Source organism: Cnephaeus nilssonii (genome assembly GCF_951640355.1).
Source record: "Cnephaeus nilssonii genome assembly, chromosome: 9".
NCBI lineage: Eukaryota > Metazoa > Chordata > Mammalia > Chiroptera > Vespertilionidae > Cnephaeus > Cnephaeus nilssonii.
In genome coordinates this window covers 16,357,802-16,501,980 of record NC_137080.1, presented here as the reverse complement: position 1 = coordinate 16,501,980, position 144,179 = coordinate 16,357,802, and the positions used below count along the sequence as shown (strand labels likewise).

At 42.1% G+C, this 144,179-nt stretch overlaps 2 protein-coding genes across 6 annotated transcripts; one reads left to right on the top strand and one right to left on the bottom strand.

Moving 5' to 3' along the window:
• The first annotated feature begins 58,780 nt into the window (after positions 1-58,780).
• On the top strand, positions 58,781-78,759 carry HDDC2 (HD domain containing 2). Of its 2 annotated transcripts, none has more exons than XM_079781272.1 (6): positions 58,781-58,914; positions 60,103-60,224; positions 61,317-61,419; positions 65,416-65,484; positions 72,561-72,699; positions 75,364-78,759. In XM_079781272.1, the coding sequence occupies exons 1-6, from the start codon at positions 58,831-58,833 to the stop codon at positions 75,468-75,470; spliced, it is 624 nt and encodes a 207-aa protein (XP_079637398.1). In that variant the 5' UTR covers positions 58,781-58,830; the 3' UTR covers positions 75,471-78,759. The 2 variants fall into 2 exon arrangements, with proteins under 2 accessions (XP_079637398.1, XP_079637397.1); XM_079781271.1 differs by having other exon boundaries at positions 73,352-78,759.
• Positions 78,760-79,046: 287 nt separating this feature from the next.
• On the bottom strand, positions 79,047-142,835 carry TPD52L1 (TPD52 like 1). Of its 4 annotated transcripts, XM_079781276.1 has the most exons (7): positions 142,606-142,835; positions 100,854-100,969; positions 97,064-97,212; positions 90,735-90,836; positions 83,920-83,980; positions 82,398-82,479; positions 79,530-79,668 (listed from the first exon to the last, which is right to left on the bottom strand). In XM_079781276.1, the coding sequence occupies exons 1-6, from the start codon at positions 142,622-142,624 to the stop codon at positions 82,435-82,437; spliced, it is 492 nt and encodes a 163-aa protein (XP_079637402.1). In that variant the 5' UTR covers positions 142,625-142,835; the 3' UTR covers positions 79,530-79,668; positions 82,398-82,434. The 4 variants fall into 4 exon arrangements, with proteins under 4 accessions (XP_079637404.1, XP_079637402.1, XP_079637403.1 ...); XM_079781278.1 differs by lacking the exon at positions 82,398-82,479 and having other exon boundaries at positions 79,047-79,668; positions 142,606-142,828; XM_079781275.1 differs by lacking the exon at positions 79,530-79,668 and having other exon boundaries at positions 80,889-82,479.
• Positions 142,836-144,179: the final 1,344 nt, after the last annotated feature.

The window sequence follows — 144,179 nt, the reverse complement described above, 5'->3', positions numbered from 1 at the left end:
GTTATGTCCTGGAGCTGTAAGGAGTCAAAAAAAACCTGAAGAATTAGATACGATTCCCACTACTCAGAATTGTGCACCAAATAGGACATACAAATGAGAATCAATGCAATAAAATGCAGATGAAGACACAAATGATAGTAGGGAGAATAATTATAGAGAAAATAATGTCACCAGAAAAATAATAATAAAAATTTCATTCTCAAGGGATAGATTTGATTTTAATTAAAATGTTAAATACAGTATGTTCCTCCTCACTTAATTTCTTTTCTCTGAGACCTTCCCACTGGTGTTACTGAAATGCTAAAACTGTCATGCAACTTTAAAAAATATATATCAATTCTTTGGGGAATAGTGATAAAAGAGTGATTTATTTCCCTGAAGTACCAGCAGCTTTAGCAAATAATGATGTCTGATTATTTTTATGTTTTATACAAGTTTTAATAATTATTTTATAAGTATTTTATCAAGTTCAAGAATGTGAAATATTGCCCTAGCTGGTTTTGCTCAGTGGATAGAGCATTAGCCTGCGGACTGAAGGGTCTCAGGTTCGATTCTGGCCAAGGGCACATGACTGGGTTGAGGGCTCAAACCCCAGTAGGAGGCATGCAGGAGGCAGCCTATCAATGATTCTCTCTCATCATTGATGTTTCTCTCTCTCTCTCTCTCTCTCCCTGTCCCTTTCTCTCTGAAATAAAAAAATATATATATATATTTTTAAAAGAATGTGAAATATCACATGTACCTAAGAATTTATGTGTGTATTGACTGCATGTAACATGCACATGTTTAAGTGGGATTTACTGTCTGCATGTCTTTAGCTGGGTGAGAGAAAACTATGAGTGTCAAACCTAGTCACACATTCTGCATCTCACATGATTGGGTTTAAGACCGATGTTTAAGACTGACACTTCATCCAAGCTTGCTCTCCAATAAGGAGACGAAGCTGGTGTAACATCCAGACTGGAATGGGAGCAAAGAGTGCCTGGGTCCCCTTGTGGACAAGGTGACAGCTGAAGACCATATGTGCCACACAGGAATGCCTCTGGTCTATGACACACCACAGCCCATACCATAAAGACTGAAAAATGAAAGGAAAAATTTTTTGCTTATTGAAATACTTATAATTAGGGTGAAAATGTGCTTTCATTGTTTATAAAAATAATACATTCTAAGAATGGGGAGAGCTTTAATTTTGTCACTCCTCACTAGATTTTTTCCTTATATTACAGAGAATAATATAGGGGAAAATGGAAACTAATAGAATGTGTTCAATTGGATGAATTGTAATTGGAGAAAAGACCAATTTAAGGAGAAAAAGAGTTACTTAGTTCATGGAAGAACAACTTCATAGTCATTGGAAACTGAACAATATTTAGTTGACCTTTTAGAAGCAGGAAAGCATCCATACTTTCATTCATGGCTGATCAGTGGAATGCACTACGTATTTTCACTGTTTGAAATTTATTCCAAGGAATTAATGAGAGAAAGCCAAGAATTCCAAAAAAACCCCACATTATTTAAAACTAGATGCTGCGCTGGGGCTCAAAGGGCATCTGCGGAGTGAGGAGGGGTTCCCAGAGTGCAAGAGGGCACTCTGCAAAGTTACTGTCGCTAGGCAGCTCCAGCATTGAGCTTCTGCCCCTGGTGCTCAGTGTGCATCATACCTACCGGCTGGTCGGCCAGTCAGCTGGTCGCTTAGGCTTTTATATTTATAGATAACAAGAGGATAGAAACAACTAACTTCCCTATCACACAGCAGAATGATTAAGTAAACTGTGGCATATGATGAAATATTATATAGTCCTTAAAATTAAATTTTTGACAATTTTCACTGATGTAGGTAAATAATTATTATATAGTTTCAAGAAATGAATCCAGTATTATCACAGATATATATGTAATCCATATGCAGATATGTAAATGTATATGTATAAAAAGACTAAAAGGTTACATGCCAAAATGTTATATGTTCATTTTTATAAATGGACAAAAATATGAGATATTTAAATCTCTCAATTAAGAAGGGATGAAAAGAGCAAATATATAAATCTATGAAGTTACTCAGACATCTATATGGACAAAATCAACACTGTCTTTTCCTCTTTGAACTTTGCACATTTTATATATAGAAAGAAGTCAAGATTATTTTAAATTATAGGTATTATAGAAGGCCCTGGCCATTTTAGATAAGCATGTTGCTTTACATAACTTTAATCACAAGTAATTGACAATCATATTTTAATTACAGATGATTCAAGAAGTTTTCACTATAAATGAAACTGAGTTTTTTCTCCTAGTTCATTTTCTTTTCTTTTCGAACACATTGTATACACATGGATAAGATAAAAAATATTGTCAAGATTATGTTTTTGTTTTTTAGACAACTAAATGTAAATTTAGATATGACCCTGATTAGTAAATACTCTGAAAAATTATTTGGTGTGATTTTTTTAGCCGTAATCTGCATGTTACTAGTGCTAAATAAAGCAAATTTCACCAAATATACATAAAACCAAAGGCCTACATAAATAGAAAAGACAGAAATATGAGGTTATGAAAATGGATTATTGTGGATTAACTTGAACTATTATACACAGCTGAACTTTTCTATTTCTCTGAATCAACAGCATCACTTATTTAGTACCTTGTTTTAAAATTTTTCCCCATTAACTTTGCTTTGACCAGAAAAAAGCTAGTCACCTAATTTTTCAGTTACTTAAGGTCCCAAAATATTATTTTTTTAAATAAAAAATAGAAAAAAAAATGAAATTTGAGCTGTATCTCTGCCCTTAATCTCTTTATCAGAAAAACAACTTAACATGTTCTTCTACTTGTTAATGAGCAATCACCCCAAAATAAGAACATACTCCCCCACTGTAGCCAACAAAGCTTCTGTTCTAAGAAAAATATTTGTCTCCTTGTTTTGATTATTTTTGTCATTTGCAGCCTGTCTCCACTGAAAGAAAGCTTTCAATTCCCCCTCAGTCCACAAAATACCCCCACTTCTTTCTCATCATTATGGGTTACCAGTTTATTTATCAGTTGTGGCAAATGGTAACCCTTTACACCACACTTAGCTAAATATTGTTTGCTTTAGGAACAAAGCACAGAGGACAAATATTCCAATGTGGTTTTCCATTTGGGGAGGGAGTGGGTCTAAGACTTGAACTCCAGCTGATTCTCATCCTCTTAGCCCCATGTAATGCAGCAGCTGAAGCTTCAAAGAACCCTCAAGGCTCTGAGGAGACACTTGACTGGGACTCACACAGAGGAGGCAGGAATTAGATTGGATGCAATTAACCTGAGAAGTCCATAGCTGTAGGGCCCCTGGCAAGGAGAAAGTTGGAAAGACTACAACAGCACCCTGAGTTAATTATCATATAAACAGCTCACAGGGGAACAGGGACTCCTCTTTTAAGGACCCTCTGCAAGGGGCTTTTCTTGGTCAGGATTTATGCTGATTTCAGTAAACGAAATGTGGAATAAATGTTAACTCAAGCAAAATAATAATGAAAAGAAACTACCTCTATCCTAGTCTACCCAATATGATTTTTTTAAAAATCACCTTTAAACCAAAAATATTAGTGGGGGGTGGGGGGTGTCGAATGGTAAAAGAAAGAATGCATTCTATTTAATTTTAAAAATACATAAGTTTTGACCCCCTGAATTGATTTCATGATGGATCCTCAGTTGGAAAAACACTGGTGTTGGGAGGCCCATTTATGACTGAGAAAAGATCTGGTGCATTGAGTCTGTGAGTACCCCAGATGTGTACATTTTTAAAGCAGAGTGTCCTGAGAAAGAGGAAGTATGGGGTTGGTTGCAGGGCCACCAAAAAGAAAAAACCTATATTGTTTTCACCAGCATTGTATTTCCTGGGGTCAGAAGCTGATGTACAACTGTGTGGGCTATTTTAATGGTCTTGTCTATTTGTTTTTCTACAAATCTATCAGTCAAGTTCTGATAGCACTATTATTTCAGGCTTTTATTTTTACCAATGGAAGTGACAAAAAGCATGGTACACATGGGTAGAAAAAACGTTTGGGTGTTGGATCAGAGCACAGGCGATGGAGTCAGGCAGGCTTTGAATCAAATTCTGGCCCTGCCATTTACTAGGTGGTTATCCCAGATACTGCCTTCTCATCAGTTTCTTGTGAATCTGTGGTAGTTCGACCATTATCTCCTCTGTTGTCACCTAGGGGCCAAAGTCTGTTGAAACTTTCTTTAAGCAGTATAGCATAGTGGTTCAGAGGCAGACTACTGGGCTTTAATACCAGTGCTTGACTTATCAGGTACTTGATGTTTAACCTCATCTGAAAAAATAGGAATAACATTTTTACCTACCTCATAGGGTATTTATAAGGATTAAGTGAGTCAGTCCTTGATACAGACTCAGGTACATATTATATGATCAATAAATGTGAACTAACTATGGAAATTCGATCTGTTCTTTATTGACAATCTTTTGGGGTAAAGGAGGTTAATGTTTTTTCATATGATTTCTTATATGTCAGCCACATAAATCTCTTTCTCTTTCTTATTTCCTTGGATGAGTCTTCACCAGATTAGTCACACCTCTAATGGTATGAGTCAAACACCTAAGCATAGCAGCAAGATAACATGTGAGTATAGAGCCAGCCAAGGAGATGGGGACTTCAGTCTTCTATTGTCATCTTCTAAGGCCATGCTGAGCCTTCATCTATTATAATATATTTCTGAAATTATTTCTCAGGTATTAATCTTTTCAATCTCCATAAAACAGCCAGAATTCAATTTTTAAAAAGTACAGGGAATATACTCATAGGTGTGAAAGGACCTTTTGAGATATAATCAGTTCCTACCTTCAGACTGGTGGATACCTCTCCCCTGCATGACCAATTCTTGTCTAGTCTGTTCTAAAAATATCTAATAATAGAGATTGCTTTGTGGAGTACTGTGATAGGCCAAGAGGGCCCTGGTGATTCTCGCCTCCTAGCATTCATGCCCTGTATAAACCCCTCTGCTCATGTGTGGGCTGCACATCGTAATTCACTTCTGACCCATAGAAGAGTGCAAAAGTGATGTGATGTCACTTCTGAGACAGGTTAGAAAGACTGTGACTTCCCTTACGCACTCCTCCCTGGCTCTTTTTCACTCTCTAGCTCCCTTGTTGTGAGGGAAGCCTGGTGGCCCTGTTGAAAGGCCCATGGGGCAAGGAACTGGTAAATCCAGCCAACAGCCAGTGAAGACATGAGGCCTGCCCACTATCAGGAGCGTGATCATGGACATGGATCTTCTCCTACTTTCCTGCCAGAAATGACTGCAGCCCCAATGGACACTTTGCAACCTTGTGAAAAACCCTGAGCCAGTCACTCAGCTGTGCTATTTTGGATTCCGGACACATAGAAACTGTGAGATAATAAATATGTGTTATTTTATTTATATATATATATATATATATATATATTGATTTCAGAGAGGAAGGAAGAGGGAGAGATAGAAACATCAATGATGAGAGAGAATCATTGATCGGCTACCTCCTACATGCCCCTTATTGGGGATCAAGCCCACAATCCCGGGCGTGTGCTCTTGACTGGAATCAAACCAAGGAGCCATCAGTCCACAGACTGATGCTCTATCCACTGAGCCAAACCAGTGAGGAATGAATGTGTGTTGTTTTAAATAGCTAAATTTGGGGTCAGTTGTCACACAACAACAAATAACTAATACCAATACAGTCATTGATATCATTGAATCCACTGAAAAATTTTTCAAGAAATGTCTACTTCCTCTGCAAACTAAAATCTATTGATTCTAGTAGTCAGGAGTTGGGCAGCGCCTTTATTTATTTATTTATTTATTTAATCTTTATTGTTCAGATTATTACAATTGTTCCTCTTTTTTTCCTCCCATAGCTCCCCTCCACCTGGTTCCCACCACACCACACCCAATGTCCTTACCTCCCCCACTGTCCTCATCCATAGGTGTATGATTTTTGTCCAGTCTCTTCCCGTACCCCCCACACCCTTTTCCCCCCTGAGGATTGTCAGTCCACTCCCTTTCTATGCCCCTGATTCTATTATATTCACCAGATTATTCTGTTCATCAGATTTTTTATTCACTTGATTTTTAGATTCACTTATTGATAGATATGTATTTGTTGTTCATAATTTTTATCTTTACCTTTTTCTTCTTCTTCCTCTTCTTAAAGAATACCTTTCAGCATTTCATGTAATCCTGGTTTGGTGGTGATGAACTCCTTTAGCTTTTTCTTATCTGTGAAGCTCTTCGTCTGACCTTCAATTCTGAATGATAGCTTTGCTGGGTAGAGTAGTCTTGGTTGTAGGTTCTTGCTATTCATCATAATTCTAGTTGTAGAATTTCCACTCAGCCAGTCTTCCTGTGGTTCTGGATGATGTCCGTTTTGTCTTTTAGTTGTAGTTTTGAAGTTGTTGTGCGAGGCGGCAAGTTCAGGTGTTTACCTATGCCGCCATCTTGGTTTCTCTCTGGGCAGTGCCTTTAGATGATGCACGGAAGGACATGGCAAGGTGCTAAAAAAGCATTGCTAAACTAAAGAAGAGCCCTCTGACTTCTTTGGCTTCCCATGTTCCTGCCTTCAATTCCTGAGTTAGACTTACAGGTTACAGATTTTCTGCTCCATCTTCTAGCCACGTCCCTGTACTTCCCCCACTTGCTACTATTTATCAGCCTAGGCTGACCTCCAACATCCCACTCCTGGACCAAAAAATCAACTCAATCTTCTGATCACAGCTTCTTTCGAGACTGTTGACCCTCCTGGTTTTGGCTGTATCCAGACATTTATCATGCCTTCAAAAGCACTGTATCTCTACAACTATGGATGAAGCAAACCATTTGTTTCTCAAACTGTGCTAAGACCAAGTTATATTGTAAGTAATTTAAAAATATAGAATTCCTGGATTTATAAAATAATGGGGCAATTTTATAATAACTATCTTTTTAACAGGTTGTAAAATAATGTCATAATTTCTAAAAGCAAGTTTGGGCTCTTGAGAATTAAATGCTTAGAATTCATTGTAAAATCAATAATGATATGGTAATTTTCAACTTCAAACCAGTAAAATGTTTTCTTCTATAATGAATTTGAAATGCTCTCTAAATCAAGAATTTGTCTTATACTCACAAAACAATTGTGCAACATATATTCCATGAAAAACAAGACACTGGACTAGGCTTTATGGGACCATAAAAATGAAACTAGAAAAGTTGGGGACCCTACTCTCTTGTGAAATTGGTTGGAAAAATATTTTTCTTCCTTACTCGTGTTTCACTTGAAACTTCAATCACTGAATATAAAAAAATTAAAAAGGTTGAAAAAATAGATCATCTGTAACATATTTTTGTTCTTCAAACTAACAAAATCATTTTAGATTTGTTTTAAAACTATTAAAACATGTTTTGTATTTATTCCAATTTTCTCAAATGTCAAGGATTTTTAAAACATTTATATTCTACTCTTAGACTTACTACATATAAGTATACTAGAGGCCCAGTGCACGAAATTTGTGCATGGGGATGTGTGTGTCCCTCAGGCCAGCCTGCACCCTCTCCAATCTGGGACCCCTCAGGGGATGTCCTGTGGGATCAGGCCTAAACCGACCGTCAGACATCCCTCTCACAATCTGGGACTGCTGGCTCCTAACCACTCGCCTGCCTGCCTGCCTGATTGCCCCTAACCACTCTGTCTGCCAGCCTGAAAGCCCCTGAACCGCTCCCCTGCCAGCCTGATTGACACCTAACTGCTCCCCTGCTGGCATGATCACCCCCAACTGCCTTCCCCTGCGGGGCTGAGTGAACTGGGGGACTCGGCTGGATGAGGCAGGGCAGAGGGGACTGGGCACCGCCATCTTGTGGCTATGGGAGCTACCATCTTGTGAGGACATGACAGTCAATTAGCATATTCCCTCTTTATTAGATAGGATATGAGAATATTTAAAGCAAAGAATATCTGACAAATAAATGATGTTTTAGGGCATCTCCAATTTGCTACCTGATGTCCCATCTCATGTCAGTTCCTTGAGAGCAGGGATTTTTATCTGTTTTGTTTAATCCCAGGGCCTGGGAGAGTGACCACACAGCACATGGTAGGTGCTCAGTGAGTATGTATTGCTCAGAGGAATGGCCACTTTGGAAGAACAGGCAGGGATTCTTGTTGGCACTCTTGCTCTCATGCATCCTGCCATCACATGTCGATGAATGCGAAATAGATATTCTTTCCTGCTGATATTATGATTCTGGCATTTAACTCCAATAAAGGAATTGTATTTAAATAGAAATAAATGTGAAAATGTTCTCAACGGCCTGAAGTCAAAATACAGAGGGGGAAAAAAAAAAAAACCCTTCCCTAACCTGTTATTTATCTTAATCTTCTTTAGAGTGAGTCTTTGCAGTCCTCAGCCCTTAAGCGCCTTCTAAAGATGAACTAGATCAGATTCAAAAAGATGAAAGGAAGTCAAAGCCTCAGATTTAAAAATGAGCTAATTCCCAAATAGTGGCGCTGGGCTGCAGTGTGTACAAGCAGCATAGGGAGTTGCTCATAATAAGCTCAGATTCATTTCCTTGTTGGGTCTTACCATGGTTTTCTTTCCTTCTTTGTTTCTTCCTTCTCCTCCCCTCCATCTCTTTCCTTTCTTTCTCCCTTCCTTCCCTCTCTTTCCCTCTTTTTTCTTGATCTCAAGGCTTTCTAAGAAACGTGGAACCTGGAGGACAGAACCTTTCTTTCTCCTGTATGTCTTTCCACTTGTAAACCCCTGTGACACAAAGGGGCCACTTTTCTCTGCAATTTTCTTTTAGGAAAAAAAGAACAATTTTTTTTTTTTTAAAGGCTGATAGGAATTTTTCTTTTGAAAACAACTTCCATCCAGCTGGTGTGGCTCAGTGGTTGAGCGTCAACCCAGGAACCAAGAGGTCGCTGGTTCGATTCCCTGTTAGGGCACATGCCTGGGTTGCTGGCTCTATTCCCAGCAGGGCTGTGCAGGAGCAGCTGATTGATAATGTTTCTCTCTCATCAATGTTTCTATCTCTCTATCCTTCTCCCTTCCTCTTTCTCTAGAAATCAATTAAAACATATTTAAAAACAAAACAACAACAACTTCTAATTTATGTCTTGAGGTTGGTACACATTTAGACCAAATATTTATCCTTTCTTCTCTTCTATAACCATATCTATATCTCCTGAACTGTAAAAATTAAACTTCAAAATTTGGAAATATAAACTTACATAGCTCTCTAGCAGTTTACAAACGCTACCTAATTTTACACTTCACAGGAACCCTATACAATTATAACCCAATACAAGGAAAGAAAAGTTTGTTACTACCATGGAGAGAAGTCCTTGTATTTCACTAAGATTTTATTTAAGCAGAATACATGTTGAAAATCACATCTGACTTTCATTGAAATTTCTTAGGCAGTTAGATGTGGGTATCAACTAGGGAATGTGTTTTCTTTGAATTCTGTAGTTCTTCTACTCATTTCTTTATGTTCTTTTTCTTTTCTTAACCATATGTTTTTGTATTATTTTAATGAAAAATGTGCGTTCCCTCGCTGGGGGGATTGGACTTGAGAGAACGTGTTGTATGTTTGGGGAAGGGGAGGGTATGCGTTCTGCTTCGTCTTTTGATTGTGTTATCACATTTCTCAGTGCCAATTCAGGGAGGGTAGAAATTGATCATAAATTGCTTCTATTATAACAAGAACATGCTTTCTTTATTACCAATTTGGTTTCTATTTGTGTAGATGTGACAAGGCTTATGTTATTAGATTCTGTAAAATTAAATGAATGTGATTATGCCCTGAGAAACAAAATGCTGTGAATGTATAGAAGGGATTTATAAGTTCTCTAAATATAAAATATTAAGTAGAATCCACTCAATGCCAAGACATGAGGCAACTAGTTAAGTAAGTTTGAAAAACCTTTCAATTCTCTATGGCGGGTGGTGATTTTATTTAAATTCTTGTGATCGATCCGGTAGCTTCTTCTGCCCTCCTTTGCTATTTTCCCCCGTCCTTGCTTCTCCTCTTAAAGGTAATTTGAGAAAGAGAGTAAAGGGGGGAAAAAACAAAAAACATTATTCTAATTCCTCACTAAAATTCCATCCAGATCAAGCCCTGACTATTTCACTCCCTACTAATCTCCCATCAAGAAAAGAGGCAGCTTCTTCCTGTGTTCGCCAGGACATCTCCACGAGACAGTCTTTCCCCTTGCTCTCCAGATGTCATTGGAAGTGAAACCACATGTGGTTTTCTAATAACTCAGAGTCGGCCCCTCTTCCGTGAGAAGTTAGTCTGAGTATCATCGGTCCAGGTATCCCTCATGAGAAAAAGAACAAGAGCTAAAACTCAGTAACTCTCCGGCCTTGCCCCTAAAGAAGGGAAAGAGTACAGCCACATTATGCGGGGTAGCAAAATAGTTCTCCTCCAGCGTATCCCGCTTCCTCGGGGCCAGCAGCCTCATTTGTTTGCTGCTGTTGTCATTTAACTTGGCCAACTATAAGTCTCTATGGATAGCAAGAACTTCCAGGAATGCTGTGGAGTTTTCAGCACAGTGAGCATACACCCACCCATGAGATACTGAGATCTGGGTTACAGTAAAGCCCAATATACTTGCATTTATTTCCTTACTCTTTAAAAACCTCATGCCAAAGTACTTCACTCACTGCTTGCTTTTAAAAAACTTTAAAAAAATAAATAAATAACCTCCTGACTCAGGCTCATTAGAACAAAGCTCCTTTATGCTTTTAGCTACTCACAGGGGGCCACCTAGCATTAGAGTCACCACCTGACCAAATCATAGCCCCTTGCTTCTATTCTTTCTCCTGTTAAAGTGTGTTAGATTCATCACCCCCTTCTTTGTTTCCCACTGTTTTCATTTCCATTGTTTTTTGGGGAGACTTTTTGCTTCATTTACAGTGGTTCCCATGCTCATATTCCTTACCTCTGCTCTTCCTCTGCTTGGGTCAGCACTGATTAGAGATGATGATCTTCAACCATTGTTATGGCCCTCCCATCCTCTGACCATTCAAAGGAGCCCTGGTTCCTGTATCACACACAGGGGACTCCAGGCCTGGGCTGACCCTCGGTTTCTTGCTCCCAAAGCCAAAGTTGCTGCAAGATCTGGCTAGTAAAACATTGGCTAAGCAATATGCCGTCATGGTTTTATTGGTATCATCTCTTATTTCAAACAACTTGACTTTTCTCACTATTTTCCTGTCTTATTACTTCCAGATTAGCTGTCTTCCTAAAGGAGGTCTTTCCTGACTGGCCAAGAAATAAAGCCATGTGGTAGGAGAAGGAGGGTAAACATTAATATGCTAATTTTACTTCATTGAGTGCCCTGCCCAGTTAGAGATACAAGGGGTTGGTTTCACTTGAAGAAATTCTTTTGTGCCAAAGTAACTGAAGGTAACACAACAGTCGGTGTACTTTATAAACTGACTTGTTCCTTAACTCTCTCGAGGCAACTCATGGAAACATGGGGCAACATTTTCACCACAACAACACAACATTTCACCACAACACATAACACCACAAAACTATCTTAATTTGGGGATTTTCCTGCCTAATTGGTCACCACAAGGCAAACAGACAGATTCCCATGATCCTTGTATTTTCAGTAGAATTTTGAAGACAAAGAGCCGACCAATGTTCTTTCTTTCCACCTACTTCCTTAAGGTGAAAACTGTTCGTCTTCGGGCTGCTTGACCCACGTTGAATGGTCTCCTGAGGTTCAGTTATTCTTTGCACATGGGTTTCAAGCCAGGCATGCGTAGATGGTAAACTGGGGCAGAGAGCGCATATAATAGGAAGAGCACTGTCACAGAAGTCGGAGAGATTTCAATTGTTATAAAGCGAAATACCCTGTTTTGTCTCTGGTTTAATTTAAATTTACTGCCAAAGGTCACATGATGCAACCAGTCATGCGGGCAGTCTTCAAGGCGCCCAAGGGACAGAGCTTATTCTCTATGAAGTGATGTCCAGGCAGGATGCCCTTTAGAAGTCTGTGGTTTCCACAGCAAGAGGCTGAATTGTGTTGCTGTCTCTAATTCCAGCTTATAAAAAACATGCAAAAAGATTATCCAAATCCTACAGAGTTGAGTAACTATATTAAAGACAGACTTGCTTTGAACATCCGTGGCCAACATGATCTAGAAGAGGTGGAGTACAATTGAAATTTCTGCCTACAAATTGTATGTCTTTAAGATTAAGCCATTGTTGGAAGATCTTTCTATACTTCCTGGATTTCATTCTGCTTTTATACTCAGCAGATAACCTTTGATCATGCCTACAAAGGAAAGAGACCAAAACATGAATACTCCTGTTACTATAGAAATCATTCAGATATTGCCATTGTTGGATATTTTAACTAGGTTTTTATTTATTTTTTTAAATTTCTTTATTGATTAAGGTGTTTAACTAGGTTTTTAAGGTACTCTTTAATTATCAAACCAAGAACACAAATCTTTGGTTGTTTAGTAATATCTATTATAATTCTAATTGGATATATCCTTTAACTTAGCATTTCTACCTTTAAGAACTTGCCCCATAAGTATACTTGTTCATTAGTCAAATGATATATGTTCAAGATTACTCATAAGTTAAGAGTATTTAAATATATTCTGATGTATCCATTCAAGGTAATAGCATACAGCTGTAAAAAGGGGAGGGGCAAAATTCATATATTGATGTGGAAAGATCTCCAAGTTATATTGTTAAATGAAAAAAATCAAGGGAAAGGACAATGAGAAAGGAAGGAAGGAGGGGAGAACAAAGGCAAAAAGGACATTTACTTGCATATACATAAAATAACTCTGAAAGCTTCATCTCCTGGGAATAGCAACTGGCAGCTAGGACAGGTACTTTTTTTTACCTTTTGAATATTTTGAAACATTTTATAACTTTTGAATTTTTAAAACTAAGTGAATACAGTCATGTCCTGCATAATGATGCTTTTGTCAATGACAAACCTCATGTAAGATGGTGATCCCATAAGATAATAATAGAGCTGAAAAATTCCTATCGACTAGTGACTTCATAGCCATCTCAATGTCATAATGCAATGCACTCCTTATAGTTGTTAATATAAGGACATAAAGAAAGAAAATTTTGTGTAGCTGTACAAGGTGTTTGTGTTTTAAGCTGTTAAGAGACAAAAAGTTTTAAAAAATTAAGAAGTTTATAAAAGTGAAAAAAGTTACACTAAGCTGAGATAGATTTATTATTGGAGAAAGAAAAATATTTTTTACAAATTTAGTGTAGACTAAGTGTGCAGCGTTTATAAAGTCTGCAACAGTGTGTAGTAATGCCCTCAGCCTTCACATTCACTCACTACTCTCTTGTTAAATTATCCAGAGCCTCCAGACCTGCAAGCTCCATTCATGGTAAATATCTTATACAGGTGTACCATTTTTTTAATCTTTTCTACCACATTTCTAGTGTATCTTTTCCATGTTTAGAGACTTAAAAGCCATATTTCACAGTTGCCTACAGTATTCAGGACAGTAACATGCTGTACAGGTTTAGAACCCCGGAGCAGTAGGCTATATCGTGTAGCCCAGGTGCGTAGCAGGCTGTTTCATCCAGGTTCGTGTTAAGTGCACTTTATGATGTTTGCACAGTGATGAAATCACCTCCCAGTCCATTTCTCGGAGGGCACCCCCGTGGTTAAGAGGTGCACGACTGTTTACATGTTTCCTGCACTGTGAGCCCAGAGAGGACAGCTCTGTCCTAGTCCCTTGTGGACATCAGTGCCCAGCTCAGGCCCTGATGCACCGCAGGGGATTAGCAAATGAGTATTTTCCGCATAACTGTGAGCCCCAAAACAATCTTGTAAGCCAATGAAGACTTGTTTTCTGACATGAAGATGCCAGAATAAGTGTGTCTATAGTATTTTCCCTCCTAATTCCTTTTACCAAGGCATTGTCACATTTTTTAGAAGTCAAAATATTGTCTAAAATATGCCTTATTTAGGCACTTTGTAGCAAGTTGATTACAGAATACAAATATACAAATAAAACTCTGTAGAGCATTTTAATGAGAACCAGTAAAAAAAATAAAAGTAAAGCTCGGTGAGTTCTTAGCTTTAAATTTCATGAATATTAAATGTGAACAACTTGGCATTTATTTGTTAATAATGTCACTTTACAGAATATTTAAGACCCTTAATGAAGCAATTTACCAATAATAAAAAAGAGAGAGCCTCCAGAGATAATGCTTGTAGTCACACTCTTTCCACAGTTCAGTGACCATGTTCTCAATGTTTTGTATTCTAAATTTAACTCAAAACCACGAAAAATTCTTTCTGATCAACTTAAATGTATACTTAAAAGGAGGGAGAAATGTAGAACACAAAACAAAAACCAATCCATACTCTCTGCTGGTTTTGGTTATTGGGTCCAATCTCAAACACAAATTAACATTTGGATCTTGATTAAATAAATGAATATCATTTTACTGGTTAGCAAACCTTTGCTGGTCTCAAAGTTGAGTTCTTCAGCTTGAAAGGTTGAAGTGGAGTGAAATAATATAAAATCAAGAGTGATTGTATGACTATGGGCTTTCCCCCCCATCTATTTTTCTTCTTTATTTAAACAAAATCGTTTTAATTAGTCTTTTCCCCCCTTAATTATGTATTTTTAGAGTTGCTGGTTTTCATTTAACTCACAGGTGAGGTTAAATGCAGAATGTATGAACTTCTACATTCCCGAGGGAGAGCTATGATTCTGTGAGAAATGCCCCAGAAGGGACCAGGAAGACTGATGGAGACTGAGGGGTTGGGAGACAAGAATGACTTCCAGTGTGTGCTCTGACAGGCTGCCTGTATTCTCTTGGTTCTGTGACCCTGGGCAAGTTTCACAACCTCTCTAACCTTAATTTGAAACTCTGTAAAATGAGGAAAGTGCTACATGTCTTCAATTCTAAGACATCACCAATTGTCAGATGATGCACCATTAATTTATATACAACTAAGAAAGCACAAGTCAATGATGTATCATTGTTTGCAGGATGCATGTTAACTTCCAAAATGTCTGTGTATTGGGAGAGGTGGAGAGCGTGCATATTAGAATCCTTGAAATGCAGTAAAGATATGTGCCTGGTAGAATGGAGAATTGAATGAATGCATGTAAACGGTTAGCACAACTCAGAAGGTAATAAGTGCCCCCCAAATACTAGCTATGGTTATTATTCTTATTCTCCTCAACTTGAGTAATGACTTATCTTTGGCATCAGTCCAGCTGGACTGAGAGCAACCTAATGCACTAGCAAGGGGCAGGATAGGAGATTGAAATGTAGACCAGGCACAATGGGGACTGATTCATACCTGTTGATTCTAAGGTCATTTGCAGCCATACATGTATCCATTCATATATGGTTACGGGAATAGTCACAAGGTTTAACTGTAAAATAATTCTTATGTTGAGTTTCTACCAATATTGTTGCTATTGCTGCCCATCTGTTATTTTTTTCCTCCTTCTCATTAATTTCCTATTTCAATGTCCTTAATGATAACAGATAAATTTTAAATGTTATTGTGATTTTTACACAGGCCTCAAATTATTCAGAAACAAAGCTAATAAGATATTAGAATTAATTTAGGTACAAAAATTATTTTAAAATAACCAAATAATTGCACAGAAACAAAACCCATAACGACATCCCTCCCAATTTTCTTGAATAGCTCATACTTTTTATCTTTAAAAGCTCCTTAGATTCAAAGCGGTAAATACATGTACTAATTGTGTTTGTTTCATTTAATCAAACATAGAGTGTTATATATTAGCTCTCTTTTTTATGTAACCATTTAAGAAAATACATCTGTGAAATCCCAAGTTTCCTGGGAATCACAGCATTTGGATTCGAGCGCTGTATTTTGATTGTGTTATTATTAAGGCTTTCTGAGGTTTGCTCCTTAAGCTTTCTCTCTATCCTACTTTAAAATTAAGGGTTTATCATGAGAAATGTTGTTTTTCATACAAATGGCCCAAGGCCAGGCTCATGTAAGTATTTATTTAATGATTTGCCCAAAAATGATCTCGGGCTTTAAAACGCATTTTGTAAAGGCAAGTGCTATTTATTCCAGCTAAGAGAGTGCCCCCATTTGTTCAGTGTTCGGAGGGTATCACATGTGTACGAGGCTAGAAGAACCCTAGCTCAAGAAGAAAAGTGGACTCTCCACACCCCTGCTTACTTGCCAAATTCACTCCTTTGTTTATCACAAGTTGGAACAGTTGCCAGTGGTCTCAAAGTTCTTTCCCTGGGATTTTTAAAATATATTTTATTGATTTTTTACAGAGAGGAAGGGAGAGGGATAGAGAGTTAGAAACATCGAAGAGAGAGAAGCATCGATCAGCTGCCTCCTGCACACTCCCTACTGGGGATGTGCCTGAAACCAAGGTACATGCCCTTGACCGGAATCGAACCTGGGACTCTTGAGTCCGCAGGCCGATGCTCTATCCACTGAGCCAAACCGGATAGGGCTTTCCCTGGTATTTTTGAAACGGTTTGCTTTTTACCCGGGAATTGCTGGCATCCTGGGGTGACAGTCCACACTTGGCATTTCTCTTCTTCTTAAAGCCACTTAACTGTTTCATAGGTAAACGGTGCTCTCTTGCATCCGATGCCATTTGCTTTGGGGAAGCCTCAAGGACCCCATCAGAGTCCCACAGGGAAGGCCCTGCTCCTGCCCCTCTACACTGGCTTCCTGAGCTGCTGAGCTTGTCGGCCCTGCTGATGCTCGCTCAGCTGTCACAGGCACCCGCTGTGTCTGACAGAGGCTTTTCTGCAAGTCCACCTGTGGGTCTGCCCTGCAAAGTCTTTATCACACGCAGATTACTTCACAGAGTGGCGACAAGCTGTGGGGTGATGCTGTCACATGGAGAGATCGGTCACGCTCTCAGAGCACCAGGACAGAGGCACCCGAAAGCTCACCGCTTAGCGATCTTCAGAAAACTTAGAAAAACAGGACTCGGATCAATTTAATTAACTGATCTGTGATGTAGATAGTCTGACAGGAATACGTCAATTGACACCTGGGCCTGGGATTTTAGGCACAAATGAAAAGCAGGTACAAAATATTTAATTTACTATTATTTCCCTTGGTAGCTCGATAAACTTCTGGAAAGTTTCATCCAGCTACTTCCCGAGTTTCCTGGGACATTTTCCCCGTGATGTAAAAGAGTCAATATTAAATATCAATCTTGACAGAAACAAAATTATTGAAATAGAAATACAGATGATGGGACAACAATTTTCTATCATATGAAATATCTGGATAGCTATAACACTCCTTGGAGCAGAGACGCACTAAACATGTGGGAAGAATTAGCTATCAAAACCATCGCTCATGAGCTGCTTTGGCGCTCCTCCTTTCAGAGCCTGGCCGTTGCTGAAACCTATCGGTTGTGCTCATCTGCATCTCCTTTTAGGTTTAAACTAGAAAAATGGACACGCTCTTTACAAAGGGCCCCTCCCCTTTTTTCCCAGATGTGTACAGTATGGAGTTACAAGGAGCGCCTCCTCTTAGGCCTTATAGAAACTTCTTTGATATTATTAAATCCATTTTTAAATTCTTTTGCATCTTTACATTACATTTTGGTTTATTGTTGTCTTATCCTCTCATCTCCATTGTAATTAGCTATCTACTTTTTTTTTTTTTTAATATACGAAATGTCAAACCTGCACGCATACTACCAAACTGAACCTAACAAAACAATAATCCACGATGGGTGGTTTGCCTCATAAGATTTCTTCTCTCATTTCTCCAGTTTGCAATACTTCTCTTACTTATTAGCTGTATTTTTCTAAAAATAATATTAATTCCATTATATATTTTTCTAAGAATGTTTACAGTGTCAGCCGTCTTGTCTTCTTAAAACATTACCTTCTGTGGATAAATCACCATTCTTTGGCACTTGAGTACTAGCAGCTTTTCATTACATTTTACGTAACTTATGTCCATTCCATTCAGACGTTCCTGTATTCCTTGTATATGGATCCCCCAAACTCTTACCATCACCCTGCTATTCTCGGGGCTCTGTGTTTTATTCTATTTATAATCACTCGGCATTCTTTCCCTTAGAAGAAAGAGAGCAAATCAACAACCAATACCCGTTTTTCTCTTTAGCTCTTAACCAGTCATTTCCAACCATATGTACATGCATTTTTTTCCCTTTATTTATATCTTCTTAGGATTGCTGAACATGTATTTGCATTGTTCTCTTTCAAATTCAAGTTTATGTGTCTCCTTCTTCCAGAGTAGCTGCATGCATGCTTTTTCAATTTTAGGATGCAAGTGCCATCAATTCCTTACCCACCAATGTTATCTTACTATCTTGCCCCTCCCCCCACTTTTTTTTTTTAGAAGAGTCAACTCTCCCATCATAATTTTGAATGAAATACCTCCTTTCACCAAGCTCTTTCCCTCTCCTTATTCAAGTGGAAACAACAATAATAAATAATAGTCAATGAAAAGGCAAGCACTGAACTCATGATCCCCTGTCTTTTGCTTCCTGAGAGGGCCTTTAAAATCTATTTACTAGGAGGTTTTAAAATCTACTTACCATACCATACTTACTTCCGGAAGGCAGTAAAACTTCCTTAAGATGCGACACACCTAGTTACTTGAAACTAACGATAAATTTGTATGTATAACTACATACATATAGGTAAGTGTGAAATAACTTAAGTAGAAAAAGAAAGAAAGAACATTTAAAATTCCATCTAAATAAGACTTGCCATGTGGTTGGCAGGCAGAATATTTCTTCCATGAGTTTTTTTTTAAAGCATGAATGTATGTAGACCACATGTGTTTTCTTTATCACTTGAGATTTAATAGTACACATCCTAAAAAGATGTCTCCATGTTCTGACACAGATTTTGTATGACAACTAAAGAAAGTTACACTATATGGTGAGTCTCCTCCCCCACCCCCACCCCCAAATACTAAAAGACATTAAAAATCATTTACCTTTACAAAAGTTTTATACAATCCTTTGACAAACTTTCTCACAGGCTTTCACAACAATTTGTGATGGCACAGAGGTGGTTATCATTATCCTCCCAATATTTTAGATAATACAAGAAGCTCAAACCCTATGGGACATGTCCAGTATCATAAAGGAGATGATAGAGCCGGAGCTCAAACATGGTCTGCTACAATCAAAGCCACAGCTCTCTCCACTCTGGGACTAGTGTAGGATGCTGACCTCTTAGTTCATGTTCAAGTTTTAAGTCAGGATTCCCAGATGGAAACCCTTTCTTTGCCACTAGCCAGCTATTTATGCTTCTCTCTGTGTTTCACTCACTTTCCTCATAAAATGAGCAGGTATTTCTCAAGTTTCTCAGTTTTCCCTGACTTTTGCAGTCTCAAATGCAACACCACCGGTGGTCTGCCTCTTAGTACTAGTAATGTTTACCGCTAGCCTCAGTTATGCTTTTTTCATTAATTACTCATCCCTAACCCATATTGTAGACTGCACTTTACTTTATTCCGTTTCTTTCCTGGCTTCAGTTTTTGCTTGTCAAAAGTGTTCAGATTTATACCCACAGAGACTGATTGCGTATCTGCTACGTCAGATGATGTACTAGGTCCCCAAGGCGGCCCATTGAGCCAGGAATCATTCTCCCCCTCAAGCCAAGACACCACCATTGAGGTGTGCATCACATTAGCTCTGCCTTCCTCTCCCATTTCCCCCAGGTCCTGGGCTGAAGAAGCCTGCATTTCATCTCACCATCCTCCCTTTTCCAAAGCTTGATGGTCCCCCTTAAATTCACCCTCAAGCAGAATCCTTCTCCCCAGGAAATCAGCACCACTGCTTTCATTACCTTCCCCCACACCCAGATTCTCTTGCCCATTTCCACTTCGGGATGTCCTCCTGGTCACAGTTTCCAACACTCCCATCTTGCCATGCCAAGCTCCCCCCACCCCCCCTTTTTTTTTTCCTGAGCAATGAGTGTTTGTATTGAGCCCTGGAGAGATGAAGGGCAACTTGCAAACATGAGAAGAGGGGGAAATAGATCTCACAGCGAGGATGATCTGTCTTTATCATCTGGCCACCTTGGCAGTGTGGAGCAGTTTATAGTGAGAAGGAGAATTCCCCATGGAAAGTGCACCCAAGGGACACAAACTTCTGAGAACTTGAGTTCAAGTGTCAGCTCTGACAATCTCTTCCTGAATGACCTTGCTGCAAATAACCTTGTAACACAGGAGTGCCAAAGGAGCTAATGCATATGGATGGGCTTTTGCAGCTGCAGGAGGTGAGCTAAAGATATGAGTTTCTGAGAGCTGCCTGGGATGCTGAGCATCTGGGAGAGGAGATAAGGAGCAAGAGAGGGGAGAGAGATTAAAAATCGAGGTGAAAGGGGCATGAAGACCAATTCTGCGTATTCTGTAGTTTTATAAGGACCCCTCCACAGCCTATGGCACTAATATTGCTGCCTTAGACTCATTGCCTGAATTAAGGAATCCAGATTCATCCAAAGGCTGGGAGCTTCACCTGTGCCCAGGTGGGACAGGTACATGGCTGGGAGCTCACAGTAACATCATCTTAATTCATGTCTGTAATAGAAGAGAATTCCTGCCCGGCTGGGTTGGCTCAGTGGTTGAGCATCAACTCGTGAACCAAGAGGGCACTGGTTTGATTCCTGGACAGGACACATGCCCCAGTTGCAGGTTCGATTCACAGTAGGAGGCATGCAGGAGGCAGCCAATCTCGATGTTTCTCTCTCATTGATGTTTCTATCTATCCCTCTCCCTTCCTCTCTCTCTAAAATCAATAAGAACATGTTTTTAAAAAAGAGAAGAGAATTCCCTTGTCCAGTATCCCCATTCAATTCCATCTCTTCTCTAAGAAAAAGAAAGGGGGGTAGTCATATATCCCAAGTTCAGTCTCTGCTTCTGATTAGGAGGTTGTACATGGGGAGCCCCTGTTTAAGAGAACCTTTAGAAAAAACGTCTGAGTGGAATGCAGTGTTTGCACCAGGCCTCTGTGAATTTCTGTCCTCCAGCTTCTACCCCCTCTCCCTCAGCACTATCTTTTACTTTTGGGTTTTTTCTTCTTGCATCTATAGCAGTTGGAGAACTTTACTGTGATTGAACCTCTATCCCCTTCTTTATTCTCTGGTTCTCCATTCTGATTCTGCCACTCCAAGATACTTGCTTACTTCATATCCACAAAAAATTGGATGTGTTTGTTCTCCCACTCAAAAACTTTTTCTAGCCTCTTCTATTGCACGTCTTCTTCATGGTTTTATTTTCCGGACTAAAACGAAATCACTCATCTGATTTACAATGTTGCCGCATTTCTTTGGCCCCTTCTGGCAACCATTTGAGTTCTGAATACTCTGGGCACAGGACATTTTTATCTGTGACCTACTTATAATAACAGTACTGTGAAATCAGGTCAGAAGTTCTCTTTCTTTTCCAGAAATTTTGTCCAAAATCATCATCTGTTACCCTTCTCTTAAAACTTACCTCATATGCGCTCACTCACAACCTTTTCTGGACATGGAACGGTTTCTTGAAATTAAATCAGGTGCCAGTATAACCAAAGTTCTACACTATTGTCTGTGTAGAGTTGTTGCCTGCCCTTTTCAGCCTCACTTGTATTTTATAGAGTAACAGAGTCTCCTTTCCCCTTTGTAACACTAATAGGTCTTTATTTCTCTTTGTTTATCTTATTTTCTTTGTGGGATTTTAGAGAGATCAACCTGTTCAGCAGCAGCAGTTAATCGGCCCCTACTGTATGCAAGGCATAGTTCTCAGTGTTGAGAAATAGAAATGTAAGACATAGTCCTGCCTTCTAGAAAATTATAATCTAGTTGTGGAATCAGGTCATGCATATATCATGTGATGTACTAAGTAGAGCACTGAATTGGAATCCAGACCCCCTTGGGCCCATTCCAGTTCCACCCACAACTCAATGTTGAGGCCTTGATGAAGGTCACTTCTGTGTAGCCTAGTCACCACCCCAGCAACAAAGGGTTTGTGTGGGTGACCTGGGTTCAAGAGAATTGCACTGCACCTGGGGATTGTTAAACAAAATGAGAGTGGAAACAAGATCAGAGGAACCCATGTTTTAAAGCATAAATAATCTTAAGACTATCACTAAATGAATTGTTCCTGCTTAATTTAATTATGTATCTTGTTTACTTATTTTATCAAGATCCTGAAGGACCCTCTATAGTTTATTAGTCAATATATTATGTATATGGGAAATAATCATATTTAAAATATATATATATATATATATATATATATATATATATATATATACATATATATGTGTGTGTGTGTGTGTGTGTGTGTGTGTGTGTGTATTGTACTCATGCTTATTTCCACATTTGAAAGTAATTAACAGGATTTTGTTCTTTAAAATTGATCCTTCAGAGCACTAGCCTTCCCCCAGGGGGTGGGTGTCACTGACATTTGGCTGCCTCCCCTCTGGTTTATGTCCTGGAGGGCATCCGAGTATTGATGAAAAGGGGAAATTAGCGGCAGGGCCATCAGAGGGGACTGCCTGAGGTTAGAGAGCCCGCAGGGCCAGCGCCAGGAATAGCCTCAGCAGGATTCCTGAGCGATAACGGGGCAGCAGCGTGACCCAGGCCGGCTTCCCGATGGGGGCTGGAGGTCTTATCAGCCCTCACGCCCTCCGTCCTCTCCAGAAAGCGGTGCTGTGGGCCGCGGGAGGACGGCGGGCGACCCCCGGCCCGCAGGCGGCGGCAGTGGCTGCGCGCTCCCCAGGGCAGAAGTCAGCTGTTCCTCCTCCTCCCGTTTGTCCTTGGCGGGCTGTGCCCTTGTCACGGACCTCCCGCGGCCCTGGTGGCTGGCTCGGTGCCCAAAAGCAGTGGGCGGCGCACCAGCCAGCCTGGTGGGAAGACCGGACAGACGTGCGCCTCCTTTTCAGCCCTCGCCGCCGCCCCATCACTCACTGGGTGACAGACGCATTGTTCTCGGGAGAGGTGGCAGCTGGGCAGTCGCCTCTCCCTACGCCCCCTCCCTGCGCCCCCTCCCAGCGCCCACCCCACCCCCCCCCCCCCACCCCCCGCACAGCCCGCGCTCCCAGCACTTGAGCAGCACCTGCCAGAAGAGTCTGGTGGTGGAGGAGTGAAGCTGGCTGTCCGTGCAGGGCTTTTATGTTTTTGCCATGAGCGGGGCGGCTGGAGCTCTCCCTTGGGACCAGAAAGAGCAGGGATTTGGGGGGAGGGGCGGAAGGGGGGGGGGCAGAAACGAGTGAGAAAGCCAGCGTGGCCTGAACCGCTTCGCGGAGCTAAGGGACTGGCTCTCTGCCTCCTACCTGACTCCGAAGGACTGGGTTGTTTAGGGAATTTTCAAGTCACCTCGTTTGTCACACTGCAAGGAGACAAGTGCACCCCTCCCCAGTGGGATCTGCATCTGCCCCTGAAGGGGCTTTGCAGAGTGCGCCTCACTTTTCCTGGGATCCCTCCCAGGAAAAAGGGCCCCTGAGTGAAGGACTAAATTTCATTAACTTTTTTCAAGTGGATGCTTAATTTGTATAACGCAAATGCATTTCCAAATGCCTGCTGAAATGTCCTCCTCCGGTCACTTCAAATAAGATGCCAAGACCTGAACTTGCTCTCACTGCTCAACTTATTGTATTAAATAAAGTATTACCACAGTCTCCTGGCCGCAAATCCCAGGTCCTCTTGACGTTCCCTCTACTTCGCCTGGCGTGGCCCACCTGTCCCTTCTGCCTGTGCACCATCTTTTACAGAGGTCTTTCTTTCTTTTTTTTTGTTTTTTTTTTTTTGTTGTTGTTGTTGTTGTTGTTAATCCTCACCCAGGGATATTTTTCCATTGATTTTTAGAGAGGGTGGAAGGGAGCAGGAAAGACAGAGAGAGAGAGAAACATTCATGTGAGAAAGACACATCAATTGTTTGCCTCCTGCATGCACTCGACCAGGATGGGGGATCAAGCCTGCAACCGAGGTACATGCCCTTGACTGGAATCGAACCCTAGACCCTTCAGTCTGCGGGCCGAGGCTCTATCCACTGAGCTAGACCAGCTAGGGCTTCCTTGGTGTTTTCATGGACACTGCCGTCCTAGCACAGGCAGTAATCTCTCTTCCCGTCCTGCACCATAGTCCTGGTCTGCAGTCTCTCACTTTCCAGATTGCTGGCCCCCTCGTCCAGGGGGCATGGTGCTGCCATTCTGTCATCTGCTGATCATCTCAAAGACATGAAATGACTCCCTATTCTCTATAGCAAAAACGTGCAGCTCCTTGGTGGGACAGTCAAGACTTTGCAAGACTTCATTTGCTAACATTATTTGCTTCCTCTTTATTGAGACTCCTGGTTTCAAACTCCCCCAAGGTTGCTGCTGTTAACAGATGGGTACACTTCCAAACAGTTCCTCCGCAGTGAAACAACTCTCTAAGCTGGAGGGCTTCGCCTTGTAAGCATCGTGTATAATGCACCCAACACCAGCAACACACAGCGTCCCACTAGACTCACTGATTTCTGGAGGAAGGAACAAGTTATGCGCAGTGCTAAGGAAGTTCACAGTCTGCCAGGGGTGGTAAAAGCAATCTCTTCTTTCATCTATTTTTGTAAAAGTAGCAGAAGCTATCTCTCATTTCCTGGGCTGATAATTTTATCCCTCGTGACCTGTCTTTAGCCCCAGAGAAGGAAGTCATTTCATTCGAGCCATGAGGATGGAGAGGTACTTGTAGCTCTCCCACATCTCCTTGTCAGCAACCCCTTCTGTTGCCACATCTTCTCTGACCTGCTCCTGGCGTTAATCTTGCCAGTAAATGGCAAGAGGACAGAAGAATTAGCTGTCGGAGTGGTGACCCGACACAATGGGCTGACCCAGGCGTCTGGGAACACTTTATTTATTTGATAGCATTTCCTCAGGACTGACAGGCAGCCCTTCCTTCTGAAACGGCTCTCAGGCCACCAGCATACTCTGACATCGAGTGTGTGCCGTGGGGAGGAGGCCAGACGCGACCTGCCTACCTACTACGTGTTGTCCTAGAGACACATCAAGGTTGTGCTTCCTGGCAGGGGAGCCCCACAGAGCCCTGCCAGAATGCTGCTGTGCTGCTGGGAGAAAGGAAAAGAGCCCACCAAGCACAGGAAAGGTCAGGGCTGGCAACCGTTCTCTGAGCCAACAAAATCAGTAAAGAATAACGTGTCTGCGTATCCTCGGAGTTAAAAGCACACACGCTCCTTCAGATCTCCATAATGACCAGCTCACGCTTCGTCACCACACCTGTGCACACTGACAACCTTCAGTGGCGTGCGATGCACAATGTGTGCCAACGACGTCACCGTCCAGCCAGAGCAACGTTTTCTGTTTTGAAGGACAATTTCCCAAGAGGATGTTTTTCTTTTTTTTGCAGCAAGTCACATATCAGGCGGAGTGTGTTTGGGTTATGGGGGGGGCGGGGATGGGGGGGAGGTGAGTAAGGAGGTGTCAGTTTATTTATAAATAAATGGCTGTGTGCTTTCTTACCTTTTGAACCAAATATAGAGCTTTCTCTAAAGATGTGTACACCGGCGCTCCGTGAATGTGGCGAGCTCGGTAGTTGGTGGGAACCTGAGCTGCTGCCCACTGCCAGGGGAAGACGCTCTTGGGTGAGTCAGACGCCTGTGAATGGTGAACATTCAAGACAGTCACAGCCTCGCGTGGCGCATCCTAGAGGGAGATGTGCTGGAGTTGCACTGGGAGGCAGGATGTGTGCCTAACCTGGCACGGCGGGTCACCTCGGCCTTCCTGAGAGGAGGAAGGCGGGACAAGTCCCCTGGCAGCCACACATACCCAGGGTACTCCCGCCGTTAGAAGAAGCACCTCATTTGCTCTACATGCTTTTTCAGCAGCTGCCTCATATCCATGGTCTTCTGCAGGACAACATTTCCGGTGTTCAATCGATGGTAGCTCTTTTCCTTACCGATCTACTTTTCCACTTCTTCTGTCTGCCTTTTGTCCTGAGCAATCTCCTAAATCCTATGCCCTTTGGTACTTTCCACTTTCCTCCTTTTCTTCCGTCACCCATTCTTGTCATTCTCATTGCAGTAATAGCTATTTTTAAAGTCATCTTCTTGATGACTTTCATCTTGCCTCTCAGCGCTGTGGATTCTACTTCATGAAACTATAGAGAGTAATCACCTCCAGACACGTTCCTCAGTTTTATGACCATTTTGTATATAGCACCTGCCTTGGCATTAGACTTTACTTTCATTTCTACCAAATCAGATAATAATAAGATCCCCTTTTCTCTCTCTCTCTCTCTCTTTCTCTCTCCACAGTCCATCTCCTTACACTTTCTTGGTAGTATTTAAATACTCCCATATTTTCCCCCGATCCTTTACCCTAGACCTCTTTGCTGGAATTTCCCCTCTTCCCACTCTATTTTATCATTAACCATTCATACCCACCCACTGGATTTTATTCCCTCCACTCATCTGAAACAGTGTTTTCCAAGCTCACTAAAGACCTCCTTTGTTAATGGCTGACGAACATATTTTCTCTCTTTATTTTATTTGACCTTTGCCCATATATTGTCACTGAAGATTGCATCCTCCTTTCCAAATGTTTTCTTCCATGGTTTCCATAAAGCCTTTATCTGTTCCTGCACCCTTGCCTGAGTAGGGAGTTTATCCTAGTGTTCCTATAGGATTCTATGCTTATGACTACCATGTGATCATCTGTGGACATGAACAGGAATATCTTCTCCATTAAACTATCGTGTCCCTAAGGGTAGGAACTGTATCACTTTGGTTTTTGAATCCCCAGTGCCTAGATTAGTGTCTTAATCAATAAATATTGGTTTATTGACTCTTAAACAAGCAAGAAACTTTTCTTCTATGGCTTCAGTTTTAGTATAAGTGTGGCAGGAACTGCTTGTTGCCTCTGATATCTGTCTGCCCCCCCCCCCCCCCCCCCGGCTTTTTCTTTTTTTTTTTTTTTTTTTTTTTGTAATGGAAGCTTGTATATGTTCAGTTAAAAAACTGTACTTCCCAGCTTCCCTGATGTGGCCATGTGGCCATCCTCAGGCTAATGAGATGGAGGTAGAAATGCTGTGTAGCACTTAGAGACGGCTCTTTAGAAGGAAGGGCACCCCCTTCTCTCCTTATTATTTCCTCTGATGTGAAGTGAGTGGCTCTAGTAACCCTCTCATGACCTTGGGAATGGATGGCAGAGCAGCAGGAGAAAAGGAGCCTGGGTCCCTGATATCTTGATTGGGCTACTACACCAGCCTTGTGCCAAATACCTCTGGGCTTTTTAATGTAAGATAATAGACACTTAAACTCTTTAATTCAATCTAGGTGGATCTCTTACTATCAGTAGAATTTCATCCTAACTTACACATATCCTAAAATAAAAATACTTAACGTAGGTTGACACACCTGAGTGCTGGAGAGTTTGAGCCTTTGATTCTCTAATTCACTTACTCTACAGGGGAAATGAGGGACAGCAGTCTAGAGCTGGGTAAAGCACAATGGTCAGATGAACAATAATACGCTTGATGCCCATGGCTTAATGGGTTTGTCTGGAGCCATGCAAAAAAGGAAAGAGTGAAAGTTTAGCAGACTACGACATTGTTATTCAATAGCCAATTTTTGAGGAGTAAATGATTGGATTAAAGCTGTACTAATTTATTCAGAAGAGTTATTGGATTAAATAGGCCAGTTATTTCAGTCTAAGTAGTTATTTTCTTTTAAAATCAGATTTTTTTGTAAGTTGATCATTCCAAGACCAAATGGATATTCAGTCACCAAATAGGACATGTCAACACCACAGGAGCATGTCACGAGGGTCCAGGGAGAGTTTCAGTTCTAAGTATAGGAGCTACAAGTAATGTTTGGAAGAAGCATTGTGAATCTAAAAGGCATGGACCACAACCAGTAGAGATACAGTCTGGGTGGTAACTAATTCTTTAGAGTCTTAGAAAAGCATGCCATTTATTTATCCTTAGCAGTGTTCAAAATATTTAGTGGCCATAATTTAAAAATATGTTTTGAAATAATTTGAATACCTGAATGCCTGTGAAAGAGTCCAGACCCATGTATTTACACTGGGAAGTTTGATAAGCGATGTTTTTCCCATATAGGCATGCAATTGATTTAACTATAGGCTTGACCCATGGAATTCCCTTGTCAACTGACAGCCATGAGAAAACCCACTCTTGCACTGCAGTGCTCCTCCTGAAAATAGAGCAGGCACTTCTTGCCCTTTCTCACAGTCCCCTCGGCTGCAGGGAAACAAGAATGCTCTTTGTCAAGGGCATACCCAGGAGGAGCATTTTGGAGCTCAATTTTCTCATGGTGTATTCAAATAAAAAGGAATGAGGAGGATTCCATTTGAAATATGTCCAAGCGTTTCTAGTATCGTCCTATTTCTGTGTCATATTTTTTGAAGCAAATAAGATGGTAAGAAATCAAATATAGAGAAAGTCAGGAAGGCCTAATGTCCTGAAAAATGGCCATTTATAAAGCTTGCCATTATAAAGCGTACCGTGTCTTCTTTTATCCCTCCTTTTTCTGAAATAAAAGGTTTGATAACCTGGTATCCTGAATCAACCAAACATAAAAACAGAAATGGTTACCAGAAATGTCTGTAACCTCCACGCATCTCAACATATAAAGCAGTCATTTCTTCAGTAGTTTTGGGCTTAGCTCCCTTTCAAGCACAGTGAAGGAGTCATGAATCAAAACAATTTTAGCTAGAGAAGGGGGACCCAGTTCATCATCAACACAGACTAATCCTAAATCAGGGTGCTCAGTGTCCTGAAATCATCCCATCCAGGACTCAGTAGGAGGCGGCACCTCCTCAGAATGGCCTAGCAATTTACTGCTGCTCTTGGCTTGATCCAATGAGTTACTGTAGTTGGAGACAGCACATAGTAGGCACTCAGTTAAGATAAAACATTGAAGGGGGTGTGAAGTTTTTACTTTTAACTAGTTTTTAATTAATCCTTCATTAGCAAAATTAATTCGATAAAATCCTTTTTAGTTTTCATTTTGCATTTGGATAATCAACTCATATGCTCACCAGTTACAGTCTCTATAACCATTATTGATCTAATGTTAATGACTGAAAACTATTTTTAAATGAACACATGACGTGTTTCGCATTTCACCCAATGTGGTTTCCGTGCTATCCACATACCAAAATGATTAAAAGAAGGGTCTCTGTAGTCAGGCTGCCAAGGATGGAATCCTCACTCTGCCATCTACTAGCTGTGCAATCAGGGAATGTTACTTCACCCAGCTGTACTCGCTTCCTCAGATGTAATATATGGGGATGAATATAGTACCTTTCAACAGCAACTACTCAAACTTGATTAGATACAATGGAAAGCATCAAATAATGCAGAATGGAAATTGTTATACAGTGGAAAGAATTCCAACATTATAATTAAGGTTTATGTGTGACTGAGCCTTGAACTTTGGTCAGTCTAATCCAGTCTTGCACAACCATATAACTCTCTAGGTAAAATGTCTTTAAGTGGATTGCATACAATAGTCTGTTAATTCATTGGTCTGCTGCAATGACATTACAGATGTGATTATACAATTGCAGGATGGACTAAAAAATGTAAGTTACTATGCCAAAATTTACACGTCCAAAGTAGTGTTGGACCTTCAAAGCTATCCTTTGTAAGATGTTTCTATACACTTATTCTAATATTACTATGATTGCTAAATATGCTCTTGGTTCTTTAGTTTTGGAAAGACCCTCAGAAATAGGGTACATGCAAAAATTAAGTCCATTCCACATCACGTGTGACTCATTGTGACTACTCCCCAAAATCATATTTAGCCTTAAACACAATCAATACCAATAAAAGTCCAAAGAATAAATAACTGGCCCTGAAAGGAATGAATAAATGCATTCCTCACTCATCCATAAATATTTATTTCAATGCACTACGAAAAAGACTTTTACCATATCGATCCCACTGTCCTACGTGAAATATTTCCTCAAGTAATAGTTTTGATAGGAATGTGCATAAATTGTGGCATGTATTTAATTAGATAAAAGCTATCCAGTCCGAGCTGGGCTCCAGCTACAAGGCCGCAAATTTCCATAGGCCCCGGGGAGGCCGGCCTTGCCAGGCACCGTGAGGACAGCCTCCCTGGTCCAGAGGGCCTGCTGCTTCCCAGATACTGAAGATGTGCAATGAAACCCCCGGGGCTGAATCCTCAGGGCCAGCCGTTAGGGCGAAGCATCCTGGAATCCCATGAGAAACTCTCTGGACCTGGTTCATCTAGGTCACAGGAGTCTGCAAACAAGAGCCACGCGAGTTTAACAAGACCGCGGCTGCTGGAGATTTCCCTGGCCACGCGCGTTTAGCTCACAAAGCGCAGGGTGGTAGGAAAACGCTGGAAAGAGACAAAGGGTGTTGGAGGGAGGGAGAGAAGGCAAGGTCCTGCGTTAGGGATCAGGATGCTAAACTGCGCCACCTTCCTTCCTTCCCCCCCCCCCCCCCCCCCGCGCACCCTCACCCTCACCCCCACCCCACCCTCACCCCCACCCCCAGGGCTCTCTTAGCGCTTGTTTTCTCTCCAAGGAAGCTGCAGCCCGAGGTACTCCTCCGCCATCCCTGGACATCTGCTGGGCTTGTCTATTTTCTGCTACAGGCAGAGGACAGGAAGGAAGAGTTTGTTTCCTGTAAATACAGGGAGAGAAAATTACAGCTATGATTGTTTTGACAACGGAAGCCCGCCCTGAAACTTGTAACACGGTTCATCCCTGACAGGCATCGGGCCCTGAGTTGCAAGCTCTGGGCAGAAATTCCTCCCAAGGGGTCCCCGGGGGGGAAGCCGAAAGACTTGATGGCTTTGCATTAGATGCCTAATGGCAGAAAGATGTAATTCTGGGCCATCTTGATATCGGGCTGTGCAAATGGAATGCAGCCTGCGTTTTGATGAGTGTTTTGATGCCGGCCCCCGCCACCTCGGAGGAGCATGCTGGAGCTTGACCGGGAGCGCGCACTCCCGTTTATAGGCAAACACACGCCCCAAGTTGGAAAGCGCCTTGATAACTCACGTTATTTTCACTTACCTTTTAAACTATCTCCTCTCGGCCTCTGCTCTCCCAAACTTCATTTCTTTGGAAGATTCCTTGGCTTTTAAAACTATATAAAGATACATACATATTCAAGGAAAAGCTAGAAAATTGCCAACTATATATTGGGTTTCCTGTCTCCTTCTTTCAACAGTTGAAGATGTGTCCACCTGTTTGGGGGGCATGTATGTGACCAGGATCCTCAGACATAAACGTGTTATTTTTAGATGTTTTAAAAATCATCTTTTGCCCGATTGGTGTTTGAAATCTAAAAAGAAAGGAGGGAGGAACGAACCAAAGATTGTTGGGTTAGGAGCCAGAGAGACGTCTACTTCCATGTCCACTTACTAATGAGAATGAGATATGTTACTCAAAGGGAGTGATTATCTCCTGTTGGTAGGAGAATAAACTTGATAGTTGAAGTAGGATTCATATTTATGTCAAACATATTCAGAAGGGGTTGTTTAGGTTTTTTTGCTGAACTTATAACAACAAGAGAACACCCTAAGTTGAATTAAGTGAATGGGATGAATTTTGCTCTTGCCTATCTTGATAGCCTGTCCTTTGATTACCCTCTTTCACTGGCTTCTCCTTTTAGCATTCTTTGCTAGTCCCTTGTCCTCAGCTCCACCTCCAAATGATAGTGTGTCCCAAAGCTCCATCCTGGTCCTTCTTCATCTTTCATCCAAGCCCATAGCTTTAATAATATCTATAAGCTGACAGTTTCCCAATTTGTGATTCCAGGGACCACCTGTCCCCTGAACTCCAGATTCTTAAAAGCTACAGCCTACCTGACACATCCTCTTGGCCATCTACTACACATCTCAAATTTATATGCCCAAAACAGAACTCATTTCCCTCCTCCCCAAACCTGCTCCTACTCAGCATCTCTATCGCAGTCATTGCTACCACATTCATTCGCCTACTTGCTCTGTCAGGAAATCATCCCTGTGTCTTCTCTTCCCCTAGCTCTTATAGCCAATCTGCCAGCAATTTCTCCTATTCTTTTTTCTACTTCCAACTAGCATCGCCTTCTATTTGTCTATCTTTCTCCAATCCCATGGGTATATCTGCCAAGACCCTATTTCCAAATACCAAGTCCACATTCACAGGTATTGGGAGTTGAGACTTACACGTATCATTTTTGGAGGGACACAATTCAACCTGTAGCATGAACTATGGGAGCTAATGGACATGCATGTCTGAATGTGCAAGGGAGGGCTCAGTGCATGAGTGTGTGTGTTTGTGTGCATGTGTGCTCACTTAATAAAGAACTATAACCAAGTAACCAAGTTTCCTGGTTCTTGCTTTTAGGTTGCTTGGATAGATTTTATGTTGTCCCTCGACTCCACTCACAGTGAGTAATGGATCATTTCTAAGGCTCTTACTCCCACCTTTAATGAATACCAACACTAATTAACTGTCAGTAACATGTAGCTGCTCTTGGCTGCATGCATCTCTCACTGAGGTCATAACGGCTGTTGGTAAAGAAATTTATTACTCCGTAAGGCACACTCTGGGACTCTCAGTGTGAAGACCATTTTTGCAAGCGCCAAGCCAATGCAGGGCAGGTTTTCCTCGGGAAGGTAATATGTTCCATAGCTCCTGGGCCTTGGCACGATGACACATCAAAGGCACAATGGTTCCACTGGAATGCTGTAAAGATTTCCAACCACAGTCCCATCTGCTGGGAGGACTACTGTTTGAATGCAGACTATTGCTGAAATCAGAAACAGCAAGAGAACACGGTGTATTATTAGTATTATTAGCCTTAGAATTGTTCTAGGCGTGACAAAATTGCATCTCAGGAAGAAACCACACCATACAAGCAATATCAAGGATTTCTGATTAGGAGAATGGCAGACACCCAAACCCTTGTGTGCCCTGCAATGAAGTCACTTGGGCAGCCTGCTTTAGGACCCAGCTCTGTACTCCCAATGAACTCTACCAAATTAGCTTTACACGAGGACGCCGCCTTGCTTCTCTAGAGGATCAAAGTAGCTGGACCCAGGCCCAGTGTTCTGTAGATAACCAGGTCACAGGATACGTTTGCACGCTGTTCTGCTCCTAGTACACCATACTGCGGATTCCTCTGCATTTCCCGGGTTAGAGCCATAGAGGGAACTTGGGTTCACATGCTTCCTTCTATTATCTGCACTAATCTGGTGACCTGAGATCATTTATGTTCCCTCCACTCTTGTTACAATGCGTCTGGAACTGCGTAACATTTTTTTGGTCATGTATGGGGCTACTGTTCCCAACAAAGTCCTTTCATCCTTCCTATAATAACCTTTGTACTAGTAACAGCACCTCCTTGTAACACTTAAAATGCTTGTCTCACAAGGCCAGCATGACAAGGGAAAGTATGTCAATATGATTTTTTAAATGACATCTGAATAATGAAAAATCACAAGACTAGCTAGTCACAGTAATAAATAACAATGGCAGTAGAAAGGATGTATTAATATAATGAATAAAAGATGGAAGAGAATAGTGTAAGTTAGAATGAATTTTAGCTGTTCAATGGTGGGTGTTATTGGTCAGGATGCCATGCTTGGATTCATTCTCCCTTTTCTGCTGCTTAATTTGCGTGCACTAAGATCATTGTCTACATACATCTGCATACTATACAAATACATCAGAAATGTGGCTGTAAATTTTTGAGACTGACTTTTTTAAAATGCCAGAACTTAAAAATCCAAATTATTATTTTTCTTAATTCTAGAAGTATGTGCTTATTCCAATTCTGCTGTATTTACCTAAAAGCCTGTGGAACTCCTCTTTTAGAAACACCTTTGTGAAAACTAAAAACAAAAAGCATACTCATTACTTTGTGTTCACATCTTAAATTTGTCATCAAACTGTTTAATCATCTTGAACTCATCATATTCAGAGAGTTAATTCTAAACATCTTTGTCTATAAGTCAGCCTCTTTGAATGAATATTTTCTATCACATTTTTAACATTTTAGATATTCTGAATAATAAAAGTGATACATGCCAGGTGGGTACTTGAAATTACGGGGGGAGGGGAATCACTTTGTAAAGTGTATGATTGTCTAACCTCTATGCTGTACACCTAAAACTAATACAAAATAATACTGAATGTAAACTGTAATTGAAAAATAAAATTAGGAAAAGAACCAGCAAAAAAAAGGATACATGCTTATTATAACAAGTCAAAGAAATTTATAAGGAAAAAATAATCTCTGTCCTCTTCTTTCCCTTTACTCTTATCCTCATGAACTAATAAAATATGGTACATCCATTCTAAAGAATAATGAACAGCTATATATATTAACCTGGAGGGATGCTCAACATATATTTTACTTTTTTAAATCCTTACAGCACACCAGTGTGCCATGGCACACTGGTTGAAAATCACTGCTCTAAAGTCACTCAGTAAACACCCATCATAGCAATGACTGTGTTTCATTGTTGAGTCATTTTCCTGGCCCTTTCACATTCCTAATGTCATCACAGGGACTTGTCAGTGTATAAGAAGCACGTGGATGAAAAATGCTGCATGCCAATTTGTAAAGTGTACCTTGAACAAAGACTATCAAATAATGTGTCCCTCAATCGTCATTCATGTTCTCTTTCATCTGTACATTTTAATTATAATTTAGTGTCTTCAACCATTCAGGAGAAAGGGAATTCTATTTATACTTTATAAAATAATGAGAACCAAGGTCATTACTGAAGAAAAGTTCTAGAGTAGTCCATAAAGTGTAAATGTTATTTAATTTGATAAACATTTATTGAGTGCCTCCTCTCAGCCAGGAAAACTCCTAGGCATAAGAGAGACAGAAATGGACAAACTGGTCACTGGCCTCAAAGAGGCAAGAGTCAAACCAGTAACCACATTTCCAGCACAGTGTGAGAGCAGCTACGATGGAGACGTATATGAGTTGCCCTGGGAACCCATACATGGGTCCCCTACAGTACTGAGCATTGTTACAATACTTTTAGAGTCACCACATGTGGCAAGGAAACACATGAATATCCAGTGTGCTAAATAGTACGGAAAGCTTGATGATTAAGTCAAGCGGCAAGAAAATTGGAAATAAACAATGTAATAACAAGTTAAAAATCTACAAGGTTATATTTAAGCTCTTCATTTTGAAAAACCTGAAGACACGGGCCTTATGATGATGCTCATGTTGGGGATAGAAACAAAACACAAATTTTCTAATTTGTGAAATCAATTTATCAAATAAAATTCTTCTCTGATTCCCAGTATATCTACATCCATATATCTATATCTATCTATATCTATCTATATCTATCTATCTATCTATCTATCTATCTACCTATATATATATATAAAAGCCTAATATGCAAATTGTCCCCTCAGGAGTTCAACTGGGAGACCAGGAGTTCCATCACTCGATATGATGTGGGCTAACCAATAGGAGGGGCGGTGCGGGACAAAGGAAGGCCCTGGTTGGCAGCCAGCAGCCGGGGAAGGGAGGCCCTGGCCGGCAGCTGGAAGGACCTGATTGGCCCTGATCGCTGGCCAGGCTTAGCGACCCTACCATGCACAGATTTCATGCACCGGGCCTCTAGTGTAATAATAAGCCATTATATCATGAGGTTTGACTGTGTTGCTATAATCTTAATAAATAAAAGTTATTGAAAATAACAATATTATCTTTAATTTAGTGGGTTGTTTTTTTTTTACAGGGATAAATTTTCCTGTGACACAGAAATTACAGATTTAATTTAGCATCAAAGATGAACTATAAAGTAAAAGAATCCCAGGAAATTTATAAAATAAAAAAAACCCAAGGAACTTTATAAAATTGATGATATGTAAGCTTTAAGAACATCTGTATAATTCACTTAAAAGGAGATAGTAAATGATGTGGTGTAAAAAAAAAACACTTCATAAAATATTTCTATCAATGTTTACTTATAATCTGAAAACAAAATAGTCTATAGAAGTACAATTTTAACCCCTGAAGTTTCTTTTTGAAAAAATCTGATTTTCTCAGTTTTTACCCCCTATAGTAGAGTGGTATCTGATGATTTTGCATTTGTTTTTATAACATGAAAAGTCTGCTTAGTGAAATATCATGTACCTTCATTTAGCGTTTTTCTGCAAAGGAGTAAAAAATAAAGTCTTTTTTTTAAGGCCATTTTGCAAGAACTCTAGTATATTACCACTTAGCACTCATCTACATACCAGTAAATAACAGTTCCTTCCTTCCTGCCCTTTATCCTTCTTTCCTTCCTTTGTTCCTCCATCCTTCTTTCCTTCCTCCCTCCCTTCCTTCCTACCTTCTGTCTCTCTCTTCTTTCAACAGTATTGACAAAGAATAATTATAGGCTTATTATGGTGCTATCTACACAGATTCCAAAAGTGGACTTACCAATTACATCACAACTATTCCATTAAAAGGTTTCATAAGACGGTGTGCTATTAGATTACATATGTACATGGTTAAGTTCAGAAAATTGAACATCTCTAATTCAGCATTACTTAATAACTTCATCAGTGGGATGCATGATTGAATATAAGCCTGATTATCAATACTTAGGGACAAAAACTGTTTTCCTCTGTCTCTGAGGATATGTTCTGAATTCTAAGTGATTGTGCTACATTGGAAATGAGGTCAGATGGAAATGGAATAGAATCAATGAGCAAAAGCAAATGCTAATATAGAAATAGAAAAATACGTAAATAAAATTATGGAGAATGACTTTTTATGTGAATGACAGAAAATTATCAACCAATCTTGGACTCAAAGTGAATATATTAGCAAAATGCTGGTTATGGCAGTATAGAATACTGATTTTTCAGAGCAAGCAGAATAGGCTGTAGGAACCCAAAGGTTAATTCTTCCTTGACACTCACACAAAGTATTACCAAAGTATACTATTTAGTTGGGATACACCCACTGAAAGAAACATTAAAGCTTATAGAAAAGTCCCAGGTATGTTTGCATTTGTGCTATTAAGATTATTAAGTCTCTTGGAAAAGACTGTCAAGTGGCCCCTGTTTATATTCACAGATTGACCCCAAAATACCATTTTCCACTTCATTGAGAACAGACTCAAGGGGCCACTTGACAGTCTTTTCCAAGAGACTTAATAAGACAGGAGAAAGCACACGGATGAAGGAAATAGACAAGAAATGAAAGCTGCCTCTTTGGTTTGAGATTATATCAGATTCTCATCTTTCTAAAATGTTGGCAGTGCAGTCCTTCCTAGAAATCGGGAGGAGCATAAACCAAAATACTGACTTTAAAGATCTAACTATTAATCAGTCAACTTCTCAACTGCAAAAGCATACTATATTCCTCTTTTTACTAGAGTATGTCAGTGCATATGAACTATTTACATGTAACGTAGAGGCTTACAAAGTATATGAAGGACAACTTTAAGTTTTAAGTATTCACTTGTTTTATAATCTGCCTTGCCTCAGATAGGATTTTAAATGGCTTACAAGGATTCTGGGAAGATGGCAGTGGTAGAAGCATGCTGTTTGAACATTCTTGAATCATTTCAAGGCCAGGCAGAGCAACTATGATGGCAAACCCAAAAACCCACAGGCAGCCTGTGCAGCAAACTAGGTGACAAGGTAGCCCCTCTAAAACCCAAAATATGAGGAACCAGAGCACCCACAGTTACAACACTCGGGTGCAATCATCCTTAGCACAGGAGGAAGTAGAAGGATATCAGCAGGGCATCTGGCAGCCCTAAAAAATAGGAGAACCAAAAAAAAAAAACTCTCAAAGGAGGCCCCACAGCCATCTGAAAGAGTGGCTTAGGTTAGGGGGTTTCATCAAAGCTCCCTTCTGGGATAAAGCCCCACAATGAGAAGAAATTGCTGGGATAGAATTCCATTTGGGCAGTCAGGGGCAACAGAAATGAGAGAAAGACAAAGTCCAGATAGGTGTCATGAAAAGAACAGAAGAGGGAGTACAAGAATCACCAGACTAAAAAAGGTATTCAGGACTACCACCACTACTCCAAACATACTGGAAAACTCATTTTCCTTAAAAATTAGCATCAGAAAAATCAGAGTTGAATTCCATACAAAGTTATTAAATGAGAGAGAGAAAGGGGGGGTGCAAAATAGCATCCCTACAAACAATGAAAAATGTATTTAAAGAAACCACAAAAAATAAATAAAATAAATAAAAATAAAAGACACAAAAAGATGAAAAGTATAATATAATATTTAGAAGCAATCTAAATGAAGTAAAAAAATAATAGAACATATAAGAAATAAAAAATTACAATTAGGGAAAACTAAAATATTAGGTTATTAGAAAAAAGAAAAACTTAAAAAGTGGCAGAACTTATAAACAATTGGTAAAGAAAATATGGTATACTTTTAAGACTAAATAGAAGGAATTTAAGAGCAAGTAAACACAATGGATAATATCTTTCAAGAATTAGATGACTCAACAAACTAGAAATGGAAGGGAATTTCCTCAACCTGCTGAAAGGCATCTATGAAAAACTCACAGCTAATACTTAATGATGAAAGACTGAATGGTTTTCCTCTAAAATGAGAAACAAGACAAGGATATCTGCTTTCACCACTTCTACTCAACATTGTAGTGGAGGGTCTAGCCAGGGCAATTAGTCAAGAAAATGAGCTAAAGGAAATGAAAGTAAAACTATCTCTACTGGTAAATGTCATGATCTTGTATACAGAAAACCCTAAGGAATCAATTTAAAAAACATCAGAATAAATAAACAAGTACAGCAAAGTTGCTTGATACAAAAATCAATTTGATTTCAATACATGCACAATGGACAGTGTAAGTGAAAATGAAATTAAGAAAACAACTCCATTTATAACAGCATTAAAAGAATAATACACCTAGGAATAAAATTAACAAAAGTAATTCAAATTATATACTCTGAAAACAACAAAATATTGATAAAAGAAGTGAAAGAATACATGAATCAAAATCCCAGCTGGCTTCTTTGCATAAATTGACAAGCTGATTCTAAAATCCATATGGAAATTCAAGTAGTTCAGAATGGGGGTGGGGGGTGGGAAATAACATCTTGAAAAAGAACAAATATGGAAGACATACTTCCTAATTTTAATACTTAACAGAAAACTATAGTAATCATGTCAGCACAATAATGACATAAGAATATATAGAAAGTCATAATATAAATCAATAGAATAGAATAAATAGTTCAGTAATAAACCCTCTCACTTTCAGTTCATTGACTTTGAAAAAGTTACGAAGACAATTCAATGGGGGAAGAATAGGCTTTCAATAAGTGATTCTAAGACAACTAGATATCCACATTGCATAAGACTGAAAAGTTGGACCTCTTCTTCACCCAATAGAGTAAATTTAACTCAAAATTGATCAAAGACCCATTTATAAGAGCTAAAAGTATAAAACTCTTAGAAGGAAACATAGTCATAAATCTTGAAGACCTTGGATTAAGCAATGGTTCCTATTTATGATGCCAAAAGCACAAACATCAAAAGAAAAATAGATGAATTGGAGTTCATCAAAATTAAAACCTTTTGTGCTTCAAATGACACTATCAAAAAGGTGAAAAGACAACGCACAGATGAGAGAAAGTATTTGCAAATCATAAGAAACTTGTATCTAGAATATATAAAGAATGTTTCCAACTCAATACAAAAAGACAAACAACCCAATTAAAAATGGCAAAAGATCTGAATAAGCATGTTTCCAAAGAAGATATACAAATGGCCAATAAACACAAGAAAAGTTGCACAACATCGGTAGCCATTAGGGAAATAAAAGTCAAAACCACAATGGCATACTACTTTACTTGGACTGAATCATCAAAAGACAGATAATAACAAGTGTTAGTGAGGATATAGAGAAATTGGAACCACATACACTGCTGGTGGGAATGTAAAATGGTGCAGCCACTTTAGAATACAGTCAGATGGCTTCTTAAAAAGTTTTATTGATTTATCATGTGATCCAGGAATTCTACTCCTAAGTATGCATCCCAGAATAACAAAAATATATGTCTATACAAAAACTGCTACACAAACATTTATAGCAACATTATGCATAATAGGCATAAATAACGTCAATGAATAGAGAATGAATGGATTAATAAAATGTGCTGTATCCATACAGGAGAAAATTACCAGCGCAAAAAACTAATGGAGTGCTGATACCCATTACAACATGAATGAACCTTGAAAATGTTATGCTGTGTGAAAGAAGCCAGTGTCAAAAGACTACATATTTTATTATTTCATTCACATGAAATGTCCATAATAAGCAAATCCGTAGAAACAGAGAGTAGATTAGTAGGTTAGTGGTTTCCTAAGGGCTAGGTGGGTTGGGGGTTTAGGGAAAATGGGGAGTGATTACTAATCATAAGGAGTTTCTTTTGGGATGATAAAATGTTCCAAAATTGATTGTGATGGTGATCATACAAGTCTGTAAATATATTATAAACATTGAATATTATAAACCTTTAAATAGACAAATCATATGACATAAATTATATTTCAATAAAGCTATCATAACATTTATTTTTAATATATTTTTATTGCTTTCAGAGAGGAAGGGAGAGGGAGAGATGGAAACATCAATGATGAGAGAGAATCATTAATTGGCTGCCTCTTGCACGCCCCCTACTGGGGAATGAACCTGCAACCTGGGCATGTGCCCTTGACCAGAATTAAACCCCGGGACCCTTCAGTCCACAGTCCAATGCTCTATCCACTGAGCCAAACCTGCTAGGGCTAAAATATATATTTTTTAAATTAGATTTTTAAAAGGAACTTAAAAATTCAATATGAAATGAAGAGATAATTTAAAAAAAAAACAACTCATGAAAATATAATAGACTAAGGGCCTGGTGCACAAAATTCATGCACTGGGGAGGGGTCCCTCAGCCCAGCCTGCCCCCTCTCAGGGGATGTCCTACTGATGGATTAGGCCCGCTCCCTGTTGGGAGGGGACCTAAGCCGCAGTCTGGCCTCCTTTTGTGGGAGGTGACCAGGCTGATCAGGGGAAGGTGCCAGCCCCATTACCCCACTGCTGCAGCCACTGCCAGTCACCGCAGCCGCCAAGGTAGTTTCATCAACACAGACTCCAGTCCCTTCACCAAGAAAAAAATGACAACTTTCTTTAAGCATTTTCAAGATGTGTCTTTCATAGGATATGACATTTCTTTCTTTATTTTTCTTTTTATTCTCACCTGAGGATGTTTCCATTGATTTTTTCCCCTTCCCTCCGATCCCAGGCTCAGCCCCTTCCCAAGCCTAAAGCCTCTGCCCTATGGCCAGCTGGGAGTGACCTAGGTGCCGAGGAAGTTCCCAGGACCCAGGTATGTATGCAAATTAACCGCCATCTTTGTCGGGTTAATTTTCATACTCACTCTGATTGATTGTGGGCGTAGCGGAGGTATGGTCAATTTACATGTTTCTCTATTATTAGGTAAGACATGGGAGACAGCAGATAGGAGCCCAAAAGGAAATAAAAATCAAAGTAATGGCACAAGACACAAGACAAATGGTAAAATCTACATTCAAGAAAGGTTTCCTGAGGGGGGAGAGTGGGACTTGAAACTATATATTGAATGACCAGCATTAATAATTGCTATTGATTTAAAGAAAAAATGTCTGAATCCAGGTTACCTATGGAAATAAAGATGAAAGTAGATGATATTTGGAAGGACCTACTTGGAGGTTAGTGATAGCCTATATCCAAAGTTTGTTCACAGAAATAGAGATACTTGTACTGTTGTTCAACTTTATATCCTTCAAATATGATAGAAATATTCTATTGTGTGTTCAAAATTTATTAAAAGCAATTAAATTGACTAGTACTATAAGGCAACATCTAATAAGTGCTTAATACTAGTAAAGAACCTAGACAAAGTGGGGAAGAATTACCCTGCAATGAGGATGTGAGCTGTTGAGTAACAGAATAATATCTAACAATTGTAAAGCTCTTACATACAACAGGCACTATCTAAAGTACTTTATATTCATGTTGACCCTCTGGACAGCCTTATGGGGTAAGCACTACTGTTTTCCCATTTGGCGGATGAGAAACCCAAGGTACAAGTAACTTATCTAATTTGCACTGTGAGTTGGTGACAGAGCTGGAATTTGAACCCAGGCAGCCTGGCATTAGAGTCCATGCTCTTAATTCGTAATGCTCCACTCCCTGTGGATTTGCTTAGGCAGGGGTGGTGGTGGTGGTGATGTAAGAAAGTTGGGAGTCATGCCAGCTATTCACAAGGACAATAGGGGGAAGGTCAGACAACCTTTGGGATTAGTTGGAAGCCAGATCCAGAAGTGCCTGAATGTCGTGCACAAATGCTGCTCTTTTCCCTTTGATCGGTGGTAGGTGTTGAACATTTCTGAGCAAGCAAGTAATAAGCAGAAAGTTATGTTTAAGAAATGATCATAATAAACTGGGCTGGAACATTGGGCAAAGAACTAAATGAAGGCAGGAGATCAATTTGGAGACTTTGAGGAGAAGGCAATGAACTTAAAAGAGATGACTTTAAATCAGGAGCCAGAACCCTCCAATATCATTTTTTTCTTTAATGAAATTTTGGGGGGTGACATTGGTTAATAAGATTATATAGGTTTCAAGGGTGCATTTCTAAGATACATTATCTGTATAATGCGGAGCAGTTCCCGGGGAATTTATGTTCCGGGGCCCAGGCCCCTCAAAAGCACGTCCTTTTTTTTTTTTTTTTTAATATATTTTCTGATTTTTTACAGAGAGGAAGGGAGAGAGATAGAGAGATAGAAACATCGATGAGAGAGAAACATCGATCAGCTGCCTCCTGCACACCCCCTACCGGGGATGTGCCCGCAACCAAGGTACATGCCCCTGACCGGAATCGAACCTGGGAACTTTCAGTCCGCAGGCCGACGCTCTATCCACTGAGCCAAACCGGTTTCGGCAAAAGCACATCCTTTAATATGATGGGGTCTTGACTCTTAATGAGTGAGACCTGCTGCCTGAAGCCAAATGGATGGATTGGGTGGAGAACGCTGTCTACCTAAGTGAGGAAGGACTAGCGTCCAACAAAATAGTATCGAGAAATCTCCTAATTCTTAACTCTCCATGACCAATCATCCTCATGGTGAGACAAGAACCGTCTGAGAAGCTGCTTGCTTGGAGAGCAGGAGGGCCCAGAACAGTATTTCTAGAAATGGGTTTATCACATGCCTTCCTGCTATAGTCCCACACCTGGGGACCAGGCCACACCCCTCCTCCTGGACAGGGACTGGGGAGAGAAGGGCTTCCGGCTGCACCTGCATAGGATGTCGCAGCACCATCGAGGGTGGTGGACATGGGAGCAGAAAGGAAGGACTTGACATGAGATCACAACGGCCAATTGGTTACAAGGTGAAGGAGTGAACCCTCTAAAACAAGAGTTTTGAGCCGAGATCATGAGAACAGCGGTACGTCATTTCACACAAGGTTGCGGTTTCTGGGAGCCTATCCACATCGTTAAGTGAGGACTTACCCTAACTCAGTAAGTCCTCGCCTGGAGCAGAGGTGGTTGGCCACTGCTTTCCACTTCCACAGCGCGGCACAGGGCAGCTGCACAAACCAGGCTGGAGGAATGGACTCTGATTCAGAGTAACCAGGTCCCTTCCAAACAAGAGCAATGCAGGCCCGGGTAACTCCTGGCAAAGGCTGCCTCGAATGAAGGCTTTAAAACCCACCGATTTAGAATAGTTTAGATTTAGAGATGCCATTTCTTGGAATGTTTCTCAAAGGGGAGCCAGTTGTGTGCTCGGCCATGCCTCGGCCCTAAACTGCTATTCCCTCATGAAGTCTGGCCACTAATTATTTAGTCACTATTATTTTGCCATTATTATTCATGCACTGTGATCTCCAGAAATGAAACTCACGTTCCTAAATCAATCCCCAAAAAGGCATTTTAGACCTAAGCACTGCTAAGCTCAAAGAAAGGGAGAGAAAAAGGAGAGTGACTTCTTAAAGTCCTCTATATTTTTCTCTCCAGCTTTATCTTAAAATCACAGCTCTTAATTATTTGGGATGAACCATTTCATGAGTGCTCAGGCCTCTAACATCAGAAAAAGTCCAAGTGATGAGGTAAATAACTTGCTTGGGGATGTAGTGACTTAGAAGTAAGCTCAATAGCTCACAACTGCTCAGCCTCCACTCAGGCAATGGTTTAAAAGATTGTGTCACCCTGGCTGGTGACTCAGTTGGTTGGAGCAGTCTCCCAGGCACCAAAGGGTCACAAGTTCACCTCTCAGTCAGGGCACATCCCTGGGTTGCGGATTCAATCCCCAGTCTTGGGCACATATGGGAGGCAACTGATTGATGTTTCTCTCTCTCTCTCTCTCTCTCTCTCTCTCTCTCTCTCTCTCTCTTTCTCTCTCCCCTCCCCTCCCCCTTCTCTCTCTCTTTCTAAAAGAATAAAATAAAAACATATCCTCCCGTTGTCTCATATTACATCACCAGGAGAACATAACTTGTGATAGTGCCCCCTTAATAGAGAATCTATCATTATTCAGACGCCATATTGAACTGAACTCACATCTCACTGTAATAAATTCCAGTGCAGCCCTCAAATCACTCACACAGAGAAATACACTATGTATTGAAATGCAACCATTTTTTTGCATGTGTGGTAGAACACAGAAGCATTTTGTTTCGCAAGTATAACATGATGGTTTTTATGGGGGAAGTGAAGAATAATTTATCCAGTGGGGGAGGAATGTAATTAGCTTGAATACAGAGCATAGGAATTGGGCCAGGACAATAGCCAAGTTACTGAGGAAAAAAACAACCAAAAAAAAGATTCCATCTTGGATACCCAACACGAAAATAGTATTCCCCAGTAAAAGCTTGTATCTCAGTGTTGTTTCCCCCTCCCCTCTCTCTCTCAGCAGAAAATATATGATAAGAAACTAAGGGAACATATAAGAAATAACATTTGCCCAGCATCCACTGCGTGCTATACACTGTTTAACATTCTCAGTTTTTTCAATGTTTCTGTGCCCATCCGTTCAGCCAAACTCCCTCCACACCCCTCAAAACGCCTGCCCCTGACCCCCTCTTGGGTCTATAAGTGATCCCAGTGAGGGCAGTTTCAGAAGAATAATCTAGAAAAATACCTGAGCAGATTGGAAACAGGCTTGGCCTGTTGAGCAGAAAATGCCAGGGTCCCTGGCACCTGGATGATGGGTGCAGGGAGCACAGGCTCCATGGAAGTGTGCCCTTGACCCCGCATCCTCCTCAGTCTAGGCCCAGGGGCCGGAACAGGGACATCTAAAATGTGGAGCACAGGCAGATCCCCGCGTACCTTTCCACCTCCTGCCTTGGTCTAAGGCAGTGGTCGGCAAACTCATTAGTCAACAGAGCCAAATATCAACAGTACAACGATTGAAATTTCTTTTGAGAGCCGAAAACCGACTTCTGCGCATGGGCCACGAAGTTTCAATCGCACTGTCCGTGTGCGCCCGCACGTGGTATTTTGTGGAAGAGCCACACTCTAGGGGCCAAAGAGCCGCATGTGGCTCGCGAGCCACAGTTTGCCGACCACTGGTCTAAGGCTAGTGCCATCAACCTGGGTTAACTCCAGAGCTCATGCTCTTAACCACAAAACAAAATAGCTCCACAGAACACAACAGGCTTCCAAAAATTGCTAGCTGAATGAGTGATCGCATGGGAGTTAGTACCTGACCTCTTGGTGTTTCATAGGAAAAGATTTGTATATTATCTATGGAATAAAACTGAAAAAATGCTGGGCAAAAAGAGCATCAGCGCTCTGATCATCACCAGTTTCCACACCTGTGACATTTGGTTAGCCTTCCCATGAGGAGCACCCGAAGCTCAGCTGCCGGCAAAGGCCCCTTTTTCCCAGGGCACACGACCCAGCATCCTCGATTCTCCTCCCCAGTTCAGGACTCAGCATTCTGTCCATGATAATCCATCTCCAGCTGAGAGGTAGTAGTCTGGCGACAGGAGAATAATCCCAGGTGATGTTACCTAGCCTGTCGTATACTTTTAGGGCCGGATCAAGAAGAAAACAAAGGAACTAAAATTCAGTCTAATCAGCATCAAAATTTGCCCCAGTAGCACCTCCTGGTAACAGGTTAAGGCAGTGGTCAGCAAACCGCGGCTCACGAGCCACATGCGGCTCTTTGACCCCTTGAGTGTGGCTCTTCCACAAAATACCAAGTGCGATTGAAACTTCGTGGCCCATGCGCAGAAGTCGCTTTTCAGCTCTCAAAAGAAATTTCAATCGTTGTACTGTTGATATTTGGCTCTGTTGACTAATGAGTTTGCTGACCACTGGGTTAAGGTGTTCATTTGTATTTGCCTTGAGCAAGGGAGGTAGAAATTTAGAGTCTTTTCACAACAGAGGAAACAAGGTATGTTTTCGTTTGTTTGTTTGTTTTCTGATTACAAAAAAAATCACATATGTTCTTGGGGAATAATTTTGAAAATGTGGAAATTTACATTGAAAAATCAACCATAATGCCACCTACCAAGACAATGGCCTTCAGTATTTATTACACTTTTGCATGTTAAAATCATTACCAGTTGCTCAATTAAATCTCCTCTTTTTACCTAATATTTAGATAAGCATTTTCTCATATTATTGAGAATCTCTAGATACATCAATTTTAATAGCCACATGGTATCCCATTATCTAAATTTTCTTGGGTTAACAATTTACTTACCAATTAATTCTATTGTTCTCATGGGGGGGCTTTATTTTTTCCTGTAGTTTGTTTTTGTTTTTATATTTGCCTTGATGCATAATGTTGTATTTATTTTCCTATTTTTGCCTTTAATATAATATTAAAATATTAGAATGCATGCACACAAAATATATTTTAAGAAATAGACTATTACTAAGGTTCTAAATTGCTTTCTAAAACTGGATCCTGTTTTAAACCCCATATTCTTATTCCACTTCCCCCACCAACAAGAAGCACCTCCATCTGTTTATTTGATAACTGGTAAGCAAACATGGCATGTCATTATTGTAATCTACACTTGTAGGGAAAGCAATTTAAATAAATGGAATTATGCCACATTTCCCACTGAAATGTATTAAAAGATCATTTCATCTGATTGTTAAAATATTTCCTAGCTTTCAATCAGTGATAACTGCATGATAAATATCTCTGCATTTACTTTGTTCTTAAACATTTTCTTTTATTGTTGCTATTTTTAAAGTCAGAATTGGAAATACCCCCAGAAATGGCAGACTTTTGGTTGCACATCTAACATTTCAAATTGACTTAAAATGATTCCATTTTATAACGGAAAACCCTGTTCTTATACCCCAATATTCAGTTTCTTAGGAACCACAGTGGCTCCAGAAATAGCTGGAATTATTGCTTCTCATCTTAGAAGCTTATCTCAATTTATCTTTTTATAATTGTGACATTTCATTTCTATTCCTCTTTCCATTCTCTAAAGTACTGCATGCCATATGCTAGTTTTTCAAAACTCAAATCTAATATTTTGACAGGCCTCACTGAGGATTATGCATATCCATTCAAGCTCATCATACTTAAAAACAAACAAGAAAGAAAACAGGTATGAGGATTACCAGCTTGGAGGGAGACTCACTGGCGAGAACAGCACCCACACACCAACTTGAGCAGGGTGTGGGATTTTTGCCACTGACTTTTTTCCATTCACTTGTGAACAGCAGAAGCAAAAGGAGCTGGTTGGTGGTCTGCGCCCGTCCAGTCAATGCTGGGAAACTGTCAGGATTACAATGCCCCTTTGTTGGTTGGCTTGGCAGCAATGCCAAGGGCTGAATGGGCCACAGAGACTGAACTAGTTATGACGGCTGCTGGGTCCTCCTGAACCACCAGAGCCCTCCCACCGCATCGCCCGGCCACCCGGGGCTGACAGCATGGATGTGGAGATGCTCAGATTCCTCCCACCAAGATGCTGTGCCCAGTTGGCTAGAGGAACATGTTCACTTCCTGGTGATCAGTCCAATTCAGCAGCAGGACCAATCTCATCTGAAACTTGCAAAGAGAAAGCAGGTAAACAAGGTAGAAAGAAATCATGAAAATGCTATGGTGTGATGATGTGCTAATCCCTCTGCTGAAATTGCCTGGTGGTTGTTGGGGGTGAGAGTAAAGGATTAAAAAATAAACTCAGGAGTGCGTACAGGGTGGAGGGGGTCAATGAGGAAAAAGGGAAGACATCTGTAATACTCCCAACAATAGACAAACAAACAAAAAACTCAGAGCAAAACAGAAAAAGGAGCTTCCCTATGATGACATTCATGGGGAAAATATGATCTGAGCAATTCAGAACATAATAAATTTTGTCACATCAAATAGGCCAGAACGCCAATTTTCAGGTTTAGATGCAGCCCCAATAACAGAGAGAAGGAAACTGAAGATTATGAAGAAGGTAGGACAAAAGATTACTGAAGGAAAAATGAGTTGTTTTCTAACAGCTTTCTTCTAACCCAGATTCCTGGTTTTATTTAAGAAGCTCATTGCCTTTGAAAACACGCAGGATCTTTTCAATAGCAAAAGATCAAATGATGTTAATCAGGCAGTGGGGCTTAATCCTTTAATGCAGCTGTCTCTTTACATCATAAACATTCCAGCTATATAAACTGGAACGATTTTTATCTCAGCTTCCTTTCTTCTCTCTCTCTCTCTCTCTCTCTCTCTCTCTCTCTCTCTCTCTCTTTCTCTCTCTCTCGTTCTCTCTTCCCCAACCCCACCTCCCTTTAATCCTAACTTTCGCCAATCAGTACAGAATATGCTTTCTTATCCTTTCTAACCTTGTTCAAGGAACAATCTGTTGTGCCTTAGAAGGAGGATAAGAAAATAAGGCAGTAAGTACAGCCACCTCTCCCTTCCCCTCTCCATGTCCCTCACACTTTGGGTTGCTCATGGTAGTCTATGTTCTGGTGGAAAGACCACATTCACAGGGCACTGTGTGTAGCTCGGCTTCTCCCTGCTCCTCCTCAGCTATTGCTTTGGACCAATGGAATCAATTCCACTACCTACAGATGGAAATGCAATCTTTTCCTTAAGAATGCAACAACCATAGTTGGAATTCTGAGTTTAGGCATGTAGAGCCTAAAGAGCAAAGGACTGAGGTGGGCTGAAGGGTATATGACAGTTGTCTTGAGATAGTTGACTTGTCATCCTGTTGAAATAGGATTGGACTTCTATAAAAATATGGAACCATTAGAGCAGTGATTTCTAATGGGGGGTGTGGTGGTAAATGGTGTCACTCCGGAACTTCAGGGTACAACTCCTTTCTCTGCTGAGATGCTAATTTGCCTGCAGTAGAGCACCACTGCTACCCTTGGGTGTGGGACCTCTTTGGGGGCACGTTAGAATGGGGAAAAAATTGAGAGATTTATCAAATTGGACTATAAATTCCACAAGATCAACTGAGAATATATAATTTCTTCATCTTTTTATTCCCAAGGACTAACAGGACCTGAGATGTGGCAGATGCTCAAAAATCCTTCCTGAAGTATAATTTTGTTGATGAATTAAAGGAAAAAAAAAACTTCAGGGAAGCAAATATCATTTTAATATGAGTAAAACGATCTAATAAGAAGCATTGTCCAAAGTGGGTTCCCATGAGAGACAGTGAGCGCTCCGTCCTCGGAGGAGTTCAAGCATAAGCTGGGGATTCTGCTGTACATGTGGGAGACTTGAGCAGATCTATGAGGCTAACAGAGTGGCAGCTAATTTGGCTTCAGGCCCAAGAAAAATTTCACTTTCCTCTTCATGAATATGAAGGGATTCGTTATTTGAAGGGTGTGAAAAGATGATGCATCCTGTAATATCATCAGCTTAAACCTTGCTTCCTGGAAGTTATGTGTTAAATTTGAACCACAGTTTATTAAATCTGGTTTTAAACTTTTATGTATAGTACTTCGCTTTTTTTTTTTTTAAATTGAGAATAATGTTTGCATCTTTGAGAGTCTCCAACAACATGCTTTTCTCCATATGATGCTAATACATATTAGCCCAGAGCTGTGGCTTCTAGTCCTGAAAATCCAGTTTGTTCTACCTGCAGAACCAAAGGTTATGCCCAGCTCTTGGTCACATTCATTTGGAACCCAATTTTCAAATTAGTTTAAGGACGGGCCATAAGAGAATTCCAATGGTTCTGGAAACATCGGAAGTCTTTTGGGTTTTTCTCCTCCCCCTTTTCCTTCTCCACCTCTGCTCCTCCTCCTTCTTCTTTTAATTCTGAATGAAATTTCTCATCCGAGGGAATGTGGTACTTGATAATCACTTCTTTGATACGCAGGCATTCCACATTCACTGATACTGAACATCTGTGGCCCATTAAAGGAAGTAATAAAGTGGTAAGCCTCATGCCCAACCATCAGGTTTGCTGTGATGATATTTTGGCAAAGAGCGCCCCCTATCACCAGTAAACCAACCTTGCCTCCCTGCGGGCCAGAGTCAGCTGGAGGAGGGGTGCATTACCTATCGCCAGCATTTTTTTTTTTTCTTTGCCAGGCAATTACCTTTTCACCAACAATGGCAAAGTACCTGAGACTGTACATCATGCCTGTTTTAGTGGAAGCACACAGGGGCCGGTGACTCTGGGTTCTGAAAATAAGAGCCAAGTTTTCTGTCAATATTTTCCCCACTATCCATGAACTTAATTTTTGAAGAGAGTAATGGTAAATTTTTAATTGTCTTCTCCGTCTGGACCATTCCTAAAAGTTTTGGATCGTTTGCTGAATAAAACATGTCTCCAAACTTGGTTCAGTCCAGATTAAGAATTATTCTCTAGCTTTTTAGGGATCTGAGAGATCTTCTAGGCACTTCCTGATACAGGTGAGGAACCTGGGGTCCAGTGATGACATATACCTCTCCTGTCGACTCCACGTCCACTCACTGCTACCTCAGGCCCTATCCTTTGGCCTACCCTCCTCTGGTTTCTGCAGCATAGAGGGTATTGGAAAGATTGGGAGTGTATAAAAACTTACTATCACCCTAGCCCGTTTGGCTCAGTGGATAGAGCATCGCCAGACCGAAGGATCCCGGGTTCAATTCTGATCAAGGGCATGTACCTCGTTTGCACGGGAGACTCCTCCCCAGTACAGGCCTTGGTGAGGGCTCATGCAGGAGGCAACCAATCGATGTGTTTCTCTCACATCAGTGTTTCTCTCTGTCTTTCTCTCTCTCTTCCATTCTTTCTGAAAACCAATGGGAAAAATATCCTCAGGTGAGGATTAAAAAGACACACACAAAAACAAAACTCATTGTGATATCTTAGGCTGTATCTGAATAGAACTTTTATCTTTATGTTTTTATTATGTTCTGCTTGTGCTGATAAAATACAAATCTCTCTTCATACACAAAAATAGATGTTGATTCTAAATAAAGTTATATAATTTACTATATATATCTAAAATCATTCATGTAAACTATTTGAAAAAGCATTTTATTTATTTATTTATTTATTTATTTATTTATTTATTTAAATATATTTTATTGGATTTTTTACAGAGAGGAAGGGAGAGGTATAGAGAGTTGGAAACATCGATCAGCTGCCTCCTGCACACTCCCCACTGGGGATGTGCCCGCAACTAAGGTACATGCCCTTGACCAGAATCGAACCTGGGACCCTTCAGTCTGCAGGCCAACACTCTATCCACTAGAGCCAAACCAGTTAGGGCTGGAAAAGTACTTTATATTCTTCTTCCCTTGTAGGGAGTTTTAAGTGATTTAAAATATGTACCTGTATGTATTATTTGATGATCATACAGTTCTTCCTAAACATGCTTGACTTTTAACAGAGACTTTTGGAGATAATGTAGTCTGAGTGCCAATGGAGGAAATTTTACCTTGTAATATATTATTTACTACAGAGGGGTGTTTTTATTGCAGGAGAAAGCCAATGGGCTAAGAATGAGAACTTTGGATTCAAGTACAGTGTCTGCCACTTAGTAGATCTTTGACTTACCCCAGTCACCAAACTCCCCTGGCAGAGGTGTGTGTATGTGTGTGTGTGTGTGTGTGTGTGTGTGTGTGTGTGTGAGAGAGAGAGAGAGAGAGAGAGAGAGAGAGAGAGATCAGGGGAGGGAGTAGTAAGAAAATCTAAACTGCCTTTCTCATGGGATTGTTGCTAGCATCAAATCCAGTAACATAATTGCAAGTTCTTTGAGACTTATAATAAAATTTAAGTTAGTATTTCAATGGCTGGAGCATTTGCGTGCTGCCAGGTAGCAAGCTAAATGGGCCCAGTGTGGTTAAAGGTTAAAAGCTGGGCTCTTTGACCTGTCAACTTGGGTGGAATCCCAGCTTCACCACTTGCTAACCATGTGCCCTCTAGAGAGTTATTGAACCTGTCTAAGCTCGACATCCTGAGGGGATACCAATTTAGTGCACGTCATATTGGGTTGTGTTAAGATTAAGTACAGTAATGAATGCAAGGCCCCCAATGGGATGGCCAGCCCACAGCAAAAAAAAACACATTAGTTTGTCTTCATAGTAGGAGATTCCTGCTGTTCGTACGGCTGCCTGGAGCAAATAACCTGGGAGAGTTGAGGTTCTTAGCCTTTAAAATCGTTTACTGAGGTTACCTATGTATAAAGCTGTAGCTGAGACGTCACCTCGAAGGACATAGAGAAAATTCAGGAGTCATGAAACAAAATCATTGACAGTAAGGATTCACGAATTTGGGGGTAAACCCAAGAATATCTACTTTTTCTCTGCCCTCCTTACTCTCATCTTCAGAACTAGAGCTGTCTCTTATGGAAAAATTCTACTCTAAGTAAAGAAATGACTACTTAGCTAGTGTCCCTAATAATCTCAGACCCTGTATAAATTTTATGGACTTACAAATAAGTTATATATATTTTAATATAATATTCTAATTCCTCTATTTTTACTCTAGTTACTTTTAGGTTGTGACCTTCACAAAAGCTGGACTTTTTGTTTTGTTTTTCTCACCATGCCCAATATTCAAGTTCCAGGAATGATCCAAAGAAATGTAATGCCTTGGATTCATGTTGTGCCTCTATTACCTACTTGTTGGGTATTCTGGGGAAAGTTGCTTCAATTCTCTGAACCTCAGTTTCCTTGCTCATAAAATGAAAGCTATCTTTCAGAGTTCCCATGGGACTTGGAAGTAATACCTGGAAAACCCTTAACACATAACCGGTATTCAATAAAAGGTCACTATCAGTATTTCTCTCCTTTAAGCTGTCTCTTGTTGATTATGACCGCCATGCTGGCCATCATCTCTATGCCTATCCCTAAGTTTTGGCCCAGATTCCCAAGAACTAAAGATAACACCGGCAAGAAGAAAAATAGAAAAATCCAAGAAAGCATAGTGAGAGAGAAAAAAAAAAAAAGCTTTTGCTAAGCTCAAATCAGCCAACAGAACAATCTTTGTATTCCGTGGTCCAGAACTGAAAGTCAACAGGCTCAAACGGATGAAAGAGAACACTGATGCGATGGTGCCGCTTAGTGGTAGTCTCCTAGTACTACAAGCAGTGACTTCGAAAGGGGTGGGGAAGTAATTGCCAAAGGAGCCTCCCATTGTGGTCTTCACTGCAAAGGTGGGAATGCACTGCTTGTTCCCACACCCTGCTCTCTTCCTGTCCCCAGCAGGGCTGTGGACAGCACACTCATGTCTCTTCAGCATCACTTTACTAGTTTGCTACTTCTATCTGCACAGTTAGAGCCTCTTTGTGCTTACAGCTTAGCACATTAGCAATGAGTTAGCAATTAACTAACATTTTAATCAACCACCAAGTAACAAAGGAGGATGAGATCCTTCTTGACATTTGCAAGTTAAACTTAATCTCCATTCAGAATCCTTCCCCACTTGAGAAGAAGGGAGACAACACTCACCTTTAATTCTGAATGTTTTATGATAGTGCACCCTACAGTTACTCGCTGACAATTATCTTTCAAACACAGTGATGTTAAATGAGGGGGCCTACAGAACTCTAAAGACATTCAGCCCTGAATTCCCGGAAAAGAGAAAATGGGCAGATTTGGTTATTCTTGAATTATTCATTCACTTATTTGTAGTAGAATCTATGATAAAAAACTGAAGTTACCAACAGGGGGGGAAATCCAATAGTCACGTATAAAGATACATGTCCTTTAACGGCGAGGAAATCTTGTTTTAAATGTTAGGATTTTAGAATTAGAAGAGACTTTAAAAATTAGATGGCTCGTCTGCTTTTTTTTAAGTCGGTGAAACTACATTTACCTAAAATATTTTTATGATATTTGTGTGTTAACCTTGATTGCCATGTTAGGTTTTGTTATACCTGGTAGAATGATCTGGCTCTATTAACAAGTTAGGCTGTAAAACACCTTCTACAATGTGTCATTTATTGGGAGAGAGTGGGCCTGGGAGAGAATTAGAACCAGCTGAAGGCACAGACAGGCCAACTGTTGCTCCTATTTTAAAGGTAGTTTTAAAGATCAGATGGAGAGAGAGAGGAAGAAAGTTAAAGCAGAACAGATGTTGCTGCTGCTGTGGCTCTGGTGGTAGGTGGGCCCCGGCCCAGACCTGCGAGGGACCATCCTGGCAATTTGACACGCGTCCACCTCAACTCCCTGCCGCCCAGCCACACCTGGGCACGGGAGAAGAGAGGAGCAGGCATGTCCCAATCCTGAATACCCTTGTTTCATGGAAATGCCATGGCCCTCTGGCCAATAGCATCTCTTCAGCAGAGTTGGGAAATGTCTTCCAAGTAGACTGGTTTTGTTCATTACATTAAATTTTTTGAGCTCCTGATGTGTGGCACTCTTCCCACATCCTGATGGCTCACACCTCTTTATGTTGGGAAAGGTGATTCTGTCCCTGAAATGCGTCTCCTTTCTACATCTCTACCCCCCAACCCCCGCCCCACTTCATCACCATTTTCTCATCACCATTTTCAGGGGACTGCCATGCAAGATTCTTGGTTCTAAGGAAAGAAGATGAATCAAGCACAGTGTCTGCCCCCTGAGAATCTTTCTGTCTGGTATCAGCATCATGATAAAACTGTCTGAGAAATATGCCCTGAGCTCAGAAATGTACTTCCAACGACTTGGAGAGTGCTTCTGCAGCTTCCTGTTTGGCCATTTGTTTTTTTTCACCTTCTAAGGTCGAGTCCTGTGAAAAGACAGGAGCAGCCATCAGGAAAAACATTTGACCTAACTCAAGTGCTATTTTACTTAGAACGAACCAAAGACACACAAAGAACTGAAGTATCCCCAAAAGAATACTTTATATAATATACTAGAGGCCCGATGCATGAAATTCGTGCAAGGGAGGGGTCCTCAGCCCAGCCTGCACCCTCTTGCCATCCAGGACCCCTCAGGGGATGTACGACTGCCAGTTTAGGCCCAATCCCACAGGGATCCCTGGCCCAATCTGGGACTGTTAGCTCCTAACCACTGGCCTGCCTGCTGCCTGATCACACCCAACCCCTCTGCCTGCCTGTCTGATTGCCCCTAACCACTCACCTGCCTGCCTGATCACCCCTAACCACCTCTTCCTGCCTGCCTGGTTGCCCCTAACTGCTCTCCATGGCTTCATCCAGAAGGATGTCCAGAATGACGTCTGGAAGGTCATTCAGCTGTCCGGTCTAATTAGCATATTACGCTTTTATTATTATAGTTATTTTCTATAAAGTGAGATGTACTTTATATAGAAAAGGTTTCTGCTCAATTATTCCCTTCCAAGTTTTAAACTAAGATTCCTTGGCAATAGAGCCAAACATTGCTAAATGCTCCCTTGGTGGGAAAAATCACCTGAGCTTGAGAACCGCTGATGCAGACCAACTGTTAACCTGTTATCTGTGGAGATATAGCAGCAGAAGCATTATTTCTTCCTGAGATGTCTTAAGGTGGGGAGCTGGAGGAGAACTTAGATTTTAGTCAGACTTGGGCTTTACTGTTTAGTTAGTTCCTTGAGCATACTCATGAATGTTTTCTGGGCAAATTTTCTCAGATTAGTCTATTGGTATGTATCCCCTCCCCCAATTCTTTGCATGTAATGACAGTTTACAAAATCTATTTCACACACAGAATCTCACTTAATTCCACAATGATAACAGGTGGGTACTGATAGCCAGTTGGCTGGGAGGCAACAGGGTGTCCCAGAGAGAAAGATTTGGAGGAACCCAGGCCGGAGTTTCCATGCTGGCATCACCAGCTGGCTTTGAAAACGGAGGCCAGTTCCTCAGCTTCTGGGAAACTCCCTTTTCTCATCTAAAATGCGGATCCTATACAATAAAGAGCTAATATGCTAATTAGACCGAGCAGCAGAACAACCATCTGGACGACTTCTGGGTGACCTTCCAGATGAAGCCGAGGCTGCAAGGGCCGGCTGAGGCAGGTGGGGCTGTGAGGGCCGAGCCCCTTGCACAAATTTTGTGCATCGGGCCTCTAGTTAGTAATATTTCAGAGGGATGTTGGGAGAGTCAAAATGAGGTGAGAGATGTAACACCATTTCTCATCAGCAGAGGCTCACGCAGTTACAGGTTTTGTTGGGGTTATTTTACTAGCTTATAACACCAGGACCAAAGCTTTGTGAACTCTACCACAGCTGCACATTGAAGCAACTTTTCTTCTCAGAGACCTCTTCAAGGATCTAACAAACAGAAAAATCCTCATAACTAACACAGTTTTTAGACACTTTTAGAATATTCACAGACACCTCAAAAGTGTACTAGTATATTGAGTCCAAATGGAGAATCCCTCTCATTTCACCTTCCAATGGACTCGAGTGAGTTGATTTCCTTGCCCATTGCTTTAAACTGGCATGCTCCTTTTAAAATAATCTCTTTCCTAGTGGCCCCATCCATTTTAAATGAGTTGCAATACTTACTCCCATTCTCTCTGGAACCATTTGATTTGGGTTGCCCCACTACAACTGAATCTTCTCTTATTCAGGTCACCAATGACATTGAATTTGCTAAGTCTGGCAGTTAAATCTCAACCCTTATCTGATATGACTTGGTTGACCATATTCCTTCCTGCTTGAAATATTTTCTTCCTTTGACTTCCAGGACACAACTACCTCTTAGTCCTCTTCCTACCTCCCTGGCTGCTTATTCTTGGTCTCTCAAACTCTAAATGTTGGGTTGCCACAGCCCTGAGGCCTTACATAGCTTTTCTTCTTCACCCATAAATTCTCACCAGCAGGAGTCCTCAGACTTTTTAAACAGGGGGCCAGTTCACTGTCCCTCAGACCGTTGGAGGGCCGGACTATAGTTTTTAAAAAAACACTATGAACAAATTCCTATGCACACTGCACATATCTTATTTTGAAGTGAAAAAACAAAACGGCAAAAACACCCGCATGTGGCCCGCGGGCCGTAGTTTGAGGATGGCCTGCACCAGGGTCTCATCCAGGTTCATGGTTTTACATACCATCTTGTATGTTGATGACACAAAGTTTTTACCTTTCTCCTGACCTCCAGATTATATATTTACTAGGATCCCTACTAGGCATCTCCACATGTCCTAAATGTCTGGTTCCTAGCCTTCCCCACAACCTACTGTTCTTGCACTTTCTCCAGCTCAGTAAATAGCAACTCCATCCTTTCAGTTGGCCAGGCCTAAATTTGTGGTCTTGACTCCTCTCTTTCTCTCAGACCCTATGTGCAATCTGTCACAGATCCTGTTAGTCCTGCCTTCAAGTTGTTTCCAAAATTCAACATCTCGGCGCCTCTGCTGCTGTCACCCTGGACCAAACCAAAATCATCTCTGCAAAGTAGTATTTCAGTTAGTCTTCTAACTGGTCTTCCTACTTCCTACTTGCCCCATATAGTCTACTGTCAACATTGCCCCTATCCCTGAGTCCTTCAGTATGCTTGTCCACTAAATGCCTTTAAAAATCATTACCATTGGTTGTTGATGGACTTAAGACAATGATTGAGACAGAGCCTGACCGACTTTTGGGGGTTAGGGCAGTGGTTGGCAAACTGCGGCTCGTGAGCCACATGCGGCTCTTTGGCCCCTTGAGTTTTTAGCAAAGGCCAGCTTTAGGAGTACCCTAATTAAGTTAATAACAATGTACCTACCTATATAGTTTAAGTTAAAAAAATTTGGCTCTCAAAAGAAATTTCAATCGTTGTACTGTTGATATTTGGCTCTGTTGACTACTGAGTTTGCCGACCACTGGGTTAGGGGATTCTTCAGCACTTGAGGTGTTAAGGGAAGTTGTGATTTCATCCTGGGATTGTGCTCACTCTATAGCACATTTATGTTGATCTCCAAAATCCTTGGCTATGACTAACCCCACAGTCCTACCAGTACTTGTCATTGCTAATGAACTTCTCTTCAAAGCACTTTCCTTGTACCTCTGTTCAAATGGTTATAGTTTGCCCATGTTTAAGTAGAGTTCCTTATCTTTTCCCCAACCAGACTCTTGAGTTCCTAAAAGGCGAGATTTTGGTGCAATCTGGCTTAGCCCTCCTCCTCCTCCTCCAAACCCACACCTGCCCTCCCACCCTCACCCTGGAACTGTGATCCTTTTGCAAGTTGGAGGGAGAGCGGTAAAATGGAGTCTAGCAAACAAGTAATGAGCAGCTGGTATGTGCCAAGCACTGTGCCTGCCGTGGATGGTGCCATGCCCAAGGGACAGCCACCAAAATCCATAGGGGGTTAGACAGGACAGAGGGCCTGGGAAAGCCAAGGTGAGAAAGTTGAGAAGGGGAAGAAGAGGAGGAGGAGGAGGGACGGGAGGAGAGGGGAGGGGGAGGGGAGAAAGGAGAAGGGAGGAGGAGGGGAAAGAAGGAGGAGGAGCGACAGCAGCGGCCACGCGGCTCGCCCCGCTCCGCCCCGTCTGATCGGCGGCCGCATGGCTTCGGCCTCCTCCGTGGCCGTCTCGGGCCGCGGCGCCCGGGACCTGCTGCAGTTCCTGCGGCTGGTGGGGCAGCTCAAGGTGAGGGCGCCGGCGGCCGTCCGGGACCGAGCGGGTGGGCCGCGCAGGGAGAGGCGGGGCGGCCTCAGGCTGCGAGCGCCCCGCGCCCCGCGCCCCGCGCCCCGCGCCCCGCGCCCCGCGCCCCGCGCCCCGCGCCCCGCGCCCCGCGCCCGAAACACCTCCGGGCGCCGTTGCCCGTGCGGGCGGCTGGCGGCGGAAGCGAGCCGGTGGTTACGGGGTGTCGGGGCTGCCAGGCCGACCTACCGACCCCGGCCGAGTGGGGTCTAAACGCCGAGTGTCCGGGTCGGGGTGGCCGCCTGGGTGTCGGAGGGAGCGGTGCGCGTCTGCCCTGAGCCCTGGTGCCCTCGGAGCGCAGGACCCACTCCTGGGCGGGCGGGGTGGCTTCCGAGCACCCCTCGGCCCGCAGGTTGGCCCTGAACGGCCGATCTGGGGAGCTCAGCTCGGGGGGCCGGGCTGGCACTCGGATGGGGGAAGCCCGAGCCTTTCTGTTTTAGGGAGCAGGTAGGTGGGCCACGCCGGAGTGACGTCACGTTCATGTCCCCCCACCCCTCTGTACCCCCCTCCCCCCCCCGCCGCTCCGTAAGTTCAATCTCCAAAATTACGTGTTTCCTGCCACGTTCACTACAGTTTATAAAATTCTTGAGCAATGTAGACTTCTGGGCAGGCAGTGCAGTCTCACAAGGTCACCTCGTGATGCGAATCAAAGGAAGAGCCCTTAGAAAGGCCTTGACCCCGCGGCCTCCGAATTTGGGAGCCTGTCACCCGGGCACGTTCAGAGCTTTCCCCAGTGTTTTCCCTCCGTGCCTGCCCAATGGCCTCGTTGGAAGGCAGACCTTCCCAGGTCTTGTAATTATGGAAAATAAGCTACTTGACACTTTTATTTGTGGCTAAAGGACGGGTATGGGTTCCGAGATGTATAGCTCGGTAACCGAGTACCTCGGTTATGAGACTTTTGTATTGTGTACTTGTGAATCACCCCCCACCTCTTCCTCATTCTCTGCTGACTTCACTGCTTTACTGGATTCCAGGTCTTGATCATTTTGGTTAGTTACGTACTAGTATTTTTTAATATGTTCTGAGACCAGTACCCTGTTTCTGTGCCCTATTCCCTGGGTTTCTATTGAACAGCGTAGCAGATAGTTAAGATACTTATTTTATAAACTTCTCCCTCTAATTCATTTTCATCAGAGAGTCCCACGCACTGGCTGGGTGTACAGAAATGTCGAGAGGCCAGAGAGCGTGTCGGATCACATGTACAGGATGGCAATTATGGCTCTGGTGACCAAAGATGATCATCTGAACAAAGACAGGTAAGCTGTGAGCTTTGGCGCTTGGTAGGCAGGGTCTCTGCTCTGTGATTATGCACCCCTTTTCATGACTGAGGCCTGTGTCAAATTCATGTCGTTTATACACGGAAAAAAATTATTTGAGGCAACCCATACAGGTTTCAGGGTGTGGGGGGGAGGGGAACTGCGTGTGTTGATTGCTCCTATTGTTAATTGCACTCTGGGTTTTTTCTTGGCAAGTGAAAGAGCCCGCCTTGGCTGCTGTGGCTCAGGTGGTTAGGCGTAGTCCAGTGCCCCCAAAGGTTGCAGGTTCAATCCCTATGCAGGAGGCAGCCGATCGATGTTTCATTCTCACATCAGTGTTTCTCTCTCTCTACCTCTCCCTTCCTCTCTCTCTCTAAAAATCAATAAAAATATTAAAAGAAAAAAAACACGATAACTTCAGGTTATAAAGTTAGATGATCTGGTTATAGCATTTACTTACTGGTACAAAATTCAGAAACAATCATTTCTCCAGTAAACTAGTTAGATGGCAAAATGAGGACCTTCATAGAAAAATGAATAGAGTTGGACAGATCTGAGTTCAAATCCCGCGACCAGATTGATGTTATCAAGCTTTTAAAGTGATATTTGAAAAACCAGCCATTTCTAAAAAAAATAGGCTATTTCCTCTGCACAATACTCTCATGTATTGTGTTGAATATTACTAAGCAGTTTATATATATATATATTTTTATTGATTTCAGAGAGGAAGGGAGAGAGAGAGTGAAACATCAATGATGAGAGAGAATCATCGATCGGCTGCCTCCTGCACACCCCACACTGGGGATCGAGCCCACAACCCGGGCATGTGCCCTGACAGGGAATCAAACCGTGACCTCCTGGTTCATAGGTCCACCCTCAACCACTGAGCCACACAGGCCGGGCTTAACAAGCAGTTTTGATTCAGAACTGTTGAAGGTTTTCGTAATAAGGTTACTTTAGAAAATACTGCATTGAAATACTCTCTGAGGGTGGAGAAAGAAAAGTATATTATGTAACTTCGAAACGGTATAGAGGAGGAGTTTGTAGTGAATATGCTTCTGTGTAATTATCCACCATTTCTTGCCTGGTCAGATGTGTACGCCTAGCCCTGGTTCACGATATGGCAGAATGCATCGTTGGGGACATAGCACCAGCAGATAACATCCCCAAAGAAGAAAAACATAGGCGAGAAGAGGTCAGTGTTGACTGTAGGCTCCACAGGAGACCACCAGGAAAGCCTGTCGCTGAGGCACAGCTGAGTTTTAGACCTGTCGGAGGAGGGAGTGCGCCACCTCGGCGGGGTCTCAGTGTTCAGGAAGGGAAGGGGACCGTCCGGGGAGGGTATTTACAGTGGCAGAGCCTGGGCTGGAGCATGCTTACATGGATCTCACAAGAAGGGCAGCTAGTCGAGGCCGCAGACCGCACGGAGTTTAGGACATATTAGCCTCGGGTTGGTGGGACTGATCAGGCAGAATCTTGAAGACACTCTTGAAGAGTAAGCCATTAGTGCTTACTCTGAATTGGGTAGTTTATAGTTTTAGCTTCCAGAAGCAAGGGTTTCCCTGGAGTAGGAGCCAGGTGGTTTCTGGTGGTTCCTAACCTTGTTTAACACAAGAACAGGAAAGTATTCCTGCTCCCAGCCTTGTTTAGCACAGGGACAGCAAACTACGTTGGTTCCCATTCTCATTAGTGTGTGGACATAGATGGCATGGCTTTCATTGGGACAATGGAAATAGCTGGAACTTGAAGGAATGCTCCATGCGAGTTAAGCTCTTTGCAGAGAAGATCTGTAAATTATAAGTATAATCATTTTTATAATTGTTTGTTGGATTTTAAATTAGTTCTTTAGTGGTCAGAAGTAAAGAAATGTTTGTATTAGTAAGAAATGAACAACATCAATAAAATGGGAAATCAGTATCAGTTCGGGCTGTAAACCCAGAGGCCAGGGCCAAAGAGGAAGGCATACTTACAGCAGAGGCCGCAACATCCGAGAGGGATTTTGATGCTCATTAGCTGGTTCTCAGTTCAGGGATCGTTGCAAGCTACTTTTACTATAAGCCAGAAGTCCTAAACTAGGTGGACAAGCCCTTTATCAAGATGGTTTAACAGGGCAGGTGGCCTGAGCTAGCTGTTCTCGGAGCTGAGGGGAGACAAACTTAGCCAACAGCATTTTTGCCTCTCTACAGGCAGAAAAGCCATAAAGAATCCCAATTTAGGAATTCCAGCATATTCTAAATTATGGGAACGAGAGGAATAGTGTAAGGAATATTCTTCCTGCCAAAATACGGGTGTGGAATACAGGCTCAGCATCGTCACAGCCTATAGAAAGGGCGGAAGCTAAGGAACTGTTTCTCCATAGTTTAGACTGTCGTTGTGAGGTGATCACTTTCTGAGGTATAGATGTCTCTAATCACTGTGATGTACACCTGAAACTAATGTCATACTGTATGTCAGCTATAACTGAAAAATAATTTTTAAAAAATAATGTAAAAAAGAGATGAGAAAAGAAAAGGCATTCTTAAAAAAAAAAAAAAATTCCTAGGTTGATTGACAGAAATGATTTAAACTGGGACCATTTAGCTCAAGATACTGAGTTACAGAAAGTAATTAGCCAACAGCCTTTTTGCCTCTCTACAGGCAGAAAAGCCATAAAGAATCCCAATTTAGGAATTCCAGCATATTCTAAATTATGGGAACGAGAGGAATAGTGTAAGGAATATTCATCCTTCAACCAGAGGATGTTGAGAAATGACTTATGACATAGAGAAAAAGAAGGGGGGAAACCTTGATTATACAGCTCATTTGAGGACATATGGCAGTTTTATTCAAGGGTACATCTGTAAGGGCACAACTGGACATTGTGGACAAGAAATCATGTACTGAAATACCAGAGGGTAACCAAAGCCTTGAAGTGACCTAGGAAGCAGAAAAGACAGGCTGTCCCTGTGCAGGTGCACAGGGACTTGGAGGCTTACTCCCTTAAGGGAGCAAGTCAGAACCTTCTGAAGACAAAGCACTGTCCATAGGAAGGGTCTCCAGCTACTGGAGATGGGAGGAGACCTACTGCTGTCCTGACAAGAGCTGAGTCCTGGCCTCCGTGGAGGGCACAGAGTAGACTTGAACCATCAGAGGGACTGGTGCTGTCCTCCTGGACTCCGTATCCTGGCAATTATGAGAAACCTCATTAAGCCTCCTGTCTGCTGCCCACTCCTTCTGATTCACAGCAGGGTGAATACCATACTCAGAAAGGACAAGGGAAGCATCTTAGAGAACCACAAGTTCTTGGACAAGAAGCCAAAGGCCTGGAGAGCACTGATATTCCATTGCCTCTTCCTGCTGCTGGCAAGGATTTGGGAACAGAGAGAAGGGCCTGGGAGATGAGCCATTCTTTATGCAGATGGTACTCATGAATAGGAGGTGGATGTCTGAACCATGCATTAAGATAATTAAACGAGGGTTTCTTGGCTCGAGGTGGATTGCACATGATGAGAAGCAGGGAGCATCCTTTGCCCAGAGGCTCGCCAACTGCATCAGGAAGGCTTTAAACCGAAGGAGGAGGCAGGGAAAATACTTGATAAGCCTGGGAGGCTGATTGTTTTGAAGGCGAGCAAGTATTTGGATGGAAAGGGAGGATGAGGGTGTAAAAGAGAAAATGTAGGGGCCAAAAGCAATACTTGTAGTCTGACCCTTCCTACCAGGATAAAACTTATTTTATATTATAACCCAAGTTGGTAGAGGGCACCATCAAGAACTAGAGGGATGGAACACGAGGCTTGAGTACATCAATGGCAGGTTATATTCCTTTGTAAAGGCACAAACTTATTGAGACAGAAGAAGAGCCATGGTATATATGTATCTTCAAGGGTTAAAGTTGTTAAAGAACTGAGGTTAAAAGAAGAACCACCCTTGCTGGTTTGGCTCAGTGGATAGAGCTTTGGCCTGCAGACTGAAGAGTCCTGTGTTCATTTCCAGTCAAGGGCACATGCCCAGGTTGCAGGCTCGATCCCCAATAGGGGGCGTGCAGGAGGCAGCCAATCAATGATTCTCTCTCATCACTGATGTTTCTGTCTCTCTCTCCCTCTCCCTTCCTCTCTGTAATCAATAAAAATATTTTTTTAAAAAGAGAGAGAGAAGAACCAAACTGTATTATGGGAGTGAACGTGACAAGATGGAGAAAATGAGAAATATAGTGAACATTTTAAACAGTGCTCAGTATGTGCCAGATAATAAATACGTTATGTATATAAACTATTGAAACCACACAACAATCCTTCCCGGTAGGGACCACTGCTAACCTCAATTCACAGATGACAAACCTGAAGGACAGAGTTTAAGTAACTTGCTCAGGTTTCCACAGCGAGTAAATGGCCAGCTGGTTTCAAACCCCCTCTGGACTGATAGTTTGTAGTCGACGGCGGCACTGTTCAGCGTCACCAATGATGTGTGAATGGTGAATGATGCTTTCGTGCTCGTCACGAAACTGACGCACATGTTTGCTGAAAGCTTCATTCAGCTCAGACCTTTGGGCAGAATCTTGACGGGGAATTCTTTCTAAATCTGTGTGTGAACAAGGCTAATAGGTTGGAAGTGGGAATGGCAGGGCTCACCATCAGGAAGGGAAAGGCCGGCACCTTCAGCCATGGAACCTGGACTTTTGTGGAGTCGGTTTCCGAGGGTTCATTGAAAACGGTGGGCATGCTTCTGTGGCATAGGAATATCGACTACCTAAGAGGCCTCGAGATGCATTTCCGCTTGTATAATAACAAATGATGTGGGTTTAGATCCAGAATATTGTTGCTCAGTTTCAGGAAGAGAGCAATCTATTGTTTATCTGTTTTGTTTTGTTTAATAGCATGGCGATTTCAGTCAATAGGTAGTTTATTAATAAGTCAGTAATTGGATGTGGTCTCCAAAGAGCCAGTTCAGTCCTAGGCTGCTTTTATAGAAATACAGGGTCTAGCTTGAGGCTGAAGTTCCATTCTGTTCCACTTTGGTCAGACCACACATCAGTAACTACATTTAGTGCTGGTTGCATAACCTCAAATGGGCACAGCTGCCCTCCATGTAAGCTGTAAATATTGCCCAATATTCTGCTGCCCCTTTGAGGTTATGTGAGAGTTTGAGACCAGTGCTTGACTTTATAGATGAGTTGAAATGTGAACATGATTAAAATGATGGTTTGATGTTTCAGGAAGCTATGAAGCAGCTAACCCAGCTTCTCCCCAAGGATCTCGGAAAGGAGCTCTATGAACTCTGGGAAGTAAGTGCATATGGTGGGTTGGGTGGTACCTGGGAGCCTGGCTCGGTGGTATTGGTTACTAGGCCCAACAGGGTTTCTTTAGGCAGAACAGTCCCTTCTTACGAATTATGTACTTGCATGTGAACTTTTGGAACACTATGAATTGGGGAATAATGGAGTGGAGTTGTGTTGCATTTCATACATTAAAAAAAAAAAATGGCTCCTGAGTTTATGAAACTAATTCCTTGTATTATCTCTTAAGGAGGAAAGACCTCAGAATTTGAAACCCTTTTACAAAAATTCCTACTCTTGTGACTCCTAATTATTGTAAATATGGTGGCAGTATCTGTTATTTTCTTAGTTAGCCATCAACAACTGGCTAAGGAAAGGTTACTGAAAAATTTACTTAATACAACAGTAGTTTGCAAATGAAAGTGCTACAACGGTCACTGAGCAAGACTTTGGATTTGGAAAACTGTAAAACACCGAGCGTTAAATGATCCCATAATTCCCAAACCAGTAACAATTGTGTGATCTTGTAAAAGTCATTGGTTGATTTAGTTACGCTTGTTAGAGAAGATCTCAGGACAGGGACAGTGGCTGCCCTGGGGTGTGACAGGCCTCCTTTAGAATTGTTGCTGCCTAAAAAGACGGCAGTGGTTAAATTTCTTTATTGGAGATGCTGTGGGGTATTGATGACTGAGTGGAGGAGAGTTGTGAGCTTTTCTACTTTCTGACATGAAGTTGCTATGACAGGGATGGGGAACTCGTTTTTTGGTTTGTTTGGGTTTTTTTTTCTTTTTATTAAGGGCCAGAGGAGAAAAATGAAGACCATATGAATAAGTAGAAACACATTTTTCAGACAGAATTATAGAAATTTATTTATAGAAAATATTTTTCCAGGCTCTTAAGCTCTCCTTACCCAATCAGCACAGCCCTGCGAATGAAGAGCTGCTCCAGGTCAGTGGGGTGGTCACAGGGGCCCAGAGGTACAGACTGAGGATCCGTGTTTATTGGTTTGTTAGTGAAGAGGGTGAGTGTGTATGTGGGCTTCATATCAGATGTCTAGTGCAGCATTTTCTGAGTGGCACTCTGCTGCATGCTGCTAATTGAACAAGCATTTACAGTTCTAGTGTATTCACAGCACCATGTCAGTTGCTTATTATTGTAGGTAAGAGACTCTGTGGGTTTCCTAGGGCTGCCATAACAAATTACCTCAAACTTGGATGGCTTAAAACAACAAAAATCTATTGTCTCACAGTTCTGAATCCTGGAAGTCCAAAATCAAGGTGTCGGCAGGGCCCTGCTCCCTGACGGCTCTAGGGGAGGCTCCTTCCTTGCCTCTCCCTCGCTTCCGGTGAAGCCTCTGCTGGCTTTGGCACTCCTTACCCTGTAGACACACTGCTCCACTCTCCGCCTCCACAGTCAGGGGGTGTTCTCCCTGTGTCTGTGTGTACCCAACAGAAGTTCCCTCTTCTTATAAGGACACCAGCCATTGGATTAGGGTCCATCCTAATCCAATATTTAATTATATCTGCAAAGACCCTATTTCCACATAGGCATAGATTCCAGATAGGCATGAATTTTGGGGGAATATTATTCAACCTGGTATACAAATTCTCATAATAACTTAAGCATTTTTATAATTCATGTACAATATTATCAGTACATGGACTTCAATATCAGATTTCTATGTTCAAATACTGGTCCCTCTGTTTAGTAGCTATGTGATCTTGGGCAACTTATTGAATCTCTTTGTTCCTTAATTTCCTCATCAATAAAATGGCAATAATAATAGTACACCTATCTTATAGGGTCGTATGGCAATCAAATCCTACCTAATAAAATAGTAATATGCAAATTGACCACACCTTCGCTACGCCAAAGCCACGCCCACCAGCCAATCAAGGCAAATATGCAAATTACCCAACAAAGATGGCGGATAATTTGCATACGCTGAGGGAGGGAGGAGTGAAGACTGAAGACAACTTAGAAGGAAGAGGGAGGAAAAGCGGAAAGCAAAGTGGCTGCCAGAGGGAAAGCCCGGGCAGGGCAGAGCCGGGTGGAGCGGGGCAGAGCAGGGTGGGCTGCAGTGGCGCACAGGTGCAGGCGAGGCAGCCGCAACGGCGGTGGCAGCAGCAGCGCACGCGGCCACAGCGGCCGCTTGCAGGATTCTTCCTGCAAATGGGCTACTAGTTAATTAATATGTATAAAGCATTCTATATAATAAAGATACAATATGCAAATGGTTGTTACGCCGTTAAGCGTAACGACCGACTACATAACGACCAGATCACGGATCCACAGGAGGATGGGGCAGCGAGCTACAAGCAGGCGGTGGAGAGCTACAGGCGGGGGCAGGGCAGCAAGCTATGGCGGGAGCTACAGGAGGGTGGCAGCAAGCTAGTGGTGCATGGATTCATGTGCAGGGCTACTAGTTTAGAATATTGCCTGATACATAGTAAGCTCTATTTTCCTTCTGTTTCTAGCCCATATGTTCTGATTTTGGATTAAGAAAATATAGTCATTCTGTACCCAGGGAACTTAGAATAGTACTAATAGGAAATGCCAGTTAATTGATTTCTGCAATGTTATTCACAGCTATTCTCCATTATAAATAGCTGTCAGCCCAGAGAGTCACAGCTTTTTAAAGCAATTAAACATCCTTGATTATAATTTATCTTTTACCATAAAGTGTGAAAATAAATTTTAGCAAGTCAAGAGAAAACATTTTCTTTCTCAAAGTATCACAGAAAGAAGCCTACCCCACAGCCTTCATTTTGCTTTGGAGAAATATCCCTGGTTGGAAAGTAAAATCAAACAATGCCAGTACCATTATTTTTTTAGAGAAAACCCAGTGATGTATATATATATTTTTTAAGTCTCACTATTCTCATCTTTTTTTTTAATTTAATAAATCTTTATTGTTCAGATTATTACAATGGTTCCTCTTTTTTCCCCCCATAGCTCCCCTCTACCCGGTTCCCACCCCACCCTCTGCCCTTACCTCCCCTGCACTGTCCTCATCCATAGGTGTACGATTTTTGTCCAGTCTCTTCCCGCATACCCCTTTCCCCCCGAGAATTGTCAGTCCACTCCCTTTCTATGCCCCTGATTCTATTATACTCACCAGTTTATTCTGTTCATCAGATTTTTTATTCACTTGATTTTTAGATTCACTTGTTAATAGACATGTATTTGTTGTTCATAATTTTTATCTTTACCTTTTTCTTCTTCTTCCTTTCCTTAAAGAATACCTTTCAGCATTTCATATAATACTGGTTTGGTGGTGATGAACTCCTTTAGCTTTTTCTTATCTGTGAAGCTCTTTAGCTGACCTTCAATTCTGAATGTCAGCTTGGCTGGGTAGAGTACCCTTGGTTGTAGGTTCTTGCTGTTCATCACTTTGACTATTTCTTGACACTCCCGTCTGGCCTGCATAGTTTCTGTTGAGAAATCAGCTGACAATCATATGGGTGCTCCCTTGTAGGTAATTAACTGTTTTTCTCTTGCTGCTTTTAATATTCTCTCTTTGTCTTTTGCTCTTGGCATTTTAATTATGATGTGTCTTGGTGTGGTCCTCTTTGGATTCCTTTTGTTTGGGGTTCTGTGCGCTTCCTGGACTTGTAAGTCTATTTCTTTCACCAGGTGGGGGAAGTTTTCGGTCATTATTTCTTCAAATAGGTTTTCAGTATCTTGCTCTCTCTCTTCTTCTGGCACCCCCATAATTCAGATGTTGGTACGCTTGAGGTTGTCCCAGAGGCTTCTTACACTATCTTCAAATTTTTGGATTCTTCTTTCTTTTTGCTTTTCCGGTTGAGTGTTTTTTGCTTCTTTGTATTTCAGATCTTTGACTTGATTCTTGCGGTCGTCTAGTCTGCTGTTAGGTCTTTGAATAATATTTTTTTTATTTCAGTCAGTGTATGTTTAATTTCTAGTTGGTCCTTTTTCATATCCTCGAGGATCTCGCTAAATTTATCGACCTTTTCTAAGAAATTCTTGAAAAATCTTATAACCGTGGTTTTGAACTCTATATCTAGTAGATTGCTTTCCTCCATTTCTTTCATTTGTGATCTGTTTCTTTGTCTCCGCATTTTCGCTGCTTCCCTGAGTTGATAGAGTAGCTTTGTGTGGTAGGTGTCCTATATGACCCAGTGGTTCAGCCTCCCCCAGTTACCTGAGGTGGACACTCTTGATGCAGCCCTTTGTGGGCTGTGTGCACAGTCTTGTTGTAATTAAGTCTTGATTGTTGTTGGTATCACTGGAGGGAATTGACCTCCAGGCCTATTGGCTGTGAGGATCAGCTGTGTCAACACTGGGAGAACTTCTGTGCTGGAGACACCCTTTTTTAGACAAGACTTGCAAAAGCCTCTGTGCTCAGCTTGGATGGGGCGGAGCAGACAACCTTGGCTTCCCGTAAGCCCTGCCCTATGAGGCCCCTGGGTCTCAGTGTCCCTCGGTAATCTCTGCAAGCACCTCTGAGAGAAAGCCGCCCTCGAGTTTCGCCTGCTGCCAGACAGTCCAGTTTTTCCCCGAATGAGTCTGGTTTCCCAGAAATTTGCCCAGAACTGGAGTTCAGTGCAGTCGGGAGCTTCCGTCTCCCTCCCGCTTTAGAAAGCCAGCCGCACACTCAGCCGCCCGTGCATTCAGCAGTCAATCCTCCGTGAGCGTGTGCGCGCACCTCCAGACCTCTGCCTTCCATAGCTCCCCTGAGTCTCAGTGTGCTTTCTCTTTTCCTGACAGTCCAGATTCCTCACGAATGAGTTTGGGTTCCCAGAGTCTTGCCCAGGACTGGAGTTCAGCGCAGTCGGGAGCTTCCGTCTCCCTCCCACTTTAGAAAGCCAGCCGCGCACTCAGCCGCCCGTGCACACAGCCGCCCGTCTTCTCTGCACGCGCATGTCTCTGTACCTCAGCCTTTTGCAGCTCCTCTGAGTCTCAATGTGCTTTCCTCTTTCCTTCTAGTTGTAGAATTTCCACTCAGCCAGCTTTCCTGTGCTTCTGGATGGTGTCCGTTTTGTCTTTTAGTTGTAGTTTTGATACTGTTGTGCGAGGCAGCAGTTTAGGTGTTTACCTATGCCGCCATCTTGGTTTCTCCCCAGTGATGTATATTTTTAAAATAAATATGTATTTTCCTCACAATTTGTTATAAAATACGTTATTTCCTAATGGTTTTGTAATATTTTTTCTCACTTTCAACTGAGAAAAATCCTGGACTGCTGTGCTTAGAGTATTCCATTTATTTTTGTTAAGTAATGAACTTAAATTTATTAAATATCTATATTATAAAAGGCCAGTGGCCATAATGCCGTAACGACCAAATGACCAGTCACCAGGAGGTTCTCGGGCCCTACCCCCACCCCCACCCCACCCCCCCGGGGCACCAGCAACATCGGCGGAGTATTGCGGGGCGCTGGCAGCGTCCGCAGAGTGTGCGAGGCGTCGCGGGGTGGCGGACATGTCCCTAATGGCAGTCTAGGCCTAGGGGACCCTACACACACATGATTTAATCATGCACTGGGCCTCTAGTAAATATATAAGTATAACTGTAAACAAACATTTAAATTAAGTGTAACTATTTCTAAGTGCCTTTGAAATCAAACATTGGTTTTATATTAAAATTATTTCTCTGTACAATTTTAAGCTCTATCAAAACTCAAATAGCTGTCATAAAAGAATAAGGCATTTAACAAAAACTAAGAAACCGTCAATGATTCCCATCACATTATCTTGCCAAGAAAGCATGACAGGTTCATTATGGAACACATCTGGGGTGGAATTACAAATGAGAACTTGGCAGGGAAACCAGTGGGAGCACTTTGGTGTTAATAGAATGATCCTATGTAGTATTAATTGGGACTTGTGTTTGTGTGGCATGTGTCATGCTAAGAAACAGGCTTCCTGTAGCTTGTTTCAGGGGTGCACTGAGGAGGGAGGGACCAATGGGAAGAAGAAAGGTAAAAATCTGCTCCGTGTCCACTTCCTTCACCACCTCCCTGCCACACACGCCATGAAGAGTTCACAGATCCTGACTGGATCGAGTCATAACTGGGACAGACTGGAGGCCTCCCTATTTAGAAAGCCAGGACAGCCCTGCCAGCCTGGCTTAGTGGTTGCGCATCAACCTATGAACCAGGAGGTCACAGTTCCATTCCCGGTTAGGGCACATGCCCAGGTTGCGGGCTCAATCCCCAGTAGGGGGCGTGCAGGAGGCAACCGATCGATGATTCTCATCATTGATGTGTCTGTCTGTCTCTCCCTCTCCCTTTCTCTCTGAAATCAATAAAAATATTTTAAAAGAAAGCAAGGACTGATGTTCCAAGTGTAAAGTGCTTACCAAAATTAAATGAGAAAGCTAGAAATTTCCTTGAAGGGAAAGGAAACCTGACATTAAATAGAAATAATTTGAGAAGCATGAGATGAAATATTAGCTTGAAGTTAAAGACCTACACCACTCAGATGAATTAAAGCAGTGGTCGCCAACCGGTGGTCTGCAGATTGCTGGTGGTCCGTGAGGTCCGAAAGGTTGGCAACCGCTGGATTAAAGAATAATGAGATTGAAATGGAGACAAGATTCTTAACAGGAAGAAAAATGCTTGGAGTGTCAGCCGAGACCGGTTTGGCTCAGTGGATAGAGCGTCGGCCTGTGGACTCAAGGGTCCCCGGTTCGATTCCGGTCAAGGGCATGTGCCTTGGTTGTGGGCACATCCCCAGTGGGGGGTGTGCAAGAGGCAGCTGGTCGATGTTTCTCTCTCATTGATGTTTCTAACTCTCTATCCCTCTCTCTTCCTCTCTGTGGAAAATCAATAAAATATATTTAAAAAAAAAATGCTTGGAGTGTCAGTATGAACAAATGAGACTTCCAGGGCTTGCATCTGGTGGAACACCTGGAAGTATGAGCACCCCTTCTGGCGTGGAGTGATGATGCTAGCTGTGAAATTACAGACTCAGCTCGGTGAAGGCTTCGTATAAAGTGGAGAGGTGTGGCCAGTTCAGAACGCGCTTTTAGCTGTGACTGCTTTCAGGTACCAGAGTCAGAATTTTCCTGGATTCCCCTGTCGTGAGCCCTAACCATGCTGCTCTGATCGTCCCTTTCTTAGGAGTATGAGACCCAATCTAGCGCAGAGGCCAAATTTGTGAAGCAGCTGGACCAGTGTGAGATGATTCTTCAGGCTGCTGAGTATGAAGACCTGGAGAACAAGCCTGGGAGGCTGCAGGACTTCTATGACTCCACAGCAGGTACGCAGTGCTGTTTCCATTAGCATCGTCACCGTGTGGCTTCCTCCTAGTGTCGTAAGTGACACTCAGCCAGTGAATCCACTGTGTGACCCTTTTCAGACCTTTCCCAAGAGAAAGTGGTGCGATTCACGGGGAGAGCTGGCCTGGTGCGGGCGAGCATTGCCTCCTGGAGTCCGAGCTGTGTGCCCCTGGGCAGTATTCTGACCTCGCTGTCTCCTCTCTGAGAAATGGGCATCATCATACTTACCCTACATAGATCATAGGTCGGTTTTGAGATGCAGGAGAGATAATGCATGTGAAAGTGCATTATGATCTCTAAGTGCTTTGTAGGTGTAAGGTCATGTGGAGGTGGAGGTAGAAATAGAGATTTAAGACAAGAAAACCCCAAATGGCTGAAGTCACCATACCGGTGTCCTCATAGCACAGACCTGGAGTCAAACTGCTTGGGTTTGAATCCTGGTTCCGCCCATAAAATCTATAACCTCCAGTAAATTACTTAACCTAGCTCTGGGCCTTAGTTTCCTTATTTTGAAAATACAGATAATTACAGAATTTACTTTTCAGGGTTGTTTGAGGATATAGTGGGTAATTCATGTGAAGTGCTTAGAATAATACCTGGCAGTAACCCTCAGCCATCTTCATTTTGACCCAGTTTCCAGAGTGGGGAGCCAAGTTTCCTGGATTAGTGATGGCTGGCGTGACGGCCGGTGTTCCTGTCTCTGCCTGGGAGCTCTTCAGGCTCAGCCAGCCCCCACCTCTGAGAGGAGTCAGGGAGAACCTTTCTGGGACCTCTCAGGACCCTCCTGTGGCCCCGCCAAGGAGATGAGGGTCCCAGATCGCAGACTACGCTCCGAAATATGATTTGCATTGTAATGAAGTTGATTGGATTTTCCTTCTCTCTTCCAGCCCACTAGGTCTGCTCTAGGCCTGGCCCTCATTATTTCTTCATTGGGCTGTTGTTATAACCGCCTAACTGAGCCGGCTAGACTCGCCATTCATCCTGAGGGTTTGCTTTTAAAACTGTGACTTTCCTCTTCCTAAAAATTAAAATCCTGACACTTTGAGTGGCCTAAGGCCATTCCCCTCTCTGGTTTCCTTCCCTAAACCTCCCTGTCAAGATTAAGTGCTCCCTTCTTTTTGCTAATCTGCACTGGGCCAGAGCTTCCCATGGTGTTTCACTGTCTGACCTGCATTCTCCGAATGGTGCTCCTCCTTGGGTCTCTTCCCAAACCCACACTTGCTCACCCCACCCTAGAAGGTGTTTGAGGACCAACACCAGCTTTGTCTCATGTGTCCTTTGATGTAGGTGGTGCTCAAAAATGTTTGACTTCAATTAAATAGAACAATGTTGTAAACCAGGGGTCAGCAAACTATGGCCCATGGGCCAAATTGGCCCGCTGTACTTGTTTGTGTAATGTTTTATTGAAACAATCACACTCATTCTTTATGTATTGTTTATACTACTGTTGTGCTACAACAGCAGAGTTGAGGCAAGAGAGTCTTGTAAGTTCTCAAAGCCTAAAACAGTGGTCGGCAAACCACGGCTCGCGAGCCACATGCGGCTCGCGAGTCGCGGTTTGCCGCTCTGTTGACTAATGAGTTTGCCGACCACTGGACTAGACTAAATGTTACCGTGTAGTTGGAAGCTGTGAGGATTAAGCAATTGTGGCATATTGTGTGCAAAGAGGTAAAGGGTAGTATATGACAGTGGTCGGCAAACTCATTAGTCAACAGAGCGGCAAACCGCGGCTAGCGAGCCGCATGCGGTTTGCCAACCACTGGCCTAAAATATTTAATATCTGTCCCTTTACAGAAAAGAGTTACCAGCTGTGTGTGTGTGTTTGTTTTTAATATATTTTTATTGATTTCAGAGAGGACAGGAGACAGCTAGAGAGATAGAAACATCAATGATGAGAGAGAATCATTGATTGGCTGCCTCCTGCATGTCCCCCACTGGGGGATATCAAGCCCACAACCCAAGCATGTGCCATTGGCCCGAATCGAACCTGGGACCCTTTAGTCCACAGGCCAATGCTCTATCCACTGAGCCAAACCGGCTAGGGCATGCCAGCTGTGTTTTAAGCAATGATTGGGTTCTAAGATAGCATATTTTACCAATAATGTAACTAAAATATAATTAAGTCGTGTTTATGTGTTGCTTTGCATTTTAACATTATCTTCCATTGACACATTCTCAATGAAAAATGAAATATGAAAATACTAGTAAAATAAAAATGTGGGCCCTGGAAGGGTCACCTAGCTAAACTCCCTATTTTCCTGAGGAAGAAACTTGAGCCTGGAAAGAGGGTGACGTGCCCATAACTGAGCTGAGGTTAAACCTCACTGCACTGAGCTCTCCGGAGTTTCCCTGTGGTTCCTCATTCAGAGGCTGCCTGGTGACCTTCCTCCTAGCTCCTATCTAGTCGACAGTTTTGCCTGATTCTCCTCCTTATCAGCAGTGACATCTGGGGTGACGGAGACTAAGCTCCAGGTGGTCCCCTCCGGCCCCGCTCCAAACCAGAAGGAAGGATCTGCGTTGTGTTCTGCGTTGGAGTAAAACATGGGTCAGATCACAGAGCCAAGCCCCTGACAAGGCCTGGGCTCAAGCTGGAGAGACTGATGTATTCTCTCATCCTTATCTTTCTCCGTCTTCTTGCCTGGCAGGAAAATTCCGTCACCCAGAGATAGTCCAGCTGGTTTCTGAACTCGAGGCAGAAAGAAACGCTAACATTGCTGCTGCTGCTGCCCCCGCCGGTGAGGCGCACTCCTGAGAAGTTCACTATGTCGTTGCAGTCCTGTAACAAACGTTTTCTTTTCCCATTGAATGTATTGTGTTTGCCACTGTTGGTCTGTTAATTTCCCCAGATGTGAGTCTGTTTATTTTCAATTGCCTGGACTCCAGCAAGAAACATGATATAACTTGGGCCATAAAAGAAGCCACAGAACAGGATGTGGTCATGAAAATGCATGGATGAAGACTTGGCAGGGTGTGGGAGAGGAGGTGTCTTTTTATGAACTAAATAAATACATTTTAAAACCCTAAACTTTGGAATATTTATTGGAGGTTTTAAATCTACTGAATTTATATCCTATATCCCTGAGGGCCAGATTCATTGAACAATAGAACATTTCATTATTGCTTTTTAAGAACCGGTTTTTCAGCCGACTTAGTGATAAGGATCTAGGAAAAAGAATGTATTATAATGCCTTCTCTCAGGTGAAATGCTGCTTTATTCCAGTGATCACTCTCCAGAACCAGATGTTTAATTTCACTGTGACCTGCTTTAGGCCTCTGATCATGGGTTTGTAAACCTGCTAACAGGTCTGACCCTTCCCCCAGTTCTGTTTGTCACTTGGAGATATAGATTGGGGTATGCAATTCCACAGGGTACTTGTCTTCCTCAGTGTGTTTTTTCTTGTCTGATTTACAGAGGTGCAGACTTTGATTACAGGAATGTTTACCACCAAGTGAGAAATAGGTAATAATAAGAGTATTGCCGGGGTCACTGGACCTGGTGTAGGGAACACGTCAGACCTGGTTTCTTCCCCTCACTTCTCTTTCATAGGATAAGTAGTCTGCCCGCTGGCCTTGCTCAAGCATTGAACGGCGAGGAAGGGAAGGCTACTTGGTGCAAACCTGCTCAATATTTCGCACTGATAGATTTTGGTGTGGAACATGATGCCTGTCCCTTTAATTTAAATGTCGGTTTCTATTTGAAGAAAGCCTTTTCAGCTGGCATGGTGAGAAATCTAGGCAGCGTTTCTTTGGAAACTCTTTGCAGTCTCCATGGATACCCCATCTGCGGGAAGCAAGGTGCATGATCTCTTCAGAGGCAGCACACACATGTGCATATAGCTAGCTGCTCTGCGTTGAAAAGAGCAATGCTGCTTTGCATCCAAATACTGCTGCCTCATAACAGTATTTAAAAGGTGGTAAGTGATTGAACACCAGCAGAGGGTGGTTATTATTGGAGATATAGTTAGTAGGGGAATAGAACCACATCTATTAGTATTTTAGAGTGTATTCTCCTGGCACAAGAAAACTCCAGATAAGGTTCAAATATTTATAACCAGGAGATTTCCTGTGGCCCTTGAGTATTATTTGGGATATTCTGCCTGCTCTATTTTTTGTAAATTCATAGAGAGACTTTGGAACCCTCTACTTGTCAGTCATTATCTCAGTTTCCGTTTACCTACCACGTGAGGGCTCACACAGTCCCAAGCCTTCCTCACTGAGGTAATGTGTTTAAAAACAATGAAAATATAATGGTGCTATAAATAAAGTATCATAAGAACAAAATTAAGATCAATTTTTTAAAAAGCTATTGATTTCACCAGCCAATGTCTATAAATATTTGAGCATTATCACTTTAAAAATGTAGTTTTCACCTGGCTGGTGTGGCTCAGCATTTGAGCACCAACCCAGGAACCAAGAGGTCATCAGTTTGATTCCCGGGTTGCGGGCTCAATCCCAGTAGGGGGCCTGCAGGAGGCAGCCAATCAATGATGTTTCTCATCGATGTTTCTATCACTCCAAAAATCAATGAAAAATATTTTTTAAATGTATTTTTCTTGGGAGATACCTGCTACTTGCCTGGAATTGGTTTTCTGAATATCAAACCCTATAATTATGATGCGGAGTAAATGCTATTCTTGGCTTGAACTGTTGGTTCACAAACCTGCCGCCGTACATAGAGAGCAAGGAGAGACCGAAGGAAGAGGCAGACCACTCTAGACTGATAAGGGCAGGTTTCACGAGCAAGGGAACTGGAATGGCGCTTGTCTGGCGTGGCCACAAGGTGAGGAAATCTCTGCACCTGCCAGCATTACCATTCCTGCCCTTGGGGGCCATTATTAAATAAAATAAGGGTTACTGGAACACAAGCACTGCCTCTGACAATTCAGACAAGTGACTACTGGGTGGGGAGCATACACAACGTGCAGACACCAGACAAAGGAGTGATTCACGTCTCTGGCATGACGGAGAGGGCTGGCTCGAGATTTCGTGATGCTGCTTAGAATGATGTGCAATTTGAAACTCACGAATTGTTTATTTCTGGAACTTTTCATTTAGTATTGTTGGACCGAGGTTGACTGAGGGTAACAGACTGCAGAAAGGGACGCGGGGGATAGGGAGGACTACTGTATATTGTTTGTGGTATCATTTTGTATAGACGTGGTCCTGATCAGATGTCATTTTGATTTGTTACTACAAGGTCACGTCCACTGTGTGCAAATGCCTTAGCACTTGTGGAACACGACTACTGCGTGGGAACTTGCACTTGCAAAGTGAGGGAGAAGCAGGCAGCTCTTGAGTGAGCAGGCAATACAGCAATGAAACCTCTAGCCCAAGGCTACCTTCCTACCAGCAAATGTCTTGATTATTCTAATCTCTGATGTGGCTTGTTCATGCACATCCTATAACAAAAAAAAAAAAAAGACAACTCATGTTATGGTCCTTATATCACTCACAGATATCAGAGTGAAATCGATTGACTCCTGCACATCCCCTGACCAGGGCCCAGACCCGCGAGGCCGGACTCGAACCCGTGAGCATTCGGTCCATAGGCGGAGGCTCTATCCACTGAGCCAAATAGGCTAGGGAACTTCTCCCATTTTCTAGCTACTGTATTCCTTTTGCAGATACCCTTACATATTCAGCAGTTTACCTGAGTTAACTACTACTCTATGTAGATTAGAGAGACTTTTAGAATTGAAGTTTTAGCATTCTAAAGTAGCTGAGATTATAATTACTTACCTATCCCTTTCCATGTTCACCAGATAGCAGAAGTTGATTTAAACTAGCATCTGCAGCCCTAATCGGTTTGGCTCAGTGGATAGAGCATCGGCCTGCAGACTCAAGGGTCCCAGGTTTGAGTCCAGTCAAGGGCATGTACCTTGGTTGCGGGCACATACCCAGTAGGGAGTGTGCAGGAGGCAACTGATCGATGTTTCTAACTCTCTATCCCTGTCCCTTCCTCTCTGTAAAAAATCAATAAAATATATTTTAAAAATAAAATAAAAAAATAAACTAGCGTCTGCAGAATTATTGCTATCACCTTTTAAAGCAGCAGTTCTCAACCTGTGGGTCGCGACCCCTTTGGGGGTTGAACGACCCTTTCACAGGGGTCGCCTAAGACATCCTGCATATCAGATATTTACATTACAATTCATAACAGCAAAATTACAGTTATGAAGTAGCAACGAAAATAATTTTTATGGTTGGGGGTCATCACAACATGAGGAAATGTATTAAAGGGTCGCGGCATTAGGAAGGTTGAGAACCATTGTTTTAAGGTCATCGATATCCCTGAAGACTTAAAGAAATTAAGAACTCAAAGTCATCATTAAAATCAACTATTTTAATTGCTTAAATAAGCGTGTAATTAATGTAGGTGAGGCGGACCACAAGCAGTTTGATAAAATTTGCAGTGTCATCCCATTGCTGGAGACAGAGACAGCGCCCCCCAGTGGACTGACTGAACTGAAAGGGGGTGCTCACTCAGGCTTCAAAGACATGCACATGGTAATGGCGTCCAAGCAAAAATCAAAGCAAACAATAGCTTATGTTTGAAAAATATGTTTGAATTACACAAAGAGAAGGGTCATGACCAATTTTGTACCTGCTCAAATCAGGGCATTTTAAAAGATGACCACCTGTGACTACTTAAGGGTGCGGTCGAATGGTCCGTTATCAACACAAATACAAATGGAAATCACTTTATGAAACTTGGTGGAGAGGCCATTTGAAGGTCAAGGCCTGTGTTTTGCCAGTGCGAGATGATTTTTTGGTCTTCCTATCCGTGTGGGTGGGTGCGGGGTGATGGGCTTGGGCTGGCAGCCCTAGCACTGCAGTTCCTCCTCCGCCCGCCGGGGGGCGCCCGCCGAGCTCTGCGCGCTGGCGTGCGCGGTGGAGCTGAGCACCTCTTCAAAGCTGCCTCCGCCCTGGTTCGTCCCGCCTACTTTCGTCTGAAAGGGGCAGAGAAGCAAACATGCAGTTAGTTCATTTGTTTCTGAAGTGTTTGCATAACATTGATTACTCTCAAGTTCGGAGCTACTTTTTTCCCCCCTGAGACAGTCTGTAAAGGATGTGGAGAAGTCAGTGTCCTCAGGCAGAGGGCTAGGATGTCATGCACGCCTGGATTCTGGGATTGGAATAGAAACTTAGATTTTGTACAATTGTAGCAACTCTCTCTCTTCTGCATTCTCAATCCCTCCAGGAGCATAACCAGATCTGTGGATTCGAATTGTCTCCTCACTCACCCGGAGAAACGATTTAATTCATAAGGAACAGAACGGGACTTCAGCTATAGTCCCCCAATCTTACAAATGTATGGACATTTTTAAGGGACTTGGACTTAGGTTTTCCACTTGAGATTTAACTAGGCAATCTGCATTTCTGACAAATGTCTCTTGGAAAGGCAGAGTGGCTCAACGGAACATGATTTTTGGTCTCTGCTTTGAGGGTTGTCGATGAATGAAGGGTTAAGCCCTGGTCACTTCACATCTTTTTGGCAGTTGCCTTTACAGGAGGAAAAAGCTCTTAAAATGGCCCTTTACAAGGCTCCTTTTTTGTGTGCTTGTTATTAAGCACAGACTCGGGAAGAAATAGATTTTCAATTAAATAATACGATTAAGTACTTTGAAAAATTCCTTAATAAAAAGTTCTTCGAAAGAATATTTTTTTTTTAGTCAGCCAGAATGCTTAATGAAAGTCTTCATAACAGTTACATCAGCCTTTCTTTAACCGTTAACAATACTGAAAAACACTCCGAGGAAAAGAAAGGTATAGAAAAGGTTGCTCTTCTCAAACTGCTGTCTACGGCTCACTGTCACCAAGGCGATCTCTCACCAGAGCATAAACCCCTCTGGGGAAGCAGGTATCCGCCTACCGCCCGGCCTGCCCTTTTAAAGCCTTAACTAGGGCTCAAAAGCAGGTCAATCACTGCAAGCAAACACACACTTTTCTCCAATTGTCACTAAAGTGCCTCTCTACCTCTTCAAATTCAATTACCAAGTTGAATTTTTCCATCAGCTGGGCATCGGGAAATCCATTGGGGAAAAGTGACAGATAAATACAGGGTGTCCCAAAACGTGTGTTCACACTTTACCAGCTGATAGCTCAGTTTTGAAAATGAAATGTATTTAATAAACACTGCCTTTATAATTATTCAACGTGTGTGTATACATTTGGGGGGGGGGACCCTATATCTTAGGCTTGGGAATCACAAATACTCAAATTAGCCGTTGTAGAAAGTAGCGGAAGACCGCAGAAGGGAATGAGCACGGCTGTGCGTCAGAAAGACTGTATGGAACTGTAGCGTGAATTTCATGTAATTTAATTTTCACAAGTCACACATATGATTTTTCTTTGTTGTTTTTCTTTTTCAGCCATTAAAGAAGTGTAAATACCATTCTTAGCTTACAGGCCATTCAAAAGAGGTGACCGGCTAGATTCGGCCCCCAAGCCTCAGGTTACAGACCTCTGCACAGAGCATTCGATTTCTCCTCTCACGTTAGCACTGGGAAGAAGGGGGTTGTTTTCCATTATGTGACTTTTTTTCACTATTTCTTTTCTGGGAGAAGCAAGAATAATCCACTGTGATTTACTCTATTAATAGTTCCCATTCTCCTCTTTATTTTATTCGCATTCCTTTTTTGCAATCCATGTTACACCCAGTATTGAATCAGATCAATACAAATTACTCATGTTTTCTTCTGGGCTTCGTTTCATTCTTCTTTCTGACTTCTTGATTTTCTCACATCAAAATAGAAAAATAAAAAAGGAGGGAACTACTTTGAAATAAAGCCATTAGGCCAAAAGGAGTGAAATAAGGGAGTTTCCTAACTATGTGGGCTTAATGACTGCCCACTGCAATACTTTAGGCAAGGACAGGCTTAAGGAAAGATGTGAACAATAAGCCACTCCATATCACTTCCCTTCATAATGGTTTTCCAAACAAGAATTTGTCATTTTGTCCCCAAAATTATACTTGTTCTTTGCAAAAAAGTTTATTTGAATTAATTAATTGTGTTTCCTAACCTCTCATAAGAAAATACCTGGTTGAAAGGACACAAAGAAACAGTAAGTGTCCTGCCTTTTTGTTTAAAAATCAAGCTTAAAGCAGTCTGTGAGCATGGCAATGCAGCATATGGACCTGCCAGGAATTTCACGCGTCCTGCTGATCCCCGAGTCATTCCCTCAGCAGGAAACAGCCCCGGGATCCACAATTGAAGAAAATGACAGAAATTTTGTAAAAGATTTGGGACACAAAAGTAAACTATACAGAAAATAAGCTATATAAAAAAAAGGCCAAACATCTATTATTTAGTCTGAAGAAAAGAAACGAAATGAGAAATTTGCAATTATGAGGAAGTGGGAGGTTTTACACAAAGCATGATTGTTGGCTATTCTCCATCGCCTGGGTGGGCAGAAACAGAGGAACGAGGCATTGACCGTGGCACAGGAAGCGGGTGGGATGTGAGTCTTGTTAAACCCATGGACAATCATGCCAACACAGAATTCGCTTTCAGGAGGTCTTGACACAGGCTAGTTACCAGCTGGCTGAGTTAGTTTTGTGCATGTTTGAAGGAGGAGACAGGCTCTATACCTTCCATCCCAGTGAGGCAAGAAAGTGAGAAGCTGAGAGTGTGGGAAACACTGAAATCATAAAGTCATACGTGAGCTGTGAGCTTACCAGAGTTTCTTAAAAGCAAATGAAAATTGGTTGCTCTTTATTCTTCTTTTGCTTCTTCATAGCTCCTTCTTCTAAAGAAAACCTAAAAAGCACAACTTCTCCTAAGTCAGAACTTGTCTAACAAGCAACAGAATCCATCCTCTTTGGCGTGTCTTAGGCTGAGAACCAAATGATGAGAAACTGACTCCTAGGGTTTTGTGAGCCCTTTGTTTTAAAACGGGATATTCTAGCAACAGAAAGGTCTGAGATAATGCATGTCCCTCCCTATCCAAAGTTTTCCCTGCCAATGGGGGCAATTTAAGGGCTCCTACTGGTCACTGAAGTGATGATGCTGACCAGCAGAGGGATGAAACTGCACAACTAGAAACTGCTGGTAAATGAAACCAGGGAAGGCATGGTAGATGCTGAGTAATTATTTCATTCTTGGGCCTTCAACACCTATTCACAGGCCTAATAAAGTAGGAGATTTCTATGTTAAAGACCCTACCCCTAAGGGGAGACCTTCCAAGTCAAAATCAGTAAGAGCACCCAGGACCTCTCTGAGGAACAGACGCCCTCACAGGCCCTTCTCAGGTAACATGGTTTCAGGGGATTCAGAAGCAGCTGGATAATCAGCATGTGCAAAAATAGCTGCTTTTGATCTAATTGAAGATCATCTGTATTTTTAATCTCAGTAATAAGGAAATGCAGAAATGGATTCTCTACAAAACAGTGATAATGATACCAAGACATAGGTAAGTCATTGTTTAGGTGCTATCTTTAAAAACATAATCTTAGCCGTTTTAGTGATTTTTTTCCTGCGTTAAACGTTCTATACATTTTAAGATTAGACTGAATTTAATTTCGCTCTATTTTTTCCTCTGTAGAATAACTTACCTATGCTGAAACAAAAAAACTCAATAAAATTTTTTAGCTCCTACTATGTATGCCACAGGCATATTTTCAGTTTATACCCAGGGATCCAATGCACTAGTACAAAATAATGCATCATGTGACTCAGCTTTCTTTTCCCTGCATGATAACCAAACTGTGCTGTGCTTCATATGTGAACTGAATAAGTAAGTTGAGGCAGCTGGCAGGTAGTGAGTGGCCGTATAACACAGGAGCCAAGTTTGGTTTGGCTAGTCCATGTCCGTCCCAGAGGAGCGTTGAACCGTCATTGAACTTACACTCTAAATTCAGAATTCACAGATCCTTTGTTCCACATCCTCTCTCACTTACCTACTTTTCGAGGAATAGCATTAAGAGTTCTAGCCCGCTAACCAGTGCAGAGATGAATACGTACCCCAACTCACTTCCATAAACAATTCATTTCTAGTGGCACATGCCAGCAGCTTTGTCAGGATACAGTGACACTACTCACTCCCGGCTTTATTTACGGGTTTATATGTGAAGCCTGACTGTGCAAGGCCGCCTTCTCGACTGCACGCATGTTGGCAGCGCACCCGTGGAACTAACCACAGCAATGACTATGCTGTCCTGATTCAATGGCCCGATGACACACAATTCACTTCATCTGTACCTTAAGACTTGTGACAGTTGTCTCAACCCTCTCCTCAAATGATTTGAAAGTAGGAGAATTCCTAAAATAACAAAACAAAAAAGAGAGAGAGAGGTCAGCTCCAAAGACCTACCTGTGTTAGTAACTAAGCTGTCTGATTTCGGCTCTTAGAAACATCACTTCTGCACAGAGCTAGCTGTCGGTGTGGCACCTACCCCGACCACGGATTTACATGTGTTTCACTTCTGCCAGGTTAGATCCAGAAACCACACTTGACATGGAATTTTTCCAAGTGAAATAGTGAGATACTCAACTGTAGAATAGTACGGCATTTGGCAAGAGTACAAATGTAATAATTCCATCATGTACCGTGAGTCATTATCATTGAGGCAAAGGAGTGATACCTTAACTTTTCATTTACTAATTGCTTCTATCACAACACTCTTCTTCCCAACCTTTTTATTTTATTTTGTAAGCATGCAGAGTCTGTCTAAAGAATGTCATGTTTGAGTTCTCCCACTTGGAATTTTAAAGTTATTTATTTCAGTGTATATGAGACAAGACAGAAATAGCTCAAGAAAAGAAGGTTTATAAGTTTTTTTGTTTGTGTTTTTTTGGTGCCTTCAAAAGTAATCAGTTGGTCAACTTCCAAAAAGTAGTGTTTCTGAAAATCAATGCTTTGATTATTGTAAGTTGAAATATTACTTATTACTTGTCTAATGATTGGTCAAAATGGTGTTATTAGTATGTGGTATTTTCCCTTCTGAAGAGGATATAACTAATTGTTCTCTTAGCAGAGCGGGCCTTCACAGTCCACTGACATTTTATTTGTGACTCATCATTGTGTTAAAGAATCTATACCATTTGTAACTATAAGCGTTAAATTCTTCATTTGGTGCTTTTTGGTTTCCTATACTGGGTTTGGTCACATGACATGATTTAATGACAAAATTACCATGGAAATTGATATTACCAAGTCCAACTAAAGAAATAAGAACTGAACTAAAAATGTGTCTTAAATCTTGTGTCCATGTCAGCTTTCAGCAAGGATAGCCAAATAATTCCATTTGATAAGCCACTTACGATTCTCTCTTGAGTGCAGAAGAAGGAAGATAAAGGAATGGCTTGGAGAAACTTCGGAAGAGAGAATGGCTATAAAATAGGGGCTTCATAGCATGGTGTGGAATGAAGCATCGCTCTAATACTATCAAGAGGAAAATAATGTAGAGGACATGGTTTTGAATAAATTTGGCTTTGTTAGGGATTGTCGCCCAAGACTTGGATGTTCCAGATGATCAAAAATGTATGTCTTTGCATTCTGTCTGCATGAATTCACAATGGCGAGATCAGAAGGCCCAAGCATGGCATCGAACCTTGTATTTGATTCAAACATGAGTCAAATTGCTATGAGTAATCCTCCATAATACCTCTGTTTCATGAGGAAGAATTAGTGAAATTACACTTGAAAGACTCAAAAGTAGACATTTATTGGCACCTGACTTCCATGGCAAGTTCTATTTGGCCAGCCTGCTCACATGACTGCTGTCATCCATCAGTTACATTAGGCCACACAGTTTGCCTAATGGTTTATGGGTATATGTTAGCTGAGTAAAATCATTTTTCTTTTAAAGTTAATTTCAGGCAATTTTGTGAGGATTGATTTTGACCCACAAGCCACTAGATGAATTCCTGGTTCATAGAGCAAAATCATGTTAATTTCTTGCAAGCTCTAGACTTAAAGTAAAGGAGCTCAGAGCCCCTCCGGTTACACTACTCAAGTAAAGGAGCTCAGAGCCCCTCCGGTTACACTACTCAGTTTGGCTGTTCTTATGTTGTGGGGAGCAAGTCATTCAAATAGGAACAAAGCAATCCTGAATCTATGCTCTCTGCCACCAAATTAGGGAACTCCGATACTGTGATTAAATTCCCAAAGTAACCAAATAACCCCAGAAGAGACATCATCGGACATAATGAAACAGGCATTTCTCAAATTAAATTACAGTAGAATACATACTGGAGAACAGGGAGAAACTGTTTACTCAGATTTAATCGGATTATAGAAAACTACAAGCTTTCAGCAGTGCAAATGACCCCAGAGAGAACCTGGCTTTGGTGCACTAAAAATGTTAAGAGTAACTGAACCTCCCCCTATAATGTATCCACACCACAACATATGACACCAAGCAGGTTGGAGAGACACAGTTTTAACTAAAGTGGGGTAGGGTCCCAGGGCCTTGATTCTGCCCCCCCCCCCATCACCATGGCAACCCAAGGCAAACACCATGGGAAAAGCAGTACATCTGGTTCTAGTCTCTTATTTATAAACGTGATGGAACATATCACTGAGGTGTGTTTTCCAAAGTTCATTCCTGGCAGACTCCAGGAATGAACCTGTATCCTCTGATTCCCAGTCTAGCATGACCTCCTCTATACTCTGAGACTATTCGCTTGACTTCATCTGACTGTACCACAAACTCAAGCACACTGGAAGCGGAGGACATCTTTCTCAGTTTTCATCTAGACAATCATTTTAATGATACTTTTTATTGTTCAACAGATACCTCACCTTAATTTATACCTTAAAAAAGCCCAATGATATCCTTTCTAAAACTGATCCCTCTCATTTAAACTTTCCCTTTTATTTAAACTTTCTTCCAGCCTTACATTTAATCCTGGGGAAATAAACATATTTCTAGCTTTGCAAGTGTGCTCAGAATGTCCTAGGCCTTACATAGGTCACTTTGTTTAGATCTCGCAACAACTATATAAAGTAGCTTTTAATGAAGATTGAGGTAAATGAAATAACTTGTCCCAAGTCTCACATATCAGGAGATTTAAGCTGGGGTGTCTGGTCAAAAGCCCAAGCTCACTGCATCTACAATACGTTTTACAGAATTGTCCAAGTATTACAGGTTCTCCCGAGGACCACCAGAAAAGAGAACAAAGTAGGTCATGGCATCTCCTTTCATATACAGGAGAAAAAAAATCCACCAGGTAAATATCAGTAAAGTAACAGTTCACACATATTCTGCAGTGATATTATGTAAAATAATTTACACACATTACCTCATAGCAGGCATACTTATGGAATGGCGAATGGAGTAGCTTCAGAGCAAAAGCAGATTAAAGGGAAGAAAAGAAAGAAAAGAGAAGATAGCACAACATAAGCACATGAGAAACTCCCTCCTCACCGTTCTAAAACAGCAATCTCAACTATCTGAAGTGTTTGCTGCCCACCCCGCCAAGATGCTATTTGTTTTCATCGGGTAGCATGGGCCACAGTCAATTCCAAGGAGACAAGGGAAGCATAGGCGGTCCACAGTTGCATATTCTTTTACTTCCTGTAGGTGCCCTGTGGGCCAGGAAGTCTGATGTGACTGTCTGGATCCTTCCGGTCAACCCAGTAGCCCCCGAGCATCCTCTCAAGGGCCTGCTCCTTCTCCGCCCCCTTCTCCTGGTCAAGAAGACGGGAAGTAGGGCTGAGCAGGTAGCAGCTAATTGTTCCATTGCGGTGAAACTCTCCAGAGGAATATAGGAAGTTAACACGAGACAGTCCATTTTCCACAGGTTCCAGCACCCTCCCTGCTTTCTCTCCTCCCAAGAAGCTAACTGGGGAGGGATCAAACTCATCACCCTTTCCCAACAATATCCACTGAGGCCATTAGTATGGGTGGCACTTGACTAGAACGGAAGCACAAAAGGACAAAGAAATTCAGGTGATAACTTATGGTTCTACCTTAAACACTCCATTTGGAAACTATAAACAAAATATTTCCTCAGAAACTGTATTTGAAAAGAATTACTAAAAGAAATTCATCAGCATTATCAATCTATTAATCTCCTTAAATAAAGACAGTTTTCTCAGAAAAACAAATTCCAAAAAAAGCATATAATGAGATTCCAGCTTTAAGAAAAAGAAAAGCTGAATTCAGAGCACAGTGCCTGACATATGTGCTTCTCCAGTAACTTTTTCCCTCTTCAGCTTCAGGAGGCACGGGAAGTTGAAGATGAACCATCCCATTAGCAACAGTCACAAGATGGCCATCTAGAGAAAGTAATTTTCTGTTTCTTGACCTTATTTTCTCTGAGTTTTATAAAAATACACAGCTCTCAATATCCATGTTCCTTTTTTTTTTCCTTCTCTCAGAAGGGCCTCTGCCAATATGGGGAGAAATGATGCAGAAAAGAGATTCCTAAGAGATTGCTCAGCAAGTGAGACTGGTGTAAATGGTTCAGAAAGGAGATAAATATGAGCTTACAGAAATTCAAATGCCTTAGATGCCCCCCCTAGTCTGTAAGTCCCTGGTCAGGAACACGCTCAGGAAGAGAGACTTAGCTTTTGGCTGAGGCACACCCTCACTGTGAAAGGAAGAGAGCTATGGGAAGGAAGGGGCGGAGGGTCCCCCGAGGCAGTGCTTACCCGATGGAGTGGGACCTGCAGCCCGGGCAGCATGGAGAGAAGAGCAGGAGCAGCATTAGCACATCAGGAGGAAAAGATACATCATATTGGCCCTTGTCCCCACGTCTAAGAGCCCCAAAGCAAACCGTAATTGCATTCATTACACTTTTTGAGTCTACTGACTTTTTAATGTGTCTGAGTTTAACAACATGTTATAAACTGTGCTTCTATTATTTTCATGGGTACATAACGATGGTGAAACTCACTAATGATATCATGTGCCTCCTTCAAAGATTTCATCTGCCCTAGATCACGTGCAGTTTGAACAAATTCCTGAGAAGTACCAGGAAGATGCCAATATCATAGAAAGTATTCCAACAGCTTGCATTTCTTCAGAATACTTTCATAGATGTGACCTCATTTTAACTTCACAGGAAACATTTTAATTTGGTGGTTTTTAAAAAATATATGTTTTTATTGATTTCAGAGAGAGAGAGAATCATTGATCGGCTGCCTCCTGCACGCCCCACACTGGGGATCAAGCCGCAACCCAGGCTTGTGCCCTGATTGGGAATCTAACCCATGACCTCCTGGTTCTAGGTTGACGCTCAACCACTGAGCCACGCCAGCCAGGCTAATGGATTCTTTCTAATTTCTGCCCTACGGGGCCACCTTGTCACTGAGATGGTCACTTAGGAAAGATAAAAACTAGCATTTTTCGAGCGCTGAATACACGGCAGGCTCTCTTCTGCTGCTTTTAAAGTAACTCGATGGTGCTGTTACTTTTATCCCCATTTCATAACTGACACAACCCAGGTACACAGGAGCTAAGTTGCATCTGGCTTCCTCAGAACCTGACCACATGAAGTCGAATCACCCGGGAGCTTGTTACTAAGCAGGTTCCTAGACGCCAACCAAGACTGAGGCACAACTCGGGGAGGTGCAATCTGGAAATATGTATTCCAAACAAGATTCAGAGCTGTTTGTAAGTCCCCTAAAGATGGAGAAACACCGAGGTCCCAGCGTTCAAGTGAAAGGTTTCAAGTAAGTATGCAGAGAATGAATTTTAGAAACGTGGCAAAATCTATTTTCTTGGATAAAACAGGTATTAGGGTCTTCCCCATTTAAGGAATTATTTAACTAGTTTAGATCAATGTTTTAATACCACTGAAATGATTGCATATTTTATTTGTAATAAAATTAAGGTTAATTAAAATCCAGAATGTTTACCTGTTATTCACATGCTGTCTCTGAAGAATTTCAATGGCGTTTGTTATTATTAGTAGTAAAAATACTCAGATTAATGTACATTTCTCACTTAACTCCAGCCTCATGAATGCCAAGTTATTAAGATGACGCATTAATATTGGGCACAATCTAGCAATGTTTGAAGTAAAAAAATATAACTCAAACACAAAGATATAAATATTTCCCCCTAGGTATCAAAGTTGCAGGGTAATAAAAAATTAATAGTTTAAGAATCCAGTGAAATAATTCACACAGATCTTTTTAAAAGAAGAAATTTAAAATGTACTTTAAAAGTTTTTAAAGAATGAATGTGATTTCTAGAGAAAAAGGGAATTGGTTTATAAATTAAAAAATCACATAAGCATATCAGCTAAATTCCAAATAAACTATGGTAGGTATTTAAACAAGCAAAAAAGCATGAGAGTAACAATTCTATATAACTCCTTAGCACATAATATAAAAAATAATGGTCAATACTGCAATGTTTTTCTGGTGACTATAGTGAGGACATTTGGTTCTCAGTTCAAAATTTTAATGATCACCTAATTTTATATAATAGTGAAATACTGAAAAATAACCAAAATGTGCAAGGAAATGCACTGGAAGATAATAAAGTTATTAAAAATGTAATAGACATACATTTATTGACATGTTCACAATAGTGCTAAAGTGAAGAAAGAAAACTACTGGAAATATACACCACATAGTACCTTTTTGGAATAAAATAATACGTATGTTATGTATTCAGCATAGAAAAATGGATGTATATAAAATTGTAACTGGATGGATGTGTATAAAACTGTAACTAGAATGATTTATCAGAGGATATTCCACTGAATACATATTTTATTTTAACTTACTGCTTAAATTACAATAATTAAAATCCGTGTGTGCTGTGTTCTTTTGAAATCTCTTATTACCAGCGATTAAAGACATCCTCTATCTTCTATTTTTACTAGGTTGGGTCCTAGTGGAAAGGGCATCTTTGGGACCAGTCCTGCCACTAACCTGACCTTCAGTCAGAATATGTCCTAATATAATAATTTATCTCAGTCACCAATCACTACCTGACACATAATAGTTAATCCAATTAAAGGACTATATTAGGAAGACTAGCCAATAGATAACGCTCCTCCTCTCTCTAGCAGCCAAGGGCTGAGCACATTCCCAGGGTTCTCTCCCACAGTACCTCATGTCTCCAAACTTCTTGCTGATGGCCGTCCCAACATTGCTGAAAGCAGCAGTTGCCTTCTGCCCTGCGTGACTCAGGGTTTCATGTGTCTTCTTGTAGCTAGAAGCAAACAGAACAACAGTTAATATACCATGATCACCCATAAAACATTCATCGTCCATCTCTCTCCTTAGTGATTATTTCTAGTCATTGTTCTGAAATGATGGGTTGGCTGCCACTTATCGAAGGGACAGTCAGACAATTAAATCTGAATCTAGGAACAAGACACAAACACAGTATAGATCTGAATGTGCAGATCTTTAATCACAAGGAGTGGGACTGTTCAGAGTAGAGAGTCATTCTTAAAGAAGTGCATTAACTTTACGAAGAGACACTTGTCAATGAAAGCTCTAGACATCAAAGGTGACACCAAAATTTTAAAATGTACATTTCAAAGGGAACTTTAAGCTTTTACTGTTACTGTGGGTAAAATTAACCATAAAAAAGCAAATATATAACTAGTATTTAGCTTACTTTTCTAATACTTATACTGAGAATAAGAAAGGCACATAATTTAAGATAACACAGTGACTTTTTCAAAAACAGTTTTAGGAATATAGTACTGCAGTGACCTATCTCTGCTCATCGCCTATGCCCTCACTAGACTGACTCCTTGAGGGCAAGGAAGCCACTCATCTTTGTGTCTCCGTGTCTGGCAGAGGGTTACAGGAGAAACTCAGTAAACACTAGATGAATGAATGGATGCTCACAGAGGACGCTCCTCTGTGGCTCTGAATGGGAGTCGTGGCAGGAAGAACAGCGAGGAGGTGGGGGGTCACAGAGAGAGATGCACAGACGTGAGAGGTGATAAGTGACAAATAGAACCAGATGAAAAGATTGGCCTGGGGTTTTGAGAACAGTGACAGGAAGAACAGTGCTATATCCACAGTTCTGAGAAATTTCTAACAGTTACTTAATAAAATGGGAAACAAAAGAGACCTAACCTGAGGGAACCAAAAGAAATCAATAAAAAGTTTTGTACATCACTTCACAACATGCCAAGTCATTATGCCGTACACTTTAAACTTACACAGTGCCGTAGGTCAGTTATATCTCAATGAAACTGAGAACAAAACAAGAATGTTTGTACAGATTAAAAAAGAAACACAACTTCTTGTAATGTACATACCACCTTCTTCCTATATATGCTACCTGATGGGTCTAGAGCACCTACATTACCTGGCACCTCTGAGAAGACTTTATATTATATCAAATCAGTTGTGTGGGAATGTCCTTTATCCCTCCACCCACCCCTTCCATCTCCCGCATCATGCATTCCTAAATGTACTATCATACTTGAAGGAAATGCTTTAAAGCATGTGCCTGAGTCTTCCTCAGGACTGAAATCACTTTATTAACATGGCATTCTACTACTGTCTTTTTGTTAGCAGCTTGGAATGAGTTTACCATATGTTATTTATTTACACAATGCCTGCTTTTCAGGAAGTGTCAAAATCATATTATCTAGATCATAAAACCAAACAAAACATTCATGTACTAAACAGACATTTCCTAGGGAATATGGAAAGACCAAGGAAAATCAGGGTCAAAGAAGAACCTGGTGAGTAGGAGGGAATTTGGGTCTCTGGCTAGAGCTGTGTGAGGATAATGGAAACTTTTTGTTGATTTCTTTTGATTCCCTCAGGTTAGGTCTCTTTTGTTTTCCACTTGATTCAATAATTGTTATAAATTTCTCAGAGCGATGGATATAGCACTGTTCTTCCTGTCACGGTGCTCAAAACCCCAGGCCAGTCTTATTTATTAAGATTCAGTACCTCCTCCAGTGACCTCCCACAGCTAGATCCCAAGCTACACACATCCCCTGTGCCTCCTTGAAGCCCAGAGACAACATAGAAAAGCAGCAGAGATCATTTTTTAAAAAAGGATGGCGGAATATTTTGTGTCTGCTCCTATATTCTCTCAAACCAAGACATGTGAAAAAACTATGACACCAACAACAGCAACAATAAACCCGGGACACAGGGGATCTCTTGACCTGCTATTGTATGGTTATCTTTCTAGAAAGGAGCTAATTTCAGTCTCCTGTGTAATTATTCCTACTCATCCAGTTCTGTTCCAATTTGAATCCTACCACAGACTAAAATATGCCAAGATCTTTCATTACCATCCCACAGATTTTCTTTTCATTATAAATCAAACTAAATAGGTCATGATTGCCTAATCAGTATGCAAAGTATTGCCTGTGGTAGTCACCAGCGATTCTCTGACAGCTAACATCCTTTTAGTGTTTTAAAATCTAATTCTACCCAACTAACCCCATCCCAGTCCCCTCACATCAAAATGTTCACTGTGTGAGCTATAGAGTTTGTCCTGGAATGGGTATCATGGACACTAACAACAGAGATTTAATTAATGAATGGAGAAAATAGATTTTGTTATCTGCCCCCTCCCCCACCATACCATGTGAGTAAGACTTTTTTCCTTCCCTCAGCAGCCAAAAAAGACGGTGGGAGGAAGATGCTCTCCCAAAATTATGTTGTTGACAGGCCTCCCTCTTAAAGAGAGAGATTGATTCTTTCCTACAAAGCAAAGTTCACATCATCCCTAAAGGTTAGTGAGTCCACACTCATCTGTATTTATGAAATGATCTCTGAGGCAATCTCATCTAGTCCTATAGCTTTCAAGACATCAGAAGGCAGACGACTCCTGAATGTCCTGGACTTTCCCCCCATGTTGTGCTCTTAGTATATAAACTCTTTGTCTACTGGGCATTTCAGACTTGATATGGCCAAAACGATTCTTGGGTCTCCCCACAAAATCTGTCTCAGTCTTTCCTGGAACAGTGAATAGGACTACAAAGTGTCAGACACCGTCCTACATCCTACACAGATATGAACTCACTGAATCCTCACTTCCTTTGAAACAGGTACTAATATGGCCTCAATCCGCAGATGAAGGGAGGCCTAGATTTCAACCCAACCCGTGGGAGTCCCTAGCTCATGGCTTAGCCACAGATCTACACTCCCATTGCAGTAAACAGTGCCCATACTCACCCAGTAGTCCCAATCGAGACCCAAGAGTTACATTTGATTCTTCTATTTCCCTCATCCCCTGCCTCCCAACCACTAGGAAATTCCATTGGCCTGGCCTCCAAATCCTGTCCGCTCCCTGTCCACAACTCTCCCTCACCACTGTCCCCACCTGGACTATGGCAACAGTCTCATAAAGGACTTTCCGGTTTCCACACCTCTATATCACACAAAGTCACTGCAGTGATCTTTCTGAAAGATGAATCAGAACAGGTCACTTCCTGCTTCAAACTCTCCAACAGGATCCTGAGTCTTTGGAAGAAAGTCCCCACAGCTCCTCATGAAACAGAGGCTCTGACCCCCTCTCCTCTCACTATACTCCAGCCTCAGCACTTGCTTTGGGCTCCTGAAACCTATAAAGCTAGTTCTAGTTCTAGCTAGCCTCAGGGTCTTTGCAGAAGCTTTTGCCTTTGCGTGAAAGCTCTTCCTCAGATCACCACAAGATCTTTCTCATCATTCAGGACTCAGCTCAAAGCAGATTCCAGGACAGGATTTCCCTGACTGGGACCCCATTCCAGCAGCTTCTCCCTGGCCCCCATCTCCTCCTGTAGAGCATCACCATACGCCATGTAGCACTTCCTGATATTTCCTTATATGTTTATTTTATCACTTGTTTCTTGATCTTTTGCCTTTCGACACATAAAGGGAGTAGGAACTTTGTCCATCTTTGACACCTGTAACCTGTGGGTTTAGATTAGCCTTTGGGTAATAATGCCTAAGAGTAGGCACTCATTAAAGTTGCTGGATAAACAAACTGTCATGACCCCTTTAATGGCTTTCTATTGCCTGTGGATGAAGAATAACTCTATTTCCCGGCCGGGGTTGCTCAGTGGTTGAGCGTCGACCTATGAACCAGGAGGTCACAGTTCGATTCCCGGTTCAGGGCACATGGCTGGGTTTCAGGCTCCATCCCAGTAGGGGGTGTGCAGGAGGCAGCCGATCAATGATTCTCTCATCATTGATGTTTCTATCTCTCTTTCCCTCTTCCTTCATCTCTGAAATCAATAAAAATATATTATTTTTTTGTTAAAAAAAATAACTATTAACAGATGCCACAGGCCACTTCCACCTGCCATCTCCACAGCAGTGAGTAACTGGAGCCTCCTCTCCTGTGGGCCTTCACTAAGGAACCTCCCCCAGGAGGCCCCTCCTGCCCCTGTGGCTGGAGAATTCCCACTCATCCTTCTGCTGAGACATCTCTTCCTCGGGAACCCTTCCCTGGGCCCTGCAAGGTTCAGTCTGCTTTCCAACCCGACAGCACCAGTATTTCACACTTATCCTTTAACCAGTGATTGGTAACTACTTATAATATAAATACAAACAAAAACTAAACTCTGTTTTCCTGACTAGCCTATACACTCTATACCCAGAGAATAAATTTATTCTAGTCATTCAACAAAAACGTGATACTAAGTAGGATGCCTGACTATAAAACCAATTTGTTCTTCAAACACGGGGAAAATACAAACTACATACTCTTCCCTATGTGAAGAGGCTAAAAGCCTTCCTGGAACTTGCCTGCTCCAATCCCATGTCCCAGCGGGACTGAGTCTCTCCCCTCACTGCCCCACCTCCCACTCTGCCCCCATCACACCTAGAGCAAACTCAGGGCACCCTCTGCTCATCTCCCTGTCCCCCACCCTGCCCCGACCTTCCTTCAGAAGGGCCTGGCTCTCCCTTGGGCTAGCTTATCCCTGCAGTGTGGTTAGAAGGGCCAAGCCCAACATCTGGCCTGGTTCTTACACCCAGAAGGGAGTTCAGGTCAGTGTGGCACGAAGCCTCCAGACCTGGATTAATACAGAGGTGACCAGATCCTAGGATTGGAGATTGTTCCACCTCACACGGTCAGGGCCATTAATGGGTCTAGGCCACCAAGGTGCAAAGACATAGGCCAAACTGCTAACACATGGGCTCATTAATTTAGTGCCTAAAATCCAGCTACGCTTTTCAGGAGATTGTTCACATGGTGTTGAGTTATGTATTTGAAATGTATAAACATTGATGTGAGGTGTCTTATCCCCTCCTAATAAAGAGGGGATATGCTAATTGACCCTCACACCATCGCAAAGATGGCAGCACCCAAAGCCAATAAGGAGGGAATATGCTAATTGCTTCCCCGCCCTCAAAGATGGCAGCACCCACAGGCACAAGATGGTGGCGCCCAGTCCCCTCAGCCCCACTGGGGCAGCAGACATGAAGCCTGGGGGCGGGCCCGGCCACTCTGCACACCTGCCTCTGGAGTCCCCCAGTCCCCTCAGCCCCCAAGCCACCCAGGGCCAGCCCAAGGCTCAGGCAAGCCTCAGATGGCAGCTGCCCAGCCTCCCAGGGTCAACCAAGGCTGAGGTAACCAGGGCTGGCCAAGGCTTGCGCTGCCGGCAGTGGCAGCAGCAGAAGTGTGATGGGGCATCACCTTCCCTTGATCACAGGGTCGCCCCTTGCCCCTGATGGTTCCTGGACTGTGAAAGGGGGCACGCTGGGCTGAGGACCCCCTTCAGTGCATGAATTTTCATGCACCGGGCCTCTAGTCTTCTATAATTGTCATCAGGTTGGGGAAGGCTGGTTAGCCTCTGCAGATAAATTGCTGGGCTCCCTGGCTCCATCCTGCCCTAGTCTGTGCCCTGACCCTGTCTGGAGAGCCCTTGGGGTGCACAAGCACAGAAGCCTATGGGATTGCTAGACTGTTATAGGGGGAGAGAGCGGGTCTTCTTTCACCTGGAAACTAAAGGAAACACAGCAGGGAAACAGCAGACTCCTTTAATCCAACTCCTCCAACAAAGGGCACCTTCATACAGGAACAAAAGGTCTTAGACCGTAGCTTTCAGGAGTCAGCAGGCAAAGATGGCCCCCAATGAAATTGGAATAATGGCCATCCATCCCGGGTACCTCTTCCTACTACCAAACTCTGCATGTCCATTTACAATTTTATGAGAACATATAAAAAAATACATATTCAACAAATGCTTAAAAATATATAATAAAAAGAAACATTTTTAAAAAACATATGCAATACTATAAAGTGGCCTGAGTAGAAATAGAATTTTAGTGAACAAAGTTTAATACTTTATGGAGCATGCTCCACATGCAACATTTTTAAAGTGATTATTGAGGTTACCCCCCTACTTTTAGAGAAAGTATCCTTTTTTAGCTACAGTACCAAGTCAGCCTTGTAGAAAAAAAATTGAAAAGTGGCAAGATGGCAGACTAAGTAACTGGTTAGTATTCCGTGAATGTACTTACGCAGTGGTGGTCTGCATGTCATGCCAGCTTTTGCTGAAGTTCTGTTTTAATTCATTCATCAGGTTCATGCCGAGTTTTTGCTTTATTTCAACCAGATGCCTTTCTTTCGCTGATAATACTTGTCGTAATGTTGTAATTTCGTCTTCCAGCTACAAGTAGGAGGGAAGCAGTGAGGAAAGATGTCAGACCAAGCTGAAACGTACACCTGCCCCAGGTGTGTGTGTGTGTGTGTGTGTGTGTGTGTGTGTGTGTGTGTGTGTGTTTTCTGCCTTTGGATTCAAACTGTGATGTTAGCTCTTCCTGGGCCTCGAGCCTGCTGGCCTTCAGACTGGAGGCACATCCTTTTCCCCTAGGTCTCCAGCTTGCTGACTATAGTTCTTAGGATATATATATATATATATATATATATATATATATATATATATAACTAGAGGCCCAGTGCATGAAATTTGTGCACAGGGGGTCGAGGGGGGTCCCTTAGCCTGGCCTGCAATGCCAGCATCCTGCGCCCTGGCCTCTAGCCAGAGGCCCCTCCCCCCACGAGGCCAGGGCGTGGGATGCTGGGCTCACCTCGCCCCGAGAAGCCCCTCCCACCCCGGCCACTATGGGCGCCGCCATCTTTGTGACAGAGCGATGGTTAATTTGCATATTACCCTTTTATTAGATAGGATTGGTTCTGTTTCTCTGGAAAACCCTGACTAATACAGAAGAATGCTACAGTAAGACATTATTGGTTATGAACACTTTAGTTGGTCACTAGCTTAGTCCAGAAAGAATAAAGGATTGGGAGGAAGGAACTGAGTCTGTAAGTCTAAGAGACGGGAGCTTGAGGGCACTGTGTGTTCTTCCTGAGGAACCACACACCCAAGGAAGAGGGGAACCAAGAGTGGATGGAGGGAGCCTGAACATAGGTTCTGCCTGCTGGGTAATGCTCTCTGGTATTTTTTCTAGTCCTATTAATACCCATTTTTCTTGAGTCATTTTATCGAGGGGACATTGGCAGTTTCTAATTGTTATATAACACAAATTTCTAGCACTAATGCTAACACTTCATCCTTTTCAAAAGCCACGTCACATTATGGAATACTGAGCATAAAATGCAGCTTAGTGAAATGAAAGTGGGAGTGCATGTTTGTAGCACAGAAATATTGAGCAAGTTTAGTTAAAAAGGGAGACAGAGGGAAAGAAACACCGAATAGTAAGGCAGAGACCTCGGCGAGGTCAGGAGCAACTGGTAATAAGATGAATGAGATCAAATCTCCGACACAAAATATTTTAATATATTGATAAGCTTATAAAAAAGCATAATCTACTTCTGGTATTGACAAATATAAATATTCACTGGAGCTATAAAATAAAGTTAAAAGTCTGATTGCGCACCTGCGATGCACTAAGCACGCACCAGATCAGAGGTGAATTTGGCCTCACACTGAAGAAGCTTTTATTTATTTATTTTTAGTTTCTTTTTTCCTTTTTATTGAATTTACTGGAGTGACACTGGTGAACAGAATTACACAGATTTCAGGTGCACAATTCCACCACACACCTGTACACTGTATTGTGTGCTCACCACCCCAATTCAAGTCTCCGTCCCTCACCATCTATTCCCCTATACCCTCCTCCACCTCCTCCCACTGAAGGAACTTTGAAAAACACACATATCACATGGCTACAGTCATAAACTAAAGGCTAAACTGTGTTAACAACAGATTCTTCTTTTAAAATGCAGACTTTATCTAAGATGTAGCCTTTTGGACAATACTGGCTTATTTCACGTCTCCCAGCACAAGGACAGGTCTTCCTATTGCCAGCACTTGGTAAGCACACAACAATAAGGCAGGATGCAATACTCCCTCGTCTCTGAGAAATCCATAAATAAGAGCGAGCAAGCACGGAGGCTAATGCATTCTGAGGGATGAAAACATGCATCCTGGTAACTTGAACACAGTGACGGGAGTCTGGTGTTATTTTCAGAATTCGGGCTCAGAAAGTGTTAGGAGTGAGGTGCACTGGAAGCTTATTAATAAAACCGAATAAAACAGGAATTTCTGAAAACACTGCGGGTTATTTATATACATGGGTTCTCCATTTAGAACCCAGGCTTACCTTTTCTTTTCTTTTTTTAAAAAAAGTATATATTTTATTGATTTTTTTACAGAGGGGAAGAGAGAGGGATAGAGAGTTAGAAACATCGATGAGAGAGAAACATCGATCAGCTGCCTCCTGCACACCCCCTACTGGGGATGTGCCCACAACCAAGGTACATGCCCTTGACCGGAATCGAACCTGGGACCCTTCAGTCCGCAGGCCGACGCTCTATCCACTGAGCCAAACCAGTTAGGGCAACCATTTCTTGATTATAAAAGTAATCCATACTCACTGTTGAGCATTTAGAAAACATAGAATGTGCAAAAAATGCATTGATAGAATCCCAGAACCCAGAAAAATCAAGTCATTTTCCAGAAGCTGGTCTGTCACAGAGGTTGCATGTGAACTTACACCTGGACTGTTTTATGAAGGAGTTAAATTTTAGCATAGAATCAGTTACCTTACACTGGCCTACAGACCATAACCTTTGGACACCACCACTGACATGAACCGGTCGTGAACAGAATTCCAGGCCTTAAGGAAACGGGGCGCTGCTGCACGCTCAGTGAAGGCTGACTTTGGTCGCGCACTCCGGAATGTGTGGCCGGGTTGACGTCAACTGAGTGGTTCTGGATCAGTGGCCACAGACAAACCCAGCCAAAGAAGCAGGCTCTTTGATTGGAGGTACTGTGCTTACAAAAATAACTTCTGCTGTGCCAGAGGAATAAGCTGATTTTTATGAAGTTATTTTAGGGTGTGTCTTGGGAAAGCATCTGAAAAATCTTCAGTATGATTATGAACTGTCACGAACACACACTCTCAGGACCCGAGAGCTTGAGGAGTCTGCCGTGGACAAAGGGGGCTGAGGGTACGGTGGAGCTCGGAGCTCTGTCCCCAGCCTGCAGAAGAGGCCAGAGCCAGGGGTAAAAGCCTTGCTTCCCGATAGACCAGGAGTTTCCTGCCCTCGGAGCCAGGGGTTCAGAATGGGGAGGGGATGCTGGCTTCACCCCTCTCGCCCTGCTGCTGATTGTACTTGGGAAGCTCCCTGTGTCCAGCCCTTTGCTTCTGTAATGTAACCAACTGCTCCTTAGCCAAGTGTTCAAGGGTTAGTAGGTGCTGCAAACAAAATACTTGAACAGAGAATTGCATTCACAATGAGCCAGGCATCCTCCTCGCCTCCAAGTCCCAATGCCCCAGCAACTACCTGAGATCTAATGAAGCCTACATCCAGCACAGCTTTCCTCTCTATCCCCAGAGCTTTATTCTTCTGCAAAAGAGCACAACTCAATAAATCCAGTTGCTCTATGATTGACATTTTTATGATAAAATGAAACTATTTCAAAGTGTTTGTTGAGCTACATTGCTGACCTAAAACAAGAACTGCTCTTAAAAAGCAGCTTGTACTTGCAGGGTCTTGAAGGAATTCCACCAAGTTTGTAAGTGGTTTATCATCCCCATGGTATTGTGATACTAAAAGAGTAGGAGATGCTAATTATCATTGCTGCTTAAGCAGCATAACCATTCATTTTTGTACTGTAACCAACAAATAATGGACAATTAGCATTACAAAATACCCCCCAAAATAAATCATCTTGCAATACGTCATTTATCAAATTTTACTGAATAAAATATAACAATTACAATAACAGTAACTCTCAAGATCCAGAGATAGACATAGGAACAATAAGATTCCTAAACATACCTGAACTAATTCTGCCTTTAACTCTTCTCTCTCCTCGTCAGAGAGCATGCTAGAGAAGTCAGCACTGGCTACTGCGTCTTCATCTCTTCCTCGCAGTGGTTCAGCCTCCAACAGACCTTTAGGCAAGATTGATAAAACATAACGCAATTTTTAAAATGAACGAACAAATAAGACAAAACAAAAACAGATTCATAGAAACAGAGACCAAAAAGATGGTTGTCAGAGGGAAGGGGAGGGGAGTTGGTGAGAAAGGTGAAGGAAAATATAGTAAATAATATTGTGATAAGTTTGCTGATGTGATCACATGGATGAAACCTGGGAACAAGATTCTGAGTGAAAAAAACAAGTTGCAGAAGCTCACAGAGTACGGCTTCACTTATACGAAGTTGCAAAACTAAATAAAGTATTGTTTAAGAATAGATTTATGAAGGAAAGCAAGGCGATGATAAAGCATTCAGGACCATGGTTTGCTCTGAGGTAGCAGGGGCAGAGAGGGGGAAGGAGAGGATGGGAATGTGGGAACCTATAGGACATATCTGTGGAGTTAATGAAATGGTCCATTTCTGCGACACTGTGCATGAGTATTTTCTGTATTTTACAATGTATTTTGTAAATAGTTTTGTATATTTAGTATTATTGTTCAATAAAACAATTAAAATATAGTTTGTTAAAAGTCAAAAGAAAAAGGTAAATAATTATCCTACAAAATCACTCTAGTTAAAGAGTAAAAATATGGCCCAATCTGCAAAGTTCTTCTGAAGCTGGCCTCACTCTCTCTCTTTTTTTTAATGACTACACTTATTTTTATTTATTTACCCTCACCCGAGGATATTGTTCCATTGATTTTTTTAGACAGAATGGAAAGGAGGGGGAGAGACAGAGAGAGAAAAACATCTATGCGAGAGAGACACTTTGATTGGTTGCCTCTCACACGCGCCCCCACCATGGCCAGGGGATCCAGTCTGCAACCAAGGTAAGTGCCCTTGACTGGAATTGAACCTGGGACCCTTCAGTCCTCAGGCTGGTGCGCTATCCACTGAGCTAAACCGGCTAGAGCTGGCTTCACTCCTAAGTCCACTGTTCCCACATCTTTTTGTCTGAATCAATGGTGCACCATCAGCACTTTGTATTACTGCTGATACCCTAACACACATCAGTGAACACCGCATCTTGCTGACCCAAGTTCATCAGATCCTCATCCCCTCTATGTACTCCAGAGGCTAGTTTCACTGCTCAGTAATGTTCTTTTGCATGAGTAATACCTGTTTAGTGTAGAAGACAGGAAAATAAAATTATCCATTTCTAATTAAAATCACTATTATTCACACCACCCCAAAATAATTATCCTTTTAGTCCATCCTTGCTGATATTTCTTCTATGCATACATGCATATTTTCTTATGTATTTTATATGCAATTTACTGTTGTGAACTTGATTTATTTACTCATTCGATAGGATATCATGAAAATCTTTTATGTCTAAACCACGTATCAACATGCGTACATTTTTTATGGTTGTATTTTGTCTCGTGTGTGAATGATAATTTATCCTGTTTATTGGGAAACTGCAGTGAACGTCTCCTAGCCAAGACATAAGGCACAATCTTGATGATTTCGTATACATTGTATTACTGAGTCAAAGGGCACGGGGACAGACCTTTTGAAACCCACTGCATTCATTCCCCAAAGAGGCTGTGCCATTTCATGTAAACATCAGCAACCTAGGAGAATATCTCTAGATTCTGTACAAAATGTAAATAAGTCATTTAAAGGGGAAACACACGGTCATTTATTTCTGCGAGTAAATATTTGTTTGTATGTAGCCAATGTATTTTTAGTCAGTTTTCTAGGATAAATGTCTAAATCAAGAATCAGCAGCAATTCCAAGCACATGTTTAAGAGATGGGTCTGGAAGGTAAGCTACCCCCTGCACCTGGGGCTAGGAAGCAGTATGGTAGGACATTCTGGTCTTCTCCCCAACTCAGCCTTGCCCTGGGACTCAGGGATATTGCTCAAATTTAGCTGGAACACAAATCCTCAGTTTCCTTTTTTTGACAGTGTGAGAGGGCATGTGTCAGGGAAGGGAATAGACAATAGTTCCAGGTAGTTAGACTCTTCAAGACATCAAACATTTTTAGTATCTTCCTATATTCTGGAAAGAAAACTCAAAATCCAACTGAATTGATAATACATGAATTGGGAAAGTTCTAGTGAATTTAGAGAAGCATAGACCCCCACATGCAGAAGAAGCTTCTACTTTTCAGGGGGAAGATCCATAAACGTTATAAAGTGAGGTATTCTGCACCGGCCTTCAGCTCTGATCTGTCCCATGTCCCACTCCTCACAGACATCAGGAATCTTTCCAAGTCTCACTCCCAGAAACCAGCCATTCAGAAAATCTGCCTGGAGGCCAGGTTGCTAGTTACTTCCCCTCTAATTAGACCAGCTACCTTCTTCAGTCTCATCTTTGAAATTAAACGACAGTTCCCCATCTTCTTTTTCGACTTCTGTATCTATTTCCCTGCTACATCCTCTTCCAGGGGGTAGTCTCTGAGTTACACAGTTCAGCACAGGGGGCCATGTACATAGAAACAGAATGAAATCAAGACCTGCTGCTTTCACCAGAGTATGTTCTGCTCCCTGGGCTAGTGAAGCAGCAATCAAATCATGAGGTCAAAGGGTAATTCCAGAATCAAAGAGGAGTTGGTTAAAAAAGTGATTAACCAGTAAAACTGAATCAGAACCAGAAGGAAAAAAAAAGCAAATGATAAGAAGGACAGTAAAATGCATTTAAAATGACCTAGTTCCTGAGAAAGTAGATATTAGAAGAGATTAAAAACATATTTTTAATAAAAAATAATAGGGAAAACTGTTCAGAAAGCACAATTTTTAGAGGTGCAGTACATTATGAGGCAACTTCTTGAATCTGAGTTTCTTTTCTAAGCGCCCTCTTCTATAGCTCAGCTCTGGTCAAGTTCAAGAGCCCCACCCTCTCCTCCAGCCCAGGGGACTGTATTGACTTCCTGCTGCTGTAGTTCTGAGGAGCTTCAACATCCCCTCTTGGTTTCCCGTAACTCTTCCCATCTTCTAATAGTCCCTTCATTAAACTCTCTTGAATCAGGCACCCCCTTTGAGAATGCCATCCATCTGTTTCTCTCCTGGTCCCTGACTGGTACGGAAAGGCTGCCCCAATTTCCTTTTTGAGCTCTAGAAAAAAATATCAGTCAGGCCATCCCACACCAACCTGGAGCACAGCCAATGCCTGTAAACCAGCCAGGTGCTGGGTGGTTGCCAAAATCGGTCCTTGGTGTTTACTTCCCCAACTGCAGTCAGTTAACCATACACAGGCTCCTGAACTCCCCACAGTACTCAGGGAGAACCCTGCCACCTTGGCAACAGGTCAGTGCCCCTGCAGCAGACGCTGTGGTTACGGGCCCTGGCCAGGTGGAGAAAATCTCCCACCAAGGAGAGACAAGTGAGGCTGAATCAGCTTGGAAGGGCGACTGGGCCCAAACTCAGCAGAGGAAGACAAGATCAAGAGGCACATCTGCAGAAATGCCAGCACCAGAAGATATGGCCGCAGCTGCTGGAAGAGCAGCAGAGAACACGAGGCACTACATGGGCCCTTCCTGCTTCCATACACCTGATACCACCTTAGCCAGGGCAAGGGAAAGGGGGCGCTGATAAAGAAGAAATCTGAGCTAGGAGGTCCTCTCACTGAGAAAATGGGTATTATTTAAAGGGTTTTAAAAAATTATTGCATTAGAATGGACTAGACCTATTTTTCTTCCCCACTTCGCAAAGCCTAAGGGCCCATACCCAGATCAGGTATAGGTTTTTAAAAAATGGAGCCCATGTATGTACACCAAGACGTAGTGTAAATAAATGTTGCCATCCCGCCATAGGAGTAGTTTGCACTTACAGACAGCCATTTTACTTTCATTTTCATGCAATAAAATATGAGGCTTAACAAAGGTAACAGAGAGCCACAGGCCTGACTCCAGGGCAGGAACTGTGCCTCTCCATCGGCTAGGTGACATTTTTGGAAGCAGGTCCGTCTTAGAGCACTTGTCAAATGCTACCATGTTCATGCTTTCACTCTACCTGCAATCGGCCAGTGGTGACTCATGTAAGTCTCCCATGTGGTGCTAAATGACGCAACAAACTGAACCAGATCCAACTGAGAAGTCACTGCAGCTGGTCCCAGCCTTGCTGATGAGGACCCTCACTCCTGGGACCTGGGACCTGGGCTCAGGGTCTGGCTCAGTTACATGTTGTTGGGCTCTCACTTAGGCCAGTCTGACTCCAAAGCGTATATCCTTCCCTGTCTTACAACCATTGAAGAATAGTAAACAAAAAATGTAGGAAAGTATAAATCAAAAGGTGGGTTTGGGATCAGAGTGCCTCCTTTAGCTTTGAGACAAAATCTCCCATTGGTACCAACACACTGCTGATGCACCCTGTCAGCACTCCAATGGATTAGGTCATGGCTTCATGCATATGATTGAAACAGTACAGACAGCTGTGAGTTAAAATGATTACAAACTATGATTTCAAATGAGTGGCCATATTTTGCATTGCTGAAAAATATATAGAAGTTACAGAAAAAAAATATTTTTATTGATTTCAGAGAGGAAGGGGGAGGGAGAGATAGAAACATCAACGATGAGAAAGAATCATTGATCGGCTGCCTCCTGCACAGCCCACATTGGGGATCAAGCCTGCAAGCTGGGCATGTGCCCTAACCGGAATTGAACTGTGACCTACTGATTCATAGGTCGATGCTCAACCACTGAGCCACACCGGCTGGGCCAGAATTTCCTTTAAATAACAAAATAAGCTTGCATGTAGGTATATGAGAACCATATTAAGAAATTAACAAATAAATCCATCTGCATAAGCAAGCAAAGGAAGAAAAGCATATATTTGCAAAAAGAATATAAAATTATCCCAGGACTTCATAAAAGAAAGGATGCAATAAAGTAGCTTAAATGAAAATTCACCATGCTTTAAATAATAAATTTAGGACTGTAATACTTATTACTTAACTATAGTTTCTTCATGACATGTGGTAAAAATAACTTCAGGCAAATATAAAATTTCAAAATATCTTCATTTATTTCTCAAGGGGAAAACTATTGGGCTAATCTCATTAATGTTGGATTTACGATGATCTTTAAGTGCACACGATTTTATACATGCTAATTCTAGGAGGGTGGAAATTAAAGTTATAAAACAAATTTTCTTATTAGAATCCATTCTACACATTTCCTAAGCCTACCACAAAAAAATTAAATATTATTTCTTATGAACCTCCATTATTGAACTGCTTTTCATTTATCAATAACTTGTATTGAATATGTACATAGGAAATAAGGCTTTTAATGTATTTTTCTCCGTTGCCCTGGCATTTTAGCAAAGGCCTCAAGTGCTAAGAACAATATAGTGGGAGCTTACCATTCCTACATCCTCGAGCCAAGGCTTGAACCCTACTGCATGACACACTGAAAGACTTGAAAAGGGGTTCTGCCAGGACCTAGGGTCACCTACCGCTAGCCATTGAGAATAGGGTAAAGAGTGAAATAGGAAGAGAGCAGCAGTGTAAGAAATTTGCATTCTCAGAAAAGCAATAATTAAAGGCAAATTGTAATCTCACCTCCCAGAGTTCACCACTATAAAACTTTCATATACATCTCTCTGGTTCTTTTCCTATATACCCACACTTTTTTTTTCACTTTACACTTCTCAAATTAGAATACTTCTTACAATCAATGGTGTCTTACAATTAATTGGCATACTTTTTTGTTCTTAGTGATGTATAAAACAATGGGTATCTTAAAATCTTTGGCATCCTAGCTTTGAAAACTTTAATCTATATATATAAAAGCTTAAGCAACTGGACGACCTGACGACTGGCTGGTAACTATGACGTGCACTGACTACCAGGGAGCAGACGCTCAACGCAGGAGCTTCCCCCTGGTGGTCAGTGCATTCCCACACCGGGAGTGCCGCTCAGCTGACCAATGGGCGCCAGACGCCAAGCTCACGCCTGGCGAGTGCAGCTGCAGCTGTGGGAGCCTCTCCTGTGGACACTCCCTCTGCACGCCTGAGTGGCGAAGGTGGCAGGTGCAGCGGGGCCTGGATGAGCAGGAGCGGGCTCAGGCTCCACCCCAGCTGCCTGCTGCTTCGCGCACTACTTCATGCTGTGTGGGATCAACGTGGACAGCAGGCTGGAGCCCATCGAGCTGGTGGGTAAGGCTGGGCTGTGGCAATGTGGAGGTCCACTGATCCCTGCAGGCCCAGCCGAGGGACCCCACCAGTGCACAAATCCGTGCACTGGGCCTCTAGTATAGATATAAATATATTTTAAAATCTAATATATAACATACTGTATATTTAGATATACCCATAATATACACAAATAAGATCACACTGTTTTTACAGACAACTTTATCCTCTCATCTTATCTGAAACCAGACCATATCAAAGATCTCCAAATGATCCCATAATATATTCTCCCCAGAAACACATTGGGCAGGTGGCATCAAGACAAAGGATTTCAGACTTTACCCAACTTGCAAGCCAACAAATTAGCCTGCCCATAGTTTCATGGGTGCTGGCGGAAGACCCAAGACTCCTGGATCAGACACTCAGCATGAACATCCATTCAGGTTTTTTTCCCTTGTCACCAAGTTCCATGGAGGAGTGACATGGAGGGACCTAGATGGAACATGCTTACACAGCGAGTTTCCATCACAACTGAAGAACCCCAAGCTCAGGAAATCTGGTTGCTTTTCATAGGCAGCAGCAAACCTGCTGACCTCCACCGTGGAGGGAGATATCATCTTTATTCTACTGGATTGTATGCCAACCCGACTTCTGCTCTAGAGATAGACACCATCTCTATCTTCCAAGGCTGTTTCCTATAAACATCCTTGAAAGAATAGTCCAGAAAAAAACAAGGTTGTCAGTATTTCTGCTTGCAAAATGGGCAGAAATTCAAAAGATCTATGAAGAATCATTTTGTAGAGGTGGTTTCTCATTTGCAAATGAAGAAATGATGGCTCAAAATGTTAAATAACTTACCCAACCTTACATGGTTGGTAAATGGTGGATTTAAGCATTGAACGGAAGTTTATCAGGTTACAGAGTTCATGTTTTTTTCAACTTGACCACAATATCTCATGCTGAGATGGAACAGGGCTAAAATGTCTCTCTATCCCACCCAGAAAACCTTCTGCTTCGCAAGACTAAGAGTTACTGAAGGTCAAGGTCTATAAGTTTAAAATCTGTAGCCTCCCCACTGTTGAGCATTGCAAAGAGTTCAGGGTAGGTCTACATCTCCTAAACTCTCTTAAATAGGAGTTGCTCAACTAATGTTTACTGAATTAGTCCCCAACCATACAAAATCAAACTGTGAAGTCTTCTTGATGCCCTTTCCTTATCCTTTTGTTATCTGTCATATTTGTCTACCCTTTTTTTCATTGCTATGACAGTGATTTAGGTTTTATCACTGTACACTCAGACTACTCAAATCTTAGCTAAATCTTATTTCCTTGCTTGCAATCTCCCCACTACCCAGCCTACACAACACTCAAATCAATATTTTGAACATATTACTTTCATCATGTCAAAACTCAGTTCAAAACACATTCGGTGGATGGAGTCACTTCCAGCCTAAATTTGAAAGTTTGTATGCTAGCATTCAAGTGATGATTCCAATTAGCCTGCCTATGATTTTCCCACCACACTTTGAAACCAGTCAGTCTATCATATGCAGTGTCCCTCAGTCATGTTTCTATTCAACCCTATGCTTTTATGCCTCTTCATCACTCTCAAAAGCCCCCACCACTTCCTCCTCAGTCTCCCTTTAAGAATCCTACCAAGTTGCCAACAACACTAGAATAACAAGTAACAGGCTGTGTGCCTTAAATTGATCTAAAGAGTTGACTTTTTTGCTTTCTATCCATATTACTATATATCACTACTAAATATTATATACAGTATAAGTTACATTGTGACTTGCATTATAAATTGCATTAACACACATAATACTATTACCATAATTATAGCTAAGCAACTTTATGAAAAAATATTTCTGACACTGTCCTGTAGAAGTTTATTGTCCTTCTTAAAACATGAATACATGAGTCACCACTATTAATAGCCCTGTTTTCTAAAGCTTTGGTTTCATTTAATAATGTAGCTAAAAAAAGAAGTCGCATCTGTAATACTCAGCTTGAGTGTGCACTAATCAGGTGAATAAAGAAAGATTTTATGCTTTTTACTAAATATTTTATCAGAAGATTCTTCTGAGTTTGTAGGAGGTTAGATTAAATTCGTATAATCCATCTTTCTACTTAAAAAAAAACCTCTGCTTAGGTGACAATTCAAATAGATGCCGATTAAAATTGACTCTAGTGTCTAAAGAAAAATTGTGACTAGTCAAAACCAAATTTTGGCTAAAGAAGGAAGTGACATACTATGACAAAGAAATCAACAATAGTCCCAGCTGGTTTGGCTCAATGGATAGAGTGTTGGACTGTGGACCAAAGGGTCCTAGGCTCAATTCCGGTCAAGGGCACGTACCTCGGTTGCAGGCTCCTCCTTGACCCGGGCCCTGGTCGGGGCTCATGCAGGAGGCAACCAATCGATGTGTTTCTCTCACATCAATATTTCTCTCTGTCTTTTCCTCTCTCTTCCACTCTCTCCAAAAATCAATGGAAAAATATCCTCAGTTAAGGACTAAAAAAAAAGAAAGAAATCAACAAATATATGGAAATATGCCCTTCCATTTCTCATTCACCCATATGTACAAGATGACTGTCTTCTTACTCCAAGAAGAAACATAGCTGTGATGTAAAATTCTCAGGTTATTTGTGTATTGTTGAAGTAACCAATATTCACTAGAATACTAAAGATTGCAGGAAATAATGGTATCCAATAGTTAAACATGTACCATGCGGCCTTCAAGGGTGAGCAACCTTCAAGGAGGTCAAACCAATTAGGGGTTCACAATAACCTAAATTATCATTTCTGTGACTAAGGTCTAACCAAAACTCCTATTCAGCTTCAGGAATAATAATCCCAGAGAGGCCCTGACTGGTTTGGCTCAGTGGATAGAGCATCGGCTTGCGGACTGAACGGTCCCAGGTTCAATTCTGGTCAAGGGCATGTACCTTGGTTGCGGGCACATCCCCAGTGGGAGGTGTGCAGGAGGCAGCTGATTGATTTCTCTCTCATTGATGATTCTAACTATCCCTCTCTCTTCCTCTCTGTAAAAAATCAATAAAATATATTTTTGAAAAAAAAAAAAATCCCAGAGAGCCTGAAGAGCACCCAAGTACCCCAGGAGTCCCTGGTCTCATGCCCAACTCATGGCTTTAGGGTGCTCCTGAAGGCATTGAGAGCTGTAGGGATTAGGGTGATGGATGGATAGGACCTGCTTGCCTGAAGGCGACTGTGGCACCGCCCAGGGCCATGGGAATGGCTTGCTTCATGACATCATTTTACTGGGCTAACTACAGAAACTAACATTGCATTAATACACAACTTTGATTACTGTGTAAGGCCAGCTGGCCATTCAGGCTGGCATCCTCTGGTAGGCTGCATACTGAAAAGATATCGGATTCGAGAGATACCACATATGAAGCTTAAATTCATATCATCCCCTGTGGTTTGTTTCACTGGTTCACACTGCAATGACGAGCCTCTTAGATGACAGTCTCTACTAACCAATCTCCAGGGAGACTGACTTGCCAAGTAGATCAAATAACGTATGGCAATTTCTGTGCTTTTTACAACCTCAGAATAAAATCTACTTGAGGAACTAAATGAACAGCAAAAGATTATTGGTAAGCATTGGGAAGACTGATTTTAGTTAACTGTTAATACTGTAGAAAAAATTTTAAAAATTGTTTTATAAGTAGGTCAAGGGAACAAGTATAGGAAACACAGGTTTGGTGGGTTTTTTTTTTAAATGAAAGCCAGAAATAGAGAAGCTTACGTTTCTTACGGATGATGTGGTAAATGTGCTCCTCCAGGAGTTGCTTCTGAACTTCACTCCAGTGGGACCAACTTCAATCACAACCAAAGAGTGAGCCGCTCAGACCTGAGCTTTTATTCCTCCCACGAGGTCACGTGACCTCATCCACACCAATGGCTTCTGCTGGTCATGAGCATGTCAGTGACTATCCTCAAAACCACGGAGGTTAGTAATTTTCAATTTAAAGATGTAAAATATTTATCACAAATCTCCTCAGCTTCAAATATAAGATTTAGGCATTTGGGATATTCTTCCCATTTCAAATCACTATTTGTTACCCTTGAAAGGCACAGTTTGACACACTTACAAAACAGATGCAACTGCATAAAACAGCAACTCAGGCCGCAATAACCCCAAGACAAAGACATAACAACACAGCAGCCACACATTCGAATAAAGAACACCAAACAAATAGTTATGGAAAACCAAAAATAGCTAATGTTCCTGATGCATAGACTCTGGGAACTTCCTTTTCTGAGTAAACACCTACATTGCATGAGAAAAATAAAACTATTACAGGAATGTGTATAGACAAATCATACATAGGTTGACCATTTTAACCTTTATGTCATCCTTTTTTTCTGCATCTCCACCTTCATTTCACCGCCCCCTCCCCAACACACGCACACATATATTCAAATTTACCTCTTCTGGTACTTGGGAAAGGAAGCCAAATATGACAAAAGATAAATCTCAGAATTTAACACCCAGACTTAGATTTCTGCCTTCAGCAAGACTGGAGACTGGAGACAGTCTCACTTGTATCACTAAGAAAACTCCAGGGTAATAAATTATTCTAAATTCAAATTCATTAAGAAAAAGTAACACTCATTTAAAATAAAAAAGAAATCCCTTCTGTTTCTCCTCCTCCTCCTCCCATTTTCCTTCTCCTTATACTATTAGACTCGAGAACTGGATTTCCATTCATTCGTTTGGTGCGTTGTCCTGAGATACCCAGCACTTGGAGACAGACAGATCTGTGTCTGCCGTCAGCTACATAGGAGGGGCTGCATTCCATTCCCATTCTCAGTCATGCTCACGGGGCTTTACCAAGTGCTGGGCCATCCTTTAGGGCGAGTTCAGGAAAACAGTAAAACCATTCCTTCTGCAATGGAAGACATCTACTATGGACATGAAGCAGGACCAAATATAACTTCCCCTCTCCAAAACATATTTGAAGAGTGGGGTGGATAGTATGAGGGACCTCTTCAGACAGGCCTGAACTTGTTAAAGTTCTCTAGCCCTGACACAACGCCAAGGCTACGGTTAGGATAATGCCATCATGGCCACATGGAAAGCCTGATCCATGACCTTTGGTACTGCAGCCAGACTCAGAGGCCTGATCATTCAAAAAGCATTGCCACAGGTATCAACAGTCTTCCCTTTAAGCAGTCAGTTCAGTAACATTCACATTTCTCCAGTTTTACTTATCAAATCTCTAGCATTTCAAATAACTTTGTTATTGACAATCTCCAAGAAGATCTGTTTTTCTCTTGAAATCTGGGTAGAAAAAAATAAATGCTAAAAGAGATGAAAATATGTGTTTCTGAGTCATTCAAAAATAAAAATGCAAGAATTAGATTAGTTTAAAGTAAGTCATACACAAGACAATGAAATAGCCAAATAAAATATAAAAAGACAACCTTACCAGTAACGAAGAAAATGCAAATTAAAACTGCAGAGATATACCATTTTTTCATCCAAGAGATTAGCAACAAAAATGCGAAAGTTGTATAACAACCTATGCAGGCACTGTCGAGGAGAAATAGGTCCTCTAAGTCTAACATATCACTGGCTTCTGGGCTATGACAGCTCATTGAAAGGCTTTTGAGAATCAATCTTATAGAAGAAAAAAGATGATCTAAGAAGATAGGTTTTAGATATTTACTGCAGTATTGTTGACAATGGTAGCCAATTATAAAAACCTGGATGCCCCTGGCCAGCATGGTTCAGTGGTTGAGCATCAACTTATGGACCAGGAGGTTCGATTCCCCAGTCAGGACACATGCTGGGTTGTGGGCTTGATCCTCAGTGGGGAGTGTGCAGGAGGTGACCAGTCAATGAGTCTCTCTCATCGTTGATGTTTCTCTCTCTCTCTCTCCCTCTCCCTTCCTCTCTGAAATCAATAAAAACATATTTTTAAACAAAAACAAACAAACAAAAAATCCCGGATGCCCATTAGTAGGGAACAAATGAAACAAGTACAGTGTTCCCACTGTGCTATTTTTGAGTTATTAGAAATAATGACCAGAAGGAATGTTCATTGTATATTGTCAAACGTGAAAAGCAAGTGGCTGAGTCGTGTGTGCACATGATCCGTTGAGAGAGAGGAACAGAAACTGTTGGGAAAGGCAGCCTCATGCCTGCAGCCTTTGGGCTCCCACTTCACCAAGTAAGGATGGGCCTTGGGCCTGTACCACGTCCTACCGGAGATACAGAGGCCATGGAGCCTGTGCCCTTGTGAGGGAGTATCTTTCCAGATGTCAGGCTCATATGTGCTCTTTTGCACTGCTTAAGCATGCGTGTCAATGGCCCTCAGGCACACCTCCACCTTTCAGTATCTCAGATTCCACTGAGGAGGAGTAAGGGCTGGAGTCCTTCCCCTCCATTGTTGATGGTGGTAGAAAGGAGAAGGGTATCCATAGGCCAAGTGCCCAGTCTGCGGCTAAGGAAGTAGGGGGGTGCCCTGCTAGCCATGAGGGACTGATGCCCATTATTGAAGCTGATCTTGTTCTGTTCTTGTTCCCTCCACTGCTTGACTGTCTTTTCCTTGGCAACTCCAATACCAACACACAGCAGTGTTTGGATTCCTCCCCTGGGACTGATACACAGTGTTCGCCTCTCTTGGGATTAAAATCAGCACACAGTACTCTGCTTCACAAAAAATACCTTATATGTGAACAGGAATGCCCAGGTGTTTGTATGAGCACTGAGAAAGGTGAGAAAAGATACATACCAAATTGTTAATGCCGGTCACTGCCAAAGGGTGAGATTGGATAAAGAAAAGATGAACTCTCTTTTACATACCTCTGTAATACTTGGCTGGTTACAACAAGCATGTGCAATGGACTGAATCTTTGTGTCTCCCCAGATACATATGTTGAAATCACAATCCTCAATGTGATGCTATTAGGAGGTGGGGTCTTCAGGAGGTGATTAGGCCATGAGGGTGTAGTCCTCCTGAATGGGATTAGTGCCCTTATAAGAGGCTCCAAAGAGCTCTCTCACCCCTTCTACCATGTGAGAACACAGCAAAAAGATGCCATCCATGAACCTGTAACCAGAAGTCACCATCAGTTGCTGAAGTGTCCCACACTTGCAGACCCACAGCCTTTGCTCATTCTGGAGGTAAATGACTACTGAAGCACATTTAAAAATTAGGTCATGTTGAATTATTGAGAAACCATGCACATCTTTTGGCTCTATTTTCTGAAAACATTTCTGGTATTTTGGATGGAACGTTTTTCAAAAAATATATATATTTAAATCTGTGGCTAGTCAACTTTCAACACATTTTAAACAAATGACTGAAATTTAGAACTGTTTTTTAAAAATAGAAGATCAAACCATCATAAGAATTTATTAATGGAATTTATGGCAAGCTACACTCCCTGCATCAACACAGGAAGGGGCCCAAGTTCTCCTTTAAAATCCTTCCTAGTTGGCAAACAAAACAAAAAAATGAAAGTCTGCAAATGAGATGATGGAAAGAAGGGTTTTCATAATAATCATTGGCTTTAAAAATGTGTGTTCCTTTTAAAGAGGTGTCAGAAGTTTAACGTGGATGAGCAACACGAGAACATGGCAATGACTGCTGGCTCTCTCATGTGTGCCAGGGCACCCAGCCCAGGCAGTTGGGTGATGACCCGCCCACTGAGGTGACTTCACCTAACAACGGAGCAGTGTGGAAATGCAATGAAAGCTGAGCTTTAAAAACTGCCCTGTGACTCCAAAGTGTTTTTATGCATGAAGTCATTGTAAAAATTTTATCAACATCTGATTTCCAATATTTTGTGATGTAAGTACTCAATTCTATTTAAGGAAAGATAAACTTAAATATCTTCTTTTTCCTTTACATTTTCATTTGACTTGAAATAATATTCTATGGGCAGAACTTAACAAGTGACCTTTTTCTTGGTGTCATAGAAATATCATCAATAATTTAGTAAATCATATGAACCTATCAAAAATTTTAGGCTGTATTATTGGTAAAAATTAAAATCCACAAAACCTAGCCTTAGATCCTATAATCCATAGTGCAATAAACTAGTTGAGTAGTTAGACTTGCTTATTCAAATGAAAAAAAAAATCATTAACTTTCCTTTTAGAATCAAGGAAAAGTTCTCTTTCGCCAGACTTGGATTGAGTTCCACAGCAGTGTCTAGCATCTATGGGCTCTTTATCTCCTTCGGTGCCTGATGAGCCAGTAATGTTGGTATGTTGACAGTATTGAACACGTTCTTTTTCCTAAGGATGAAGGAAAATCAGCCTTGTCCCTCTTTGCTATGACTCCTTAGCCAGATGGGTTTCTCAGCCTGGGCATTATTGGCATTTGGGCAGGAGGATTCTTTGTTGTGTCCTGCGCATTGTGGGATGTTTAGTAGGACATATGGCCTCTAATAGCCAGGTACCAGTAGTAACCTTCCCTCCAGGTGTGACTATTAAAAATGTCTCCAGACATTGTCCAGGGTCCCCTGTAGGACAAACAACACCCAGCTGAGACCCAGTGGGGAAGCTCTGCTCCCAGAGCCAGCTCCACACCCACAATTATGGCTCTGCGCACGCGCTGACTCTGTGTCCACAATGTGTCAGGCACTAGGCCAGGAGTTTTATGCACATTAATTCATATGGGCAGGTATAACTATCCCTAATTTATAGATGAGAACGTTGATGTTCAGAGAGAGAGTGTGGTCAAGCTGGGTCCCCCCTGCTTTTTCTATATTCAGGTGGCATGCTTCAGTGTGTCCCTGGGCCTCCCGGTTTGGAATCTGGTCATGTGTTTGTAAACACATACCCCTGCCCCGTGCATCCATGCATGTGTGTGCAAGGATAGGACTGGAGCAGCCACTGCAAGTGAACAGAGGTGGAAAGTAAAGGAGGGGAACTTCCCAATTGTTCCATCTCCAGTGAAGCAGCGAAAAATCACTTAACCCTGCCACTGTCGGTTTTAAATACCCCGCAAGACCCTGGGAATACAGCAGGCACAGGAGCCTCAAACTGCCTGACGGTTTAAAGCACTGCAGAGGTCTCCCGCGGCCGAGCTGCTCCTGCTCTGATCGGGACCCACCGGAAACGAACCACAGATCCTCTATTCTATCCCTGAAGGCAGACAGGCCTTGGGCCCCTTCTCCTCGCAGAGAGCCAAACAGCGTTCAAGATCACACGTTAGTCAGAGAGCCAGGGTCCTGGCTTGAGGCCCAGGGTATAATCCTGGTTCCTGGTAGGGCTTTGACAGTGGTCACCTTCTCGGACCCCAGCCTCTGCTTCTTTCATCGGAGCTGCAGGCTCACGCAGAGGTCCCCAGGCTGACCGATCGCCTTGACCAGAGGCGTCCGCCCAGCCTACACAGGTGAACTCCAGAAGGGAGCTGCTGTTAACCACACTCTGTTGGGACATTCCCTACCTCCTCCTTTCGTTTTCCTTCTTTTGGAGTCACCAGTGACTCTGCTGTTCCGGGCAGTGGATGCCCACGTGCCTCTTTTAGACTCTTTGAAAACAGCTGATGCAACCCCTCACCTCTGAGGTGCAGTGAGCTTCAATTCCCTTTGGAGTCCTCCACTTCCAATAGGTACACTTCGCTGGCTTACAGTTCCGGCCGCTCATCTGAATCCTCAGCACTAAACTGAAAGGACAAGCAAGCAACTTGGCAAGCAGTGCTAACCTTCTGGGGCACCCCTTACCTGAGAGGCACTCTTGTTTCTGAAGTGTGACCTAACTTCAAGGAAATGTTAAATTATATGTTATTTTAGAAATAGCAAGTTTTCATATTTGATTAGTACCTTAATTATATTCTAAATTATAATGGAAAATAGACTTTGCTTAAAAAAAAAAAAATCCCTGTCAACTATTCTGCCACTTAAGAATTCTGAACCTCACACTTACACTCCAAAAAGTCTTTACTTCAGGGCCAGGCAGGGAGTAAGAGGGGAGTGTCTCCTGCTTTGGGGGACAAACATTTCTCTAAAATTCTCCCTGGTAGAAAAAGAACTCAAAATGGACACGAAAATGTGCTGTGGGGAAACAAGGAAAGTTACATTTCTTGCATTTCTGAGCTTGTGAACCTGATTCAGCCCCACTCTAGACTGAATAGGGTTGATTGGGGACCTGTGTGGTTTAGAGCTATTTACTTAGAGATTATGAAGGGAACAGATAAAAAACTAAAATGATTCCAGGGTTTGGAAGGTCAAAGTAGTAACATTAAAAAAACACACAACAGATTTATTCTGGAAAAGGACATCTCGAGAGATTTCACACCAGGAGGGAGGGTGTGTTAAAAGGAAAAGGGCACAGCCCTTCTCCCAGCGAGCAGTAAGCGGGACGAAACATTTCAGCAAGCAAGATTTTGAGTCTGTTTTAGGAAATATTTTCAGAGGATAAATTTAATGTAGCTCCTCATGGTCTAGAAAAGGCTGGGAACATCTTTTCTGGAGATCCCCAGTGGGAGAGTCACCACATGATTATTCTGATTGAAAGCACAGACTTGGCCAGATAGCTCAGGAATAGTTTTAAGGTTGCTGTTTTTTGTTTTCCTGGTCATTTAGAAATGTGACTACGCCTTTGAGATGAATTGCAATGCCGGGTCTGCCGCTCACTGGGTAAGTGGCTCTGAGCAGGATTCTCATTCATTCTCACCTCTGTGCCTCCTACATAAAGCAAGGGGGACAGCCAGTCATACCTAGAAATCTGTTTAGATTCCATGTGAGGAGGGAGGCGGTGAGTTTAAGAATGAAATCTGATATCAAATAGGTACACGAATATGAGGGGAAAAGAAAAGTTCTATTTTCATGGAAATCTCTTGTACAATTTAAATGGAATCAGATGAACACCAAAGACATATTATAGATAAATAATCACTTATTTGAAGTTATTTACTACCATGTACTTTATATAAACCAACAGAAAAATAACTATGTATGTGGTACATTTCTTAAAAATAATTTGGTGGTTGTTGGTCGTGCATTGAGACAGAGCCTCGTTGATAATTATTTACATTTCCTGTATTTGTAGGACAGCATACCAAAACTTATTTATACCTTAAAACTGTAATTAGGCTCTGACATGACTGAAACAATAATTAAAACTTTGGAACTGCCCCAGATGTTTCTGTGGCTAATCTAGGTTCATGTTTGATCTCATTATTATCTCTGTGACAGTCACAAGGATTAAGGATATGAGGTGAAGATTTAAAATAGAATATAGAAAGTTTTAAGAGCAACCACAACTTTGGAAGCTATGGATAGCTTATCTTTCCTTGTTTTCCTGAGCTTTTGATGATTCATTGAGCCAAATTTAAGAGCATCATTCCAGGCCAGCTGAGTTGGAATCTTTGAGGTCAACCTTGCACATCTGTGTTTTTTTAAGCCCCACAGGTGACACTGATGGGCAGCTAATGTTGAAAACCACTCATTTTAAATAATATATATGATGTAAGTGGTACCATGTCAAACTCCAAAAGAAAAGAGATTTCCTTTATGCTAAGCAAAATAAGCCAGTCAGAGAAAGATAAATATCACATGATCTCACTCATTTGTGGAATATAATGAGGAACATAAACTGATGAACAAAAATAGATCCAGAGACAGAGAAGCATCGAACAGACCGTCAAACCTCAGAGGGAAGGCAGGGGAGGTTGGGAGGGGAGAGGTAAGAGATCAGCCAAAGGACTTGTATGCATGCATATAAGCATAACCAATGGACACAGACACTGGGGTGGGTGGGGAGGTGTTGAGGGCATGTGCTGGGGGGGGGGGGGAGGAGACATATGTAATACTTTAATCAATAAAGAATAAATTAAAAAAGAAAAAGAAAAAGAAAAAAGATTTCCAAGGAGAGGTAATAGCTAGTTCAAAAGTTCTAGGTTAAAACATGAAAGGATTCAAAGATGCACGTGTTGGCTAGAGCACCACAAGATGGGAATACTGTTTGTCCAGTATTATCAGGGAATTCCACACAGGTGTCTGTCCCATAGACCTGAAGTTTACTTAACATTATTAAAAATTATGCACTTTATACAAAATCTTTCTCTAGTTGAAGGGTGTAACAGAAATGCAGGGCATGCTTATCCTCAAAGAACAGAATATCCTCAATGTACCCAGCTAACTACAAATCAAGAAAGAATGTACTTAAATGCTTTATTTGAGGTCTAAACCATGCACTATCAGCACAAATAAAGAAAGTTTAATTCCAATAGCAAATCCCAAAGGTCTTCCTAGAGATGTTGTTTGATTTTAGACTCACAAAATAAGAGATTTTCGACGGGTAGAGATAGGGAGGGAGATCTCATAGGGAAGAGCATTGGCAGACTATCAGATCCAAGGAAGTTCAGGTATGATCAAAGGATGGAGAGTTGCTCGATTATCTGGGCTTTTTGGGGACGGCCTTGACCTGAGAAGGAGTTGGGAAGGAGAAAGGAGGCAGTAGAGAAGCACAGAAGGTTTTTGAGCCAAGGAATCATGGACTAAGAGATGTTCTTTGAAGAAAACACTACTTTTCTGATGCTGTAATGTACCGCACTGATGACTCCAGGGGCTTTAAACAGCTTTAAACAAATGCTGAGAAATGCTGAGAAGGGAGAGTTGGTGTGTCTTCCAGATCTTTCCCTGCTGTCAACTGCCATTTCTAATTCATTGTAAACTAGAAGTTGCCAAGGGAAACTAACAAGTCACACTTAATCCTATGCTTGAAATCCAAGGTGGTCCCAGTCAGGCTCTTCGGGACTAAAAGGCACGGGGCCTTGTATTGGCTGTTTGCTTTATTCTATTTCGTTTACTTTTCAGAAAACTGTCCCACAGAATTCTCTAACTCATGACCACCTAAGAAAATTGACCTATACATCGAACTGTCCTGTTACCCTCCAGGAAAACTAAAGCCCTTTGGGTTGTGAGCCCCTTGAAGGCCTGGCACAGCCTTTGTCCCCACAGCCCCCCAGCTCACTCTGGAAGGCTTGGGGAAGAGCTGCTGCAGAGTGAACGTCTAACAGCTTTGCCTTTGCTCATGCTGACGTTGGGCCGGGAAGAGGGGGACATGCATGCGCACAGTCTCCTCTCAAGAGGTCTATGTTCTTCATGAATATGTGTTTTGCATCTGCATGTCTGCCATGTGCATATGCATTTTATATACGTTTCCTATTTTAACATATATGTGCTTTTCATACATATAGGAGCCGTGTTGCATCCTTCCTCAGCACCCTGCCGCGGTGTGTGCCGCCTGAAACCATGTCATCGAACAGAAACCTCCACACACAGGAAGTCACTGAAAAATGGCGTGGGGATTTGTCAGCCCTCCTTCAGCCCACAGGTTCTCAGTACTTTTCTATCACTGTACTCCTGGGGGCTATGGTGGCACCCCCTCAGAAACAGTGACTCCGTGTAGCGGTGACCATCAGTAGAGAGGACAGACATGCCCCCCACTCCACCTCACCAGGAAAGCAAATCAGACAAAACAGGGAAAAGGAGAGGAGGAAGAAAATGAAAAAGGGCGATATAAACACAGCAGTGGAATAAAATGCCCTGAATCCTTCTGCCATACTCCTCCCAGTAAACTGAGAATCACAGTATAATAGAGAATACGGCCTTTGGTGTAAGAAGGGCCTGAGTCTAGTCCTAGCAACATAATGATTAGCTGAGTAATCCTGGCCATGTCATGGAGTTTCTCTTAGTTTCCTTTTCCTCTTCTGTAAAATAGAAAAAAAAGTCACAGTAACTATCTCACACAGTTGGTTAGAGGATTAAGTGAGATTAAATTACATAAACTGTTGTTTTTAATGTCGAACACAGGGATAATGAATAGATGGTGGCAGTGATTACTGTAAACAACCAGCCAGGCAGAGCTGAACTGCACCATCAGTGCCCTTATAATTAAACTAGAAGCCCAGCACGCGAAATTGCGCACCCTGCTCACCTGCACGCACAGCCCCGCCCACCCACGCAGGCCTTTGGTCGTTAAGGTGTTAGGGCCACTGGGTTTTTATAATATAGATGCTTCCCATGGAGGGCACGGATGCTAATCAAGCCTTTCAAGAAACCAGGTGGGACACTTGGTACAGGCCCAGCTCCCACTGGAGTGGCCACACGTGGGCCTGGCTTCATCGTAAGGGGTGTGTGGGAGTCAGGGCAGAGCATGAGGGAGGCGAGTCCTGCGGGAGTGAGGGGTCGGGGCAGAAGCGGACGGCGGCAAAGTGTTTGCAACCACAGCCAATATTCTCTTTTCTCTCTAGGCTCTTCATTAACACTCAGAAAAGTGGACTCAGCAAACTAACAAAGTGGGGGGGACCCGATGCTTATTTCCTTAGCAATGAAGCTGGGCCGTCATATATATGCCTCGAGCTAAATGGCCCGTGTCCTGAGTGCTAGCCAGGTTCACCAGGCAAAGAAGGATTTCCACTTGGAATCAAAGCCATCCTCAGCTCCTCCCGGCAGTCTCATACACCGAAGGCCCAGGGGAACCGTGATAGCTGGACAGTGTTCTCCCCCAACAGCACAGCTAGAGAAGCCATCGGGAAAACTGGTGGCTATGTAGTAGCTATGCCGGGTGCTTCGTTGATAATTTTGTTCAAATCTTTTATGATTGTACTTCGATTCTGCCTTTAGAATTGCAGGTTCCAGCCCTAACTGGTTTGGCTCAGTGGATAGAGCGTCGGCCTGCGGACTGAAGGGTCCCAGGTTCGATTCCGGTCAAGGGCATGTACCTTGGTTGCGGGCACATCCCCAGTAGGGGGCGTGCAGGAGGCAGCTGATTGATGTTTATCTCTCATGGATGTTTCTAACTCTCTATCCTTCTCCCTTCCTCTCTGTAAAAAAAAAAAAAATCAATAAAATATATTTTAAAAAAAAAGAATTGCAGGTTCCACGTGCCATTATATCGTGTATATATTGGTTCTTTTTTCATTTTCCTTGAACTTAGCTTGTTTAAAAAAATAATAGTTCATCATGACAAGGTATGTTGCTGTGCAATGAACAGAGCAAGGGAGCAAAAACAGGTACCTGAAGGCCACGGAGGACTGTGAGGGGTCCCACAGTTGTTAATTTCCTCCTCTATTCAGAGCTCTCTCCCCTCGGATGACAGGGAGAGAGACACACACTCAGAGCATGTTTGGTCTGACACTCAGAACATCTGCACTCTGCGTCTCTGTTTTGACAAACAACATGTGAGAATAGCCAACCAAATGGGAAACACCGCCATTCTCCGCATCTATTATGTGCCATCTAACAGCGGGTAGGCTCTTCCACACCCTTTCAGTTAGAAGAAAGAATACCATTCACTTAGTTTTGAATACATCGTCATCCTTTTTCCTTTCGAAATTAAGGAAAAACAAATTAAACCCATTCTTTTCATGGAAGCTAGAAAAGGACATTTGGTCTCTCTCTCCTTTTAGAAGAGAAGCGTGGAAAAGCTGCTGTCTGTGCTCAGGGAAACACATCCAGCGCGTGGACAATGGGCGAGAAGCAAGTGCCCAAGGACAAACTGTTCCTCTGCAAAACCGCCCACTAGGAAATAAGGCCAGGATGGTGATTGAAATAAAGAGACGGGGAAAACACCATTTGAACAAAATAACCAAACACATACACACACACCAAAAACAACATAAAACCCCAAGGTCAGCGAGGAATTACTCCCTTTAAAAGAAAATGTTAGTTATGTTTTGAGAGACAGCTGAATTAAGATGTTATAGCATAACATCGTGTGCTATAAATACACTGAGTGGCCAGATTATTATGATCTCTGAACGAATAATAATCTGGCCACTCAGTGTGTGTGTGTGTGTGTGTGTATATATATATATATTAGAGGCCCGGTGCATGAATTTGTGCATGGGTGGGGTCCGGCCAGCCTGTCCAGGGGGAGGGGACATGGTCGGTTGGCCAGCCTGCCTGCTGGTCGAACTCCTGGTCGAGGGGACAATTTGCATATTAGCCTTTTATTATACAGCATATACACTGAGTGGCCAGATTATTATGCGTTCAGAGATCATAAAAATCTGGCCACTCCGTGTAAGTCCCTATAGTCAAACATAGAGACAAAAAAAAAGGGGTGGGGGCAGATATTGCATCATGTTTCCTTGGTATAGCAAAAGAGAATATATTGAGTATTCTTTAAAAGTCTAAGGCATGCTGATGTAATGATGATGGCTCTTGGTCCCACTGGTTTCCTGTCATCAGTTTGGTTGTTGCAATGACTCCCGGGCCACCTACTTTCGTGCTGTTTTCAGAGAGAACGACCTAGGTCTTAATTCTGAAAACGGAGCCCCAGAGGCTGTAGTCGGCTTCATTTGGGACAAGTTAGGTGTCTTATTTTTTGACACTCCTACAAACCAAGAAAAGCATATTAATTCTCGCCAGTCACAGAGTCACAGCTGATAGTTTAAACGTATGGCCACTATCGTTCATAGAAACGCCTTCCAATCTGGCACTTCCAGTGACTTTGAGGTTCGCTGTTTTCAGTTACAGAAAGAAATGGCAAATGTCTTAAGAGCAGGAAGCTCTACCTATACTTCCTTTCCATCCTAACTCCCAATATTGTAACTTTGGCAGAGAGTTTTAGCATGGGGAGGAAATGGAAAGGTGGATTTTAGGAGTACCTATCATTTGACTTTCCCCATCTCAGCACCCCCGTTTTGTCAGGTGTCTTGTCGACTGGAAGCTATTGTTGCTACTGCTTTTACTGTACATTCTTCTTTCTGTGCTGCTTATTAGATACCTTGAGGGGAAACGTCTCAATTTATTTCAAATACTCATGTGGTAAGGAAATAAAATTAAGCTCCTATAATATCAGATTTGGAACTACTTCAGAGCAAAAAGGAAATAGCAATGGGGCTGGTGAAAAGTCTTATGGAAAAATACCAGGAAGAGAGAGGTTGCCAGTCCTCCTCCTCTGCTCTTTCCCATGTGAGGAACTAGCTTTTGACAACACCACATCAAAGGCACCGATGTTAATCACTAGGGGGGAAAGTTAGATTAAATAATAAACTTAATGGCAGGCTCTGACAGCCTTTCTTTCATAATGAATATTTTAAAAAATGCTTTTTAATATACATCTTACATAAGGTATACTACAAAGGATGCCATAGGCAGAGTCCATTTTCGTCTTCTTTTTGAAATTCTTTGTTCCCAAATCCAGTTAGATATAACATACATCATTTTCTTTTGTGGTCAAACCCTAAGTCATGTTTTCAAATACTTTCACTTTAAGAGCCTACACATCAGCCACCTCTGTGCTTATGACCCACACTAATCCTGAATTGGAATGAAATGTACCACTGATCTTACTGATCTTAAGAAGAATTAATTTAGCAGTTTGCCCAACTGGGGTACTTTTTATTATAAAAGAATGTACTTCATTGTTCTTTAGTTTGCTATGGAAAGTCTTTTTTTTTCCAACTTGAGTATACGATTTTCAAGTTTATGTGGGAAAGATAATCCAAGAATGCTTAGGGCAGAGGTGAAATCAACTGAGATGCCTTCTATTTATACCAAGATGACCAGACTATTCATGGCAGTCCCAACTGTTGGGAAACAATCATTACCTAAGGTATCAACCACAGAGTAAAAAAGTATTTACTCCCAGTTTAAGTTAATTCTCTAAAAGTATCACAGTGCTTTGCCTACGACTTAAAACTACCTTAAGGAACCTGCTGTCAGGATGTCTTCCATATGAGCTGGCCTTATTGGCATGGACTAAATGAAAGAAAACATGCCTACATCTGGGTTTGACCTTGCCAGCACAGTGGAAATCTTCTGACCATGGAATGCCACGCATGCAGTTTTGATAGGAGTCCTTTGATGTGGTATTTTTTTCAAACTGCAGATCACTACCCATTGAATGGGTCAGTGAGTCAACTTAATGGGCTCTGACCAGCATTTTTTAATGAAATAAAATAAAGAAGACTAGAATAGAGTAGAAGTTATTAGAAATGCACATAGTAAAGGCAAGCAATGTCTCATGAATTTTGGTTTCAGCTATAGTCCTTATTTTATATACACAAATGGGATGAGGCCACTTTTAGCTATACTCAGAACACAGCTGTGGAAGGAAGAATCCACAGCACATGAAGACAGATCCACTGAGGAATGCAAACGTGCCTTCCCACTGGATAACAAGTTGATGCAGCTGTTTAAACAGAGGCGAGAGGTAAAGTTTCCACTGGGGTCACTGGTTTTCCCAGCTACGGTAGCTTGTTCTGAAACCTAACCTTGGTGAAATGAGCAATATGCTCGGATAACTGTGGGATATCTTATTCAATAGGTGATGCCATAGAACCTGGACACTTTCTCACTAGAAACTACCAAAACCAGATCTCCAATAATTATTCTTAACCGTGAAGTGTTCCCCTTACTACCCCCTTCTAAGTCCCAGCTAAAACCCTTTGTTCTTCAACACCATTAAAAACCTTGGCACATAAGGAGGTATAAAAACAAAAGTGCATTTGACAGTTTCTGGAGTTAAGATAACACAAGACTTTGCTTATTTTTTGGCAATGTGTGTGTGCACATGTACATACATGATTATATATGCACATGCTCTTTTGCCACTGTTTGACAAAAATGACATATTTATATACTCCTCTGTATCTTGCTGCTCTTACTTCAGAATTCATACTAGATATACAGTATGTGCCAAATGGTACAATTGTAAGTCATCCTTTACCATAATGCCTTGTCTAGTCTCACACATTTATTCTTCTGTAGGTTACTCTACATGCATTTTATCCAATTCCAAAATATCTTTGTTGGGACTTTAAATGGAATTACATTAAATATAGTTATTAATTCATATACTGAAGTTTTATATTCTTCTTGGATCAATTTTGGTAGTTTATATTTGGCTATGCTTTCTCTAGTTCAGGGGTCAGAAAATCTGGCCTACAGGCCAAATCTGGCCCCGTCTATTTTTGTAAATAAAGTTTTATTGGATCATGGACATGCCCATTTGTTTTTATGATGTCTATTTGTTTTTATGGGTCCTTCAAGCTTCAGTGACAGAATAGAGTGTGACAGAGACTATTTGACCCGCAAAGCTTAAAATATTTGCTGTATGGTCCTTTATAGAAAACTTATGCAGATCCCTGCTCCATGTTTACAACTTATTTTCCAAAAGGTTGTACATGGGATTTTCCAGCTTCTAAAATTTCTTCAATGTTTTAGTTATCTTTCCTTTTTAATCTCTAACGTTGCTCTCTTTTTTTTCCGGAAATAGGTTCACAAGAAGTTTGTATCTTTCCTAAAATGAAATTTTGAATTTATTTATCCTTTCCGCTACTTTTCTGGTTGCTATTTCTGATTTTATTAATTTCTGCTTCCATCTTTTAAAATTCTCTCTTATTTTAGTGTACTTTTTTTCTAGTTTCTTAGTTTTAACTTGTATGATTTATAACTACTCTGTGTCTCATATTTTGGAGGGTTCTCTCATTATTTTCTAGATATTTCAGAATTTTCATTTTCACTTTACATTTGACCCAAGCATGTTTCTTAATTTCCAAGTTGCTAAATATTTTCAGTTATATTTTAAAATTTATTTCTAATATTGTTGCACAATAATTAAAGAATTTGGTCTATAAAAGCTCTTCTGAATGTTTTACGGTATTCTTTAGACCAAGTATTTCACTAATTTTTCTAAGTGCTTCATGGCACCAATGGAGTTAGGGTAAGAACATTAAGTTCTATATAAAGTTTTAAAATATAGCCTGTTAATTCCATTTAATTAGATCATTCAAGGCATTTCTATCTTTACCTATTACCTACTATTTACTCATTAAAATACACCAGTATAAAACTGAATTATTAACCGTTCTCCCTGCAATTGTGATAGCTTTTGATTATGGATTTCTAGCTGGTATGCCAATTGGGCATAGAATTTTATGACTTTACAAACTGTGCCTCTTTCTACAGTTTTATGCTTTCTTGCTAATTTAACTATTGTTCTTCATGTTTTATTTTGTTTGCTCTTTGCCTTGAATATTTTTGCCTATCTCTGTGTTCCCTCAACCTCAAAAAAGTTAAGTATATTTCTTATAGCAACTCTCATCTATATTTTTATTTTTATGCCAGCAGGCTCTCATTTTATGTAGGGGTATTTGCACCTTTTATATTTTAATATAACAATAGTATATTTGACTTTTTATTTTTTATAATTTAGCTTACTCCTTTTTTTCTCTTTTCTATTTTGCTGGTTTGGTAGAATTTCTATTCTTTTTTTTTTTTCTTGTTAATTTAAAAGTTCTACAACTCTTTTCAATTCTATAAGCTGTTGCCTTCCCTTCACAAATACGTGTATTGAAATATTCTAAAAACAAAATGCCTAATGTTAATAATCAGACACAAATCAAATGTTTACTGTCTTATACAAATGAAACACCAATGATTTCTTCCTTCCAGATACGTTATTCCTACATTGTCTCCCCCTACGTCTGCCTCCACTGTTAAGCCCCCACGAGGCTGGCCTCCTCGGAGCCAGAGGCCCATGAGGCTTGGGTTAGGTCAGTCAGAAGCTAGAGGCTGCACTTCAACCACCTCTGCTGTTCCCGCAGCTAAGCACAGACTTGAAGGCATCAGCTTTCTGTTGGGGAGGTCTCCAGCCCCCCCCCCACTCTGCCCCCCAACTTCATGGTGTGACCCATTCATTGAGCTGCTGCAAAGAGGAGCAGGGGTAGCACAGTTCTGCAGCCAACCGCAGGTGCAGCGGCTTGGTGACAAGGCAGGTCCCGAAGGGGTGGCTTGATCCCAAATGCTCCTGAATAGTAGCCATGGCAGCAGCAACGGGGTGTTCCCCCCCCCCCCGCCCCATTCTGGAGAGTAGCTGTAAGAGTTGTTCCTGAAAGTTTAGTCTAGAGTCTACCACTTCAGCCATACAGTGAGTCTGTGGCCATTTAACATGGCTCTGGAATGCCTTCCTGTTTAGAATAGGTGTGTGGATTTTGTCCTCTGTAATTGGGCCCCAAGTCATACTCTCCCTTTCTACCCATAGAACTCACAGCTTTTACTGGGACAACAATAACTTCATACTTTTGGTTTTAGACCAAGTTTCCCTTTCAGTGTGTCTTTCCTTTTCTCTATTAAAGATCTTTATGTAGATCTTATCTTACATATTCCCAATTACTATCATCATTTATTTACATGTAATCAACATCTGAGTGTCAAATTGCTAGAGATTGGCTTTGCAGGAAAAAGATGGTTAAACCTTGATCCTTGTCTTGCTGTTCTGTAGCCACCTTTCACAGATTTTACAAATGTTTTATTCTCATACAATCCAGTGATGTTCGGCTCGTTGTTTTTGTTAAAAGCACTTCCCTTAGGATCTTTCAGTGGAGTCATATGGAGAAATATCAGGGACATCCATATGTGCTTCTAATCAAGGCCCTTCACTAGGCACTCTTCATCTACATATGTTTCTTTCCAATATTTCTATCCTATCATTTCTAACTATAAGACCTGGCTCCAAGCTCACCCCTCCAGCTGGTTCTCCTGTCCAATTCTGGGCCATCCTGGGCCACCCTGGACCTTCTGGATGCCCCAGTATTCCGCATGCACCTTATTGCTGCTTTCCAAATATGCCTTCATCCCTCTTTTCATTCCTTTTTTCCTTCATTCCTATTTATTGTACAAGGACTGATTCTATTGAAAATTCCTCAAAAAGGGGGAATTTGTCTTTTTGGCTGCCTCGTTGTTTATAATATAGTGATTGGTATAAAGTCTCAAAAATAACATTCCTTGCATTCTTAATCCCCACTGTGTGTGTGTGTGTGTGTGTGTGTGTGTGTGTGTGTGTGTGTGTGTGTTCATATGTGGTATACAAACACACATACAATGCACACAGTGATTTCTGAGTACTCAGTGCACAAGCTACTCAAATTATCTAGGCCTCCATTACTCCTCGTGAAATGGAGACACTGTCACCTACCACATAGTTGAGCTTGGGAGATGAACTGGGGCCCTGTATGGCAATGCCTCCTTAGCAGTTGTCCAGGGTACCGAGTAAGGAAATTGTAGGGATGATGATGTCTGATAGCCAAGCCAGTGCTCTTCACATCCTGACTCCCTCAGCTGTTCTCAGCCAAGGTAATGTAATGTTTTCTTCTCTTAATGTACTCCAAAAGCAAGAGGAGTACTTTCAGATGCTGTACCCAAGGCCTGGAATGTCATCACATCCAGATGGCAGTTCCCTCCCTTCTACTTTCAACCACCTCTCAAAAACCACCCCCTCAACACTCATCTCCTGACTCTTACAGAGGGAGCCTCTTCCTCCACCTCACTCTCTCCAAAAATGCAACTCCTACAGCACTCTGCTCACGACTTCAGCTCACGACTCCTGAAAAAAGGTAGCTTGTATTTATACGTGGTCAAAAGTGACAACACGGTGCAGCTGTTCGGGTTTACCTACTTTGCCTGCACTCTATGTGCTTTTGATGTTTGTACATTTGCCTTAGAGAAGGCACAGTGCTGTTTACATTGATTTTTTTCCCAATGCCCAGCCAACTAACATGCTTTGACAAATATTGGCTTAATAAAGGCTCCCAGCAGTGACTCAGCATGGATGCCTACCTGTCTTCCCGGGGTCTCTTCGTCATTATGCTTAACTGGTTTCTATAAACCGCAGCTGCCACAGGAGCACAGGTGCCTTTCTAAAGCCAGAAGTGTCCTGGGGACAGCCCTGTCCATAAGGACTGTCCAGAAGGGGGGATTTGGACAAGCACCACCAGGTCGGAGGCTGTCCAAGCCTACTTTCCAAATGAAAAACTGCCCAAGAATCTCCCTCACGTCCCAGAGACTTCATGTCGTTGACCCCACAATCAGCGTACCATCTAATATGGACTAACTCCAATTCTCCTGGGAAATCCTGGCCTTTGACAACGTGGGAGAAGAGAGAAACTGCCCGAAGACCTATGGCTCACACCATCCAAGATACCCTGAGAAGGCCTGGATGTTCATAATTATCTATGCTGACACATTTTAGCATCTGTTTCAGCCCATCAGTGTAGCCGCAGAAGCTATACATTGCCTAGCATACAGAAGAGTTCACCAAATGTTTGTCAGTAAATAAATATTATCATAAAACAACATATGCTTCTATCTAGGTCTGTCCTCAGTTACTAGTAGGAAACACCCAAATTCCTTTTTTTCTGGCAAATTATTTTATACATTTCAGTTAGATAAGGAAACTCCTCCTCCTACTAACCATGTAGTGAATGTTCCTACATGCTACCCCAATAAACAGCATTAGATTACACTTCACAGAAGACATCAACATTGCACAAAATAGGTTCACCTACGTATTTTTTTTATCTTAATTGTTGAAAGTATTACATATGTCCCCTTTTTTTTCTCCCATTGACCCCTTATAGCCTGCTCCAGCCCCCTGCCCTAGGCCTCCACCACCCTATTGTCTGTGTCCATGGGTTATGCATATATGCATACAAGTTCTTTGGTTGATCTTTTCCCTCCATTACCCCCACCCCCACCCCCACCTTCCTTCTGAGATTCCACAGTTGAAACACCCAAATTCTTTAGCTATTCATCCTCTGGTATTTAAATCCCATGACACTCGTTAAGTCTCGGTTTGGTTGCCTCTCTAGAAAACAGGCAGCATGTACTAATAAGCAAAATAGCTAGTTTGCCTCGACACTAACACTGAACTCCCCGACTACCTTAGTTCTTTGTTGTACCAGGACTAAAATGTTATTTAATTCCCTTGGTTCTTCCTAAATTTTCCTGGAGAGGTATCTTATTATATTCAGGCATCCTAGCTTTCCTAAATTTTCAAGAATTTTGGTCTTGGCATTGTTACTTGTGCTAATCATATAGATCACATATGATCAGATTTGCTAATTGTTACAAGTTAATTACTACAGGGTATAAATAAATAAATCAATTATGACATCATATTCACTACTTGGTTCACTGCCTTCAGATTCTTCCCCTTTCTAGATCCTAAAGAGAAAAACAAAATGTAGTCTTGAACCCAATGTCTAAGATTACTTTAAGCCATCATTTCCCTCTCTTCTGAAATCTACACACCAGCCTCCTTTATATCACCAGAAAGTACTGTGAATACTCACAATTAGATGTATCGAAAAGCGCCCATCAAATATTTAGGGCTATGGTAAAAGAGCAAGTCATTTGGCTGTGATTCTGTGGGTTTCAGGGAAGGAAGCTGTGTGATTCTGTTCCCTGGTTGACAAGAACTCTGAGAAGGCAAATAGAAAACATTCTTGATACCGGAGTGTGTCACTGGAAGGACCAGGAATCGGTGCTCTATATTGATGTCGAATGGTCCCACTTCGTGTTTACAATTTAAGTTAAATTCTCCAGAATGAGGTAATGGGGTAGTAATTAATGCTCTCCTCCATGTTCCCTGATCAAGAAACAGATGAGTATATACATACCAACATCTACATATATAGTTACATATTTAAAATATATGTACCACATTTAATTTGCAAACTCCAGTAATTTCAGGACCTTCAAAATTAAAGTAGAACTTTGCTCAATTAAAAAATGTTATAAGCTATGCTTGGCACTATGTCCAATTAGCAATTAGCAGGTGGTTCATAATTCTGGGAAAATACTTTCAAATAAATCTATCTTTGGAAATGTAATAGTACAAGCCTGCCTTTCTTTCCCTTCCTTTCCCACCTTCCATCCTCACTCCATAAAGTTGACTGAGTTACAACATCATATATGATAAACTAAATTACATAAAAATCAAGTAGGGCTTGTACAGCAGTTATTTTAAGACAGAGGGAAACTGAGACACGTGATGAGGGCTAAGGATGCTGAGTGTAGCCTGCATGACGAAGTGCAAACTGAAGAGCAGCAATAACCAGAGCTATGGGCTAAAGATGATGGACACATGGCGTCAGGATGGCGTCAGAGTTCTGTCCCTTGGAAGATGCAGGTGATCTTAGACTCCAGGTAGAAAGTGATTTTCCTTGTTGAAATGACTTTCAAATACTCCCCCCACCCCTTTAACCAGATTGCTGTAAGATGCTGCTCCCCAGAGCAACACAGCCCTCTTAAAACCATCTCTGAATTTTTCTCAGGATGCTCAAACAATGGCACCATGCATGAGAGCAGAAAAGACTCACTTTAAAGAAGAGCTGTCTTCTCAGATTTTGGTTCCTACAAAGATCACTGGTGTTGAGTAAGTCAATTGGAGGAATAGTTAGTGCCACGGAGTGAAAAGGAAGAAATGAAAGATCATTCTGCTACATCGAAGCTATCCTGTGGAAAAGAACTTGTGTGCTAAATATATACCAGGTACAACGAAATGACCATCATTGTAAAAACAAAACAGTAGTGCCAGTCAAATTATCATAAATCCGGCACAGAGAGGGAGAAGAATGATCTGCGTGTGACATGCTTTAAGCGATTTTTAAAGTAAACCTTCAACTAAGGAAAACTAGGATGCCTATAGTGGTTCTTAGTTTACAAAGTGCTTTGAGGCGTGTGGGGACGTATGCAACTCCTATTCACACTTGAGAGATGCCGTCTCTGAGCAGTTGCCTGCGATCAGGAGCCTGAGTGGGATGACCTGTGAGTTTGGGCTGCACTATTGCACCCTAGACATGTGCTGAGGGTCTACTTGGGTTACCCAGGGCTCTCTACACTGCACAGTGATCAACGAGAAGCTCAACATAGCTAAATGCGTGGTGTTTTTCCTCTTAAATTTCATTGTCTCCTGGAGAACTAAAATTGACCAGGAAAGTGACTGGAGAAGTTGTGTCCAAATTGCAAGATAAAACCAGGAGGGATGCCTGGAATTCAGTCAGCTATGTCTGTTAAGATTGAATGGTCTGAAGAATAGGAAGGAATGCAGGGTTCCCGCAGAGATCTTTACAGTTGGGTGGACAGTATGCTTACATTTTGTAAGAGCCAAAGAAATACAAAATCCATTCAGGTGATGTGAGATTGCAAGTTTCCCTTTAGAAGTCATGGAGTGGTGGACACGGCAATTATAAATTCAAAGTATTCACCAGGGTCAAGAGCGACAATCAAGTCCCAACCCAGCCTCAGTGTGTTCAGAAAGCCATGCCTCTCTGCTGGAAAGTAAGTTCAGATCAAGTCTCTGTGCAGAGTATCAATCCCAGAGAGATGTAGAATCACCTACCACCACTCACCCTACCCCCACATTCACAACCCCCTTCACCAATTTATTGTTCTCCTTAGCATTTACCAACATCTAGTACACTACATCATTTATTAATCTACATCATTTACTCTTTTTCTCTTCCCTAGAATATGAATTTCCCGAGGGAAGAAATTTTCATCTTGGTTGCTTGTGTTTTTCTAGGAATCTAGAAAACAGTGATATTTTAGGTATTTATTGAATAAAACACTTAGATATTTTAGGTAATTATTGAATGAAGAATTGAATGAAGAAATTAATAAAACCAAAGGTACAGAATTAGTATATTTGTGGGAAGGCATCTGAATATTTGGTATTTTATATTATGTTTGAGAGAATTTGGTCTATTGAGAGACTACCAGGCTTATAATTTCCATTTTAGTTTAACTTGGTAATTGATTTAAATGTGATTTTTAAGGGAAAATCCTACTAAATTTGCAAGTAATATCACAACATTTAAGAGAATTTTAGATTTACTATATCTATATATTTAATTTTTAGATTTAAGTACTTGGGAAGACTAGGCCACTAGAAAATTGAAGTACTTAAATGTGAAATTGAGTATATCGGCTAAATTTGTATGTCAGTGATATCCTAGTATTTAAATATCATACTATCAGGTGGTTAATGGAGGAATGAGGACACATATGGAATAATGGAATACCTTAATCAATAAAGAAATTTTAAAAATAAAAATAAATAAATAAATAAATAAATATCATACTATTCCAAGTTCCTTTAAAAGTAATTACTTACATTTGGTAATTTTATAAGTAGAATAAGATTTGCCAGCAGAACTTAAAAGTGTAACTTAAAAGTGTAAGATGGGAGCACAGGGCTGCAAGGCAGAAAACCAAGTTCCTGTTCTAATGCCCGCACAGGAGAAACCAGCCCAGGCAAATCCCCCGGTGAATGCAGTGCTCTCATCTGCACAATGAGGAGATGGTCTGAGATCGCTTATTAAGTCCCTCCCAGCTCTAAATCATAAGGCTTCTTCTTAAGGACACAAAGCAGATTCAGAGTGCTGTGGAGTTGAGCGGAGAGGAGGACTACTTCCAGAGGGAAAACCAGGAGCTCATTAGTGGGATCTGACAAGCTGCACTGAGGGGAAACAGCATTTGAGGTGGACGCCTAAGCAAACGTGGGAAAGCAGGAAGTGGGTTTGGAAAAGGGGGAGTCAGAGAAAATGTCCAATGGTGGGCCAGCCATCAAGTCTGGTCAAGAGAGCACTTCCCCAACGTGTTGATGAATATATGTCATCGCTCAAAACTCTAATGTATGAGTAGCAGCCTTTACCAGGTCTGCTAGGATGTCAGAGATGGTTCCATAGCATGGTGATAGTATTTACTTAGGACCTAAAAACTTATTAAAGAACTTATTATATCTATTTACATAGATTTTACAGGAAGAATGTGCTTTATAAATTACACAGTAGCCTCGGAAGTTTACTTAAAAATAAGCTTATGCTAATTTATTGGTATAAGGCTAGTGATTACTCAAATATCATGTTTCAGAATCCAAGTTGAGTTCCACGAAACTGAAAGAATAGCCACATAATCTGCTATTTCTGCAAAAGATTTCCTCTGCCTTAAATTCTCAACAAAGCTAAAAATCCTCTCCATTGGAAGATCAGTGAAATACAGAGGTGAAGAGATCCATCCTCATCAATATTTCAAACCCTCGCAGGCCATCAGTGAGAACTTGGGGGAGGTAGCACATTCAGGGAAGGAAATAAGTGTTTTCAGGTTTAGTTCAATAACTACTTGCAGCACATCGAATAATGTTTTTAAGCAAAACAAGAATATGGACACAGTTTCTCGTCAATGTCAATAAAGTAGCCAATCAGAGAAAGCCACACTTGTATTACAGAGGAAAATGCCACCAAATGATTGTAACTTCTATTTCTTTAAATGAGACTTTCATCTGTCCAATTAAAATAATTTGAACAAGCCCAGCTGGGGTGGCCCAGTGGTTGAGCGTCGACCTATGAACCGGAGGTCAAGGTTTGATTCCTATTCAGGGCACATGCCTGGGTTGTGGTCTTGATCCCAGTGAGGGGCGTGCAGGAGACAGCCGATTAATGATTCTCTCTCATCCCTGATGTTTCTATCTCTCTCTCCTTCTTCCTTCCTCTCTGAAATCAATAAAAATATATTTTAAAAAATAATAATTTGAACAGGCGTTGCTGACCCAAGGTTCTCAATTGCCTGCAAACCAGCTGCCCAGGCGAACCACTCCCCGTGGCAGTGGCTGCAGCTCTCTCCTTCTCACCCCTCCTCCGCCCCTTCGGAAACTCCGCACCAGGACGGAGAGAAAGACGGCGCACCCAAAGCACGTGGTTATTTGCACATCTCACACTGACAGTCTAAATATTCGCTCAATATTTGCTTAATGGAGATGGGGAGAAACCGAATACCCATTTCTTTGTTTGTAAAATATACATCAGCTATCCAGTCACCGTTTTTCTCTGAAGCTGTCCCACATCAAAAGTCTATTTACACAAACATTTTGAACATGCATTGCCGAATTTATTAAAGATGCTACAAGGGAAACTGAGAAGTCAGTTTACAGTATTTCTTGGGAGTACATCATTAGAAGCGTCTCTTGTCCTAAGTTTCTCTCCTCAGCCTCCCGGCATCTCATTCTCTCCTCCGTTCTATTTCTTCTCTCTCCAGGACTGTCTTTGAGGCTTTCCTCTCGCTTCCCATATTTTCCCCTTACCCTCTCCTTATCCCTCTCACTCATTTTCTTCATAAGAGCAACTTAGTTCTACCTTTACGTTGACATACTCCTACTCCATGGTCATATATGATATCATCTACTCAATACTATTTATTCTGTCACTCATCATTTTCCCCACAAGCATTGACAGATTGCTTTCCATGAACCAGTCACTTCTAGACCCTGGGGATATGGCAATAAGGAAAACAGTCAAAGTCCCTGCCCTCAAGGAGCTTAAATGCTCCTTGGGAGAAAAAGAAAAGAATTCATAACTGAACTGTTTTAATAAAAAATCTTAATTATATTCATAATATAAAGTGACATAGTCCTATGAAGAAAAATAAAGCAGATTAAAGGGGAGAGAAAATGATGGGGTCTCACATATATGCAATGTATATATGTACATAGACACATACATATTAAAAGTTTTTATTTGTGTCTTATTTTTTTAAATATACTTTATTGATTTTTTACAGAGAGGAAAGGAGAGGGATAGAGAGTTAGAAACATCGATGAGAGAGAAACATCAATCAGCTGCCTCTTCCACACTCCCTACTGGGGATGTGCCCGCAACCAAGGTACATGCCCTTGACTGGAATCGAACCTGGGACCCTTGAGTCCGCAGGCCGACGCTCTATCCACTGAGCCAAACCAGTTAGGCTAAAATAGCAAGAGCAGACAGAAATCTAAATTTGTCCCTAGAAGCTTTTCGGGATACTCAGAAATGTTAAGCATGCTGCTAAGCAACTGACACCAGGATCTTCAAACTCCTGCTCCCTGGGGCACAGCCCTTTCTCCATGGCTTTGCATTCCGTCAGCAAGGCTGCACTGCGATACGCTACATCCCAGCCACAAGACACCGGAAATAACAGCTGCTCATGATTCCCAACCCGGGGTCCACATGTCCAAGCTGTACACGTTGAAGAAAGTTCTGTAACTACTATCATTCAGTTTCCTCATCTAAGATGAGCATACTAGTAACATGACCTTCCTCATGATTTTGTTGTATTTATTAAGTAACATGACTTTTTAAAATATATATACTTTTTTTTACTGATTTCTCAGAGGAAGGGAGAGGGAGAGAGAAATAGAAACATTAATGATGAGAAAGAATCATTGATTGACTGCCTCCTGCATGCCCCCTACTGGGGATTGAGACATAACCTGAGCATATGCCCTGACCTGAAATGGAACCTTGACCTTCTGGTTCATAGGTCGACACTCAACCACTGAGCAACACTGGCCAGGCTAAGTAGCATGATTTAAATTTTTTAAAAAAATATATGTATGTTTTTTATTGATTTCACAGAGAAGAAGGGAGAGGGAGAGAAGGATAGAAACATCAATGATAAGAGGGAAACATTGATCGGCTGCCTCCTGCACACCTCACACTGGTGATTGAACCCACAACCTGGGATGTGCCCCAACCAAGAATGGAACCATGACCTCCTAGTACATAGGTCGATGCTCAACCACTGAGCCACATCGGCAGGGCCTCACTTAATTGTTCTGACCTTCCATTTTCCCATCTATAAATGAGTTAAAAGTAATGGTACCTATTCCAAAATGTTCACATAAGGATTCAATAAGATAATGCATGTAAAGTTCTTGGCATGTGCTACTAAAAGCAACAGCAAGCATTTATATAGTACTTACCCCATGCTGAGCATTGTTAAGAACATTGATTGTATTCACTTGTTAAACTCTCATTACAATCCTATGATGTAGGCGCTATTAATACCCTCACTTTGCATATGGAAAAACCAAGGTTCAGAGAAATGAAGTAATTTGTTCAGGGTCATATTAATGGTGTCATTGGCAGGATTAAAATCCAGGCAGTTTGCCCTGATTCTGGAATCTTAAACACTGTCCCTCTGCCTCTCAACATTCAGTGCTTGTCGCATCTCTGCTATGACTATAGTCATCAATAAGTAGTTGTTGATATATTTATTTGACAAATCAATACTTGAGGAAGTACTCATTTATTATTTACTATGGCTCACTAAGTACCAAATCTTATCCTAGTCCACAAAAATGAACCCTCTTGCTTATCAGTCTTATAAAGCAACTTTTCTGGTACTGCCCACCAAGAGTATCAAGCAAACAAGGTGTATTAGGAAAGGCAATTCAAAATAGATTCCCATATACTGTAATATCTATCATTTGTATGATCAGATTTTACAAGAATTTTAATTGCAACAATAAGATGTGTGGCAAATGACTGACTTCATCTTATGTATACATCACTACTGCTTTAAAACTTCTATTTAGCAGGAAAATAAAACAATAGGAGGTAGCTCTGAAGACAGTGAAATGTTCTCAATAATACTTTAAAAAATCATAATGTATAACACCTAGCTCCCATTGTTTAAGGTTTATAATTACATTAACTGAAATTTGCAGAATTTTGTGTGTGTGTGTGTGTGTGTGGGGGGGGGGTAATCTGATCCCTACAATATAAGAGATTTTGCCTGTTACTATTCAGCAGGGGAAGGAAGGATTATTTTATTGTTTAAAAACAAAAAACAAAAATTTTTTTTTCACAAAGCAAGAATTTGTTTTCTATGCAATATTAACAAAAAGGATAGAAATGCATTTGTTTTACTAGAGCTTCATTCCTTGCTTCATTTGCTGTCCTTATCCTCCTTTATTTTATTTCTTCTATTTGTAATTTGCATTATCTTGCTGTGTTTCATACTTCTGTATAAACTGCCCTAAGTTCTTCCTGGAACAAGATGAGGCTAAACCAATGTCCTGTGAGCCAAGTATAAAGTAAGGTCTGCATGACATTTTCACTGGAATGGAATTTGCAATCAGGCAGGATTAATCTGACACGTATTACTGTATGTCACTCATGGGTTTCTGAGAACCCCGAGATTAGCATGTGTGAATCTAAAAAGTAGTTACTGTAGCAGGCTGAACAGCAGCCCCCAAGCATATCCGGCTCTAATCTCTGGGACCTATCGGTGCCACCTTCTGTAAGAAAAGGGTCTTTGTACATTGATTGAGTTGAGGATCTGGAGATGGGAGGATGATCTTGGATTATCCAGGTGGGCTCTAAATGAAATCACAGTGTTCTTAGAAACTGGAGGCAGAGGGAAATCGGAAACAGACAGCAGAGCAGGCAATGGGACACGAGGCAGATACCGGAGTGATGCAGCCCATGAATGCAGCCGACAGCCACCAGAAGCTGCAAGAAACGAGTTCTTCCTTAGAGCACCCAGGGAAGCGAAGCCCTGCCGATACCCTGATTTGGGTCCAGTGAGCGTGATTTTGGAATCCCAGCTCCAGAGCTGTGAGAGAATACATTTCTGTGTGGTAAGCCACCAAGTGTGTAGTAATTTGTTACAGCAGTCATAGGAAACTAATACAGCTATTAATCTGAAGATATACAAGGGTTGAGTGGAAAGAAGATTTTTTTTTCTTTCAACATTAAAGACACTGGAAAAGGACAAAAGCAAAGTTATTTCCTAGAAAAATGAAATATTGGAAGATAATTTTAAAAGATCAGGAACTTTTCATTTTAAAGCACTACATAGGTTTCAGGAAAATGCTAAATTCCGAACCAAATTTCCCCTCCAATAGATCATTATATTAAAGCAACATTCGCCAGTATCAGGAAAGTAGCTCTCATCCTGTGGGGTCCCATTCCACACTGTTCTCCAGCCCTCCTCACAGAATCGTGTTGCTCACAAGCCCACTTCTGAATGTTTTGTTCTACCAGCTTCCCAGAACGTGTCCTTGTTTTACCAAAAGTAACCTTTTCTTTTACAAAGTTAAGTGATCTATTTGCAGAATTTCACTTAGGGAACAGTTTCTGGGACTGGCTGCTGTCTTCATTGAACTACATGTGCCAATAATGCCCACAGCATCTGGTTGGTCTCCGGGAAAGTACAGGGGCGTCCCATCAGCAGCTGCCGACTTAACCTCTCATCTCTGCTCTCTCCAGACCCAGAGGCAGAAAGATAAGCCATCCTCACGCTAGGTCATTCTAACATACACTGTGCTGATGACACAAACCTGCACAAAGAACGCTCTTAGAGTCCAAGAGTCAATTTCATTTAGCCAGAAAAAATATGCCAAGTGGAAAGAATATTTTCTCTTTAATATACACTATAAATGCTTTGTGAAAGGTTTTCTTCTTAAAGAACTTTAAAAAGGAAGGGGGTCTTAAAATGAAAAATGTAAAGCACTGGGAAAATAAGGATTTAAGAGGTGAATATTCATCTGGTTGTAAAACTATAGCATTGGGGCCCAGCTGGTGTGGCTCAGTGGTTGAGTGTTGACCTATGAACCAAGAGGTCATCCTGGTTCAATTCCCAGCAGGGTTGCGCCTTGATGTCCAGTGGGGGGGTAGGCAGGAGGCAGCTGATCTCGCATAGATGTTTTTCTCTCTCTATCCCTCTTCCTTCCTCACTCTCTAAAAACCAATAAAAAAAATTTTTTTAAGTATAAAGTTGGGGTCAGCCTTGACACCACCCTCCTTCCTATTAATCCAAATTATTTTTATTTTCTTCCTGAATGTTTTTTAAATCTGTTCTCTGTCCTCTCGGTGGCTGACCATCACCCTAATACAAGTGTCCCTAGGAATGAATGCTTCATCTGCCTTTTTAGCTTGTCCTCCCCACCCACTCAGGTCCCGCCCCTTCCTGAGGGGAAGGGGAAGAGTGGCAGAGAGGGCAGGGGAAGTCGGGGGACTTGGGCTTTCTTTCCTCTAAAGGTGGTGGCTTTGAGCAGGGAGGGGCACTGAGCACCACCTCAGCCACTCATGACCTGCTTGGTCTACAAGGCGCTTACGGACATCCTGTACCGTCTCCCTCTCTGTGGACGGGGCACGAGAACACCACCCACCTCACGGGGCTGTTGTGAAGAAGAAATGAGTCGACACACGCGAAGCACAAAGAAACTGGGCACAGTGAACAAACCTCACTGTTTGGGAGTCTTTCAGGCTCCCCCTCTTTCCACATCAGAAACGAAGCTGCGATTTCACATTTATCAAATAACTCGCAGCGTAATGTCTGTCTCTTCAGGAAGCAGGAATCAAATCTGTGGTTGCTTCTCCTCGAGGGCACAGTGCTTGGCAAAGAAAAGCACTGGCATGTTTGGTAAGGAAATCTCTCAGGTAAAGCAAACCGGTGACCCCTGGTTCCAGCCTGCAGCTTCCCATGTCTTCAGGATTAGTTTTCCTCCAGCTCACTGAGTGAGAGCATGACCTGGGAAGCTTTCAGACATACCCATGGCCGGCTCGATTGGTCTGGGGTCCGCCAGGGCCAGTATTGAAAACTCTCCAAACAGCCCCCATCTGCAAATCAGGTTGGAAAGCTCCCGTGTGGTTCCCTCCCACCTGCTGCCATTCCGGAGGGAAGGCCTGCGAGCTGACCTCTGCTTTGGAATTTGCCCAGCCTCGGGGGTGGGGGGGTGGGGGTGGTGGAATTCTCCTTTCTTATTTAGATAATGGGCAGTTTTACGGACAGGAACTTGGCTGACGGAACAAACAAGAATGGTTCTCGCTGTTCAGACCGTGGTAGTCCTGGCAGCAAACCCGTGGGATGGCTCCTGGCCCCGGGGGGCCGCCGACCCGCTCTCATTCAGGACACTTCTGCCCCTAGAGGGCGAGCGCACAGGGTCAGGAACCTCCTCTTCATTTATTTATTTGTTTATTTATTTATTTGTTTGTTTATTTATGTATTTATCTTAAAAGCCATCACTGGATCCCCTACACTGTGGTGCAGAAGGAAGGTGCGATGGTTGTTTTAAAGGCTGAAGAAAGCTGACCGCAACCCATCCCTTCCAGGCGCTGCTCCCAAGACAGACGGACCCCAGAATCAGCGTTCGTCCTCCCCGCCTCCTGCCCCACAGCCTCCACCTCTGCTCCTTTCCAGTCCGTTTACTCCCCTTCTTGCATGAGTCCATCGGGCTTCCCAAGCCCTGGGGTCCGAGTGTGACCCCAAGACCTAAGGATGCCCTTCGCGGGCTCCTCCAGTCCGCGGTCCCAGGAGTCGGGGAGCTGGGCGACCAGACCGGCGGGGCCCCGCGCGCCTGGGGAGGCAGAGGGAGCTCCCGGATCGCGGGGAACCGGGGCACACGTGTCGGTCCGGCTGCAGATCAGCGGGCGGGCAACGCTCTCCTCGCCGGGGGGGAAGGCGGGTCCCCGGGAGGCCGGCGTATCCGGGAGACCGGGGGTCCCCGCGGAGCCACCACCTCGGCGCGCCCGCGCTCAGCCCCGAACTGGGGAGCTGCGCGCAGGCCAGGAGCCCAAGGCGAGGAAATCGCGCTCCCCCCCCCCCCCCCCACGCCCCGCGGGAAAGGGAGAGAAACGAGGATTCCCGACCCCGGACAACAGGTCCTTTGGGTCCTCGCGAGGTTCGGGAAGCGGGACGACCGGCTGGGAAAAGGGGCGAGAAATGACATTCCGTGGGCGCATCGCCTGCGGAGGAACCTCTCCACGCAGCGTCTGCTTCACCGGCCCCAGCCCCAGCGCACACCCTGAGTTTGGGGAGCAGGAACCATCCCGCGGACGCGGGAGGGAGCAGCGTGGCGGGCCCGTGAAGCCGGCCCCGGTCCGATCTGTCCGAGAAGTTGGGCGACGCCGGAGAAGCGCCCCTCTGCGCGCCGGGGAGCTGACCCCTCGGGGCGATCGGCGACCACTCACCTTGTGCCTGCGCCTCCATGGTGGCCGAGCTCGGGCTGCGCGCGGCGGGGACCTGCTCGCAGAGATCCAGGCGGCGGTGCCCGAGTCCAGGGAGCGCAGCTGGCCCGGCCGAGGGCGCCTTCTCTCGGCACCGAGTCGCGAGCTCTGCGTGCGGGCGGGAGAGGAGCCCGGGGCAAGCCGCCGCCGGCCGCCTCTCCTTACCTCCGCCCCTTCCAGTGCACCTGGCCTCGGCCGCGCCGGGGAAAAGCCCACCGAGGGCGCCACCTGCCGGCCACGCGGAGCACTGGGCGGAGGGCGCCCCCTCCTGGCTCGGGGCGCGTGCTCAGGCCACAGAAAGGCCTGACCCGGCTCAAGGGGGCCCTGACCTGGGTTGTGCCAAGGCAGATACCATGGGGGAGAAGAGGGAGGGAGGATTTATGAACAATTATGGCTCCTGGTGGAAATACTGTGTGGTTTCTGTTAACCCCCCGGACCCAACGTATTTGTCAACTGGCCAATATATATGCTTGTTTTATGTGTGTTTCTGTTTAAAGATATCTTACTTAACATATATTGTTGGTTAACGCATTAATATTGAGCTCAGGGCCAACAGCATCATACCTCATACTGCACGAAATTTATTAAGCTTTTTAAACTTATGTATTTTGTTCCTGGGACACTAGAAAGCACTTCAGCACGGTGTTTTCCGGGCCATTTTAAATACCGCGCACACACACACACACACACACACACACACAGCAAAGGCACAAAAATGGTGTATTTGTAGTCGGTGAAAAGGGCACTTTACAGTATGAGAGCTGAAATAAGAAGGTAGAGGTTAGCCTTGTTTGACCTCTGCTGGGAGGGCATGCCTCTGTCCGCCCAGGGTTTTCAGGGCTCCGCCCACGTCTGGGATTGACCATGAGGTGCTGTGTGGATTTGGGGGTCATGAATACATGGTGAGGAGGTAAAGTCACAACTATGGGACTTTCAAATTACTAAGCAACTGTGTATATATTTTCTAATCCAAAAAACCATAGGCCATGTCTGTAGGCTGGGGAAGCAATCATACTTTCAAGAAAAGACTAGACGCTTATAGTCCTGTTCCACGCCTGGCTGGCAGTGTGAGTAATAAGCAGGGCCAGGAGGAAGGTATCCGTGGTGTCTCCCCCCCCTCAGGCCTTCAGCTGTTACAGAGCTCCCCTTTTCTCCCCGTCTACACCAGCTTCATCTGTAAAGTGAAATGGACTGTTTACTGACATTTGGTCTTGGGTTGCCTTTTTTTAAGTTGTTTTCCTTTCTTTCTTAAAACAAATGGTAAAATCTGTCAGGGTAAAGTGACAGTTCCATACTGAGCCCCCTATATATCCTACCAAAGAGCTTTATGCAAATTCATAGCTCAGAAACTTTATTGAATAAATAATGACCTAACCAGTAGGTTCTATTTTATCCATGCTCAAGTTACTGTCCAAGTACAGACTTAATAAACATTAATGGACTCCCTTTTTTTTTTTAAATTAATGGACTCTTAAATCTTTGCTTGAGAGAAGGAACACTCGTGATTTCCTGGCACATGTAAAAATGCACCAGTGTTT

What these genes read in the sequence shown, in the direction of transcription:
- HDDC2 (XM_079781271.1), top strand. Translation starts at nt 58,831, where the DNA reads ATGGCTTCGGCCTCCTCCGTGGCCGTCTCGGGCCGCGGCGCCCGGGAC. An exon ending in GATCATCTGAACAAAGACAG is followed by an intron (nt 60,225 to 61,316) that starts GTAAGCTGTGAG and finishes TTGCCTGGTCAG; the next exon opens with ATGTGTACGCCTAGCCCTGG. An exon ending in CTTCTATGACTCCACAGCAG is followed by an intron (nt 72,700 to 73,351) that starts GTACGCAGTGCT and finishes ATTTTGACCCAG; the next exon opens with TTTCCAGAGTGGGGAGCCAA.
- TPD52L1 (XM_079781278.1), bottom strand. An exon ending in AAGAAGTTTGGAGACATGAG is followed by an intron (nt 83,981 to 90,734) that starts GTACTGTGGGAG and finishes TTGTTATTTTAG; the next exon opens with GAATTCTCCTACTTTCAAAT. An exon ending in CAACTGTCACAAGTCTTAAG is followed by an intron (nt 79,669 to 83,919) that starts GTACAGATGAAG and finishes TGCCCCTTTCAG; the next exon opens with ACGAAAGTAGGCGGGACGAA.